The sequence below is a fragment of the Vulpes vulpes genome, chromosome 4 (genome assembly GCF_048418805.1).
Source record: "Vulpes vulpes isolate BD-2025 chromosome 4, VulVul3, whole genome shotgun sequence".
Lineage (NCBI taxonomy): Eukaryota > Metazoa > Chordata > Mammalia > Carnivora > Canidae > Vulpes > Vulpes vulpes.
The window spans coordinates 138,505,879-138,650,057 of NC_132783.1; the positions used below are offsets into that span (position 1 = coordinate 138,505,879).

A 144,179-nucleotide genomic window follows, 5' to 3' on the forward strand; every position below is an offset into this window, starting at 1 on the left:
AGTAAAAATTTCACTCTTCACAGATGACATGATACTCGACCTAGAAAACCCAAAAGACTATACTAAAATTCTCCTAGAACTGATACGTGAATTCAGTAAAGTCACAGGATACAAAATCAAGTTACAGGGATGCCTGGATGGCTCAGTGGTTGAGCGTCTGCCTTTGGCTTAGGGCATGATCCCGGAGACCTGGGATTGAGTCCCCCATCAGGCTCCCTGCATGGAGCCTGCTTCTCTCTCTGCCTATGTCTCTACCTCTCTATTTCTCTGGGTCTCTCATGAATAAATAAACAAAATCTTAAAAAAAAGTCAAGTTACAGAAATCTATTGCATTCCTGTACACCAATAATAAAGCAGCAGAAAAAGAAAACAAAGAGTTGATCCTTTTTACAATTGCACCAAAACCTATAAGATACTTAGGAATAATCCTAAGCAAAGAGGTAAAATATCCATACTCTGAAAAGCATAGAATGTTTATGAAAGTAACGGAAGATGACACAAAGAAATGGAAAAACATTCCGTACTCATGGAATGGATGAACAAATATTGTAAAAATGTCTATACCACCCAAAACAACATACACGTTTAATGCAATCTCTGTCAAAATGCCAATAGCAGTATTCACAGAGCTAGAATAAAAAATCCAAAAATTTGCATGGAACCACAAAAGACCCTGAATAGCCAAAGCAACCTTGAAAAAGAAAAGTGAAGCTAGAGGCTTCACAATTCTGGACTTCAACCTCTGTTACAAAGCTGCAGTCATCAAGACAGTACGATACTGGCACAAAAACAGACACAGAGATCAATGGGACAGAAGAGAGAACCCAGAAATGGACCCACAACTATATGGCCAATTAATCTTTGACAAAGCAGGAAAGAATAGTCAATGGAAAAAGGACAGGCTCTTCAACAAATGGTGTTGGGAAAACTGGATAGCCACAAGCAGAAGAATGGAACTGGACCACTTTCTCACACCATGCACACAACTAATTTCAAAATGGATGAAAGAAAGAAAAAAAAAAAACAAAAAAAAAATGGATGAAAGACCTAAATGTGAGACAGTAAACCATTGAAATCCTAGAGGAGAACACAGGCAATAATGTCTTTGGCATCTGCTGTAGCAACTTCTTACTGGACAAGTCTTTGGAGGAAAGGGAAACAAAAGCAAAAATGAACTATTGGGACTTTATCGTGGGGTTTGACTCATTGATTACATCTGCCTTCGGAGGTCATGCACCAGTGAGAAGGGTAAGGAACATTCTTGATGAGGCTTTTGTAATTACCTATGAGTGAGCCTGAAAAGTCATTCACAGGTTTTCAACCAGAAGCCATACTCCTCATTCAGACCAGAATTGTGTCCCTTACAGGTTTAGCTGACTGGTTTAGGGTAGTGCATGGGTGTGAGTGCGTGTGCGCGCGCACACACACACACCCCACACACATATGCACACACAACTTATACATCTAAACAAAAATAGTTCATGGTGGGTGTAGATGGTGGAAAATTTCATTTTTATATTTGCCTATTTAAACATTTTAATTTTGTGTATTAAACTGATATTACTAAGCAATATTGCACTAATAAAAGTTGGGGAAAATGTGAAATAAAGATAAATAGAGCCAGTAAAAAATTAATGTTTGTTTAAAACAGTAATGACATGAAACCATTCTATAATTCCTCAGAAGACAATAAAATTGTTCACTATCTCTGAAATTAAAAGTAATGAACCTGCTTAATGAAGAGCAATCGTCTAAGGGAATTTAGAACAATCAAAGAAGTAAGTGTACTTAAAAAATAAGACTCCTCTTTGTTCGAAGAAAACACAAATACAATTTGTCTACATACTCTTGAATACAGAAAAATGATTTTCAACACTCTGCATATTTTAAGATTGTTAACAGAAACACATTTAGAAACATGAAATGCCTTTCAGAGTACATAGACTCCATTAATTTTTTTTCAATAATACTCTGGCTTCCATAATTGAAATATGAGCTCCTACTCCTCACTTTCTGTATATATAATCTGTTCCACAAAAACTTAACAAATAAAGAGATATGGGATTGCAAAAAATATTATTAAAATGGTTTGCTATATTGTAGGACAAAAAGCCTAGATATGTGTGTGTTAGTTTTCTATTGATTTGTTATATTCAACAAATGTTCTGTTTAAAACTTATACATAGGGGCACCTGGGTGGCCCAGCAGTTGAGTGTCTGCCTTTGGCTCAGGTCATGATCTGGAGGTCCTGGGATTGAGTCCCACATCGGGCTTCCTGCATGGAGCCTGCTTCTCCCTCTGCCTGTGTCCCTGCCTATCTTTGGGTATCTCTCATGAATAAATAAATAACATCTTAAAAAAAAAACTTGTATATATACACAAAGCCTAGAGGGATGCAGGTCCACAAGTCTGCTTGAACCTAAAAGACTCATTTATGGGACAACCATGCCTGGCTTCATCCCCAAATAAATGACATTATGCTCCAATAATGACCAATCACAAAAAAGACTTTTCTATCACCCTCTATAACTAGTCAAATTGTATTTTTCTGAATCCAACCTTATTTAGAATGAAATTCCTCTTTCCTGCGTTATAACTACCTTTCAGACTACACATGCAGAAAGACTCGCTCTATGCATTCCGGTGTGACACGGGCTCTCTTGGCCCAATAAACTAATAAACTCAGTGTTGATTTAAATGACTATTTTGGCTTTGACAACTGTTCAACATTTTTTCCCCTAAGAAAACCTAATTTCAATGAATTTTACATGCTTCCTCTACCAAAATATTAAATAAACTTTAATTTAAAAAATCTTCTCAGCATACATTTGATATTTTTGCTTTTAAGACCCCAAATCTTCTATTTTATTTTCGTTTATAGATTGATTTTTGTTTGTTTGTTTGTCCCTTGTCATAACATATCTACGCCGCCTCTGTCTCCGTAAGCTCAAGTGGCCAGATCATCTCGTTCTTTACCCCGTGCTGACAGAGTGTGGCTAAGTAACACGGGCACCGCCAAATCACTTTTTCTCTTTACCTTTGTTAATTTAGGAGAATTTTTGAAGCCATCATGTAGGGAATTGGAGGTGATGAGTTAAAGTCCTCACCTCTCAGTGAATGCGTAGAGTCCTGTATCATGTGGATACATTGATCTTATTTGACTAACTGATTTGATTGTGGCTGCTACTGCCTGTATCTCTGGAATCTTCTCGGTTCACTACCTCCTACCCCCAACACTTCCCAAATAGACTTTTCAATTTACTTTCAATTGATTTTAATTAATTCTCTCTATGCATCTTTTTTTTTTAATCTGAGATCACGTCATATCATTTGCAATTTAGAATCCTTCCTGGTAGATAAATTGCTATTGAAAAGTGGCTTATCGGCAACAAAACAAAACAAAAACTGTAGGGAAAAGTGGAAGACTGAAAAATAACTAAGTGGCTAAGGTTAGGCAGAAGTTTATAAGCACCTGTTAACAAGCAGACTGGGAAATTAGCTGGTCATTTGGAATCAAATGCTCATGGAGACAAGCTCTTGCAAAATCTATTGTTGAGAGAATCCAAGAATTCTGAATGGAAGTGGCTGTTTTTGAAAGTGTTCTGCAAGCTAGAAAAAAATTAAGACCAAGTACACACGCACACACACACACACACACATACACACACCCCAAATAAACTTCAAATTTCTTAGCCTTAATCAGAAACTAAATTCACGAATATTCTATGGCAGTGGAGAAACAAAGTCTGGCACTATTAGCCCCTTCAGGATGGAGAAAACCAAACATCAAAGTCAGAATTTGGCAAGGTAGGTTGTCACAGAAACTCAACTGGTTAATCCAAGCCTGGTTTTAATAAACACAGTCCAAATAAATAAAGGTGGTGGAAATGCCCTGACATCATCAAGAGCAATCTTTCTCAATAACTTTCAATTCATATTGAAAAATAAAGATTAGTATTTATATGACATCCCAGCCTAAGTAGAAAAGACTACTTATAGCTCCAGAAGACCAACCCAGGGGCCAGGCCCTTCCTAGGAATTGGAGTTGGAGTGGGGGACAAAATATAAGCCCATATGTATGACAAGTACCACACCCTATGTTGAAGGAAAGAAGTATAAATATTTAGAAAGATGGAATTATTGGATCATGTATTTTGGGTTCAAATAACCTTTAACTATGATTTTTGAAATTGTGTGGAAAAGAGTCTCATTACTAAAGGTTTTATACATCCTTTAAGTAGGAGGAAATTTCGGAAATCTTATTGGCACGTCCGTCTGCTGGAGAAGCTAATGTGACCTGCAGCAGTTTAAAGGGGTCTGTGGTGGTGATAGAATCATTTTTGGTGATTATGTGGTTTCCTTAGAAATAAACAGATTAACAGTCTAAACTACCACATTTGTACCTCCCTTTAAAAGTCCATCAATTCAAGACTAGCAAGTGAGTGTTACAATGGTGTAAAAGTGTAGACGCTATCATGATTTCCTTCCCCAACTCTCTCCCATAATTGAGTCAAAGCAGAGATGAAAAGCTTATAGAAAGAGATATGTTAGATTCTATTATTCTGTCCATGTATTTTCTGTTCCCTTCTACTTGGTCCCCTGCCTATACACCTTCTCCCAGATGTCTCTTCCTTTGAGAAGCCTATACAGGCTTGGCCAGTGATATAGTAATAGAAGTGATATTTGCCACTTCTAAGTAAAAGTTTTGAAATGCGTTTGTGGTAATAGCTCTTTCATCCTGACCCAAAAGTGACATGTTTCAAAATGGGCTGTTTCCTTAAGATGCAGCCCAGAATGAAGAAAACAGGTGAGGTAGAGTCAAAGCCAACATGCAATATGAGAAAAATAAAATACATTTTTGTTGTGCATATTTCGTAGATTTTGGGTTTGTATGTCAATGAAGCATAACTTAGTAAAGATTGATGAGTTCAGACAGGGGCCCAGGTATACTCGAATAGAGGGTGTGTAAGTAACAACTCAAATAGTGTTGATGTGTATATTTCTTACAGTCTTAAATAAAAGGCTCTCTGGCTAAGTCACTTATCTATATACTGGTGGCACCTGAGTGGCTAAGTAGGTTAAATGTCTGATCCTTGATTTTGGCTCAGGCCTCAGTCTCTGGGTCATAGGATCAAGCCCCATGTCAGGCTCCACACTGGGCAGGGAGTTTGCTGGGGATTCTCTCTCTCTCCCTGTCCCTCTGCCCCTCCCCCTGCTTGCCTGCATGCATGCTCTTTCTCTCTCTAAAACAAATAAAATAAACAAACGAATGAATACTGAAGAAAGCAAAGCTCAGAACTTTCTAGAGATTTCATAGACTAGCTCTAAATTATCATTAATTCCTGGAAACTCACAATATGACTGCAGAGACATTGAATTTTGATGACTAATAATGTTTTGACATCAGTAACAATCATGATTATCCCAAAAGAACCCAAAGCCCATTCTACAATTATTTCTCCATTTTCTACTGTAAAATAGCATGTTTGAGGTCAGAAATTGTCAGGGTTTGTTCTCTTTTTGTTGATTTGGCCCAGAAGTCAGGAAAACTAAGAAGATAATCCAGTGAGGAATTGATTTAGCTCTTAGGTGAAGAGTAGAGGCTTTTGAAGTGAGAAGGTAGGAAAGTCATCCAAACTTAGGAAGCAGTATGGAAAGTAAAAAGAGGGGACGCCTGGGTGGCTCAGTGGTTGAGCATCTGCCTTTGGCTCAGGTCGTGGTCCCAGGGTCTCCGGATCGAGTCCCACATCGGGCTCCCTGCATGGAGCCTGCTTCTGTCTCTGCCTCTTTCTCTGTGTCTCTCATGAAAAAAATAAATAAAATCTTTTAAAAAAAAGAAAGTAAAAAGAGGTAACTTCTAGAGGATGAAATAAGGCCAGTCCTGATAGAACAGAGGATGGAATGTGAGAAGCACCTGTGCATTATCATGAAGGCTATGGCTTTATGCTAAGAGCTGTAAATATGACTAAATATATTTTAGCCATGTGATTAGACTTTAATTTTGTAGTGGTCATTTTGTTTGGGTTTTCAGGATGAGTCAGCAGGGTGCAAAAAAAGGAAATGGCTAGACACATTTCTATGCTTAGATATGTCCAATTCTAATTCCTAGACAACTGCAGCAGCCTACTTGAGAAATGATGTCGGGGTGGAGAAAAGTGGACAGAAGGATGTCCAAGTACGTTATGAAAATCAGAGACACTTGGAGGTAGATTGGTCAAGAAAAGCAAAAGTAAATGATGTAAAAACTAAAACTTGGATTTCTTCATAGAACACTTGATTATCTTACACACACACACACACACACACACACAAACATACTTCTGTTTCTTTGAGATTTCCATTATGTTTTCTGTTTTTATAGTTTTATTATTTTATTTTTTTTACATTTTTTAAATTTAAATTCAATTTGCCAACATATAACACCCGGTGCTCATCCCATCAAGTGTCTTCCTCAGTGCCCAGCACCCAGTTACCCCATCTCCCCGCCCACCTCCCCTTCTGCAACTCTTTATTTCCCAGAGTTAGGAGTCTCTCATGGTTTGTCTCCCTCTCTAATTTTGTTTTCCTCATTACAGCTCTATGTTTCCCACACTTTATAAATCATTCTTTTATTTCTCTGAATTACAATGTAACATCAATCCCAGTGGTTGAAATTTTTTAACTTCCACCTTTATTTTTTTTCAATTTTAAACATTTTGTTTAATATAAGTACATAGAGAAAATCCTAAAAGTACAGGTTGATAGATTTTCACAAAGAGAACACATCTCCGTAACCAGCAGCTCCTCACAAAAAATTAACTAAAACCCAGAAGTCTTATGGGGCCACCTTTCATTCACAACCCACTGCTCCAAACAGTAACTGTTATTCTGACTTCTAGATTACCTTGATGTTTTTCAAATTGATATATATTGCAAAAAAAAAAAAAAAAAAAAAAAAAGCTCTGCCTGAATTTTATTTTTTTTTGCATGGTGTTTGTTTTACATTGTAGCTTTTAAATTTAATAGAGATAAGTCAAGTAATTCCAACTACAAAATTTTGCTTCATGCTTTTGTGGGCAATGGCTGATTGTTTCTTTGAAAACGGTAACTGCAAAAGAGTGGAGTGAGAGTAGACCATAAGGAAAATTAAATACACGTACTAAATACAAAAAATGTACTCAATGCATGTAAGAAAGAGAAATTTCAAGATAAGTTCTTTTTTTTTTTTTTTTTTTTTAAAGTTTTTTTTTTTGTTAACTTTTTATTTATTTATGATAGTCACAGAGAGAGAGAGAGAGAGGCAGAGACATAGGCAGAGGGAGAAGCAGGCTCCATGCACCGGGAGCCCGATGTGGGATTCGATCCCGGGTCTCCAGGATCGCGCCCTGGGCCAAAGGCAGGCGCTAAACCGCGGCGCCACCCAGGGATCCCCTAGTTCTATGTGTTTTCATAATGTTTGAATATTCGATTGCTGGTTTTTGCAATAAAATTCTAATTTGTTTTTAGTAAGGTCTTCAATATATAATGGCAATCCATGGTGATATTCAATTTATTTTTAATCATCACTACAAAGAATTTATTATAATATCAAAGGAGAATTTTAATATTTATTGCTTTGCCAGTAGCTGCTCTAAATTTTTTAATGAGTGATTTCCTCAAGATCAGACAATCAAGTGTTCAGGTTAGAATTCCAGCAAGAAACGATGGCTACCGGTACCCCTACACTCTTAGTACAAGAAGCTGAAATCCTCTTAAAGAGAAGACTTGATATAGAATCAACGAATGCACTCCCTGGTAGTTCACAAAATAGATCGAGGTGAATTTTTATACTCTATTCTTAAATATTAGAAAGAAGAGTATCCCGAAACTGTTTTAGATAATCCATATCCTAAATACTTCTAATTGAACCTTAAACCTATTTCCAGTATTTATTATACTGTTTAATAAGAAACTGTTTAACCAATGTAAAGCACTTTAATCTAATATCCTAATTAAAAAGTGCTGATTTTTGAATAAAATATGGCTAAAAACATTCCTCTTTGTCTTCACCAGTGCTTTCTTGATAGAATTTGTTATCTAATCACACTTACAATTAAACTTTAACTAACTGACATAGACATAATAAACCTTTCACATTGAATATACTAAAATGTATGAAGCGTGTTGTCTTCAAAAAAGGACTGCTATCAATGAGAATAAAATATACTGAAGATTATGTCTTTGCAATGCAAAGTATGCTTTTAACGTAATGATCCATTTTATTTAAAGAAAAATTTCACTAAGATCTTAGCAAGGCTAAAGCTCCAATAAAACACAGGAAAATTATATTTAAACTATTTAAAAAAATTATTCTTTGGCTGTCATACCTAGCAGTGGAATTTCATGTACATTAGAGAAGTGAGATTTAATTATGGCTGTTTTAAACTGCAAAAGGCTCATCACTTGAAAAGAGAAAATTGATGAATAGAATATGTGATTATTAAATTTTAGATTATGAGTATATATTGATTTTGAAATGTAGGTTTTGGCAATTTTATCAGAGCCCATCAAAACTTTAAAACAATATTTTGAGAAAGTATTTCTCTGGGGGAATAATGACAATATCTATAATGTTCATTTATCTTTGGTTTTAGTAGAAGTACCACTTAGTAATTTCGAGAAGTGACAATGATATGTTTCCATCATTTATTTCTTTTTTTTCATTTTTTTCTTTTTTCTTTTTTTTTTTTTTTCTTTTTTAGCTGAAGCTCATTGCTCTTCAATTCCCCTACAATCCTTATTGTAGCTATGCATTTAAATCTTTCCTTGCCCACCTGGTCTGAGGCCAGCAATGACTACAAGGGACACCTTAGAACATAATGTGACATGCAATTCTTCAGAACAAAGGAAAACAATTTTTAAAAATAAAAAGGATAGTACTTTAAAAGTAAAAAGATACTGTCAATGTTGAAAATGTCTGCTTTGAGCACTTTTTGATCTGGGAATTTCTTAGGCCCTTCCTATCTGTAGAGATCCCATGTGTCCCGTTGATGCTTTCAAGCCTAAGATGTTACTGCTGGGAGCCTAACTTCCCTTCCTACCTTACGTGGTAAACTTGATCATTACATAGCATGTAGGGTCTACATCTTCCCTACTCTGCCCGTTTTTTCCACCTTGTCTCTTTTTAACTACCCTTTAGTCCTGTGCTCCAGCTCAGTGGCCTGCTTGCTATCCTATAGGCAAACTAAACCCTGTCCCACTTTAGGATTTTTGCACCTCCTTATGGCTGCTTGAAGGTTACTTTTCTCTCTAATCTTCAAGTGAGTGAAACCTTCTTCTTCTTCACTGTTCAGTTTAAATGTCACCTTCCCAGGGAGGCAATCAGTGAACAATGTATCTCATTGGGTTCCACGCTTGTGAAGAACTGAAGGCTCCTCCACACTCTGTTATTCTCTATCATTACAGCCCATTTCCTTAACTGTGTGCATTGTATCTTTCCATCACAAATTGTGCTTTTGCACAGGGATATAGATAGATATACACAAGCAAAAATTTGCTTACTTGTTTGCTTCTTAGACCCTAATTTGCTTTAATTTGTATACTGCGTATTGTTCAGTGTTTTATTGTATCAATGGTAAATATTAAACCTGCCACAAAGAATTCAAATGATATTTAGCGATAATTTATTGGGTTATCCTTAATTCTCTATCCATTCTAGGAAACTATTTTAAAGTTTTCTTTATTTATGCTATTTTAGGCTTAAAAGGAAAATGTTTCCAGGGCATCTGGATAGCTTAGTGGATGAACATCTACCTTTGGCTTAGGGCTTGATCCCAGGGTCTTGGGATCGAGTCCCACGTCGGGCTCCCTGCATGGAGCCTGCTTCTCCCTCTGCCTGTGTCTCTGTCTCTGTCTCTCTCTGTCTCTCTTTGTGTGTGTGTGTGTGTGTCTCATGAATAGATAAATAAAATCTTAAAGAAAGAAAAATGTTTCCAGACTAAACATTAGTAACTAGAAAATATAGACTCTGAAATGCACAACTAAATAGAAGCATTCCCTAACCAGATAGATAAATCTTCATTAATTCTACTCAAATTATCATTTTTGAAAGATTTTATTTATTTGAGAGATAATGAGAGTGAGAGAGATCACAGAGGGAAAGGGAGAAGCAGACTTGCCACTGAGCAGAGAGCCCAACATGGGGCTTGACCCTGAAATCATGACCTGAGCCAATCCAGATGCATAATCGACGGAGCCATCCAGGTGCCCCTCAAATTATCTTTATAGCATTCTCTTCACCACTTCCTTATTCCTGTTTCCCATTACTCTGACATTATTGCTTGCTATTCCTTGAATGAAGATGGCATTTCCCAGTGTTTGTTCAAACACCGTATTCCCTTTACCCACAATGATGTCACCATTTTCCCCCTGTAAGTTATTTCTTATTTTCCTGAAGTGCCACTACTTTCATTATTCTTCATCTCAGAAGTAAGTATTCTTCATTCATCACTCTCATAACCCTATGTGGTTTATAACTCTTTTAGTTTTAATCTCAATTGGAAAATTTAGCAGTGAATCATGGAACAAAACGAGAAGCCTAGAAATTATCCTTAATGACTATTCTCCCAACATACATCCTCAATTACATTTTCCAATATCCACCTATGAATTTATCCACATTCCATCCATTTCTCTCTATTCCATTAACATTTCCCATGTGTACATTATATTGCAACTCAACAGGTCTACCACAATATACAAAACGCTCTCCTTTTTTCTTTTCATCTCATCTTTGGCCCCCTCAAAATATCTCAGAAAAGATGTCTACTTTAACAAAATACCAATGTGACACTGTCACTTATTGAAACAAACCAACTTAGGTCTCCCTATTTTCTTCTAGGTAAAATCCCATCTTTTTGCTCTGACAGATGGAGCCTCTTAGTTTTGATTGTGGTGGAATTTTCTCCTTTCTTCTCCCTTTATTTCATTTGTTCATTTCTATACCCTGATAATTCCAAATTGTTGACATTTTCAAACTTCATATTGTTTCTTCAGCTTGGGAACACTTCCCCCACTCTCTTCCCTCCTTAGCTCTCTTATTTTATGATATTTCAGAGAATAGCTCCTAACTTAGCTTCAGCCATCACAAACTCTCCTAGTAGGTAGTTCTACATACATGCCATGGCCACCACGCGTGCATATGCGTACATATACACATAAGTACATGTACACACATATATGTACATATATAGTGTACGTGCATGCATTTAAAAAAATTACATGAATTGCATTGCAATCTCACATTTGTTGTTTTGTTTTATGACCTTATATAACATTGAGCAAGATAGATCTCTGTGCCTCAATTTCTCCTCTGTGATCTGAGAATGAGAATCAAACCTAAATTAAGGGAGTGTTATAAAGATGAAGCAAACCACGTTTGACTCAAGGAAAGCATCTGCTAAATTCCCCATGCTTATTTTGTTGTGATTTTTATTTGTATCATGAACAGCTGTCTCTTTGTCCGTCTCTCTCCGCTGACTATCAACTCCTTGAAGACAGAATTCATGGCTTATTTTGATGTCAGCATAGTGTAGAACAATGGCAAACACATACACTTATTCAAAACTTTGTTAACGAATGAAAGAGTAAACAAATTGAGTATTTTGAAGTTATAAAAACTTTCCTACTAGTATAGCAGGTTTTATTTATATGTGCTTTCAATGTTCTGTATGTGTTTAATCAATTAATATATATTAAAAAGCATCTAGATATCACCTATGCATTTTAATAGCAGTCTCTGCGAACAGTGCCTCAATTAAAAAACAAAAAACAAAAACACAAAAAGCAATTACTAGAGAATAGCAGGCAGTTGAAATCTGAAAATGATGCTTACAAACCAGCTTTGGCATTGACTGTGGCTTATTTCTATTCCACCCCAGACTTTAGTTATTTTCCTGTGATGTCAGTTCTGTGATCCAAAAGGAATTTATTTTTCAAACTTTGAAATACTTAAGGATAAGATTGAGTTGATGAGGAGGAGGAGTGAACATTAAGAGATCACATTGCATTTTGTTATTACTCATGAAAATGGATGATTTCTTATTTGCATATGGTTTTGCTGAGATCTGCAAATGGCAAAGTAGTAGTGACTGTTTGACAAATTGGCCAATCTAGAGTATTTTTTTTAAAAAACTCATGTGTATACTCTAATAATCTTACACTAGTTATGGCTTGGAATTTTTCAATATGTAATTATGTGTGTGAATGAAAGAATTGGTATAGAGGAAAGAAAATATGTGTGTGTGTGTGGGGGGGAAGTTAACCACAAAACAACATAATTTTATGAATTGCATATAAAGCAGTAAAACCAAATGTTTCCAGAAAACAAAAATCATCAAGATTGATCATTATGCTTACTTAAGTCTTTTCATATGAAATAATAATATTTTTTGACACGTATAGTCAATAATTTTAACTAAAGTGCAATTTATTTGTTTGCTTAATGTTTCTAAGGCCTGTACTGGATATGTTCATTTACTAAGTAATTTAAAAATCTCTCTTGTTCTCTTTACTGACATTGCCTATTGTCCTAGTCAATAAATTTGTAATTTATGCAACTCCAGAATTTAATTTCCTATTAAGGCACAATGCTACACACACACACACACACACACACACACACACACACACATATAATATATATATATTTACAATTTATATATTATATGTATATATACAATTTATATATTATATTGTATTATAATATATATATATATATATAACACTACCCCTTGAATCATCAGTCTAAAACTATACTGACCTTTTGTAACCCCAGTTCATTTATAAGTGGCATATTAATCTAAGCAAGAAAACAAAGGACTTTGTGTCTCATACTCAAAATATAGTGATAATTTTAGAAAATTTTAAGTAAGGAAAGACCAGATAATGGTTCTGTTGAATGACAGAAGGAAGAGAAAGGAAGTCAATTCATGGTATTTGGAAATTTGTCATAATAACTATGAGCCAAAAGATCTCTGCTAGACTAGCAGGAAAAGCGCAAAGGAGAAAGTAATGGTTAAAAGACTGTCCTGAGAATAGCTAATGAGAAAAGGATAATTGAGATGCTTCAATTACTGATTCTTTTAAGTGATATTTCTCGTGTCAACAAGACCAGGGTATACCCATAGGAATCTGTTTTGTTGAAGAGAGAAAATGTTATTTGGGTACACAGGTGCAGAAACAGTTTGAGTGGATATATCAGTGTCCATCCATGTGGGTTCACCAGTGTAGCTGTCAGAGAATGATGGCATGATTTGGGGTATATAAGAAACCTGTGAGTCATTTCTATGGGTACATTTGGATATATATATATATATATTTCCCCCATCATCAGTTCCACTCTTTGATTAATGTTGATTTACTCTTTCTCTAACTTCTATGATTTATTAGTTGTAGGTCTTTGGGATATTAAGTACAAAGTGAGCATTCGGAGAAATGAAAAAAGAGAGATGGCTTTTCAATAAACTTATAGTCTGATGAGAAATAAAAATGAGTTGACAGGTTTGGCCTTATGCATTACAAATGTGAAATATTAACTTATAATTGTTTTTATATTCTCCTGTATCATTTTGACCACAAGATTAAGATCTGTCTTATTAACAAGTGACTAATTGTCATATGAGAACTAGAAAAAAGGAAAAAGGGTAGGAGGCCAATGAAATACTCTGAGAAAGAACCATCACTTTAATGCCATACATTATGGTTCTGAAGCAAGAAGACAACCGTAGCTGAAGAAATCAGAAGTCCCCGCTTTTTTTCCCGCCTCACCAACATGGTCAGGCATCAACAGAGCTGCATATGAAACAGCTGAATTGGATCTTTTTCTGTCTTCCAAGAGTGTTAAGAGATGGACAAGTTATCCTAAATCTTGAGTGAAAAAGCATGTGCTTTTAATCTCAGTGTATATGAGAAGATTTTATATAAAAGCAGTGAAATGCGGATACATACAGATAATATGGCAAGTAAGAACACAGAAAGGTGAACAAATCTGAGAATCACATAGGATGTCAGTATGGACAAAAGCAGAAAAGATATCTCTTCTTAATGTCTGGAAATTGCATAATCAACCTGAAACTTAGAGGCTTCTCCAGTTTGTGCTTGCACGTGGGAGAAATGAAGAAAGGTGAGAAAGGATAAACTCAGAAGAAATACAGTGTTGTCTGGATACACCTTCATTTCAAAGATCTGGATTTCTCAGCTTTTTTTTCTCTCACATGATTCATGATATTGACAGATTTAGACCAGGTGCTCTTCAGTCCTTCCAGACTTTTACGTTTATGCAGCTCACCATTGGATGATCAACAGGGGGCTATTATTCTACTGGTTGTTGGAAGACTGGAGAGGCAGGAGGCACTGATGAAAGATCCAGTTTCCATTCTGAGATGATCATACAACAAGTGCAGAAGAACAGGTCCCAGGGAATTTTGCTTCCAGCGAACACCAAGAGTTATAATTTGTGAGACTCCTTTTCCCAGGCAAAAAAGATAGTAGGAATGACTACCTTGGTTTCTCAAGGAAAGTGACAGGAGACTCTCATATTCAAATTCCTTTTTAAAAAGTGGCATGCAAAAGATGCACAGTCTCTGAAATTTTAGGTGTGTAGTTAGTAAAATGACAGTAGGGTATATTCCATGTGTTTTATTAATATGAGAGCTAAAGTAGTTGAGAAAAATATTTATAGGTAGCAAAATTTATTAAATTTGTAAGTTCCTAAATTTGTGATACCAGTGACTATCTACTCCACCAAACAAAGTGGACAATTAGAAGCCCTTTTTAGATAAGTCATTGTCTAAAGTCAGAGTCAATGTCTCTGTACACCCAACATCATGATTCAGTATTCCTCAGACTCCTGGCTGTCTACATAATGACCACTTTCTTTTAATACAATGCTGACATATTTCTTAAAAACATATCTTCTGCAAATACTACTTTCTTAACTGAAGCACTGAATACTCCTTCCTTGGTATTTACCGTCACACCTTCTTGGTGGTTTCACTAATAATTGTCCCAAAATACAATCATATCAGCCCCTTACTTTAAAAATTTATTGATGATTCCATCTGATTCAGGATATTAAGCTCCCTGGCTTGGAACCCAGGGCTTGTTGGGATCAGAACAACTGCTGACCTCTCTGGTCTCCTCATCTTTGAGATTTTCTCCCATGGGTTCCTAGATCACTTTATACAATCTACTTAAAAGGAATCTCAAACATTATGTCCATTGGGGATTTGGTACTGAAACCCTACTCCTACAGAGAATCTTAATATTTAACAAACACCTCACTATATTATGGTTATTTGTTTGTTGTTGTTTTCTCATTAGAATATAAAATCTTAGAAAACAAAAATTATGTCTTTTATCTTTATATCATATATGCCTAGAATAGGACAAGATTGATATTTGCTAAAACCACCGCCACCACAAAAACTGCCAGATATTCTAATGTTTGTATGAATGTACAGATTCAGTGCTTATAAATTTCATATAATTTTACTATACAAAAGAATAGAAAGAATCTCAATTCCATGTTTGCAACGAGTTAACATTAATCAATTTTTACAAAATGGAATGTTTCAGACAAAGAACTTGTCTTATTTGCTTTATTTTCTTGTGTGACAAAATTTTCATTAAGTTAAATATATAGTCCAATGTATTGCAGACCTATACTTTTCCTACTCGTGTAGGTTCAAAGATTTGTTCGCATCTATAACATTAACATCACTACTGTGTGTTATGAAATCAACCACATAACTAATCATGGCCAAGAGCCAGGAGCGCAGCCTCCTGCAAGCTGAACACATCGCCCCAGCATATTAGTGAAACAGTGAGGAGATTCAGATTATTAAAAAGTCACCTTCAATAAGAAAGAACAAAATAAAAATAGCAGGTAAACATTTAGGAAGGCAGGAAAATAATTTTCAAAATCAGACATTTTAGTTTACGCTCCTTGTGTAGTGTCTTTAATTTCTTCAAACCTGGAGTCAAGACAACTCTCACATATACATAAGCAAGAAGAGAAATGCTGAATATGGATCATCATCCATGGTCATAGTTTTGCATACAAGTGATTTTATTAGTTTTTCATTTTTGTTTATAAATGCAATGTAACAACATTTATATCATATTTAAAAGAAAAAATCTTGAGCATAAATATCAATGGAATTTAATTCAAAACCGATTCTAAGAGTGCTTAGTCTCTTTTAAATATACTTTTCCCTTCCTTGCCCGTAGACTCTAAGTTGTGTTAGGGCTTCCTGTTCTATGCCTTAAAGTTAATGAATTACTATTTCATGCTAAACTCAATACACAGGAAACTACATTTTTACAAAATTATGGTTCTCTTGAGGATTATAAATGTCATTAGGGTAAAGGACATATCCAACTTCTAGTGTGATTCAAGGACATACTATACCTTAACTATTTGTTTTGTACAATAGTAATTATATTGAGGTTATGAGGATGACTGAAAGATTAAATTTAGTACAGAATCAACTTCAAAATAGTTTATAATTGAAAACAAGTGATTAAGACAGACACAAACCGAATATAGATTGTAAACTGATGTAAAGACCAGCGTTCTACTAAAGGTAGAAAAATAATCATTTCAGAGCACAGAAACAGAAAAATTTTTGTGGATTTAAGGAGCAGAATTTCAACGGGCAAAATGCGCAACGGTTTTCCAGCATAGAAGTTTTACAACAGGTGAAGGGTCACCAGCCTCCCCTAAGACTTTACATTGGATTTAGTGCTTAAACATTGGATAAATGGGAGTTGATGCTGTAGAAGAAGCTTGTGAAAGTCCATATAAGACTTTAAAGAATAATGAATAGCAAGCTAAACAATATGTACTTGTGTTCTTTTATTCATTTTCTGGAAACCCATTTTTTTTAATTTTTTTTATTTTTTAAAGCAGTGGGAAGTTGGGAGGGCCATAGAAACATTGATCTACTTGGGTAAAAAATAGCAACCAAACATTACTTTACCTATTTTAATTCTAAAATTATTTATGTTTTATTAAAATAACTAGTTTTCTCTATTTTTGTTTTATTTCTATTTTCTACTATGAGATATTCAAGTATAAAAGATGAAAAATTAACAACATATACTAAGAAAGTAATGGATATCCAGTGTTAAATATTCAATTGCTTAAATATTAAAATTTTGATTAAATTTTATTCTTTGCTTTTGAACATCACAGTTTAAGAAAGAAAAGCTAATACAAAATTTTATTTATGCACAGTAAAATACTACAGCATATTTATGTGACATTTTAAGTGATGTTCTCACAAATAGGACTATATGATATTAGTTTGTTCTACTAGAGTTTTTATTACTTTTCTCTCAATATATTTTATTTAATATTTTTTTTAAATTTTGGAGATATCTGTGTCAAGATGGAAAGGACTAAATTAACAATTTGTCAACTCTGATCAAAATTGGTGTGCCAGTTAACTGACACTTTGCTAGGTCCAAAGATTCTTATGTGAGTTTACTACTGGTGATAAACTTACTCTGTGCTTGTTTTTTTCTTCAAATTTTTATCTAAGTTCTAGTTAGTTAACATATAGTGTAATATTGGTTTCAGGAGTAGAATTTAGTCATTCATCACTTACATAGATTACCCATTACTCAATGCAAAAAAATGCCCTCCTTAATACCTATCACCATTTTGCCCATCACCCTGCCCACCTCCCCACCAGTAACCCTTAGTTTGTCCTCTATAATTAAGAGTTTTTTATGTTTCTCTCTCTTTTTATCTCTTCCCCTATGTTCATCTGTTTTGTTTCTTAAATTCCACATATGAGGGAAATCATGCAGTATTTGTTTTTCTCTGACTGACTTATTTTGCTTAGCATAATACACTCTAACTCCATCCACATCACTGTAAATGGCAGTATTTTATTTTTTGATGGCTGAGTAATATTCCATTGTATTTATATTAACACTTCTTTATTGATTCATTAGTTAGTGGACATGTGGGCTCTTTCCATAATTTGGATTGTTTATAATGATGCTATAAACATCAGGTGCATGCGCCCCTTCCAATCAGTATTTTGTATCCTTTGGGTAAATACCTAATAGTGCAATTGCTGGGTTGTAGAGTAGTTCTCCTTTTAACTTTTTGAGGACTCTCCAAACTGTTTTTTAGAGTAGTTGCGTCAGTTTGCATTCCCACCAATAGTCCAAGAGCTTCCCCTTTCTCTGCATCCTTGCTAACATCTATTGTTTCCTATGTTGTTAATTTTAATCATTCTGACAGGTATGAAGTGGTATCTCATTGTGGTTGATTACTGTGTACTTTTTTTTTTTTTAAGAGAAAGTAAGTGAGTGCAGAGGGGCAGAGGGAGAGAGAGAGAATCTTAAGCTGGGCATGGAGCCCTACACAAGGCTCAAACTCATGAACATGGTATCACAACTAGAGCTGAAATTAAGAGTCGGATGTCTAACTAACTGGGCCACTCAGGAGCCCCAACTAGTGTGTACTTTAAATACAATTTGCAATTGTAGAGTGCAATATAAAATTTTGGATTTTCTAAAATAAGCACTAGAGATTTATTTTCCCCCAAGGGCAAGCATTTTAGTTCCAATCCCAAGGTGCCTTGAAATACTCCATTATGATACTGTAGATACATTTATAAGGCACACATTAATATGAATAGGCTAATTCCTACAGAGCAGAGCCTGTGTGTTTTCAGACTAGTTGTATGAGGGAATAACTGTTTATCATAACATTAAAATTATGTTATTAAAATATTCTTTAAGAATCATATTATGTAAAGTATTATTTATATTTTTCTAAAATATATTACATATATAATCTCAAAAGAAGATACTCAAACCTAAACTTTCTTTGTTCAGAAAATAAATCAAGGATGCCTGGGTGGGTCAGCGGTTGGGCAGCTGCCTTTGGCTCAGGTCGTGATCTCGGGATCAGGGATCAAGTCCTACATCCGGCTGTTGTGAAGAGCCTGCATCTCCTTCTGCCTATGTCTCTGGCTCTGGCTCTGGCTTTGTGTCTCTCATGAGTAAATAAATCTTAAAAAAAAAAAAAGAAAAGAAAAGAAATTGTAGATTAATTGAAATCCAGGTCATGATAATGTCCATTTATTTTTCATGTATATTGGTTAAAGGAGGTTGGTCTACAATTGTACTCATATCCTATTAAAGGCTAATAGATGATCTAGACAATTTCTTGACTATTGAGCTCATCTCACAGTTATTAATGTTTATATCATTATTATGTATATATAAAGAGATTTCACAATAGTACTTTGTTCTATAAATTTGAAAATAAATGCAATGAATATTTTAATAATATTTAATAGGGAAGGCCTTCAGGGATAATAAGCAGTAATTATGCTAAGCAGCTTCTTAAAATTTCACAGCAGTTGAAACAAACATGAATATTTGCATCATAGTATTTTTAACTCACTTTTACAATAAAATCAATTTCTTCAAGCAAAAGCATCCACTTTTAAATCACATATCCCTTGTTTATTGTTAAATAACACTAAATATTTTACATATATATAAATTACATAAAATACATATATATATATATGAAATTTGCCTGAATAATAGCTCTATTTCCCTAATGCTTTTGACAGAGGAAATTTTTTTTTAAGATTTTATTTATTTATTCACGAGAGACACACAGAGAGGCAGAGACCTAGGCAGAGGGACAAACAGGTTCCCTGAGGGAAGCCCAATGTGGGACTCGATCCCAGGACCCCAGGACCCTAGGATCACACCCTGAGCCAAAGGCAGATGCTGAAGCACTGAGCCACCCAGACATCCTTCAAAAGTGAAAATTCTTAAATACAATTCTGAAACTGAATAATATTTCATCAGCTCAGTTCCTCATTTGCATCAAAATAATTCAACAGTTATCATCATATTTCAAGTAGCCATCAACTTCCACCTGGGCTAATACAGTAGTCTCCTCATTTGTCTTCCTGCTTTTATCTTTATTTGCTGTATAGTTTATTCTCTGTAAACAGGCAAAGAGCTCCTTCTTAAATGTAAATATGTTCATTCCAATTCCCTGCTTGAACCCTGTAATGGATTTCCAAACTTCTTAGGATCAAAGACCTCAATTCTGTTCCCACCATCCAATGTAATCTGACCATTATTTTTTTATTTGACCTTATGATCTACTAACTCTGGCCACTGGTTCACTCTGACCCAGACATACTGGCCCCTTTGATTCTTGGCATGTCAAGTGTGCAGTTTTTGAAAATGCTGGCTTGATTCTCTTTCTTCATGAATTTACTAAAATCATTCTCCTACGACCTACAAAGTTCAGCCCAAAAACAACTTAATCAAAAGACTTATTGACTACCCAAAATCAAGTTTTATCTCTGCTTCACCCCATATCGTTTTATCCCATTTTCTTTTTCTTTAGAGAACTTATTTCCTAGTGATGCATTATATGTTTCTTTCTTTTTTTTTTTTTTTTTTTTTTTTTGGTCTGCTTGCTATTTCCTTTCTATGTCTCATCCCTTGATGATATCATGAAAACAGAATTTTTAAATTTTATTTTGCTTTTAGTTTTATGTTGTGTTTTGTTTTACTTCTATTCTTGTTGTGCTATCTCTAAGAGTTAAAATAATTCTTGGCAAAGCATAGGGGTTCAATGAAAATAAATTGAATGAATCAGTGCATATTATCATGTGATTGAGTAAGACAATAGGTTAGTGAGTTTTTAGCATTTCTCTCTAATCTTGTCTGTGTATTTAAAAAGATACATTTTTTAAATGTATAGGGACTGAATTAAGGTAGAATTGTAAAAAAGTCAGAAAAGCTACATGAGGAAATAGTTCAGAAAAATTTTTTTAGGAATTTATCCAGCATAGATGAGTTACTAATTATTTTTCAGATGCATAGACACATGAATAGAACTAAGCGTTTATTGGGTGAATAAATGGATACATGCATAAATGCATGAATGAGAGAAAAGAAAGAAAATGAAACACTTTATTATGGACAGATGTGTTTTGTTTCCTTTTTGCTCCATTAGTGAGAGAAAAATCCTGCGATAGGTGATGGGGATGGCTGAACACACAGCACTGACTTGGGCAGATGGGATTGACAGCTGGTTATTAGTCACATACGCTTACAACCAGGGGACAGAAGACTGTGCCACAGAGGGCCTCATGGGGGTTCTACTCTAGAACACAGTGAATAAGTAGGGCCTGCAGGAAGCAAGCTTTGTAGTAACAAGGGGGAGGATGTGATTTGAGTAATTTGAATAATTCTGAGAGTTGGCAGAAAATTTAATCTGATGCTAAGGAATAAGCAGCCGTTGTGCCCAGCCTCTGATATGGATGGTTGTTTGGCTCCAGAATCTTATGCATGGGAACAGAGGGCTTAGGCCATGTAATCCCTCCAAACTTTACTAGGTTTTCAAGGTAACACATAATATTTAGTTTTATTTCCAGGCTATGCCTGACCAGATGTTTATGCATAGAGGTAGGAGTGAAGACTAACTCAGGATCCTGAAATGGAATATGGCAATGGCATCAAATGAGAGTAATTGCATAGAAAGAGGAGGGATTGAGGTACAATGTGATATGTCAGTTGTACTGTTGAAAATACAAAGCTGTTGAGTTCTGGTTTTGTTCCAGCTGAAAACAAAGTGTTAGGAGTTTTCACTAGGATGTTTAATTCCAACGTGTGTACCAAATTTTAGTAGCATAAATAGTAGGGCTTATGACATTACAGTATTATATTTGTTAAAGCATGCATTTAAAAAATTTAAACATATGATGGTCATGAGAATTTAAAAGAAATAAATTCCAAAATTTTCACTTGATTAATTAATGAGGGAACTGGCACTAAGTTAAAACCAATTCAGTGATCATCTGTGGAATTAGGTCTTTATAGATAATTTATAAAGAAATGTTAGGAATTGTAGATAAAGATTTGATTGCAAAATTAATATCTTAAAGATACAAAATTGATTAATATATTAAAGAGAAACAAATGTAACTTTTAGGGTTATCTTTTTTTCAAGACAAAGGTGAAAATGGTTTAATCAGTAGGAAACCAATGAAAGATGTAAGCCCTATACTCCACTCAAAGAGCATTCAATAATGTCTTTTGCCAATTTCCAACATTTAGTTTACTTTTTCTGACACTTTCAGTATTTACCAAAGATATATGAAATGAATCTATATGAGTGTATTTCTCTTCATTTTACAAATGAAAAAATAAAGCTCAAAAATTGCAGAGTAAATTAGTAGAAAATATTGGATATTAATGAAAGTTAGTCCATGCATTCATAAATCTATCGTCTTTCAATTACAATGACTTTCTGCTTAAACCATTCCTAAAGTTGGACAATCGCTCAGCAGAGATATATTAGAAGGAAAGCAAACACTAGATTGGTAGTTGTTTCTACAACCAATGTGTATATGGAGTTAGGCTTAATATATAGTTATCCAAATAAAATATTTGATACTGACTCTACTTCCTTCCCTCCTACCTGATGACACTGTAATAATAATTTTAAAAGTCTACTAATTCCTAACCATTGATATGCCCTTCTTCATGCAACTATCTGTGCGTAGTCTTCTTTCATCTTAGATACCATGGAAACACTGTCCTCTGCTCCAAATATGTCCAGACCTTTCACCTGTGACTTAGATCCCATTCTTTACTACTTACTCAAAGATATTGATACAGAAATTCTCTCTACTTTCTCTTGCATATGGAGTTTTCCCTCTCTCTCTTTTATTCCCATTGCATATAATGAGCATGATGCATCTTTATTCATCTTTCCAAAAAAATATTGACCCAACTTTAGCCCCAACTATGAATCTATATTTCCTCTTCTCTTGAGAAAAAATTTCTAAGAAAATGTTGTCTTTGTAGTTTCAAGATTCTTCCCTACATTTGTCTTAAATTCCATCTAGAGAGGTTTTCATCCCTTCTCCATTAAAATTGCTCTTGGCAAAATAACAGATAATGTTTAATTGTGAAATCCACAATCTATTTCTCAGCTTTCATTTTACCTGAAATGTTTTTACCTACTTGGATTCCAGGACACAGCATTCTTTAATATCACTTCATTATCTTCTTAGTTTATTTTAGTAATTCTGTCTCCCTAACTTGTTATTCAAATTTACATTTCCAGAATGAAAATTTCCTTGAACTCCAGTCTCATATATCCAAGTACTTATTCAAGGTCTCTGATCCCATGTCAAACTGGCATCTGAAATAAGGCAAATCCAAACTGGAGTTCCAAATCTTTCCTGTCTCTCCTGCTGTCATCTCCATCTCCTTCTTCTCCAATGGCTCAGCCAAAATAGTTTGGCATCCTTGAATTTTCTTTCTCTCTCATAACCCGTGCTTAACCTGCCAGCAAGTCTTCTCAGCTTTATCTTCAAAATGCATCCAGAATCAAACCATATATTATTCCCCTCAATACTAAAATCATGTCCAAGCTACCATCACATGCCCATTAGATTATTCAATGGCATCTTAAACTGTCTTCCTGCTTCATGTTTTCTTCTACTTTAATTTATTCTCAATGAAACATCCAGAGAAGATCCTCATTCATCAACTGCCACGTTTTCCATTCAAAATCGTTGACTGAATTTCTTTGTTAAAGACTTTCCACTAAAGTCTTTATAATGATCAAGAAGACCTTGCATCAATTGACCTTCCATTATCTCTCAGGTGTTTTTCTACTTCTCAGAATCTCACTTGCTCTGTCTTCGACCTTATCAACCTTCTGTTTTTTTACTGGAAAACTGCAGAAATGAACTCAACTCAGGATATTAGTGTAGGTTATTCTCTTTAATGGAACTCTATTTCCCTAATTATCTAAATGGTTTACTCCCTAACCTAATTTATTTATTCTAATACGATTATTTATTTGTGGTTTTTCCTAACAACACTATTTTAAAAAATAAACATTCTTGCTTCCTATACCATCCTCCCTGAATTATTTTTTCCGTTAATCATCATTAAGATCTTCTACATTTCAATGTTTTAATATCTGTATCCTTTAGTTGAATATGACTTAGTATAGAAATTTTGCTTCTATTTTTTACTCTCCCTCCTCCATCTCATAAAATAGTGCCTGAATGCTTAGCATACAATAGACATTCAATACATATTGTTCACTAAGCTAATGAACTATGAATAGATGAATAGCATCTGATCAATAGGTTATAGGTTATTATTAAATATTTTTCTCTTTTTTCTTGACCCTCTATTCCAAACCAGGTCAACCTTCCTATGATTTATTGGTTCTAGATATTGTTCAATTTTACAAGATCAGAATGACAGTAAATCTAAGAAAGATACATATATAACCTCTACCGCAAATTACTTTCATTTTTTTCTCAATGACATTTATATGCATAGCAAATCTTTAGTTAACATGAATCTAAAGGAATTATTTTCTAATAATGTATTTAAAATATTATAACATGCTGCCCAGGATACTGACACTATGAGAGAGACAGAATAGATTCTATCGTTTTTTTCTTTTTCCCTCTCTCTTTTAAGGAACATGCTAAAATCAAGATGCCGGTAGGGATGTGGTCCTTTCTGGAGGCTCTAGAAAAGAATCCATTTCCTTGCCTTTCCCAGATCTAGAGGCTGCCCATATTCCTTGGATCCTTAACCCTTTAATCTTTGAAGTTAGAAATAGCCAGTCTAGTATTTCCTATGATGCCATCTCTTTCTTGCTCTGACTCTTCCAACTCCCTCTTCCCCATTTTAGGCTATTTGTGATTACATTGCGCCCATGTGGATAAATCCAGATAATCTCCTTCAGTCAAAGTGAGATGACTGGCAACTTTAATTCCACTTGAAACCTCGATTCCTCCTTGCCAAGTGACAGAACATATTCACAGGTTCCAGGAATTAGATGTATAGGTACTTAGGGATCATTGTGCCTACTGCATCTATAAATAGCACAACTATCAACTATGAGTTGGCTGCAAATGCAAATTATTGCAACTTATTCAAGTCCTACTCCTTCGAAATATTTAAGAACGGGGCCCAGGATTCTATGTTCTACCAAAATCTCCAAGTCATTTTTAGTCACACTATATTTTGGGAAATGATGTTTTAGGAGACAGAAATCAAGAATAAGTGACCTTCTTTGTCCATTAAGAATTAACATCCTAAACTAAAAACATTTGAAGATATAAACTTATGTATTTTAGATCCTTTTCCCAGCTCTTCCTTCCTTGCTTTTGCATTGTTGAAGAGTCTTCTACCAAATTACCAGAGGAGTTACTGTTGCTGTAGCCCTTTCTCTGACCATCTTCCATACTATGGTTTGCAAACATTAAATTTCTTTCCTCCCTCTCTTCTCACCCATTTCAGGGACATCACTGCTGTTATTACTTCTCTCAGAGCAAGATTACATCATGTTAATACTTCTGGAAAATAAATGGTATTGGGGATTTCTAATCCAGAGTCTGGTTATTACTATCACCTTTCTGGATATTGGTTTTGTCATTTCAATCTCTACTGCCAGTGAGCTGTAGTGCATTTTATGAATTGTAACAGGGATATGAACATTTTTTTTCCTGATAGAAATACCCAAAAAGTCATATAAAATAATAATTCAAGTTCTGTAAATGTTTGTTTTAAAAAATCTGTTATAACAATTCTACCATTGATTATATAGAAAGTGACTTATAAGATTATTACAACAAAGATTAGTTTTATTTTTTTATTTTTTTTTATGGTAAAAACATTATATTTTCTCATGTCTTTGTAATAGGATCTACCCGATTCTTCAAAGAGAAGTGAGGAATGCAGAGGAAGGTAAAACCCTAAGAAAAAGCTCTGAGGTCTTCATTACATAATTATCTTTCAAACACTCCTAAAAGCTCTGAGAAGGACTTTATCTAAACATATAAGCTACAACAACTTTAACTTCATTGAAAATTGGAATAATAAGAGAAATCATACCTATAGATATCTCAACAATCTTTGGGAATTTTAAGAATCAACAATCTTTGGGCAAACTCCTTGAGTTCGTCTGAGGAAAAAAAAAAGAGTCTCATTTAAATCTATGATGCTATTATGAAGGACTGGGCTTGAGGAGCTGATCACTGTATTTAGAAGGTAGTCCTTGAAAGTTAGAAGCTAGTTCTTGAATTCTTTTTTATCATCAGTCTAAACGCTGTAACCATTTTTCAAAATTGTTTCTGTTTTGTGCCAGAGAGCTTTCTTTCTTTTTTTCCCCCAAATTTGTATTTAAATTCTAGTCAGTAAATATACAGTGTAGTGTTAGTTTCAGGTATAAGATTTAGTGATTCATCACTTACGCACATCACCCTGTGCTCAAAGATTAGTTTTAAATAAAACCAGAGAAACAAAATTGCTTTCCTACTTTGCCACTTTCTCTCATGTTATCAGATATTTACTATCTAATTAATTCCATATTGGTAGCATTATTTTTCTTTATCACTCTGGTAGAGACATTGATTCAAATCCTTTTTCAGAGATATTTTGACTTGAATTCTCTCTCAAAATAATTGTTATCTCTGTGACATTAAGCAAAAGGTTTAGAAACTGTAGGAATCTAGGAGGCAGAGACCAGCCAGTGTTCATGTAAAGCCCTTCATATCTGTGAATTATTTACTAAATGTAGGGACAAGTAATATTTTACACTGATGCTCCTGCTGACTGAAAAGGGAATCCCCAAATATCCATAAAAGTTCAGAGCCTCTATCCTGCTTAGCATTCTGAGTGAAGACATACCTGTCACAGCCTGTGCTGAATGGATTCCCAGCTTACATTTTGAGACAAACACATCTATGACTCAACCCATCTGCCATGTTATTCCTTCAAAAAATTTGGGGCCTCATGTAATATCTAATAAAAACTATAATAATATAGTTCAGAGAGTATTCCTAGTTATTTTCCCCCCCTGGGTAAAAAAAATCAGCTTGATATCAAACCAGAGGATCTTTAACCCAGAAACATAGATCATAGAATACTTTCTGTAAAAACAACAGAAAAAGCCTTTAGTTATTTTACCATCTAATATCTCCACTGGCAAAAGGTTATTCTGGTGTCTTGAATTTTCCTGAGTCCACATCAAGTTTCTTTCTTTCTTTCTTTCTTTCTTTCTTTCTTTCTTTCTTTCTTTCTTTCTTCTTTCTTTCTTTCTTTCTTTCTTTCTTTCTTTCTTTCTTTCTTTTCTTTCTTTCTTCTTCCTTCCTTTCTTTTCTTTCTTTCTTTCTTTCTTTCTTTCTTTCTTTCTTTCTTTCTTCCTTCCTTCTTTTTTTTTCATTAAGTTTCTTAAATGTCTTTAGCTTCTACTCTTTCGTATGTGATATAGAACTAATGTCAACTTTGTTGACACTATCAAAATGAGACAGTAGTTTGTGTCCACCCTACACATTCATTCATAAGAAAGGGTTATCAGTTGGCATTATGTGGTAGCTGTCTTCCCTGCTAATAATGCATGATCTTGGAGGGTAGAAATGATTGATTCTTATTTGTTACTGAGTCTCACAACCAGAAAGAGTAAATGGAACATTTTAAACTAAATAACAGGTAATATTTTCTTTTTTCTTACTTGAAGAACTGTAATGAATTACCAGGATTCTAAAGTTTTAAAACTGTTCTCTAACCTAGGCAACCCTTGGGCAACCTCAGACTTAATAATATCATGTCTAAATTTCTGCCTCTTTTTTTCTCCATCCCAAACTTATCTTTCCAATTTTCAGTTGATTTATCCTGTATCTCTCTGTATTTTAATTTGACAATTAGTCAATCTGCTTTAGCTGTGACATCACTATTTAGGTTTAATTTCAGTCACCAGTCATTTATTTTTGGTAATTATATTTGATCTCCTTTTCAATAGGAGGCTTCTTTAGGTTTACACTGACAAAATAAGGTCATATAATCATCATATGTGAAACAGTATATTTTCCTATAGGTAAATTTTGCAATTATAGTTTTTTCATTTTTTGGATAATAAACCATTAAATTAAAGCACTTGTCCTACTTCTTTCTGTGTCATAACTGTCCACTGCATTGTTGTTGGCTTGACATTTCGGGAGAAAATTAAAGCAGTACATTTTGATATTGGATTTTTATGAAAGCAGATTGGTATTTGTCAAGTTCAGCATCATATCTCCATAAGACAGCACATTTGCTGGCACATATTTGATCCTCCATAAATATTCAATAATTGAATGATATTAATTATTCTCCCATCAGTAAATCATTTGATGCAACTCTTCAGCGCACTGCCACAGTCATACAGAGGGATGAAGAATAACAGGGTATGACTGGGGAAAAGAAGCCAAATCTAAAAATCTTTTAGGGTAAGAGTGTTCTGGAAGATTACACTGGTGGGCCTACAAGAAATTAATTATATAGAACTAAATATGTCTAAAAGTATCAGGTGGAGAATGTTGAAATAGTCGGGAAAAAAAAATTCATGGAGAAAAGTAAAAAAAAACAACTACCAATCTGTCAACCCAGCTGTTTTAATTTACTAATGTATTTAGTTTGACCCAAGGCATTGATATTTGCACAACAGAAAAATAGTCGTCAGAAAAATAAGATGAAATGAGATCATTTTCCAAATTATACATTTGGATTCGTCAAATTACACATTTGGACCTATATATACTTTTTAGGTAGTGCAAAAAAAAAAAAAGTCACAAAAATGACTGTATCAGTGGAGTCCAGTTATAGAAATGAGTCCAACTTTTCATTACATTGTAATTTTTAAATGCGATTTTGTGAGATTTTAATACAGGTCCTCATAAAAATAATAGTAAGGTAGTAACATTTACATTGACAGTTTTCTTTCTATTGAAAAACAATTCATCTTTTAGAGTTTTCTATATTAATGCAAGGTAAAGAAACAGCAACCAAATGCATGTCAGTAAAAGCATTTCCATTAGGAGTTAAAATACACAGTCCATTTTAGTAGTCTCCCATTATTATCTAGTTTAATTCAAACACAGGGTGAAAATACATTTAAACAACATTTTCAAGACATCGGCAATGAGACAATGGAGGGCATTGATCTCTGAGTGATGGAAAACAAACAATGTGAGACCCGTAATTGCCCCAGGCTATTGCCTTGTGAATATATCAAGATCATAAGGCAGGAGAACAAAAAGAAGATCATAAAGCAGACATATTCCCAAAGTGAAGCTGTGTAAGAGAGATTGCAGGGAGACAAGCGTACTTGAGTTTGCAAGGCAGAGTGCCAGAGAAGAGAGAAATGAGCAGAGAGAGAAACCTAAAGATCTACAGCAGGGCTCCCTCGAGTAGTTGGCAGTGTATAGATCAATAGAGGCATGTCAGGCAACTACCCTATTTTGGGGGAAAGAACATTCATAAAAATTAGAGAAGATTTAGGAAAGTCCGTGATCCTGGCCCCTATGTGGAGCATTGATAAGGAACTCAGAGGGGAATAATTAGACCTAGACTAGAGCCTGTTCTGGTCCCATCTAACAAACTTTAAAAGCAAATCTCAAAAGAATCAGTTTCCAGGTAACTTAACTTCAAAATGAAGTTCAATAACACTTAAAGGAGTACAGAAAATAAAATGCCCTGCAACTAAGGAGGTACAAAACTCATAGTATCTGCCATCTCATCAAATGTTGTTGGGCATGCAAAAAGAACAAAAAAATATATAAGGAAAAAAAAGCAAATTAATTGAAACAAGTCAAGACTGAAACTGATGTTAAAATTTTTATAACCTGTTTCTTGTGTTCAAAAAGACAAAATACTGAACGTGTTTACTATAGGTATGGGATATATAAAACAAATCAAATTGATAGAGATAAAGATTAAAATATGTTGGTTGAGATTAACAGCAAATGAGAGATCACCAAAAAAAGATGGATTATCATGAAGGCATAGTGATAGAAACTATTCAAAACTAATCACAGAGAGTAGGAAATAATGAACAGAGATAGCTGTGGGATTCCTTCAAATGCTCTGGATAATTGGAGTATATGTATAATTGGAATCCCAAAAGAAGAAGAGGGAGAAACAAAATAAATATTTGAAACCATAATAGCCAAAAAAAAAAGTCTAAATTTCGTCAAAACTAAAAAAAAAAAAAAAAATTAATTAAAAATATAAATTTGGTCAAAACTATAAACTCACAAATCCAAGACTTTTGAAGAAACCCAACCACAAGAAACATGAAGGTAACCACACCAAGGGTTATCACGGAGATGCTATAACAATTACTGAACCATCAACCTCTGTATTATATTTTATGTATTTTTTTTACTAATTAACCTGACTGGCCTCATTAACCAACCCTTCCCAATCACAACCTTTATATTTCTCCATTAGCCTGTTTGACAGAAAGTATCTATAGAAGATTTCTTTTTCTTTTTTAATTTTAGGATTGATTATTTATTTGTTTGTTTGTTTATTTGTTTGTTTTTGAGAGAAAAAGAGAGAGAGGCAGAGACACAGGCAGAGGGAGAAGCAGGCTCCATGCAGGGAGCCTGACATGGGACTGGATCCCTGGTCTCCAGGATCACACTCTGGGCTGAAGGCGGCGCCAAACCACTGAGCACCCGGGCTGCCCAATATTTCTTTTTTTTAATCAAGTTTGAAAGAGTTTTCAATTGTTTTATGACCAGGAAACTTATCTTTCCCTAATATTTGTAATTTCACGTTTTAGCTGCACTATTTTATTTTTTCTGTTATGCATTAGACCCTATTTATGCACTGTTTTAGATTTCCTTGACCTCATTTATTTTCACTTTTTTTTTTTTTTTTTTTTTTTTTTTTTTTTTTTTTGCGTTAAATAACCAATTCATTTCAGGTCCATCTGCTTCCTCTAAGACATTCCAACTCTCCAACTACTCCATTCACTTGCAGACTCTGATGACGCACTGCAATGCAGGAATTGGGATCTGACTTCTTGGCATCTGTGAATGGAAAAGTGATATAACTCCAAATTCTAGGAGCGACACTTCTCTGATGAGTAACTGTCAACCAACAGGGAGGTGAAAAAAAAAAGGAACTTCAAAGACATGTCTTCTCCATGATACTGTGGATACTTAAGAATGCAAGACTTGTTTCTCTACCCCTGTCTAATGATGTCCTGCTTGGCTGAGGAGACATGCTATGTCTCTGTGAAGCAGTGGTCACCTGGGATGCATCACTTGTTATGCTGTCCAATCCATTCAAGACTGACTTCCTTTTTTTTCTTCATTTTCCCTGCTTCCGTTTCACACCTCCCAAAAAAGCATTGCCACTTGAGCTTTGCTTCAGGTCAAACAGTGTTGTTTGAAGTTTAGTTTATGGATTTAGCATGTGTGTGTGTGTGGATGTGTGTCTTTAATCTCTAATTGTTTGAGATATATAACCTATTTTATGATTTTTACTTCTTTACATTTTACAAGTATTGAAATATATTAAAATGTAATATTTTCAAGGTATAAAGATAACATATAGTTATTTTCAATTTTTTTTAAAAAGTAAGAAAAGAGAAGAAAATAAAACTGAGTCAAATACTGTTACATTTTTTAGTGTATTTCCTTCCAGTTATTTTTCTGTATGTATGTGCATGTGTGTATTAGATGTTTTTCCTGATAAAATTTCTATTATTCTACAGTATAGTTTTTCTATTTAACAATACATGGTGATTATTATTGCATTCTATTAAATATGCCTTTAATACGTGATTTAAAATTTTACTTCATAAAGCGGAAAGGTCCTTAATTATACATAGTTTGAATAGCAGATTTTGTATGTGTGCCTGCATAAAGGAGTTCTGGACAAAAATGTCAAGCTGTTTTTCACACTTTTCATTAGGATAATTTCTCTAAAATTGGTTCACTTGGTCAATGATTAAATGTCTATTCTTCAGACTCTTAATACATATAAAGTACATTAAAAAGAATATTTTCAGTTTATAGGCAATCATTCTATCTTAAATATATATAAGGAATGAGTATATTTTAGATTTAGTGTATGTTTTATATTTCCATGATTGTTTATACTTCCATGTACTGTGGTCTATTGTTCCTTATTTAAATGATTCCTTTCTATTTGCTGGTTACCAATACTCTCAGCCTTATGTGTTTCTATAAATTATTCATAAATTAAGGACAACCATCTATAAGAGAAATATACTCTAATAATAATATTTGAGTGTGAGACAACCTTGTAACTCTGTAAAGATTTTACATCTCACAAATTCTCACAATCATCTTATAAGAAGTATCAATACTGGGGAAATTGAGGCATCTAGCAGTAAATAAATATGAAAAGTTGGCATTAGAATGTTCTGATTCATTGATCAAATCTACATATCAAATATTCTCAGAGGCTTTTTCTTTCAAAGATGAGTTACAAATATAATTACTTTTAAATGTGAAAATATGTAAAAGTAATTTGGTTGGAAGCACACAGATTGAACAGTTTACTATCTCATGGTTTATCAGAAACCTTGCCTCTAGATCTAAATATTGCTATTTCTGTTAGTAGTGATAATGTCATTTACTATATTTCTTATTATGGAGTGTAATAACAGGGATGTGGTCTCATTTATAGTTTCACTGTTAAAACAACTATAGTAATTTTGCTGTGGAAAATATACCCCATCATGCTGACAAGGAAAAAATAATCAAGATTATCCACATTCTTTGGCCTCTTAATTCACATATTAGTGTGGGACAGCCAGTGGCAAGCATATATCTTTAGAGGAGCTTATGGCTCAATTTTGATATTTTTAAATGACTTTTCAATACATTCAAAGGGAGAAAAAAACAGGGCAAGCTGTTAGTGGCAAGTTAGCTCCAGCTCACAATAGTTAAATGTAGGATTTTTTTTTTCATTTAGGCAAAGTACCAAAACAAGCAAAACATATATATTTTGCCATAAATCAGGAATGTGATTATCTTTGTTGGGATGGGGAAGGGGGTGTGGTGATGGTGGTAAAAAGGCGGCTTCTGGAGTGCTGGTCAAGTTTTATATCTCATCTGTGTGCTCTGATAGGCATACTCAGTTTGTAAAAATTCATCATCTATGTACTTATAAATACTTTTCTCTTTGTATATTTATATTTCAGTAGAAAGTTAAAATTGAAAAAAAAAAGGTGACACAATTAGCCTCGGGCCTTTTTCAGTACTTGCGGTGTTTGCATCAATAGCCTGTGTTCTTACAAGCTGTCATAACATGCTCATAATGAAAGTTGGTCAAAATGGAGATCAGAGGGGCTATTTGGTAATATTTGCAAATTTGAGTGTTTCCTTTCAAGAATAAAATTCTTACTGCTTTCCACTATAACATGTTTGTATGCAGTACTGCTAAGTGTTGGTCCATGCTAGAACTCAAATTTTTGGTCCATACTCAAATTTTGCTACTTATTCTAAAAGTAGGCATTAGAGAATTTTCTTCCAATCTAGCATACCATCTAGGATACTCATTTTGTGTTTAGTTGTTAGGTCTATCTGGTCTTTAAGCTAGAAGAGTATCTTAACACTTTCTTCCATGAAAGAGACATTTGTGAAAAGTAAAAAACACTTTTCTTGGTAGAATGCCTATTATTTCAGATTATCTGACTTTTCTCATAACTGGATGTAGATTTTCCATTTTTGGAAAAATATTGCATAGGTGGTATCAAATTCTGTCTTGATTATATATATTTTGAGAAAGTACTTGAAATCGAATTGTGCCATTATATTTAGAGAGTATTTGGTCATTTGGCTAAGGTAGCAACCATCAGATTTCTCTGTTCTAAAATTATTTCTTACTTGTAATTAACTAATAGTCTGTGACTATGATTATTTTTAAATATAAAAATATGAGGTATTTGAAGTGAACTAAATGATTGGATATGGATTTCAACCTCTTTGATTATTTTTATTGTGGCAAAAAGTATGTAAGATGAAATTTACCTTCTTAACAAAATTATAAGTGTACAGCACATTATTGTTACCATATACACATTGATGTATTTAGACGTATCTAAAATGTGTCTATCTTGCAAGAATATAACTCTACCCCCGTTCAAAAGAACTTCCCATCTCTTTTTCCTCCAACCCTTAGAAACCACCATTCTACTTTCTAATTTATGAGTTTGAATACTTCAGATGGCTCATATAATTGGAATCTTAAAAAAATTTGTCCTTCTCTGACTAGCTTATTTCACCTAGCATAATGTTCAAGTTTCATCCACACTGTAGTGTGGGATGAGATTTCCTCTTAAAAGGCTGAATAGTATTCCATTGGACATATATAATCACATATAATTTTCTATATTCATTTTCTATGAATATAGAAAGGAAGGGAAGGGAAGGAAGGGAATTTAGGGTGTTTCCACCTTTAATTGGTGTAATCAGCCACTTAGAACTCAATGTTATATGTAAGTGTTTTTTCCAGTTTCCTGAACTGTAACTGTTACTGTTTAGCAGAGAAGATGTGTTTCCCAGGATTCAGAACATAGAAATTAAATTAATATAGTTTCTAGTGAAATATGATCATAATATAGACACACTGCTGCACAAACGGATAATAATAAGGGCAAACATGATTATTTTCAACCTCATTTATGAAAAATAAAGCCTGTTACTTTAAAATTATGTTTACATATTTAAAAATATGAGGTTGATAATGTTCTTGTGAAACTATATATATTTTTTTCATTTTGTGTTTTGACATGATATTATTTTTTTGCTTAGGTTCTTGGAAAGAATGCAATATTGTAATGATTTTTATTTCATTTGATATATTTTAAATATTTTCTATATATCTGTTTATATTCAAAGCAATCTTTTAGAAATTCATGCAGCATTTTCCCCCCTAGAGGCTTAAATGTAAGACATTTTTATCTTTAGTGGTAAATAGATCTGACAACATGTTTAGCCACAAAGTCAACAAGATTAATAATATCTGTTAAAGGAAAATTAAAAACATTCTTTTCCATCTAAAAAGAAAAAGTAAATTACTGCAACAAATACATTAATGCAGTTAATCCATTACATTTATAGATTCCATTATGTAAATTTATTAGATTTTTATCCAACATCATTTATTCAGAATAATACAATCTTATAAGCCATAAATTGAATCTTGCTAATGGATTCAGATATGTTTATATTTTTTAAGCACTGAGGAGTAGAAATGCAAATACTGTTGGGTCACAAGTGACTCAGATCATCCATCCATGAAGGCAGACAAACTCATCAAAGCTATAAAATAATGATCAGGTGTATATGAATATCAGAACACATTTTCAAGGGAACATTACCAGCTAGTAAAATCTGCATTCAGTGTTAATGAATGGGAAGATATTAAAAAATACTTCAGTATGTGTCATTTAATCAGCTTACTGACTCCCAACTTCATGTAAATGTTGATAGTCTTGGTTCAAAAGAAAAACTCTCAAGTTATCTTCTGACCATTTATTTTTTCTCGTTGTTTCTGTCTTACATAATTAATACTTAAGATAATTATATAATTTCCAAAAGTGACTGAAGGTCAGAGATAAAAGAAAGGAAAACCTATTATTTATTTTCATGGTTTAATCAGATCCTAACAGCTATTATCCTGTTACAATCCTCACCTATCTGCTAAATAATCAGTATAGTCTCCAGATCCTGAGAACTTTTTGATTTATATCAAACCAATAGTGTGGATTTAGCAGTTCTATAATATTTAATATTCTAATTATTGATAATATTGATAGAAATTATATATTTTTCAATAAGTGTGTATTCTCATTCAAAATGTGCAGTATTTAGAACAGCATTTCTCAAATTGTTTAGAAGAATACTTGTTAAAAGAAGTAATCTACAAAATACTTCTAGTTATAGTATTTTTATTATAAATAATTTTTGGTAGAGGGTTTGCAATGGAATCTAAGAATATACATTCTAAAGAACATCTCAAAAAAAAAAAACATTATACCACATATATTGTTCTGCTTGAATCAATGCCCTCATCATAGGTCTATGGATCTCTAAGTATGTTCCAGTAAAAGATAAACTCATAATAAACATTGCATCTTTCTTCTGAGGTTGATTATCTGAAATAAGGAAAGCGGATGTTATATATTACAACCATGGAGACATTTTCAGCATACTCTGGTAGGACACATAAATGAGCTCTTTTTCCTTTTAATTAGGTGACAAAAAAGTCCAAATGTCATTATTTTATTTAAAAAAGAAATCTTTCAATGAGTGGCAGAAGTTTTAAATATAAATATTATCGACAGGCCAGAAGCTGAATACATGTATATACTCATATGAATTTATAAATAAATTGGTTTCATTTGTTAAAAATATATATTAACTAAATTGACTAAATAATTGCACATAGAAATGCAAAGAGAGTTTAAATGAATGCTTTAATGAATACATTCTTAAAGATGCACCTATGTTAAATAAATCTTAATGGACATACACACACTTAATTTAATACATCCTGTCAACATGTGGTCACTGCAAGACCTGACCGTATTGGAAAATGGAAGAACATAAGAAGAAAAAAAAGGGAATGTAAGAATTGCTACAAAATTTCTAAAAATTATGGAACAATGGCATTTTACAGAACATAAAATTCCTACTAGGTATAATGCAGATGGAAGATATTTTAAACTCCATATAGATCATGAGATTCATTCACAAGTACACTTCCTTAGAACTTACTGTTGCAATAAATTGACTAGATCATAGATGACTCCCCTGGGGGGAACATAGTGTAGTCACAAATACGTATCTTCCTAAATCAGTAATCTTGGATAAATGATTTACCTTAATTTCTATCATAGTATAAAAAATTGGATCTATGGCATTGTACCTCTGTGTTGGTTTGAATCACCTGAGGAGTAGGATCGAGACAATTCAAATGTGCAAGGATATTAGAGAGAAATTGGAGAGCTTCGTAAGAATGAACAGCCATCTAAGCACAATTGAAGTCTGACCTAGAAAGAAGGAAGAAAAGAAGACAGACTGGGTGGAAGGTTTGTACACTTCTGCACAATGTGGAAAATTTCACAAGGCTGCTGGGGAGTCTTTAAGCCAAGAACAGCCATCAGAGGTATGTTAAGTCTCTCAGGAATGGGTCTCCAACTGTATCCCTGCTGAGCTCAGGTACTGCCTGGGAGCAGCCCAAGTGAAGTGTGGACTCAGCACACACGCAGAGATGGATTTCAGAGCTTGGCAGCTGGGGCCTTGGGTTAACTTTTCTTCCAGTATTTGGAGGTCTAGGAGGTATATTTTTATGGTTACCACATCACCTCATAGAGTAATGAATCTTATGTAAACAATTCTACAAAACACTTGATATAGTTTTAAGACCATGTTTGGGAAATGCTTGCTATTATTCGAAGAGGTAAAGTATCTGCCCTTGAGGTGTGAAATAAGCTCTAGGTCACTTGTAGACACTTAGGACTTTGAAGATTAATAGTAGTCAGAATTGCTAAGCCAGAATGCCCAAGGACAAACCTAGAAATGCAAAGGATACATACTGCAAGAACAAGGCTCCTGCTTGACCTCACAGGTCTTTTTCCTGACCTAGCAGTAGCATCGTCAGGCACAATTTCAGCCTTTCTAGACAGAAGACCAAGGGAAAAAACGGATGTTTCAGGTTGCTCCTGACATAATATATTCACCAATTATAGAGAATAAACTGAGTTAATGCAGTACAAACATACAGACACCAGCCTCCAGGGGCGCATGAAAAGAGGGATCTTACAGTCCTTTTGTAAACAAGCCAAATATATAGTTTTCAAATTCTAACACAATTAAACATGTACATTAAGTTAAAACAACATATTATTTTTATATGACATACAAGATTTTATACTTAGGATATGGTTCAAATACAGAGTCCTTCCTCGGCACACATTTTTCTCAGGTTCTATGTTGTGGTGTTTAGATATTAGACAATAAAGGTGCTTGACGTTTCTAATGATGCATTTATACTCAAAGACAGCATTTTATACCAGTTCCATGATATTGTAGTTACAATTTGAATGAATGTGGATGAGGACAGGAAGAAGCATAGCATAAGAACTTAAAATTGCATGACTTCAAGATAAGAAGGACTGTTCATATCAAAGAGCACAAAAAAGTTTCAGAAGGTAAAGGTATCTATACATTTTCTTCCTATAGCTACAGGTTGTCACATGTGTAGCTAATTATAAATTTATATTTAAATTTTATTTTCATATTGGTCGTAATGGAAATTGCCAGGAGCAAATTTCTGCTCAAGGAGCACTGTAATTTCAATGAAAGGCATTGTGGTCATGAATAATTGCCAATAACTTAAACGTTCTGAGCCTCAGTTTTCATATTAATAAAGCAAGGTGGAAATAGCTTTCATAATAATGCTCTCATATTAAATTTATAATATGTGCAAAACATTTACCACATGTCTAAGGTAGAGCAAAAAATCTTAAGAAAATATCTTAAACTCATTTAGTGGACTATCACAGAAGGAGTTAGAATTTCTGTATTGATAGGAAATTAGATGTTGGTAAAGTGTGTTGGGAGGGTCACACACCCCAAAGCCATGGGGACAGAAGCTCCTGTGCTCTAGGCCCTTCTGGAACTCGCCCTATGTACCTTTACATCTACCTATCCTTCTATATCTTTTAAAATAGTCTTCATAATTACAGCAAACATAAGACAACATCTATGAACATATAAACTAGTAATCTCAGACTCAACTGAATACATGAGTTATGCAGATAGCAAGTGAAGACAGCGCTTATTTCCCAATGCTGAACTCTCAGGTCAATAGACTCAGAGTTTTAGTCATATATAGAGACGAAGTCATAACTCTGGAAGAGTTTAACAAATCTTTCTGTATATAAATCATGTTTTAAATTCATCTGGCTATCTCAATATACTTCTGAATATTAATGCGTCTCAAGAAGGGTAGAACCAAAATTGTACCGTATTTGCCGAGAAGACAATAAAACTTTTGGAGTTGGCCACATAGATACGACTTTCACTATAAACCTAAAATGATTTAACTCTGTGGCCAAATTCTAAACAATATCTGGGTTCATTCAATTCTAAAAGTGCAATTTCATTCATGAAGCTAGTGAAGTCAAAGATTTAGTTATTTAAATCATGTATTAATTCACTGTATCATAAGCCTCATTTCAACACATAGCCCTATAATTTTGTAGCATTAGCATTTTACTAATTTTTAATTAGTAAGGTTATATTTTCAATTGTTAACAGATGGTTACATATGTTGTTAAACTGAGAAAGTTTTGTAAATGCATACTGATTAAAACTCATGGTATTTTGATGATACAGGAATTGAACTGATTCAACTCAACTACTTTAAAGTATGTCTACCATGCTAAAAAAAAAAAGATTTTTGGATATATAATTTTTAGATATTTTAGGATAGTCTTCATACTTACATAAACTTTATTAGCAAAACTATGATAAATTACATATATATTAAAAATTTTATTTATTTATTTATGAGACACACACATACACACACACACAGAGACACACACACACACACAGAGAGAGAGAGAGAGAGAGAGAGAGAGGCAGAGACACAGGGAGAGGGAGAAGCAGGCTCCATGAAGTGAGCCTCACATGGGACTCGATGAGACTCCAGGATCATGCCCTGGGCCAAAGGCAAAGCTAAACTGCTAAGCCACCCACACTGCCCAATAAATTATATTAATATAAGGAAAATAAGCATCCACAGAGAGGCAGGATAAATTTTAGGCTTGTTTATTTCATTGAATATTAAATCACTGGAAAAATGTTAAGTCCTGTTCAGAAAACCTAGACTCCCCTAATAAGCTTGCATAATGCAATTTAAATTTTAGATAACAATTTCTTCAAAGCTTCCCCTTAGTTATTTCCTTTTCTCTCTTTTTTTCTGTCATTCATTTTCTTATTCACAAAAAAAGTAATTTACTCAAACGAGAAAATAAGGCAAAATGACAACTGATGATGCAATATTTTGAACTGCATTTTTTTATAAACTTACTTTCCACTCATCTAATCAAGAGATAATCTAATCAAGAGATATATCTGTAGCTGACTGATGGTTTCCAACACCATAGTTAGAAGCTAACATATTGAAAAAACTATGAGTTGTGACTGTTTAGGGCCTATAAAAAGGGTAAATCGAAGTTTGTGATTTTGTAGCTCTGTAGAAAATTAGCCTGTCATTTAGCCTACCTGCCATTTATCTAACTTGATTTTCTTACTTGTGCATTCCCTAATGAGTTCTTCAAACACTTATAAGCATGATCTCCTGTCTTTCTGCTGGTGCCTTATTAGTAGTAATTTGAGAAAAATTTTGACCTGAGACCAAACCAAACCCAGAACTAAAGCAAAAGTTTTTTAATAGTTTGCATTTACTCATTTCCCTTGTTATCTTCTTTTCCTTCCCTAACTCATCTTTATTTGGTCTTTTTTCCTTCCTCTTTTCCTTCTTTCCCCTATTGACTTTCTCATCTTCATTTCCTTTCCTTTGCCTTTAATACTTTCTTCCCTTCATTGTTCCTTTTATTTTTGTCTACATTTACCCTTTGTTGACCAAGCTGCATTCTAGATTATAACCGATTTAGTTCGTACTGACAATGTATCTCATGATAGCTTTACTACAAAGCACCATGAAATTCTGCACAAATGTCTTAATTTTGATATTTTAAAGGATTTTAAAATTTATTTTAGAGAAGGAGAGAAAGAGAGTGTGAGAGGGGGTAGGGGCAAAGGGAGAGAATGTTCAAGCTGACTCCCCACTGAGCACAGCCTGGGCTGAATCAAAACCAAGAGTCAGATGCTCAACCCACAGAGCCACCCAGGTTCCCCTATTGCCTATGCCCTTGATTTCATATCCTAGAAATTATTGATAATGTCATAAAACTTTTTCTATGTTCTCTTCAAGAGTTTTGTTTAGAGTTTTTGCACCATTTTTGGCTAATATTTATATATCATGTAAGGTGAGGATCCAGATTCATTCTTTTGCATATTTATGTACAATTTTTCCAGGACTGTTTGTTGAAAAGACTGACTTCCCCATTGAATGGCCCTGACACTCTCTATTATTTTGAGTCACTAAAAGCTCAAATATGGTTTGAAGTTACCTTAGTAAATAATATGTCTTATAGGTCATAATGATTTATCACCCCAGATTATAAATATTTATGGTTTAAGATTGCACCTCAAGGTTCTGAAAGATGTAATTTATTTTGAGGCTTTGGGTTTGATCATTTAACCAATTTCATTTTCCATTTATTTTTCTGAGATAAGTGAAATTATTGATCATAAACCCCCATCCTATAGGCCACACAAAACCAGATTTATGTGGATTGCAAAACGAGAGAAAAGATACCATACGAAAGTTGATAGTCATTTGTAACTGACACAGACTTAAAAGTCTTTAGTAGTATAAATGGAAAAAGTGCACAGCATAGCAGTGTCAGTTTATGAAAGGTTACACTTGTTTGTGTCAAGTGCCTGAGCCTCCCTTTTATAGTTTTGGTTTGCCTGACTTTAAGAACCAGCATATTTTAGAGGTCCCCACTTCTAAGACCTTGTTCTGATAGAAATAGTTTCCAACAGACTGGAGGAAAATGCAGGTAACTGACATTTACACAGTAAATTATTTCGACTATTGCTGTTTCTTTAATCACACACTGCATGTCTGCCACTTCTAATAACAGCTTGGTGTCTGGCAGACATTCTCCTTTATCTCTGAATTTCACTGCTTATGTGATCCTTCGTGAATAACTTAGTCTAGTCATTATGTACATTTTTAGATTCACGTTCACTCTAATTTCATTGCTTCCACGTACCTCTTTCAAGACTAACTGGCTCTGATACTTGATCTGATCTGACCTGTGTGTCCCTTTTGCTTCTGTTAGAGTTTCCATAGACCAGGTACCTGCCACATTTATTTGTAGAAATTTTTTCTTTGGTTCAAAAACAAGAAGATAAAAGCTCTCTCTTCTGTCTTTTGCACAGTTGTATTGCACATGACTTTGTGTTTCTATTTTCGAATTATTTCATACACTGAATTGATGTGGTCTTATATTTTAGCCTCAGAGTCACCTTCTGTGTCTTTAGTAGACTTTTTCTCTCTGAATTTTCTCTCTCCTATGTTAAATCAATAAAAGTGGTGTATTTTATTAATCTGTTTACTTTTAACTGGTGTTTAATATTCCCTCTCAGTTTGTTGGAGTTGAAAAAAGTCATATATATACACATATATACATATATATAAAATTGTATATATAGATGTACATATATATATCCAACACTTACATACAATACCTGGTGCTGTAACTTTAACCACTATTACTCTCTAAGCTATGAATTGGAATATTCCTTCTATCCTTACTCTAAAAACTTGCACCAAATGCTCTAATCAAATTGAATGTTTTTTTTCTTAAACCTAGTGACTATATTATCATGCAGAATCTCTAATACATGCATCTTTCTTATTGACTTACTTAAATATTATATCAGTTTGGGTTTTTTAAGCATTCTGTTAGACACATATTCATTCCTCCTAGATAAATCCACCTAAAAATGTTATGTCAGTTTGTATTCGCTACATTTCATCTAGTCTAGTTCACTTCTTAAAATTAATGGAGTAGGAATATAAAGTTAGTAACAGGTAACAATTCTTTTGTAATTCTTAAAGTTCAAAAGTCGTAATTTTTGAGTAAAAATTGAAGAACTTGTCAGTTAAGTTTCAAAGCATATGAAAACTGCTTATGCTTTATATGTTAATTGGTATTTTTGCTGTAAACTATTCATTCAAAGTTAAAAAACCAACATGCATCTGTTCTTTCCGTATTACACATAATAGTTATTTTGAACTGGTATTTATTAAATAGTTTTTGTTAAAGATATTTGAATCTATTGATTATATTAGAAATCTTTAACCTCTTCTCTAGCTTTATGTATCATCAATAAAATTGTTGCTTAAAGAGAGAAAGTGTTTATTGATAAGTAATTTTAGCATTCTACTACTATTGTGTGAATGTTATATTACTTTGCTTTCTGAAATATGATGTATCCAACTACATAATTAACTGGGAAAATAGGTTAACAATTCCATAAGAAGCAAATAATTTAAAAATATCTATTCGTAAGTTAATGATATTTAAGCCCAGTGTTGTTAATGGTTACAAGGAATAGAAGATATTATAATGCTACATAAATGTATCCTTCAAGAGAACATTAGGATTTACCCAGAAGGCTTCCATCTTACTGTGGAATACTGCTTTTCCACAAAGAGATAGGAAGTATATAAAAGATAAGGCTGCTAGGAATGTTATACTCAGACAGTCAATCAATGTTTTGAGATTCAAATTAAACTGAAAGTCAGTTATTGACAGCAAAGGAAATCTTTTGCTTGGGAAACTCCATTTAACATTTAAGAAAAGAAATAGAAAAGTTAACTGATTTCCATAGTAACAATTCTAAGACTATTCTCTAAAAATGAAGAGAAGACTTTTTTAATTATAAAATTGATAGACTCATCACTTATCAAAAAAGAACTTAGAAATCTACTTTATTCGAATTTCTACATATATTTTTAGAGAAACCAAGTATTTCACAGTAGATATTTTATATATATACAAACGTATAATAGTATATCAAAACTCACTTTTAAAATGTTTTTTTGATCTAAGATATTATAGGCTACAGGTCATTTGAAAACAGTTAATTTACAGGTAGAGGAGTCAAAGACCAATTCCTCAACAGTGCACATATTAGGCCTATTGGATCAATATTTCTTGGGGGAAACTCAGAGGCCCAGAGAAATCACAGGTGTGTGGGTTTCCAGTTTTCCTTGAATTCCAAGACTTTACACTGGATCTAGTAGACTGCATCTCACACTTTATAAAGGAAGCCTGACTCTTGGGCAGTGGGCTTTTGGCTTCAGGGCTGGAAAAACATTAGCCCACCCCCTTCACATGGTATAGAGCATTCAAAACTTTTATTATATTGTGTTATAATGAAACAGGATTTCTGGCCTGAGCTGACACCTTAGAATTTTATCAGGTCGATTAAATCCAGCAATTAGTTGAAGCATTTGCCATGAAACATCACGCTTCCAAGCAGTGCTAAATGGTGACATCATAATGGCAGAAAAAAAAAATCATGACTGGAATGGGCCTGGCAGTCACTTTCAGGAAGTAGATCATATTAAGTGGAATGAAACAGATAGATTGATTTATAAATACATGATACTGGGATCCCTGGGTGGCGCAGTGGTTTAGCGCCTGCCTTTGGCCTGGGGCACGATCCTGGAGACCTGGGATCGAATCCCACGTTGGGCTCCTGGTGCATGGAGCCTGCTTCTCCCTCTGCTTGTGTCTCTCTCTGCCTCTCTCTCTCTCTCTCTCTGTGACTATCATAAATAAATAAAAATTTAAAAAAAATTCACTTATTTAAAATAAATAAATAAATAAATAAATAAATAAATAAATACATACATACATGATACTTAGAGTAGCCAAATTCGTAGTGGGAAAGTAAAATGGTACTTGCCAGAGACTGGAGGAAATAGAGATTAAGAATGTGTTTTGTTTTTGTTTTTAATGGGTACAGGATTTGTCTGGGAAGATGAAAAATTCTGGAGATGGATTGTGATGATAGTTGCATAACAACGTGAATGTACTTAAAGTCACTGAACTATACACTAAAAAATGGTGAAAACACTTCAGTTTATGTAATGCATATTTTACCACACATTTTAGAAAATGACCGGTACACAAGATCTAGCTGAATATAGGTACTTAAATCTTCATAATACTTAACATAGAAAAAATCTTATTCCTTACTGGGAAATCATTTTTGAAACAATGAAAACTAGTATCCAAGATCTATAAAGAACTTATTAAATAAACTCAACAGCAAAGAAACAAACAATCCAATCATGAAATGGGCAAAAGACATGAAGAGAAATCTCACAGAGGAAGACATGGACATGGCCAACATGCACATGAGAAAATGCTCCGCATCACTTGCCATCAGGGAAATACAAATCAAAACCACAATGAGATCCCACCTCACACCAGTGAGAATGGGGAAAATTAACACGGCAGGAAACCACAAATGTTGGAGAGGATGCGGAGAAAAGGGAACCCTCCTGCACTGTTGGTGGGAATGTGAACAGGTGCAGCCACTCTGGAAAACTGTGTGGAGGTTCCTCAAAGAGTTAAAAATAGACCTGCCCTACGACCCAGCAATTGCACTGCTGGGGATTTACCCCAAAGATGCAGATGCAGTGAAACGCCGGGACACCTGCACCCCGATGTTTCTAGCAGCAATGTCCACAATAGCCAAGCTGTGGAAGGAGCCTCAGTGTCCATCGAAAGATGATGGATAAAGAAGATGTGGTCTATGTATACAATGGAATATTCCTCAGCCATGAGGAATGACAAATACCCACCATTTACTTCAACGTGGATGGAACTGGAGGGTATTATGCTGAGTGAAGTAAGTCAATCGGAAGACAAACGTTATATGTTCTCATTCATTTGGGGGAATATAAATTATAGTGAAAGGGAATAGAAGGGAAGGGAGAAGAAATGGGTGGGGAATATCAGAAAGGGAGACAGAACATCAAGACTCCTAACTCTGGGAAAGGAACTAGGGGTGGTGGAAGGGGAGGAGGGCGGGGGGTGGGGGTGACTGGGTGACAGGCACTGAGGGGGGCACTTGACGGGATGAGCACTGGGTGATATGCTATATGTTGGCAAATTGAACTCCAAAAAAAAAAAAACTTAAAATGAAAGAAAAAGTTAATAAAAAGCAACTACAAGGAAAATTGTAAATATTAAATATACATCAGTCAAAATTTTTTAAAATAGGTTTTTAATACCAAATGCAGAATGAAATCCAATTAACCTACATAAATAATGCTAAGATAATGATATCAATTTCATAAGATTAAACAAAATTTTCTGATGAGTTTCATTAGTTAATAACTAAATGTATATTAAGATGTCATGCCATTTTTAACTCTCAAATTTGAAATCCTCCTCCCCCTTCTTTAGTTTACAATGTTGAGTAATGGCAAAGATTTGGAAAATGAATATTTTCTTCATTGTGGAAGATCAAATTGCCATCATGTTTTTAGAAATTATTTGCTAGATATACCAAAGTGAGGCTTTTAACTCATCAATTATGTTATGTGTTTAGTTACTGGCATAATGGTTTAATCTTAACAATGGAGTAATAGAATTTTTTATTCTTGTATTTTTTAAAAGATTTTATTTATTGATTCATGAGGGACACAGAGAGAGGCAAAGATGTAGGCAGAGGGAGAAGCAGGCTTCCCCTGGGGAGCCCAATGTGGGACTCTATCCCCGGACCCTGGGGTCACACCCTGAGCCAAAGGCAGACACACAACCCCTGAGCCACGCAGGTGTCCCTATTCTTGTATTTTAGATTTCTAAATTTTATAGACTAGCAATATATACTGGATTCATTAGCAGAAAAGGAAGAAATCTGCTGATGCTATTTTTTTTTTTTGAGGAAAAAAAAGTATATATAGTATTAAGAAAATCTATTCTGGTTAACCCTGGTGACATTTGTTAAGGGCTCTCAAGATTTTAGAGCTGATCGAAGAAACAGAAATGACCACCAGGTGGCAGTAGCACACACACGAACTCTCTTGGGTGATGCTGGGACAGGTTTGCATGGAAAAAGTTCCTCATAGCCCCAAAGTGTCCAGAAGCTACAGCAAAGGCCACCACCCAGAAGGTGAGAAGGTCAAGGGAACTCTGGGCAAGAAAGGGATGGAAAGGGAGCTTTATGTTACTAGGTGATGTCACCTGGCAGCACGATGGGTGTTCCTTGAACCAGAGGACTCTTGAAATGGTTTGTGGGTCTCATATGGCACAAACCATGGTCCCTCATCTGACCAATGGCTAGCAGATTCTGTGCACAATTTTGTAGGGTATATAGAACAATCAAATGGCTAAAATTGTGCTTATTTGGACTATATTTAAAACAAATACTCGTGTCAAAACTTGGTACCAGTGACCTTTTGAGCTAAAAGTCCTCAGTGCCCTGTGAAGAAAGGTACAATTCAGGGAACAATATACAGAAGGCATCTTTGGCCATTTATAGAACACACTGGAATTATATCACTTAAAGAAGGTGCTCTATAGAAATTTCATTTGCATTTAAAGAAACACTGTGACTTCACACTTTAGAAACTAAAATTCAAGAATAGGAAGAGGTTGGAATGCCTGGGTGGCTCAGTGGTTGGGAGTCTGCCTTCAGCCCAGGTCGTGATCCTGGGGTCTGGGATCGGAGCCTGCTTTTCCCTCTGCCTATGTCTCTGCCCCTCCATGTGTGTCTTTCATGAATAAATAAATAAATCTTAAAAAAAAAAAACGAATAGGAAGGCGCTTTATTGAACTCACTCAGCAAGCTACTCACAGTTTGATCTGTAACTGGGTTCCCCTAATTTAGAGTCAGCTCTCCTTTCCATCATTATTCTTCCTCCAAATACTATCCATAAAGTTATTAAGTTTACACACATATCCCCAAATCCTTAATTTATAAATTTATTTATCTAATTCAACTCCTGGTTTTTGAAGGCTGAATACCAGGCTCTTTGTGTCATGTAAGGTACGTGATAGTGAATAAAACACTACCTTGTTTTCCACAGACTTCTGTATATGGTGAAAATATTATTAGTTAGCTAACTTTTAATTTTTCTCTATGGGTTAGATATACAGATATATACATATAGATATAGATGCATTCTGCAGAATGTTTAAATATGAGACATTAACTTTATGAATAAGAGAAGTTTGTATCTAAATATCATTGATGTGTGTGATAGATGCTTTAGATACTTTAGTAGAAAGAATTCTGAGTTAGAAGTTCCCTTAAACAAAATGTGAGTTCTGGGACGCCTGGGTGGCTCAGCGGTTGAGCATCTACCTTTGGCTCAGGGCATGAACCTGAGATCTGGGGATCGAGTCCCACATCGGGCTCCTTGTGTGGAGCCTGCTTCTCCCCCTGCCTGTGTCTCTGCCTCTCTCTGTGCGTCTCTCATGAATAAATTTTTTAAAATGTGATTTCTATTTATTAAATTAAGGGAGGAGGCCATTAGACCATGTTGCCTCTAATGTTGTGGCAACCTGTGTAAGCAAGCCAAAATCTAAACCTGTTAATGCCTCATGGTTATTGAATTAAAATTCTAAGAATAAACAATAAGAAACAGCCAAGTAGGTGTTATACTATAGACAATTAATAATTGCCTTACTTTGCTTCTAACTTTTCTCTCTAAAAGTCTCTCCCCAACCTCTGTTGGCACATCATCCTAACCACTTCTGGTTTGGTGTTGCCTGATAGAATTGATTTTTGCTCAAATAAATTAAAAAAAAATGTAATATGCCTCAGATCATCTCTTACCAGTCCCAATTCTGGCTTATTCAATAACACAAAAAACTTGATATTTTTAGGAAATAGCAGGACTACATCCTAAGGGTAGTAAATCTCAGGGTATTTGTTAAAGTGTAGCATGTCAAAAAAATAATGAGACTATTTATAACTTGAGGTATTAAATTTATGTGCCAGAAATATGTGTGGAGTTATATTGCCTTTGTACCCTTAAATGTTGATTAGGGTACTTTGCATAATCTGAATAAAATAGATTAGTTTATTGGTTTTCTATATTCTTATATATGATATTTCTTTGAAATCAAATAATATCTGGTGGCATTGTTAGAAAAATTTTACTATGGGGGCAACTGAGTAGCTCAGTCAGGTAAGTGTCTACCTTTAGCTCAGGTCATGATCTCAGGGTCATGGGATGAGCCCTGCTTGGGGCTTCCTGCTGCAGGGAGTCTGCTCTCTCTCTCTCTCTCTCTCTTTCTCTCCCTCCATTTGCCCCTCCTCAACACTTGTTCTCTCCCTATCTCAAATAAATAAATAAAAGAAAAAAACTTTACTATGCACTTATCACTACTACTATAATAATTTTATATTGATTATGATAAAATAAGCATATACAAAAAGCTTTTGCATGTATGTCCCTTTGTATCTTTCTATGGACTTGTGTTGCACCTCAGAATGTTACTTATTTTTAATAGACATATAAGGAAAAATTGCTAGAAAGCAGCTGAATAAACTAGTATAAAAGCAAAAAACACTAGATTTTATAGGAAATGGATGATAATATCAGTTGCACATACACTTGGTAAAAGTGTTTAAAAAACAAAATTCAACTGAGTATTTTTAAAGATTGTATTTGGCTTTATTTAATAATTCTCAAATGGGGCAGCAACTTCTCTATCATAAAGGACCTCTGAAGAAATGCAAAAAAATGGACGGCTTTCATAGGCAGAAAGGAAGTGGGACAAGAAAACTATAACAAAACAAACCTTTCAGGCAACATCAACTTTCATAGAGTCTCTCTCACAAAACTAGTCTCACTAGTTTTGATCAGATTATTCCAGATGAAATGGTTTGTAACTGCAGTTAGGTCAGGTGTTAAGTCTTGGTTTGCTGACATGTGGCTTAACACAAGTGACTCCATTTTGGTCCTGTTGTCTTATTTTTATTACTTATTTATTTAACAAATTTTAAAACAAAGAAGGAGAAAGGACTCCAGCAGAGAAACAATTTTTGAGGATGGAAAAAAAAAATCAATGACTAGGTGAGCTGTAGGTGTAAGGGAAGAAAAATCATTTTCTTTCTACCTTTCTAGGTTCTTAGCTGAAACTCCTGTGATTAACAGGAGGAAAACAGAAGTTTAAAAACATGTATACCTTCTGTTTATGTAGGAAACCTGAGCAACTCCCAGAAATGGTTCAAGCACACATCTTAAATACTATCTACAGCTAAAGACAAAAGATGGGCATGAGGACCCTGTTATGGAAAAGGGCAGAAAACAAGGGATAGGTTGTTACCCAGATTTGGGTCAGTGCCTTCTTCACAGAGAAGAGTCTCTAGAGATTTAGTCATCCCCCTTCCTCCTAGTATAGAAAGGGGGATGCCCTTACAGATGGAGATTTCCCTTATTAATGTAAATACCTCTTATGAAAGGGTAACTTCTCAGTTTTCAGAGCTTTTCCTATGTTGTTGTTTCTTGAAAATAATCAGCCTAAAATAATCCTATGTCAAAGAGACATAATTTAAGGTAGCAAATTCTGCTTCCCTTCATAGGCAATACATTAACATGTCTAGAACAACAAATTAGTTTACAATATGAAAGTAGTGCACAAACATCATATTATATCTGAAATAAAAATGTTTGACATATAAGCAGAAACAATTGTGTATAGCAACAGATTTAAAAGATGGTAATAGGAGCATTGAAACAACATATCTCTCACACTTTTTAAAGTGTAATATATTTTTCAATTATATAAATCATTTTTAAATCTTTAAAAAATTATTAGGACATCCTTCCTCCTCTTTGGAACAACTACAGTGATAATGGTTTTTTCCTAAAAGGGTGATAAGTTAAATCTCTATACGTATCCTTAAAAACTGTAGACTTTAACAAAAAGAGCAAATAAAACCACCCACAATCCACATGTAGAAAAGAAGTAGGATACAGAATCCAGTGGTTTTCTATTTGTACCTAAGTGATATAACAAATTTCTGGAACCAGAGGAGCAGACTCATAGGAAACCCCAGAATCTGGCATGAAAAAGAGAGTGATAGAGCTCTATTGGTGGCAGGTGCAGATAATGTCACCCAGAGGAGAATCCCGCTGAGAAAGGAAACAAGGAGAATAGAAGGGAGTCTTAGAGCTGAGTGCTGGCTCCTGGGAAATTGGAATAGGTTCTCCATGCAGGCACTCCGGGGGTGCCTTGAAATGGCAGTGCTGATGGAGAGGAAAACAAGCTGAAAGGAGGGCATACCATGTTGAGTTTATGTAGGTTAAAAAAAAAGAATAAAGTAGTAGGGGCTCCCATGTGGCTCAATCGGTTTAGCATCTGCCTTCAGCTCGGATCATGACCCCAGGATCCTGGGATCGAGTCTTGCATCAGGCTCCCTGCTTCTCCCTCTTTCTCTGCCGCTCCGCTTGCTTGTGCTTTCCCTCTCTGTGTCGAATAAAAAACATCTTGAAAAAATAAAGTAGTAAAAATAAGAGTCCTACAGTAACAAGGGCATCGCAGTTCTGAAAACCATAGTTGTTCAAATGGAATATTTTATCAAAATAAATGCATTTCATTTTATTCACAGTAGGAAAGTTAGTAAGCTAATGAAACACCTCACACTGTCCATAGAAACAAGGGTTACTGCATCTCAAAACAGCATAATAAAAAAAAGTCAGAAGTCATATCTGAGAAGTTATGTAAAACAATATAGAAAGTGATAAACAAGTTCCTCATGATGAAAACACTAAGCTCAGAGGTAAAACAATAGAAAAATCCTTCCGAAATAAATGAAATATCTTTAAGTTAGCAATTATAGCAATATGTACAATGTATCTAATGTATGTATTGTAAAAGGGGAGAAAAGAATTCAGAAAATTCAAGAAAGAAAATCATCAAATCAAAACAAAAAAAGGAAGAGGAGTTATAAGAAGGCCAGAAAACAATGTGTTGCTTTGAAAAGAAATGAAACAATGCAGAGAATAAAAACAATATAATATGCTAAAAAAGGAGAAAGTGAAATATTTCGAACACTTTAACTATAATCCGAAACCTAGCCCTAATCCAATCCAATATGCAGATCGAGTTCTCCAAGAACAAACAAAGCAAAGGGGCAAATAATATTTAAAGCTATTACTTACAGTTTTTATCCATATATTGAAAGTTTCATTATGTAATTAGAAAAACTGTACAAGATTGGCAATTTTAGGACATATAAAACATATAAAATTGTTAGACTGCAATTCATAGATGCAAAACCTCTAGGCAAAATGATCAAGGCACTTCTAAAAAATCAAGTCATCAGCAGTTTCTTGAAAACCCACAAAATAAAACAACAGTAAAATAATATTTTAAGAACCACAAAGAAAAAATTTTTGAATTCAGACAAGCCGCTGTTCAACTCTCAAGAATATGAGAATAACTGAATTTTGAGAATGTAGTAAGGAATCCTTTCTGAAGAATCAACTAGAGGTAAAACGGTAGTGAAGCACAATGCTCGGCAATAAATATATTTAATTGCAGTTATTAGAATCAAAATGGGAACAAAATGAACTAATAATATTTAAATTTATGAGTTCTATAGAAGTAAATATAAATAAAATGCAAGAATGTAAAATAACCTCATTGATGATCGCATCAGTAATGAGTGAGAGTCAAAGATATCATACAAAGATGATAAAATGAAATTAGAATCCCAAAGAAACAGCAGCTTAAGAATTTTATGAAATATGTTACCACATCATGATGATTTGAACAAAATCAAAATCCTTATAAGTGCCAGAAATAGTATAAAAGAACAGAGAAAACACGGTATATATAGAAAGATATGTTTAATACACACACGGAAGTAACTTAGGATCTCATAAAAATAAAAAATGAAGTGTATCAATCATATCAATGTTTATAGATGGAGTTTAAGTCTTTGCTTTTGGATTTGCTCACTAATCAAAATTTAAGTTTAGGGATCCCTGGGTGGCGCAGCGGTTTGGTGCCTGCCTTTGGCCCAGGGCGCTATCCTGGAGACCCAGGATCGAATCCCACATCAGGCTCCCGGTGCATGGAGCCTGCTTCTCCCTCTGCCTGTGTCTCTGCCTCTCTCTCTCTCTCTCTCTCTCTCTCTCTCTGTGACTATCATAAATAAATAAAAAATTAAAAAAAAATACAAAATTTAAGTTTATTTTCTACAAGATATCTAAAGTGGGTGATATTGTAATACTGATATTAGACAAGGTTTTCAAGAAATTTTTTGAATAAGGGAATGCATGACTTTGGAAAGGCTTTAGTCTAAGGACGTAAAAGCCCATGTCCTGCCCCAAAGAGTCTGTGTATGTAGGTTGATATGGGTAAAAATGAATGAATAGCTAGACCAGATATGGTTAAAATAAACTGATGTTTTGAATTCCTGGATAAGACACTCTTAGAATTAAACTATATATTTAATAGAATTCAGAATACATGTAACATTATTTCTTCATTTCACACTAATTAGTATTATTATAGAAGTGCATAATAGCTCTCTTTAGAAAAGTTATGCTTTTAAGGAATAAACATAAAAAATCTATGCATACATTAAAAATTTTAAAAGAGTGGGAAATCGAGGAGATTGAAAGAAATCGAGATTGAAAAAAATCTTAGTTTTATGGATGATACACATATGATAATCACAGACGGGCTGTATTCTGTGTGATTTTTCAGAAAAAAATGTCACAAATCAGAAATGTTGCTAATACAAAGGGAGAAATGGGAGAATTTTTATTGCTTTTTGGGGTATCTGCAAATTCATGGTCAAATTAGGCTTTATACTTTCTGAAAGTAACATTCTAAGGCTTCCAGCCCTGAATGGAGTCTGGCTGTGCACCTAGACGGTGATTACATCATCCTCAGGAGACTTGCACATTTCCAACAATGGTGAGGAGGAGTCTCAGATAATGATGGTGTCGGTGGCAGGATGGGGATGTATCACTGGCAGTGATGGACGGATCTACTGTCCATGAAGACCACTAGCTTGCTCAGTGTGGCTATTCATGCTGCATTCTTTCAGCCAGAAAATTGGTTGATCAAGGGACTGAAGTGAAAGCAGATGTTTCACCAACGTATCTTCAGACAACTTATGACTAATGCAGGCAAACAGAATCACATCGAGTAATTTACTTTGGGAAGATCTGACATAGATTATTTTAAAATATTTTGGTTGCGTTGCCACCATGTTTCCACAACGGGATTACACAGAAGAGCTTCCAGGAGAGAAAAACAAAGTGGAGACAAACCTAGTTTCTATAATCTACCCTCTGAACCACATAGTGACTTATATTGTCTAGCTTTGCCCATTTTGGTTTTATGTAAATTATAGTTTTTAAAAATGAAAAGTATATATAGCCAGTACCATGTTACATTTAAAACATTTTAATGTTCACAATTTAAAAAAAACTCAGTGAGAATTCCTGTTTCTATTAAATCAGTAACATTTTACGGATGATGATCTTTGTCTTGATTTCTGCTGACAGACAGACAAAAACTACTGACAAATGTCTAGTAATGAATGTCTTGAATGAACAATTCAGTATGATCTCCACTAAAGAGTCAAGGAAGTAACTAGGAAAAGTAAACTGCATCATTTGTCAATCATGATGATTAAATCATTTGTATTGTTACTACAGAAATTATCATTCTCTGTCTTGTATGAACTGAAATTCACTCAGTAACACAAAGTAAATTTGATCGTGGCTAAATCTTGGTGCTTCCATTGCTTTAAAATTGATTAACAGGGTTAGATATGAGGAAACAAAATGTTTATCTTACTTTCACATAAAATCATGCTCAATTTGCTTATATAATTAATGCACAGTGATAGTACTTATTATATTTTAAATTATATATTATTAATTTTAATTACTCTTTTTTTCAAGTAGTGAATCTTTATTCTTTTCCATATTTGAGATAAATTAAAGGACATATTTTCAGTTATCTCTTTCATTTGGTTTTCAATTAATTTTTCCAATTTTTAAAAGCCAAAAAGGGCTTTGGTTCTTGACCTAATATTAAAAATTTGACTATTATGTCTATTAGAACCATAAAAATTATAAAAAATTATTTATATGGTGTCCACTATGTTGAAAATAAATGCTACTCAGATACAATAATCCTTTCTAAAACACTTAACAAGATATAGACACATAAATATAACATAGGATTGAAAGATATAGGTCAAAAGGAGTTAAAAATAAGTCATTATTTATTTGGAAAAGGGAGATACTGCTGAAGCATAGTTCTTGAGAGATCAAGAAATATTTTGTCCCAGTTGAGATAGACTCTAAAGTGCAAGTGGAATGTGGAACAAAGGAGGTGATTCAAGACTGAGGAGCATCTTTGTAGAAATAATGAAGATCTGAAAGTATAAGCATGTATTTTAAAAAATCCCTAGTTTGGACAGGTCTTGTGTTTCATTAAGGGGATTAGAAAAAGATAAGACTGAGGAAGTTGAGTGGAGTTAATTCAAGCAGAAAATTAAATATCAGGAAAATAAAATTGGGGTATTAAAGAAAAGACATTAGCAATTTTGTTTTCTTTGGTGCTGTTTGTTTGCTTGGGAACTGAAATAACGGAGCCTAGGGAGAGACGGAAGAAAGAAATTGCACAGAACGTTATGGGTATTCCGGGCAAGACACACTGAGATTATGAACTGGAGAACCAGGAGTAGAGAGATGCCAAATAGTAATTTTGTCTTTATTTTGGAATTATCTTTATATCTCCTTATGGCAATGAAAAGAAAAAAAAATATGTTTGTCTTTGTGTGTAATAGAAGCAAAAATCTGAATTTAGTGAGTTATTCTAATATAGATTAAAATATACAGTAAGTCATAGATGATGTTACATTTTTGGTCATTGAGTCAAGCAAGAAAAGTGTTATGATTTCAAGATCATTTCCAGATATTGTGTTTTAAAAAGAACCTCAGTATTCTGATTGATTTTAGGAAAAACTCAGACAAAAATAAAAGGCTGCTCCTTCCAGGTCCCACCCTGACCTGATGAGGAACAATAAATTCTTATACAGGCTAAAGCTTATCTGCAGTGTGAGGATGTTAAAAATGCCCTCTTGCTTTTCATCACCTCTTGAGGCATATATCTCAAACTCAGTTTTTTTCCATGTATGATCAAATCAAACACCCACTATTTGCTGGTCTTTAATGAAAGAAGTTATTCCCATTATATTCTTCACTAGCTTTATACATTTTCAGGACATGTACACGGATAATTAAAATATCTTGCCTTAATTCTGAGGACTAAGTTGAGAGACACTAGAGTGAAGGAGACAGAAGGTACATAATATCATAATTTTGTTCTGCAAAGCTTCCTCCTCCTAAAATATTTTTAAATATTTTTAAAAACCTGTGGTATGTAAATTGGCAACAATAGCCTAAATACAGGGATATGCCTCAACTTTCAGAAACATGGCACTCTAGCTCATTGGAAATGTCAATTATTCCTGTTTGTGACTGATCTATGTTATTTATTTTCTTCTATAATTTTAATTTTAATATCTTTCATGTCTTCTTTAAAAACGTCTGTACCCGACTTTCCAAAATTGTGTAATATGTTTTAAAATATTTATAATTTCGCTTCTCATATTTAAGTTTACTATGCATACTTTGAGATAAATATCCAATTCTTTTTTTGTTTTGGAACAATTTAATCTTTATCTATTTAAGATCCTTTCTCCATTAAGTAATTGTACTACCTCTGGCCAACACATTATCTCTTCATGTGGTCTAGTCTGTTTTTAAGCACTGTATTCTTTCTATTGTTTTACGTTTCTCTTTGTATACCAATTTCATACCATCCTAATTAATATGGTTTTATTATGACCATTGACATCTGGAAGGGAAAATCTGCCTCTTTGATTTTCTTTAGCTATTCATTGACAATTCTTAATAATTTACTCATTTATAAATATGCTAGAATCATTCTGTCAGATATATTTTGTTCCATGCAATAATATACATTAAGATTTTCATTAGAAATGTATTGCTTGGGACGCCGGGGTGGTTCAGTGTTTGAGCGCCTGCCTTTGGCCCAGGGCGTGATCTTGGTTCCTGGGATCGAGTCCCACATCAGGCTCCCTGCATGGATAGAGCCTGCTTCTCCCTCTGCCTGTGTCTCTGCCTCCCTCTTTCTCTCTCTCTCTCTGTGTCTCATGAATAAATAGATAACATCTTAAAAAAAAAAAAAAAAGAATTGCTTCCAAGCTCAATTTGGGAAGGAATGACATGTTTTCTATGCATGAATATTATTTATGTTTGCTTAATTATAAAATCACTCCATAAAATGTCATGTAATTTTTTAAGTTTCTAAATATATTTTGTTAGAAGAAATACTCTTAGGTAGTCTGAACTATTATTGATACTATAATAATTTCTTCACTTAAATGTTTTTTAAAGATTTTGAATAAATATTATCTTGTTATATAACTATATATTCCTCTATTTACATCTATTTCCATATTGTTTACTTCCCCCAATTTGTTTGTAAATTATGCTTTTTTAGTTGTTACCTTTAAAATTAAACAGTTGATATTTTAAAAATTAAGAAATTCAAAATTACTATTGTCATTTCTTCAAAATAAAAAGACTTAAAAAGTCTAACTACCTCCAAATAGTTTGCATGTTTTTGTTGTACATTTCAGGTTTATTATCCTTCACTACTATTTTAGGTATTATCATTATATTCCACACCTTCCTTATTATCATCATCATTTGCATAAATGTTGTTACTCAGTAAATATATATTTAAACTTGTGTACTATTTTTCCGATGTGTTTCTTTATAATTTCTCAGATTTTATTTTTCAAATATGTTGATTTTTAATAAAGTTCGTTCTTCAGAATCTCTTTGCTTAATGTTATCTTGATTAAAAATAAAAGTTGGGTTATTTGGAATATATTTTACCCTTATTATTAAAAAATAATTTCATGAGCAATCTAGTTTGTCAGTAGTATCTCTCAGCTCTTTCAAAATATTTTTAAAAATCTTACTTATATTGCTTTTGAAAAACCTCTCGTCATTTTTTTGTTGTTATAGTAAATTTTCATTTTTCCTTGGTTGCTTTTAATATATTTTTGGGAACTTTGTTTTGTTGCAATTTCAGCTAGAATTTGTATATAAAGTTAATATTTTGTTTTCATTTTCTGGTATATATTCTTGTTTTAGCTGTGATTTTATATCTTTTTATCAGTGTGGGACATTCTAAGAATATTCCACTGACTTGCTGCTGTTTTCAGGCCTTTTAATCCATAGTCTTTCTCATTTAATTGTTGTTTCATTTTTCAAGTCTTCTTGTTTCTCTCAATTGTATTCTGAATGATCTTTTTAAATGTATTGTCAATTTACAAAATTTGTATTCCTTTGTGACTAATGTGGTGCTTTACTCATCAATTGATTTATGTTTCTGAGTTCATTTTCATATTTCTATTATTTCATAATTTTATTTTTTCCTACCTTACTAATCATTGAAGTTGGTTCTATTTGCTCATTTGTCAATTAAATTTGTTTACAAATTTAAGCATCTTTGCCTGGATTGAACCAAGAGTATAATATAGCAAATTAATACTTCTTGGGTTCTTTGTTAGTAGATCTGGGATTAGTGCAGAGACAGTAGGATCTGCAATCAGCATTTAGAAGAGAATAAAAAATAAAATATGTTCCTGGTCTCTCAGAAACCATGATAACAGAGCTCTAGAAGACCATGGTGCAGCATAGCTTCATGAAGTATAAACACTAAATACTAGAATTCATCACCCAAGATTGAGCTTTCATGAAAGAATAATAAACCAAGAACAGTATCTATTTGATTTATAAATTGGCTAATTTTACTGAAAGGCTTCCAATTTACCCGACAGAGCTTATGAAGAGCTGTTGCAGTCCTCCAGAAAATAATAACTTTCCCAGGAGAAAAGAGAAAGAATTGGTGGATATATAAAAGGTTGGATGGGGATCCCTGGGTGGCTCAGCGGTTTGGCGCCTGCCTTTGGCCCAGGGCGCGATCCTGGAGACCCGGGATCGAATCCCACATCGGGCTCCCGGTGCATGGAGCCTGCTTCTCCCTCTGCCTGTGTCTCTGTCTCTGTCTCTCTCACTGTGTGCCTATCATAAATAAAAATTAAAAAAAAAAAAAAAAGGTTGGATGAGCGGTAGGCAAATACAAAGGGCAGTCCTGAGGATTTGGGCATGACATCAATCAAAGTATTAAGGCTAAGGACCCAGGACTGAGAACAACATGGTTTTCCTGAAAAAAAAAAAAAAAAAAGTTATGGTGATGCTTGACTAGAGTTTGCAAAAAGAACCACTGAAAAAATTGTAATGTTTATTGGCCTCCAAGAGATTCTTGGTGAGGGCTCTGCTCAGGCAAATTTCAGCAGTGAGAGGGAAAAGACCAAAACATTCACACACACACACACACACACACACACACACACCTACACACCTATTCTCTTGGTTGAAGCGGAAATTGTCAAGAGAGGGAGTCCTGGGAGGACTTTACTCTGTACTAAGAGATAATTGCTATTTCTCTGATATCCTTACAATTTTAAAGAAATGTTCAAAGTTCATATATTTAGAGTGTGAAAGTCAGACTTGGAAATTGACCAAGAGCACACTTCAGAGTGTGCTGTCATAATCATAGGTTTTACTGCATCCCAGGAGAACTCTCTCTCATGACCTAAATTATAGAGCCAGTGTGATAAATATAAATATTCTCCAAGTCATTAATTGATGAAAACCTAGTTTGAGCTGAGATATCAAATTGGTTTTAAAAGTGTACCAAAGATTATCCTCTATCCTTTCATTGCAAATACTATTTTAAATAGCAATTTGCCAAGTAAATATATGAATTCTACTTCTCAGAGTAAATAGGTCTCTCAAAATTCGGAATCCCTGTTTATCATGGCAAAGCAAAATTTTGAAGGGGAAAACGTTTATGAATGTAACTTTCTTCCCCCCTCCTGGATATCTGATAACTAGGTTGTTGACTGAAGTGACTGGCTGTTTTCCTTATCAGGCCAACATAACCTTAATACTATTGGGAAGGCCATCAAGAGCTTCCAGAAATCAGATTTTAAAGCCAAATGTGATGTGCAAGTATTTTCTTTTCCCTTCATTTTAAGACTGCCATTCTGGAACATTCAAAAGTGTTACATTCATAACGGAGACAGAACAAACATGCAAAGCTATGTTTTTCAAATTTTGTTATGCATTTCAAACTAAGTACTGTTTTGATTGCTGCAGAAAAATAAAACAGCTTGCAAACTGATACAGAATTCAGAGCTGATATGGTCATTTTCTAGCATTTTAAGATATTTATGAAGTTTTTTTCTGAATTTTCACTTGGAACACAACTGGATTTCATTCCAATAAATTACCCTGTTTTAAGTACAGCTTTGCAACATAGTAGAGCTAAGATCCAAAAGCAGATTTTTTTGCTCCAACCACTATTCTATAACCCTTGTTTTAGTAGGAAAAATAAATAAATGAACAGAAGAAATATTTCTAAATTTTAAAACACTATGGCAAAACTATGTTCCATTATGTCAACAGCAGTACCCTTAAGTGTGTCACATAATATTTACACACAAAATAATTTGAAATGTGAACTTTATCCATACACGTATTGGATAATTTTAATTTTCTCCTCTGGTTTTGTGGGTAAAGGCTAAAAAGTGAACAAAGAATGACTTAAGGAGAGTTTGTTTAATATATGCAGAGAATGGTCAATTCTCCACTCATGAAAAGGAGTAATATAAGGTGTCTTGCTTTAACAATACTCCAGCTGGTCTTAAGGGTTAACTTGCTTCACGTTGACACACTCCTTGCTTGCTGATCCAACACCCTTGAAAACTAATTTATTTTCTTTGAGATCTACAGACCACTGGCTTTGGGGAAGGAAGGACCAGAACTCTCCCAGGCCAGAGAGGCCAGGATGACTGTTTCAAGCAGCCTCAGCTTTCTGATTAGTCCAGCAATCTTTTAAGCAAAATGTTTTTGTTTTTTTTTTAAGATGACACAAATAACTTTACTTCAAGCCAATGACTTTCCCTTTGCACATCTCTAGACTTTGCCTTCCTTTCTAGAAAGAATAGGATGCTTTTGGAGTACCTGGGTGTCTCAGGTGGTAGACGACCAACTTTTGGTTTTGGGTCAGCTCCTGGTCTCAGGGGTCACGAGATCCAGCCTTGCTTGGGACTCTGTGCTCAATGCAGAGTCCACTTGAGATTTATTTCCCTCCCCTCTGTCCCTCTTCTTTCTCTCAAAACAAATAAATAAATATTAAGTAAAGTATTTTTAAAAATACAGTACTTTTATACAACTGCTGAGTACCAAGGAACAAGACCTTCTTGCATTACACAGTGAGATAACTCTGTAGTTGGCATCACTGAATCTGCATGTTACCAAGAAATGTCACAGATGACTGCACTCCCTTAACTGAGATTTAACCCCTTTAAAAATCTGTAGGCCAGGTGGAAAGTTTTGAGTTGGCTGTTGGTCAAGTCTGCCTTCTCCCCAAGTTGCCTGCCTCCTGAATACAGCTCAAATTCCTTTCCAATCAAAATTTATCTCATGTGTGTTGGCCTTTTGAGTGTAGCAGCTTGGGTTTCAGTATCATTGGTAGATATGGATTGCTATAACAGAATACTATAGACTTGGCTTATAAATAAGAGTAATTTAATTTTAGAATCCTGGAAGTCCAAGATCATTTTTATGTGCATGTCTAAATTAATATTTTCCTCAGCAAGCAGTATGCTATCCATTTACACCATTTAAGGTATTAACATTTATAAGCAATGATAATTTTAGCTATTGTTAATAGTTATGAGATGCTTTACCTCGTTCACAACATGTATTTGGCTTTTTGATGGCCTGGAGAATTCATGGCAACATTAAAAGATACGGTGTTGATAACTCATGAGACAGATATGTGATATTAATGACTTCTTAAGATTTTATTTTTGGTCAGAAGGATAATGGAAGAATTTGGTAATATAAGGAGTAACTATCAGCTGTGTGTTGCCTCAATTCTTTAATGTGCCATCCATGTTGGCTACCAAGGGATAGCCAAGTCAAGGGGTATACAAACTTAGTGTTGACCAAACTTTGCAAAACCTGTTAGGTACATTGCTTGGTACTAACGTAATAGCTTAGAAAATGTTGATGCTTGTCATTGATCTCATGCACATGTTTGTATAGACATTAGTGTGTATATAATCACTTAATGAATATCTCAGGGAACACATCTACGCTCAAATTGACTTTTAACTCAGAAGCCTTTAAGAATTTTTATTTTAATATAATCCTACTCTGACTTATCTTTTCATCTTCATATTCCTATGTAGTGATTATTGCATAATAAAAATGACAGAAAAGATAAATAAAAGTGACACAAAACTATGCATATGTTTGGATTATGCTTTTTCATAATAACATAATGGTACTATAATCATAGATAAGGAAGCTTTGCCAAATTCTATTCTTAAATATTTTTATAGAAAAATTAATGTAAGTTACAAATAAGACAAGTGGCTATCAATCTATTCATCTCCATTTATGGCAGAAAATGGTCTCAAATTTGTTGACATTTCAGTATCTCAGATTCCAAGTGATTCTGGAAGCTCAAAACCAAAACAGTGCATTATTTACATTCATAATTTGCCTGCTTTTGAGGAAAATGACATCTGTGCAATTTTTTCCTTCCAAACACATTAATTTCTACATAGGCTGAATTTAGAGCTGGGAGAGCTAATACAGAATATCAGTACTATCTTGTCACATATTAAATAATGACATTTCAAAATATAAATAGTGTTTTCTAGTGGACATACTATTCACAGAAAAGTATAGGTCCATGGCTTACACTATAAATGTGTTAATTTCATAATCAAATTCCTTAAAATATTTTTAGTAATATTTAGTTAAAAATGATGCAATTTCTTTTTGGGAGGTTGGTCCAATTCTTTGAGTTTTAACATATGCAAAGATTCATGCGTCCATCATCATAATCAGAATACAAGAAAATTCCATCACCCAAAAAACTCTCTCATGTAGTCAAACCCCTCCTTCACCCCACATCCCCTACAACACTGATCTGTTTTCCATCTTTATAGTATTGTCTTTTCCAGAAATTTGTAAAACTGGAATTACATTGTATTTAGCCTTTTAAGATTGTGTTTTTTAACTTAGTATAACATAGTATGTAGTCCTTCCATGTCATTGGTTGTGCCAATACTTTGTCCCTTTTTATTCCTGAGTAGTATCCCATTGAATGGATGTATGGTTTACCCATTGACATCTTGAAGAACATCTAGCTTACTTCCAGCTTTTGGAGATTAAATAATAGTTCTATAAACATTCATGTGCAAGTTTTTGCATGACATGATTTTTGTTTATCTAGGTGGAATTCTGAGTTTAATGTAAGTATATGTTTGGCTTTACAAGAAACTACTAAAGTGATATCCAAATTGGCTGTACCATTTTTCATTCTGTACAAAAATGTATGAGATACAGTTGCTCTATATCCTTGCCAGCATTTTGTAATCTTTTGTATTTGTTAAGCTTTTGTTTTGCTTTTGGTTTATCCATTTTATATAATTATTTAAAGATTTATTTTATTTTATTTTTAAGATTTTATTTATTTATTCATGAGAGACACAGACAGAGAGAGGCAGAGACACAGGCAGAGGGAGAAGGAGGCTCCCTGCATGGACTCCACCTAGGAATCCAGGATCATGACCTGGGCCAAAGGCAGATGCTCAACCACTGAGCCACCCAGGTGCCCCAGTTTTATTTCCTTTAGAGAGAGACAGAGTGTTCCTGTGTGCATGAGTTGGGGAGAGGCAATGGAGGGAGAGGATGTTCAAGCAGAGTTCCTGCTGAGGGCAGCACCCCATATAGGCTCGATCCCAGGACTCTGAGGTCATGGTTGGAACTCAAACCACAAGTTGGCTCCCTAATCGACTGAGCCACCCAGGAACCCCTTATTTTAGGCATTTTAATAGGTAAATAATAGTAGCTCATTGTGGTTTTAGTTGTACTTCCCTAATCATTAGTGATTTTGTGTACATTTTCATGTACTGATTTCCCATTCATTTCTTTTCCTTGGTGAAATATCTGTTCAATCTTTTTGCCCATATTTTTATTGTTTTTTGGTTTTGCATTGTTGAATTTTGAGAGTTTTTATATGCTCTGATTATAAGTCCTTTGCCAGATATGAGATAGGCAAATATTCTCTCCCGGCTTATAGTTTGTCTTTTTATCTTTTCATCATGTGGTGCATGTATACTAAAATAAGAACGTTTATAATTGATGAAATCATAACTTACTTTGCTCTACCTATAGTTGTCTTATTCACATAAATCTGAGTGGCCACAAATTCTCTGCTGTATAATTATTATGTAAGTTTGAATTTTGCATTTAATTTAGAAGCTGTGTGACTGGGGCACCTGGGTGGCTCAGTCATTTAAGCATTTGATTTTTGATTTTGGCTCATGTCATGATCTCAGGTTCATGAGATGAAGCCCTGCTTTGGACTCTGCACTGAACATGGAACCTGCTTAAGATTCTCTCTCTCCCTCTGCCTCTGCCCCTCCCCTCCCTACTCCTAAGCAAGCATGTACTCTCTCTCTCTAACAACAACAACAACAAAAATCCCACAAAAAGAAAGAATAAAGAAAACGTTTTTTTAAAAATTAAAAAAAAAGAAGCTGTGTGACTGAAGGTTAACTGACTTAATATTGTCTAGTCTTAGTTAGCTGATACATAAAATGGAATGACAATAATTATTTAATTATAAAGGTATCATAATAATATATGTAAATGCACTTAGCACAATGTATAGACTATACTGAGTACTCAGTGATATAAATATTAGTAATCTTCTAAAATAAGTTCATAATAGTAATGAACAGTTAATTTTTTGATTTGACATATTTTAAAACATTTTAGGCTTCTGCTTCTTTGTTGTTTTACTCTATTTTTATTTTATTTTATTTTATTTTTTAATTTACATTTTACTCCAGTATAAAATATTTTCTTCTATATGCCAGATATTTATCAAATTTTAATTGTAATATATCAGCTAAATTCTATAGTGACAAACCTGTGTACAGCATTATTTTACATCTGGGAATTTTAAGTCCACTGAGTTATTTCCCCTATTCCTTTATTTTTTTTAAATTTCTCTTTGTATTCTTTTTTTTTCTTCTTTTTTTTTCTTTTTTTTTTTCTCTTTGTATTCTTAATCTCAGTATTCTTATTACTTCTTGTTCTTGCAACTCAAACATGAACTATATTCCCATGCTTTGGTTTTATATTTCGTAGAATAATCACATAAAAAGAAGTGTTTCCTTTTTTTTCTCCTTGTCTTTATACAATTGCTTCACACATAAGCAATATATCTTTTATCCCACAAAATGATTCTTAGTTTCCTAGAGTGGAAGGTGCTTCATTTCAGAGTTTCTCAAAATGATGAGGAAGATGCAACTCATTTTACATCTTCCTGATACTGTGATATGTTATCTGGTTAGGAAAGGTTTCTAGATTTGGATAATTTATGAACTATTTTATTTTATTTTACTTTATTTTATTTTATTAAGATTTTATTTATTTATTCATGAGAGAGAGAGGGAGGCAGAGACACAGACAGAGGGAGAAGCAGGCTCCATGCAGGGAGCCTGACGTGGGGCTCCATCCCGGTCTCCAGGATCAGGCCCTGGGCTGAAGGCAGCACTAAACCGCTGAACTACCCAGGCTGCCCAGAACTCACTATTTTATATGTCAAAATGAATACAGATTCTTATTTCCAGATACTCAAAAATGGTAAAAAACAGTTTATTAATTGGGGTCGTAAAGAAATAAAAGCAAAGGATAAAAGTGGGTTTAGCCCCCTCGTTCTGAGAATCTCAAATTGTTTATTTTCTATAAGTTTATCTCTATCAAAATGTCTATGAATGGACTAAGTTTATGTCATCTCTGAATCTATTAATTGTGTCCTGATTGCGATTGCATGGATTGTTCTTGAAACATAAGCGATCAATTTAAAACTCAAAGGATCACATGCACAAACCAGAACAGCATATTTCCTGTCTATGGTTGAGCTCTCTGATAGTGCTTTTCTGCTCTACAGTGCCTCATCATCTGCCACCCTAACCATATTGATTCCTGAATGCTTTCTATATTGACTCTGCTTTTCTTCTAATTCAAGTGATGCAGTTTGGGTTCTCCTGGAGCAGATACCGAAATGGAGTAAGAATTGCAAAAGGTATGTTGAAAAGTAACACTCTGGAAGAAAACAAAAGTGGAGGCAGGTAGGACTGTGCATAGCAATAAATCAGACTGTGATTCCAACATGAAAACATCTGACTCATCCCAATTGAAAGTTCCCAGAGCAAATACTGCCTGTTAAAGAAATCCCTTTGTTGGACAGAAATGGCTAAACCCTTTTACTACCTTCGTGATCAGCCATTGGCTGGGCACCTCCCTTACAGAGCATAGATGCTGCTCTAAAGGGTAGGTGTATCCTGAGAGTCCGAAGCGCTGCACACTTTAACACATTGTAGTTGGGCAGAGGGTCCTTCTAGGATGAGATAGTGTAAGTGGTATTTCTGCTTTTCCAAGTCTGACACAAAAGCTAAATAATAATAGTAATTAATAATAATAATAATACATCTAATTTCTTTACCTCATATTAATAGCCTTATAAATTAATTTATTTCTATGTCTATGTATAGTTATAGGTAATAAGTCAGAATCTATTACTAAGGTAAACCACAGCTAAGGAATTAGTATTGTTAAAATGTCCATACTACCTAAAGCAATCTATAAATTCAATGTAATCCCTATCAAAATACTGACAGCATTTTTCACAAATGCAAAATAATACTAAATGTATATAGAACTATGAAGGACCCCAAATAGCAAAAGCAATCTTGATAAAGAAGAACAAAGCCGAAGGTATCACAATTCCACATTCAAGATATAATTTTGCTTTTGAGACACGTCCATAAAAACATCCAGCCTAGAAATTTAGAACATTCAAAGAAAAACCACAGGTTTCTATTTCTATCACTGAAAAGGTAAAATCCACGCAACATGATAAATAAGATATAGCAGATACGTGGTAAGTTGTCAGAACTATCACTTGCAAGTGTGATTTAGAAGGAATCATGCCAAATATTACCATCAGCTTGAGTCTCCCTACCAATGGATTTTCACTTGAGAATATTCTAGTTCATCATTGTGTGACTTCCCTTGACTCTGCCATTCTGACTTTTAGTAGCACTGATGCCATGGATGATTCTGCATTTACTGGACTTTACAAATTTCCATTCACTTCTCTTTTGAGTCATTCAACTTATGCTACTATACTTTCCAAGTCCCTGTCTCTCCAATTGTGGATTTTTATCAAATGAAAGAGGAAGGAGTAAAAATAAAAATAACAGTTAATTTAAAACTTCATGAATGTGTGAAAAATAATTTTGAATTCTGTGAAGCTCATATACCTTTTTTATAGCAGAGGCCCGATTACATATGTGGAATGCAAAGTTAGTTTTGGCTAGTTTGAAGTATTTTCAGAGAAAAGCTTATTGATCTGGGTTATTGGATAGAAGGTCCCAAAATTGATGGAAGTCAGTCTTTGTTGAACTATAACTTTTGGAGCCAAGAGTCAAGGGAAGCAGCTATTTGACCAGATTTGCATTGGAGGTACATATTTAAAACTTCATTTTAGAATCTTAGATTATATACTCAGCTCAAGTTTTTGCATCAGGAAAACCAAAAATAAGTACATACTGGAAACAAATTTCTTCTGACTATTTGGAATTCTTAAACTCCTGATCCACTAACTCATGGATCATTACTACTGTAATTATTCCATGTTTAAATAGGATTTATATAATGGTAACAGCTTAAATTAAGTAGTAGTCTTTTATTTTTAATGTATATGCAGAGAACCTATGAGTGAAGAAGAATCATTGAATGACTCAAGTACAAAAATGCTTGGGTTTAATATTTGTAGTCTATCCTCATTTGAAAAACATTTTAAAATATTTTATTTATTCATTTGAGAGAGAGCACACGAGTTGGGGCTGAAGCAGAGGGCAAGGGAGAGGGAGAAGGAGAAGGAGAGGGAGAGGGAGAGGGAGAGGGAGAGGGAGAGGGAGAGGGAGAGGGAGAGGGAGAGGGAGAGGGAGAAGCAGACTTCCCACTGAGCACAGAGCCTGACTCAGGGCTCAATCCCAGAACCCAGAGATCTTGACCCAAGCTGAAGAAAGACACCTAATGGAGTAAGTCATCCAGGCACCTCATTTTGAAAGAGCATCTTAAAGACTAATGTCTCCTATATTGTTACTCTTTTATTTTACTCAAATATAATCCAGAGCATAAAACCGTAGTAATTCACTTTAGACTTATTTTACAATAGTCCTGGGTCACCCTACATACATGTTCCTTCCTGCCCCTGTGGCAGATGTGCTTATGTCACAGCTTGCTTTCTCCACTGAGCCTTCCTGTATATGGGCTCAGACTCTTTCTCATTGCAAAGCTGCAGACAGCTCCTCCTGATGGATTGTGGATGATGCACAAGATAAAAAACTCTTTGCTCTTTCAGCCTGAGTAGGCAAACTGTAGTATAATGTATTTTTAAAGAATACCAGATACCACATTAGAAACCACCATAAACCTCTTAAAAGAAATAGTCAATGAAAATTAAGGAATATTGTTTAAATAGTAACTTTTTCTTAATCAGAACTACCTTATTGATTAATGAAGATTCTGCATAAATCTAAAAAAAGTTAAAAATAAGTAAAAAATTTAAAAAGGCAGAGGACTTGAATATACTTTTTTATTTTTCAAAGACACACAGATGGCTAACAGACATATGAAAGGATGCTCAACATCACTAATCATCAAAGAAATGTAAATTAAAACCACAGTGAGATTCATCTTATCATACCTGTTAAAATGGCTAAAATAAAAAAGATAAGAAATAACAAATAATAAGTGTTGGCAAGAATGTGGGGAAAAAGGAACTCTCATGTGCTGTTGATGGAAATGCATATTGGTGCAGCCACTGTGGAAAACAATATGGAGATTCCCCAATAATTAAAAGTAGAAATACCATATGATCCAATAATTCCACTACTTAATATTTACTCAAAGAAAATTAAAACACTATTTTGAAAAGATATATTCACCCCTATGCTTATTGCAGCATTACTTATAATAGCCAAGTTATGGACATTACCTAAACGTCCACTGATAGATGAATGGATAAGGAAAATTAGATATTTAATATATAATTTATGCACCCATTTGAAAGGATAATTGCCATTTGCAACCACATGGATGGTGAATAATAACATGCTAAGTGAAATAAGTCAGACTGCAAAAGACAAATACCATATGATTTCACTCATATATAGAATCTAAAAAATCAAATGAATAAACAAGTAAGGAAAAACAGAACCAGTCCTATAAATACAGAGAACTGATGGTTGCCAGAGGGAAGGGGGTGAGGGAGATGTGGATGGACAAAATGGGTGAAGATACAGGTTTCCAATTATGGAATGGATAAGTCACAAGAATAAAGGTCACAGCACAGGGAATTAGTCAATGATATTGGAATAGTGTTGTGTGGTGACAGATGGTGACTATAATTTTGGTGAGCATAGCATAATGTATAGAGAAGTTGAAATGCCATGTTGTACACATGAAACTTATGTAATGTGTGTCAACTAAATACTGAAATAAAAATAAATAAAAATAAAATTTAAAAGTAAAGCATAGATCTACTCTGAAAAACATGTTATTTGGAGTTTTTTGTTCTCTAAGGAAAGCAACCAAATCATCAAAATAAAACACCCCATAAGAATATTGCTAATATATTAGCTTGTTCCATAAAATTATGTTATCAAGAATAAAACTTTATAACAAATATAAGATAAATCCAACCTCTTGAGAATCAGGGACAGAGGTAATAAAAATAATAATTTTTATAATTCTAAGAAAAAGTTGATATAAATACTTTAAGAACATAATCGAGTATGTGTATATCAACCTTTTTATCAAGTATATTCTAGGCCAGAATACACAGCATAATAACATATAACCTATTCCTTAATAAATGTCCCAAAGAATCTGATTATCTATATAGAATTATATATTGCTAATTTTATTACTAATTTTAAATTTTAATTTAATAAACCTAAGACATACTCATTCCTTCATATGATTAGAGAAGCTTTCCTAAATGTGTATTTTTAATAATAAAAATCTCATGAAATATAATTATTTATGTTGAAAATAATTGAAACGAAATATCAATTTTGGAAAAAAGAATCAATACAGTACTCATTACTGCAAAGTCCGTAGAGTTAAGAATTAGAGACATTCAGTGATTATACTTTCAAAATAGAGCAATGAAATTGATACTGAATCACTACATTAAAGTTTTTTTTAATTAGAAAATACAAGCATGTTTGTTCTTGTCTTCTATCTCACATTACACTGGATGTTTTAGCCAGTGTAATTGGACAAAAATTAAAAATACTTAGGTAGATAGATAGATAGGTAGCAGTAAACTGTTATGGTAGCAGTTATCTGCAGTCATCTGCAAATAGCAGTAAAACTATTGCTCTTTGCAGATGACATTATCCTATATGTAGAAAATCCCAAAGAATATACAATAAAACTCTTGGGATTAAAACTATTTCATCACATCTCAGGATACAAGATGAGTATAATAAAACCAATTAATTATATTTTTAGATACCAGAAGTGAACTAAAAGATGAAATTGAGAAAAATTCCATTTATCATAACATCAAAACTAATTTAACAAAATATGTTCAAAACTTTCACCCTGAAAACTACAAAGTATTGCTGAGAAATATTAAAGAACACCTAAGTAAATGGAGACTATTCATTCTATGTGTATAGCCTGGAGGAGTCAACATTATCAAGAGAGCAATTCTGTGCAAATTTGCATTATACTCAACACATTGTTTCTAAACCTCAAAAGGGATTTTTGCAGGTACTGTCAAATTGAACTTAACACTTATAGGGATTTGGATGGGAATTATTTACATATAAGTAATCAAGATAGTGTAGCTTTGGTGAAAGAACAGGTGTATAGATCAATCAAAGAGAATGGAGAGTCCAGAAACAACCTTTGCATTTGTGGTTGTATCACCCTATAATGGGTGTCATTAGGAAAGGGTATCTTCAAACTGTGTTGAGATAACAGGGTATTCACCTGCAAAATAAATTAATTATATAATCTATATTGTACATAAAAATTAACAAAAAAATATGCATAAACCTAAATACAAAGGGTAAGCCTATAAAATATCTAAAAGAATATACAGGAGAAAATATCCATGACTACGGGTTAGGCAAAGACTTCTTAGCTGAACCAACAAAAGCATAATTCTGAATAAGGAAGAAAAAATAATGACAAATTGGACCTTATCAAAATTAGAAACTCTTTGTATTTCAAAATATACCATTATGAAATTGAGAAGATAAGCCACAGTTGGGAGAAAATGTTCACAAAATATGTCTGATTGAGGAAATATATACGGAGTATATAACAGATTGTTTAAACTCATTTCTGTGCTAAATAAACTATTAAAAATAGGTCAATCATTCAATAGACATTTTGCCTTAGGAGAGTTTTTAACCTAAATGTAATTTTATATTTAACAAACATAATTATTTTTATTTCTTCTAACATTTATGTTTCCTTCAACACCTAAATGTGTCACATTAATTTATTTTTTAAAGTTTTATTTATTTGAGAGAGAGATAGAGCTAGAGAAAGAGTGCAAGTGGCAGAGGGAGAGGGAGAGAAATCCTCAAGCACTCCCTGCTGCACTCGGAGCCCACATGGGGTTCCATCCCAGGACTCTCAGATCATGAGCTGGGCCAAAATCAGTCAGCGGCCTAACCCACTGAGCTGCCAGGTGCCCCCCCCCCCCGGTATTTAATAAAGTACATTTCTTAAGGTTGTATTTTTCTTTTTTAAAATATAATGTCACGCTATTCTAATTTGCATTTGGTGCTGACTACAGAGCATGGCTACATGACTATCTTATGTAGATATAGTGACTCCAAAATGTTAGCTTGTATACCTTGGTTATTTAGAGAAATTACAACTTAAATGTTAAATGCAGGCATTAGGAGGACGCATAATGTTTGCTTACAATGCATTATAGCATTTATTGAAAATATTCTATCCCACATAGGTGGCATGTCAGAACATATTTAACTTAAAAATATCTCTTGAGTTTTTATTCTGATTTTTTAATAATTGAAAGAGAATTGCATAGTTTATATACATCTAAGTAATTATGTTTTATAAGTGAAGGTCTTGCATATCTTATATATTTAGAAATACCACATCATGAATGTTAATGCAGATGACAGGGAGATATTTAAATGATATTTTTCTAAAGGCTAAAATCACAGTTTATAATGATGTTTTTAACACAGGTAAATAATAGGGCTGAGCAAGGTATCATTTTGATCCTATATTGTTATCATGGATATACTCTTTTATTGTGCAGCAAGCAGATAACCTTTAAAAGTAAACTGGTGAGAAAGTTATAAAAGAAATAGGTCTCCAATGAAACAAAAATGTTAAAGAAAAGAGAGTGAGAAAGACAGTTTTAATAGCTGCACCTGTTCCTCAGTGACATGCGTTGCATGTTGAGGCAGATTTCTAGCACATGAGGTAATACAAAAAATATGTATAATCACCTGTGAAAATATGGTGGTATAGAGTCTCCAAACTTCAACATGTACAGAAGTTCACATAATGATAGAAATAAAGGCTCAAGCCAGATGTAAGAGTATGAAGCTGATTGATTTTTTTGTAATGTCTGATTTTCGTTGAGTCATGGATAGAGAAAATGTGCTTTTTTTTCCTTCATGAACTCTCTCTTCATGAGAAAAGCCAAAAAGAAACATTGATGATTAATGGCTGACAGTGGGTCCTCCGAATGTCAAACAATCATTGGGGAGGAGTAGATAGTAGGGAAATATCAAGTGCTGTGATCTAGCTAATAGGTGACCATTATTCAGCTCCACCACAGTGTTGCAAAGAGGTAAACTCAGATCTCAACTATTATGTGGTGTTGCACATTTGAATGCAAATTTAGTTAACACACGCACATTTGTGCACCAATATTTTCTTATCTAAATGAAACATCAGATTAGGCAATATAAAGCATGTGCCTTGAAGTTTGCAACATCTAATAGTACTGACATCTGAATTGTCTGGGTATTTGAATTAAATGTTGCTGTAAAATTCTTACCATGTTGTAAATGAGATGACCCTGAGTTTAAAGCATCAGTATTTGATAATATGTAAAACTCTCAGCATCTAGAATCCAAAAGCGATCGCTGTCTCTATTTGCAATTTCAGTTTAGAAACTTTAATATAGTATGCTTCTGGAAAGAACGTTTGTCAGCTATTTTTTTTTTCTCATACGACTATGGGGGAGTCAGTAAATCCTATGTTTCCTCTAAATATTTTGCAATAAATGAGTGAAGTATACACATCTATATAGTATTCTTTATATACCAAATTAAATTATTAGAATAGTTTATTATAAACCTCTCTAAGATAAAGCACCTACATTTATTCCTTTTTTCCCCCAGCTTTTAATTCTCAACTTTGTAAAGTACCTATAGGAGAAATTAACTTTTGGAATTATACAAAACATCTTAACAGACGTGAGAGTAGAGGAGAATGAGTCCCTATAGACTACTCTTTCTGCTGTTAAGTGAATGTCGTAAAGAAGTCATATCCACTTTAATAAAGCAATGGTGTAATTCCTGAAAAAATATCCATAGAACCAAGAAATAGTTAATAATTGAGTATAACTAATTCAGATTTGAGGATTTTATATGTTGGATTATCTTTATATTGGCTGACTCACCATTTCAATTAAATATACATGCTAGGTGATCATGAATGTAATGATTCAATTAAAAATGCTGGAAAAATGGCAGTTTCCTAGTTATAATAATAAAATCTATTTGATCTAATTAGTCCTCAAGGAAGACGATTGTACTTCCATGATTTCCAGCTTCCCCTTTTTCCAAACTGTGTTGTCAAGATGAGATATTAGTACAACCGAGCTTTGTGGCAGAGCATCATCTTGTACTGCTCCACGCAAGTATGTGACCGATTGTTTCTTAAATCTTAAAACAGAGTAAACAAACGCTCTAAATATATTTCCTCTTATAGATTTTGCCATATAAAAGGACAAGCAAGTTCATTAGTCAACGTTTCCACGTTCGTTGATCTCAAGCTTCTTCATCAATGCCCAGATAATTAGGTGGCCAGTAAATAATACTTTTCAAAAAGCCTTATTTTGGAACCTGGAAGGATGATCACTCTGGTAAAAGACCACTATTACACTGGAACTAAAACAAGATAGAATTGATTCACTGGTCTGTACAGCTAGTGCTGGTTACTTAAAGTGGAGAAAGTAGAAAATAATGGATTTTTCTTCTGTTTTTTAGTGTTCTCAAAGTTCAACACATTTGGCTTTAGATAGAAGTTAGTCACTTCGTAATCCTATCTATTCTTCATTGAGGCTGCTGATTATTGTTCCACATACTTCGTACAAATAAAGGAAATACACTCCGTTTAAATAGTCTCTCTGTGAGTCCCATTTAAGACAAATATATTATGGATATGCATTCTAAAATATTTTATATTTAAGATACTTTTCCATTTAAAAATAATACTTTAAAATTCTATTCTTAAAAACTGAGATAAGGATCAGAGATTAAAACATTTTAATATATGTTATTATAGTCAATAAAATACTGAGAAAAATGAATAATAACTGGAAATCATCAGGAGTGGAAAGAGTATGCTCCTGCTTCTGAGTAGGCTATCATAACTGCAATTTACTCCTTAGCCAAAGCAAAAAACAAAACAAAACAAAAGGCGGGATTTTAAAAAATAGTTACTTAAAATATGGATTTTATTACTTTGAAGTTTCAAAAGAGTCTGCATTTTGTTGTCTCTTGTGAAAGAAAACCCTGAGCAATAACTAAATGAAAATATCACTCAGAGCAATATTTTGAAGCCAATAATGCAAATTATGAATGAATATGACCAAACTGTTTTTGCAACTCAAAAGAGAAAATTTGTGGCCGGGAGCAATGCAATGAAAAATATAATCAAAAAGCAAATTAATTAATTGCTTAGAGCTTCCTTTTAGAAAAGTTTGAAAATTGCCTTGATAAGTGAATTTTATGAAATAGATGAAAACTTGGCACAACCCTGCAAGTAGATATCTGTCTTATGTCAAAGAGGGCAGTCAGGCTTCAAAAAACATCGCACCTTAGGACATTACTTTTAAATGTACAAATGAGTGCATTTAAAAGTCCATAAAATATGCTTGAAAATAAGAAGACTAAAAAGACCAAGATTAGGCTAATCTTTATAACTACATAAAATGATGGACGTCATCTACTAGGCCTGATTTTCCATTTTTATTTATTTTTTTCATATTGGTGACTTATAAAATTGATAATTAACAAGGTGTTTTACTGATAAAAACAAATATTTGAAGAAAAGAAAAAACTGGCTGTTTCAGAAAATACTGAATGAATAGGAAAATATCAGTGCTTGTATAGATAGTTGTCAATCCAGGCAGGGCAAAAAAGTATTAACAATGTTCCAACCCTAGTTCCATTTTTCTCTTTCTTTTCTCTACTATTAATGATGTAAGGGAGGAAATGTAGAAGATCCAGGCCTTACATATTTGATTTTGCAGCATTAAAATATTTCTGGGATACTTCAAATAAATTTGAATTCAAACCATTTAAAAATGTAAGATAAAATGATAATATTTAGCTTTTTGAAAAGGATGGAAACATATGCCATATACTAAGCACAGAATGAACGGAGAACAACTTTCCTTAAATACTTTATTTCATTTAATATTCAGCATAGACACAGAAATTATGATGCATTCCAGTTTTAGAGGTGGCACAAGTAAGACTTAGAGACGATGAATAAGTGGATCTAGCTACCCCTCAGTAATATCAAGATTTAATCTCCCCTGCCTAGCAACAAAACAAATCCTTTCTCTGTTACACCAGACTGACTTCACTGGTGGGGTGGATGTTACAACTTCAGGTTTACTGATAAATCTATTGTTGTCTGTGACTTTTTTTTTTTTTTTCATTATTTGGGACAGAGTTGTGATGGTTATAAATCTGTGCAGGGACTGCTTCTGAGTTCACAGAGATAAAGATAGCACTAGACAAGTATGCAATATCCTTGTTAACATTTGAGGATAATATGAGGATAGCATGTCCAGAAATGTTTGTGTTATCTAGATAGAGAAAGAAAATGTCTTCAATTCCTTGTACATGAGATTCCTGAGTGACTTCAATTACTTTCCTGTAACTATGTTAGCAACTATTTTAGCTCAGGCTGTCAGCTAGCAAATTAATTTAGAAAGGTCCTCCAGAGGGTGGTTTTTCTGACTTAGGCTAGTTGCCGAAGAACAATAAAGTTAGGATGATACTACCTGCATCTACACCAGAGGACAGCATCATGTGGCCCTTATTTTAAGTGATGAAGAGCACTTAGTGATTTGAGTGTTTATTTCTAAAGGAATTTCTAAACCAAGTTCCTAACTGGTGTAGTTCTGGTAATCCAGATTGACAAATCTACTATATATGTTCTAGTGCATGAGTGTATATATGTGTGTGCTTGCAATATGTGACGTATATGTGGCGTATACACAAGACAAATGATATCCATCATATATGGCATATGTATTCATTGTCTGGTCTAGAGTGCAAGCAGCAAGAGGCTTTGTCTGGAGGGTTTTGTGCAAAGCAAATACAATCAGAATTTGGGAAACAGAAGATAAATGAACACACCCTACAGGTATTAAGTCAACCTCATTTGTTCTCAACAGCTTGCATTTGCAAAGCATTTGATAAGGAATGTATGTTGCCAAAGTTAATAACCTGTTTTTTTTTAAATGTAAATTTGCAACAAAAACTTTTCTATTAAAGACTAAAAAAATCTAAAGTTTATAATTTTAAATATTTCAGGATACAGTATAGGTTCAAGTTAGCTGTATAAACCAGATACAATATTTTGTTGCATTTTTTTGTCTCATGGATCTGGAGTTAGATTTAAATGGTTAAATATTAATTTTTAAACAATCAAATTTAAAAATAAATACTAATTTCCTGAGGTTTCTATTGATTGCTCTCATATAAAGAAGTATCTACTAGTAGATTTTTAAATATATATTCATACCTGAATGATGGGAAGTCACAAGCATTTCTATTGCCCATAATGGAAATATGTATGCAGGTTCTGTCATTGAAATGTTCCTTTTACTTTATCATATTTCACAGAACTTTATATCCAAAGGGGAAAGAGAAATTTGCAAATATTTCTATTCAATGAATAAACATAAGGACAATCCTCACAGCACTTTGCAGATTGTGCTAAGGCATCAGACTGGCAAGAATGTAAAGGCTCCAAATGCTTTTGTTGGTCTATTTGTTTGGCATCTGCCAGCATGTATGTGTTCTATGTGCCCACACCTGCTTCTCCAATATATTTTGCAAAAATCTACCTAATTTTTAAATGAACAAAAAACAAACTCTAACGTTTAAGGAAAGTACGTTACATGAAAAAAAATTCTCTGGCATTGTATCAAAATCCAGAACTTTTCATTCAAGATAACTGCATAAAAAGCCAAAGTAATGTAAGGCTACCAGGAATGATTCTTGCCTACTGAATAACTGAGAATTCATGCTATATGAATTATTAGGAATTCTATTTGCAATCAGGTTAACTGATCAAAATGTGATTACTTTTAGGATCACAGATATATTTTTTTTAATGGCTAAGAAAAAGTGGTCAGCCATTTTGTCTCTGAACAAATATTTATTTTGGCAGAAATTATTCTAGCCACCTGAACTATGTCTTTAGCGATAAAAAATTTGCTTTTATGGAACTTGTAATATTGAAAAAAATGATAATAGTGAAAAAATCCTGATTTTCTTGTGATAATCTCAATTTGTGCCTGTTTTCATGACATGTTAATAGCAAACTCTTCCATTCTTCAACTTGTACTAGTCAGACAATACGTTAATGTTGTGCCCAAGATTGCGAATCCGAGAAACCATCAAGGAGCCGACACCGATGCAAGTACACGAGGGCTTATATACAAGCTTGAGCTTGGGTCCAAGTATACTCCACACAGCAGAGCAGGGACTTGGACTCTGAAGTGGGTTACAACTGGGTTTTTTATGTTTTTTTAGGGGATCTTCAGAAGGGGTGGAGGGATTTTTTCCATTCCAGTATGGGGGAAAGGGTGGGGGAGTTTCATAAGATCTGATATGGGATTCTATGCCAAGGGCATTCTGAGCTTTATTGTCTTTCCTATATGGGATTCCCTGCCTAGGACATTCTGCAGTTTTTCCTGTAAAGTTCAGCTCTTATTCCAAGGGGCCTAAAATGGCTGTACTTGTGCTAATGCTAATCTTGAGGTGGAATGGCCTTAATTTTTCTCGGCCTCCACAGTTAACTGGTCTACTTACTAAAATAAATAACAACTAGGTCAATTACATAAAGTGTTAGATGCTAAATGCTCTAGAAGACGAAATAGTGAAGTGGTATTATAGTGAAGGGGTGGATGGTATTGAGTGTGGGAGATGGTGGAGAGGGAGTTGCCTGTCACTGGGGCTGTCAACTAGGCCTCACTGCAGACTGAATTTCAGCGAAGAGGAGGGCTGCAATAGTCACGTAGAAAACCTCATCTGCACAAAGGAAGTGCTGCTGAAAGTATCTGAAAATGAACATGTGCCTGAAGTTGCAAAGACAGGATAGCTGGAGTAGAGAAAGGATGTGGAAGAGGAGAAGAGAGTCAGATTATGCAATTCCTTGTAGGTCATGGTCAGATTTTTGAGTGTAACTCTGAGAAAACTGAGGAAAACAACTGGTTTCAGCACAGAAGTGACTAAAGAATCTGAGGAATGCTTTGGGGATCTTGTTTTTCCTTTTTCTCTGTCCAAAGTTTTAGAATACAATAGCCTGATTGATTAACAGTGGTATCCCTGGTAATTTTTACCTTTTAAAGAAATGCTTTTATGTTGTCTTCACGTAGTGCCATGCTTGTCCTATCCTTTCTATTTCTATTTCACAAAGTTTTTTGTTTTTATTTTTGTTTCATATGGAAGACATTACCAGATGTTTCCTTCTGTATCTTGATACATGATTGGGTTTTTTCCCCTTTATTGTCAGAGCAGTGAATCAGATGTGTATATATGCACCTTTTAAATACACTTTTTCATATTTCTTTTTGGAGTTTTGCATGTATTTTGTTATACATTTGACAATAATGTTCATTTCTATTATCATCTCAGTTTTACTTTGATACTTTCAGTAGACTAGACTCGTAACTACATAATGAGTTTTTTTTTTACATTTTGCATTCTCTGAGTAGTATAATATGGAAATTATTACTGGAATATATTATACAGAATATGTAATATAACTCATCTGTAACACTAGGTTTTCTACTTTGTTATAATACTTTTTCAATATTGATTTGTTTATTTTATTATTATGTGTCTACACTTAATTTGTAACCCTGCTTTCTTAAGTTATATTTTCTCTGCTTTCTTTAATTAAAATTATTAGATAATGTTGAGTGAATTAGGTTAAAAAAATGAACACCTCTATGATAGGTGTGCATTTTTACTTATACTTCTCTTAATTATATTAAGTATAGTTTTGAGATATTATGTTAGGGGCATGTGCGTATAAAATTAAAATTTCTATAATACTTTCAATGTGGCCTAAAATATTTCCCTTAAATTTAAAAGTTGATGTATCAACTTTTTATTTTTGTTATTAGATTTCAGTATACCTGTTTGTGTGTTTTACCTATTATTTTTCAGTATTTTTTCAGTATACCTGTTTGTGTGTTTTACCTATTATTCTTGTAAACGACACACAGATGCAGTTGTGTTTTAAATAGCCTAAAATAGGGGATCCCTGGGTGGTGCAGCGGTTTGGCGCCTGCCTTTGGCCTGAGGCGCGATCCTGGAGACCTGGGATCGAATCCCACGTCGGGCCCCGGTGCATGAGGCCTGCTTCTCCCTCTGCCTATATCTCTGCCTCTCTCTCACTGTGTACCTATCATAAAATAAATTAAAAATAAATAAACAGCCTAAAATATTTATCTTTTAAATGAAAAATTTATTTCTTTTATATATAATTTGATTACTGATTTAATTATATTTATCTTTAAGTCATTTATTTCATTCTTTCTATTTACTTCACTCTATATACCAAAGTGTGTGTCTGTGTGTGTTTCTCCTCTTTGGGTTTTGATTTATTTTGTTTTCTAATCCCTTTATTTTTTTTCTATTAGTTTCAAAGTCTATACTCTTGAATTTTTTTATTTGTTTCTATCAACATACTAACTTAATGAACTTTGAAGTTAATGGTAATTCTACATTTCTAAAGATACGACTGCAATCAGCTCTCTGACTGATGATACTCTTTCCAAATTATGTGTTAACTTTGTAAAATAGATTAGCTTTCCTTTTAATGCAACTTGTTGGAAGTTATTTCCCTTTTAACGTGTCAAATTATTAAAGTTCATTTACAGGTTTAACATTTATTTAACATCTTATATAGATCTCGGAATTTCTTTTTCTTCTTTTTTAAGATTTTATTCATTTATTCATGAGAGACAGAGAGAGAGAGAGAGAGACAGGCAGAGGGAGAAGCAGGTTCCACGCAGGGACTGGGACTCGATCCCAGGTCTCCAGGATCACGCCCTGGGCTGAAGGTGGCACTAAACCGCTCAGCCACCTGGGCTGCCCGATCTCAGAATTTCTTATTAGGTTCACTTTCCTTCTCTCTGGGGTATATGTTTAAATAATACCTGTAATGATAAGCTCTAAATTGTACAATCTTACATTTTAGTTTGTATTTAAATTAGTTTGTATTAGTTTGTATTAATTCTTGTTTCTATTGTTATTATTGAAAGTCAGCTGACAATTTGTCATTCTTCTGTGCAAAATGTCCTCCTCCTCCTCCTTCCCCAGCTACTTTTAACATATGTCATTGCCTTTGATGCTTCCCTGCTTCATGATACTATGACAAAATGGGAATTGTTTCTGGAATACGTTAAGTCTTCATTTAAGAGTTTGTGACTTTAAACATTTTTGGAAAATTCTCAATCAGTAACCCTTTGTAGTCTACCTCTTCCACATTTTCTCTATTAACTATTACTGGAATTTTAAAAAGTCATATGTCTTTTTCATTGTTGCTCTCCATTTCCTTGCTGTTGTTACTGTTTTTCAGATATGTTTTTGGGCTTCTAATCCCTTTTCAGATATTTCAAATCTGTTATTTAATTCACATACCAAGTTTGTAATCTCAAATAGTATATTATACTTTACTTAAATTTTTATTTTTTTCTAAATCTAGCCAGTTTTTGACGATCTCTCATTCCTCTGTTATAATTTCAAATCCAGTCTTTTAAACAAATAAAACATACTAGTCTTTCTCTGTTTCATTGATTCCTGTCCAGAGTAGTTTGTTCTTTACATACTTATTGCCTTTTTCATTGTGAGCTGGTATTGATATTCCTTTTGTGTTGATTTTTGAAAGCCTAAGTTTAAAGATGCTTTCCTTCAGAAATGTGGGTCTGTCATTGGCCTTGTGTCAGTACTAACTCAGGACCAATTTAAATTCTCTGCTAGGATTATATTTTTGGCGGGGGGTGGAGGGGAGAAGAATATAGTGACTTCAGATTCCAACTTCTGTTTGTGCATTTTATGGGAACTTTTCTGATCTCTCCAAGGAAAATGAAAGTCTATGTAAGCAAGTATTAGGTACAGTCTAGCTCCATGTGGTGGATTTCCAGATTTGTTCAATTTTTATGTATGGTGTCCCCTTTCAAAGATTCAGCCTTTACTTGGAAGTCTATAATTTGAAATTTACCATGTGTGACTCAAGGATTTGTTTTGTATCTTCTATATACACAAATGATTAAAACCCAAGATATAAGATCAAGTGATTATCAAATGCCCAAAGGTAGCTATAAACTTCAAAGCTTACTTTCTTCTTTAAACTTATGCTTTATCATTATTTCAGTCTCACACATTTCCTTTACTTTCCTGCCTGTTGTGAATTCTTTTGGAGAAAAAGTTTTCATAGTATTTTTTGTAGAATTTTTGATTTTCCATACTGTGAGTTTTGTTCACATCACTCAGAATGCTAAATTGCCCATAAACATAAGTACTCCAGTTTCTAATACATTCTCTGAAAATGGAAAATTGCTAAGTCATTGTTTACATTTTCTTATCCTATCATTTTTTTTTAAGTAAAGTTTCTGTATTTTTTATTCCTCTCTTTTTATTTTAGCTAATTGAGGAATTAACATTTTGGTAACCCTCCTATCTTGAGCTAAAATATTTATAAATACTTTTAAATGCCAAGTTTATAACTCTGTGGTATTTGGGTAGCACTCAACATAAATCAGGAACTCAGTTATCTAGATGTTTTTGTATAATTTTCTCTCCTTTGGTGTTTTGGTGGCAGAATTATAAGCAAATAGTTGATGAGTAATAAATTATTCTAATGATTGATCCAAAACATCGGTCTTTTTCTACATTATTTAAGACAATGACTTATTATTGAGCTGTTCAGCTTTCCAGAGATTTACCATACTATGGTATAATGTTTGCTCCAGGCATTTTCACAAATGTTATAAAGGCACAATTTACCTTTTTTGCTCTTTTTGAAGTTTGATAATAAACTAGTTTTCTCCTGGAGCAATTTTGTTTCAAAATATTATAACTGGCAGACTTGGGAAAAGGAATGAAAGAAAAGCAAATTTGACCAGCAAAAGTCATACGTGAAGATCTCTACACTGAAAGAATAATTAGGTGAAAATAAAAAGGCTAGATATCTTATCCTATAATATCAGGAATATGCTAGAAGTATCAACTAATTCTGATATTTTTAGAAAGAGATTTAGAAAATCCTAAAGCATAATAAACCATATTTAATCAATTTTATAGACTGATAAAATGAAAGGCACAAAACCTTACCTAATAGATTCTAAGCAAACCTAAAAATGGAAAATGAATAATATATCCAGTAGATACAAATATAAGTTACTTCCCTTGTCTTGCAGCTACTTAAGCATGACCATTAAATTAATTAATAAAGCAACAGATTTTTGGCAACCAATTTGTGAAAACAAATCATTTTTTCTTAATTTCCATAAAAATGGCATTATAATGAACTCCTGAAGTAAGAAAAGAAAACATGTAAACATTAGATTATTATAACTAGTACTCTCAAAGGCTTGGTAAAATTATATGAAAACAGAGCTTTCAATTTAATACTGATACTACTATTTTAGGTTCTTGTGTTTACCAAATAATGGCTTAAATGTGCAAGACTAAACTAAGAACCCAACTTCCTCTACTTTTTACATGATGCTAAAATAAAGAACTAGTTAGGTTTTCATTTTTCACATTAGTGAAGTCACTAAGGGAAGAAGTACTTATTTTATTTTTACTTTTAAGGATTTATTTATTGAGAGAGAGAGAGAGAAAGAGAGAAAGAGAGAAGGGGAAGGCACAAGTGGGAGGGACAAGAGGAGAAGGAGAAAGAATGTCAAGCAGATGCCACACTCAGTGCAGAGCCCAATGTGGGGCTTGCTCTCATGACCCTGAGATCATGACCTGAGCTGAAACCAAGATTTAGATGCTTAACCAACTGTGCCAACCTAGGAACCCCAAGAAGTATTTATTTTAATTTCTGTTTCAAAAACCTAAAATTTGGGATGCCTGTGTGGTTTAGTGGTTTAGTGCCTGCCTTCAGCCCTGGAAAAGATCCTGAAGTCCTGGGATTGAGTCCCGCATCAGGCTCCCTATATGGAACCTGATTCTCGCTCTGCCTTATGTCTCTACCTCTCTCTCTCTCTCCTCTCTCTCTCTCTGTGTGTGTGTGTCTCATGAATAAGTAAATAAAAAAAAAAACAAAATCAAAAAGAAAATTTAACTTTATTAATTGAGTGACTTTTCATATTGTGCTTAAAATAATGAGTGTAGCAATAAAGGGGAGAAATTACTGTCCACCCCTGAAGCATACACAATAGTAGAATATGTAATGTAATCTGGATTCTAAAAGATGGTAAGAGTGATATTCCTGTTACTCTGGATATATGGAAGGGTTATGCACCATACTTTGAGGTCTGTGCATGTATGGTCAAGGGAGACTATGAATCTTCCTATCTAGATTTATATTCAGCAGGTATTTACTTGTTAGAACAGTTGTGCAGATAAAATAAAATAATGCATATAAATATTATTTTGTAAACCAGTATATAAAGACTTTTCAGGTTGAAAGTTGTTATAGCAGAGACAATAACCAGTAATACAAAACTATTAACTAATGAAAAAAAGCCCCAAATCCTGCTTTATTATTCATTTTCCAATGTACTCTGAGATTATATGAACTGTGGTATAGCCATTATAAATATTATTCAGAGTTCTATTAGCAATAGAGTGCTAGCCAATGGGAATTATGCTGAACAAATAAATGTGAGTAAAAAAATAAAGTGTCCTCTGAAGCTTATATTCTAGTATTTGAGTAAGGCATCAATCAAAAACATACCAAACCAGTTAAAATTATAATTATTGCTACAAGCACTTTCCTTAAAGGCAATATTTGAGGTGAGATTTAAGAATGAATAAGGGTTAAGTATGTGAATATGGTTTAAAATAAAACAACAAGGTAAAGCTTCATATTGGGAGCATTTCTGGCAATGAAGAAGGAATGGAATTGGCGTCATTGGCATCAGGCTGTACTCTGAAAACTATAAAACACTGATAAGAGAAATTCAAGACGACACAAAAAATGGAAAAGCATTCTATGCTCATTGATTGGGAGAATAAATATTGTTAAAATGTCTATAGTTCCCAAAGCAGTCTACATATTTGATGCAACACCCATCAAACACCAACAGCATTTTTCACAGAACTGGAACAAGCAATCCTAAAGTTGGTATGGAACAACAAAAGACCTCAAATAGCTAAAGCAACCTTGCAAAAGAAAATCAATACTAGATGTACCACAATTCCAGTTTTCAAGTTATATTACAAAGTGGTAGTAACTGAAATAGTATGGTACTGGCATAAGAACAGACACATATATCAGTGGAATAGAATAGAAAACACAGAAATAAACCCGCAATTATATGGTTGATTAATATTTGACAAAGGAGAAATGAATATCCAATGCGAAAAAAGTATCTTCAAAAAATGGTCTTGGGAAAACTGGATGCCCACATGCAAAAAAAAAAAAAAAAAAAGAAAAAGAAAAAAAGAAAAAAAAAAAGAAAAAGAAGAAAGAAAGAAAGAAAGAAAGAAAGAAAGAAAGAAAGAAAGAAAGAAAGAAAGAGAGAAATGGGACTTTCTTACATCATACACAAAAATAAACTCAAAGAGGATTAAAGACCTAAATGTGAGACTTAAAACCATAAAAATCATCGAAGAGAGCATAGGTAGTAATCTCTCTGACATCAGCTATAGAAACATTTTGCTAGATATTTCTCCTGAGGCAGGAAATAAAAGCAAAAATAAACTAATGGGACTACATCAAAAAAAGTTTCTGCACAGTGAAGTAAAAAACTAAACTAAAAAGCAGTCTCCTGAATGAGAGAAGGTATTTGCAAATGACACGTACAATAAAGGGTTAGTACCCAAAATATGTAAAGAAATGATACAATTCAATACCTAAAAACAATCTGATTAAAACATTGGCAGAAAATATGAACAGATGTTCATGTGGGATATATATATATATATAACACACATATATATCCTTATTAATCATCCATAAAAAGGAATGAAAGCTTGCCATTTGCAAAAACATGGGTAGAGCTAAAGAGTATAATGCTAAGTGAAGTAGGTCATTCAGAGAAAGACAACATATGCTCTCACTCATATGTGGAAATAAGTAACAAAATAAACAAGCAAAGGAAAAAAAAAAGGAGAAAAAGAGAGACAAACCAAGAAACAGACTTTTAACTGTAGAGAACAAACTGATAGTTCCTGTGGGGAGGGGGGTTGTGGTGCAGGCAATGGGGGTGGGGGAAATAAGGCATGGGGATTAAAGAATACACTTATCATAATAAAGTAAAATGATAAAAAATAAAAATATAATATTATTTAAATTTAAAAGTTTTTAGCTAGTTAATTTCAATTTTATTCCTGATTCTTGGAAAGAAAATGGATCTTTGAAACTGTGAGATTTTTTAAAAGTGAAATAAAAAAATCAGTTTTGAATATTATGTCTTAATTGTCCTGTACAATTTTTTTTAGTCCTGTACAATTTTTATCCATCACCAGTCCCTAAATTGATCCAGAAGTATATTTTTAGATGGAACAGCCTATTAAGAATTATTTTATTTATTTATTTGGGCTGTGGGGGTTTAGGAAGGAGAGGGGGCAGTTTGTCATTTCTATTAACCTTACGCAAGTTATACACTGTCCTTTTCCCTTAGCATATATTTTAAATGCATATCTGTGACATTTGGAAAAGTTGTAAAGTGACAAGCAAGTCAAATATCTAAGAAACATGACATCCTTACAGATAAACTCATGGGTTGTTTGTTTTCATCTCAAAGACTCTGGCACCAAGTAGGTATGATGATATCTCTCCTGATATATCGTGTCATTCAAGAATAAAAGCTACAACTTAGTAAAGCGGGTCTTTTCAAAACAAATCCAGAAGTTCAATCAGATCATAAAATATACTGACACTCATAATAGAACACTTCTATTTTTTTTCATTGTGGGCATTGTTTTTGTCACAAATGGCTGAGTCCTACAGTTCCAGTAACACCTAAATGTAGAAAATACTTAAAAACTCTATTGAGGTATTTATTCCACAATTTTGATTGTCAATAGTCATGTAGAGACCCACCATATTAAAATGGGCATGAACTTGATCATTAAAGTCTCCCTAAACTTGCTTTTCTTAGAAAGATGGTGGAATATTTTAATATGAAAAGAATAGTTATCCACCTGACGGTCCCAGATATCATATAAAGAGTCAAACATGCCAAGGTGTACACATATTTTATTTTAAGTGATCAAAGCAGTTTTAATGTCATCTATATAAATATTTGGGTCAGGAGACTGATGGAAGCCAGGTATAGTTTTTCAAAAGGCAATTATTAGGTTATAACTTCCCAACATACATTTTTTTGATCATTTGATCAAAATGATCATTTCAGAGAAGTCAAAGCACACCATAATGGTCTTGTTGATAAAGATTCCTTGACTGCTCAATTCTTATTTTAAATATCATTCATAATTAGAATATAAGCCTATCTAGTATCCCAAATGTTATTTAGAATATTATTTTATAATTCTATAGCACACTGCTAATAAATTCAGATCAATATAGAAGATCATATCTATCTACCTAGATTTTTTTTTTATGTGGCATCTTTGTGAAGTTAGTAAAAAGTTTTAAGATTTTCCTTTGGGAATGCTGGAAATGAAGCAATAGAAGCAAATGACTTCTTTAAGGGAACATGGATATAGGGACTTAGGATCTGAAGTTAGACATCATTTTGAGAGCTGTATTCATTTTGACACGTTAGTACCTACCCTTACACTAAATAATCACTTTTTAGGCTATAATTCAAAGTTCTGTCAAAAGGCTCTCAAGGCTAACATTGCATGTTCCCATATGCATTGTTCTTCTTACACACCATCTGCACCTGTGTCTATGGTGAATTACACAAGGAAAATGTAAGCATGGTGGGTAAAAGATTGCCTATGAAGACAGCATAAAGCTCAACTTAGAGAAATTTGGCATAGCTGCATACAGCTGGGAAGTGAAAGCAGCAGATGGGTTATGTTGACTTCCTAAAATCAGAAATGAGATGGTTTATATCTAACAAGAAATTTGCATAGCCTCTAAGGCAAAGGCATTGCAGGCTTTGCAAATGATAACCAGAAAATAATAAGGTGACATTCTTGAACCTGCATGCCAACAGTAGTATAATTGGCAAGAATTTTATAGATAAATTTCTTTCTTCCTCCCCCTTCTTCCATCCTTCCTTCATTTCTTTCTTCCTGCCTTCCTCTGTCTCCCTTCTGTGCCCTTTCTTTTTTCTTTCTTTCTTGTAAAAAGGTGAAGGCACCAACAAATAGCATCAAAAACTATTTTTATGTCACAAAGCTTACTTTACAAAATGAGTTTTCTCACCCATGTATAGAATATATAAACTATTGTGATTATATCACTGAAATAGAATTTTTAATGAAGTAACTAATAAAAAATTCAAGAGCATGAATATGTATAGTTTTATTTGCTTGGTTTTGTGTGTTCTGTTTTCCATTTTTGTATTGCGCTATAGTGTTCCTATAATGCAAGGACAGATAATCCCACAAAATGCTGATACTTTGAAGATTGAATTTATAAGCAACATTTAGCATTCACTTAGTGAAGATTTCATAAGACCCCCTTTTCTGATAATGACTTGATCAATAACAGAAAATATAAGTTACGGTACATGATTTAATTTCTTCTTGCAATAGAATATTTAGCTATAATATAGTGATAATAATATAGTCTCTTTACCAAATGTATGCCAATATAAATTAAGTATTCAATTTTATTAGTTATGGATATACATGTATTATTTTATTTCTGTGAGTTATGTTCAGGAACTATGATCAGCTAAACTTCTGCAGATCAAAACCTACAGCTAAACAATCATATTATTGTAAGAAGTTCAAATTACACAAAATTATTTAAAATACTTTAAAAAATACTTTTAAAAGAACATTTTAGGGACCAAGATATTAGTATATTATTACTTGGTTTTAAATATTTTCTAATTCTTCCCTGCTGTGTGGGTTTATCTGGTTTTATGTCAACTCCTATTGTCTCTGAAAGGATCAGAGTGGCAAGGGTCAAATGCTGAGTGGTTTCCTACACTTATCATTCCCCCCACTTACATCATTTCAGTATTGTTGGTTTTTATCTTAGTTACTTGAAAATCTATATAAATGAGCTTCCTTCTTTAACTGTCCTTTCATTTCTATGGCAAGAATAACTTTTCCCCATATCTAGAAGGAAATATTAGAGTTTATATGACTGCTTGTGTAATAAAAAATGTCAAAATACACATTTCTCAAATTAGTTTCATATTACACAACCGCCCATCTCTGTTTTAATGGTCATTTGGCTGTCTGGAATCAGTGTCCCAGCCCATTTGAAACTGTTTAGTCCTTGGTAAAATTGCTCTGCTGTTCTTTCTCAAATGGTTCAAATGGAGCAATCATTGTCAAGGTGATCTTGAGTTTTTGAAAGAGAAAAAAATAGATAAAAGTTATACTTTCTGAAGAGCTATAAAAAGTAAAATACACATTTAAGGAATACCAAACATGACTTCTCCATGACAGGCATAAAACTTTTCCTAGGGCTCTTACAAAGTTTTCTCATTTCAATATGGATAAGAATCACACTTGTTTTCAACTTTAAAATCACATTTGTTTTTAAATTAGAATAAACAGGGGTGATGCTAGACATAGGCAGAATAGGTAATTATCCACATGACTCAAAGGAAGCTGAAATGCATTCTCTTCACATATATTTCTTCAAATCTTTTTGATGTTTTTGTGTCATTGTTTGATATAAATTCAGTAAAATACTTTTTGTGATGAAAGGCAAGTAAACAGGCTTACAGTATACCTTAAATTCAATTCCACCTTGGTACAGACTACCTGTTTCCTTTTTTCCTAGTTGTTAGCTGTTTTAAAAAAAGTCTAAATTAGAACTTTGATGAATTATGTTGGCAATAGAATAAAATTTATTTTTTGCAAATGAAATCTATGAAGATTGGCTAGGTCCCATAATAGGAAATATTCTAGGATGTCACAGAAATAAGATTAATGGATGGTGAGACATGAACACAAAGAGAGGTTAAAGGAACATCAAAAACACCATTATTGATTTGACAAATTTGCTGAGAGTTTTCCATTAAGATTACATTGGACAAAAGACAGAAATAGTCTTTTTTTAATGTGCAAAAGCTGACCTGCTGGTAATGATCCGAAAGACTGTTGGCGATGAGTTTTGAGGTAAAATTGGAAAAGCTCAGTGATTTATGCAAATTGTCTGCAGCCAGCTCAGGAAAGCATTGTTGCAGTGGGCCAGCAGTGAATTTGGCAGTCTTTCCTTTTTATCTACTTATTTATCTTTCCAATTTTGCTTTTTCATTCATCTGATTTTTTTCCCCTCTCACATATAGCTTATTATTTCTACCTCAGTTGTGTGATATCTCATTTAGCTAATTTTTTCAGGCTACAGCCTATGCCAGCATATTTTTATTTCTGTAATCCTGCAAACTATGATTCATCAGCTAAAATTTCTTTAAAATTTTCTTGAATAACAGATATGCAACCAGACATATGTAATATTTCATATTGTGATACTGGACTTATTATTATTATTACTATTTTTAGAGTAAGTATGAGTTTTGGAGAGATATGTCTAAATAAAAACAGTGAATTATAAATTATATTTTTGGAGATCACTATCGTAATAGATATGTTTCATGTTATATACTTCTCCTGAGTGAAGAGATTATTTTGGGGGGTGATAAGGTATATATGTATATAAGAAGGCTGAATTGGGGATCCCTGGGTGGCGCAGCGGTTTGGCGCCTGCCTTTGGCCCAGGGCGCGATCCTGGAGACCCGGGATCGAATCCCACATCGGGCTCCCGGTGCATGGAGCCTGCTTTTCCCTCTGCCTGTGTCTCTGCCTCTCTCTCTCTCTCTCTCTGTGACTATCATAAATAAATAAAAATTAAAAAAAAAATAAATAAAAAAAAAAAAAGAAGGCTGAATTGTTAGTCATTAGGCAATTTTGATATGTCAGGTTTTCTTTAACTTAAGACATTAGATACTTTGATGCTAATGTAAAGGCAGCCAATATTTAACCACTGAAAAGACATTATTTCATTTGTGACATGTAAAGACAAAATTTTTCTTGGTGTGTCTCAATTATGGTGATGCTGTCATTGTCCATGCCTACTTGATACTATATGGCAAGGGTTAATTATTTGTGGGAATAAAATCAAGGTACATGCCCAAGTCCTATGTTTAGATTAAGGATTAGACTTTATGAAGAGTGAAGAAAGGCATTAACATATGCAATGTACATCTGGGAAATGGTTCTAAACATCCTAACAAGGTGGTAGGCACCCTATGCTAATAGCTTAGTAAATATGTAATTTTTTTAGAGTAGGGTCAGTCAATTAGGATTAGTAGAAATATTAGCAATGATGTATAATTTGTGTGCTCAGGCATTAGCACCTTTAAAAACATGGGAATCTCTTAAGGATTTCTTTTCTATTTTTCATTAAGAGAGGGAATTTTGCCAATAAAATTGTGTAGAACTTTGGCCTTGAATTCGGAATGCATTAACAGAAATGTAGCCATCAGACTTAAAATACGTTGAGTCACCTATGTTTTTGTATGGAGGTATGCCCCATAAAGAGAAAAGTCTAGTACATTTTGGTTATTATTATAAAGGAAGTGTATAAAAGAAAATGTATATAAAAGTGAATTTTTTTCCCACAGCCTCCATAAAGGCCTTAGGAAATAAATTCTTTACTAGTGAAATATGGTTGTGTTGAGATCCACTGACTAAGTCCAGCATGGATGGTTAAGACAAAGGAAGCAGCATGTATGATGGCAGAGAACTATCAAGATGAAAGAAAGCCCAAACGCTTTCTTGTGAGCAATGGAGTATAGAGGGAAAATTAAAGAACTTGGCTTGGTATGTGAAGGACTGTGCTGTCATATTCAATGTATCTTCAAAGTTAAAATGATCCATTTTAGTATTTTAGGTGAAGAAATGATGCAAAAAATTACTTATGTTAATAAAAAATTATTTTCATAAGACAGTAAAATAAATTGGGAGGAGATAATTCTAGGTAAATTACAGAACTGAATTACAGAACTGGTACGGATATAAATAATAATGGGCAAATAAAAAAGATATTTATGAGATAGAATTTTCAGCTTACTTGGTTACAGTGAATTAGGAAAAGAAAACATAGAAGAAAGAATTCAAGTTGTCTTCTTTTTTCCTCACTTCTCTAACCAGATGGATTCTAAGAGTCATCCACCAAGACAAACTATAGAGGAGCAATGAGTTTGAAGTGGGATGATGTAAAACTTAAAATGCTTGCAGGCCATCTAAATGAAAATGTTCAATAAATCCAGGCATGTAGTTATAGAGATTATGGGATTTTGTTGGCCAAAAATGCAAATTTTGGATTCACCATTGTGCTGGTAGAAACTGAAAGAAAACAATTCTTAGAGAAAATAGCTGCATTAAATTGTCTTCTCCCTTTAATGAAAGCTGTATTAGAGTTAATTCAGTTTGTATACACTTAATGTGTGCTACACAACTAGAAATCTGGTGCTACCTAAAAGACAACCTATTTGCAGATTCACATATATCTGTAAAAATACATTTTAAAGTTAAGAATAAAATTAACAGAATAGCTGCAATATTTAAAACATACCTTATTTAGTAAATTTTAGTTAGAAATATAAGTATTATAACAATATATAATATAGACATGCATAGTATATATAATATTAATGTATTTAATTGTTTTTTTTAATTTGAACCATTTTTTTTCAAAGGATTGAACTTTATCAAGAATAATTGTCAGGGGCTGGTTCTCAGAGTATATTCTTTTTTGTTGTTTTTGGAATTGCCCAGCATGGAGCCCAACATGGGGCTTGAACTCATCACTCTGAGATCAATATCTGAGCTCAGATTAAGAGTTGGATTCTTCATTGACACAGCCACTCATGCACCCCTGATTATTGGTAGTTTTAATAATAATGGAAGGCGTAAGAAATATTTAGTATTTTCATATTAAAAAATTGACTACCAATATTTATTTGTTCAAATTTGCCTAATGTACATTGAAAACATCTATGTATTATATAGATTTTTATCCTGATAGTTTTTTTCTTTTTTTTTGTTTCAAGTTTTCATTTAAATTCCAGCTAGTAATATATAGTGTGATATTAGTTTCAGGAGTAGAATTTAGTGATTCATCACTTACATATAACATCCAATGCTCATCACAAGTGCTCTCCCATCATCCATTTAGCCTTACTTCTATCTGCATTGTCATACTATATATTAAGAAATTTCATTTCTTACATTTTTCCTCCTACTCCTCCTCCTCTCCTTTCTTCTTCCTCCTTGTTTTACTTCTCTTCTTCTATGTCTTCTTAATTTTTATATTTTATTCCCAAGCAGGGAGAAAGGACTGCCCCTTAGTTAGGTCTTCTGGACCTTTCTCTGCTTATCGCACTCCATACACCATCTTTTTTTTCCATTAGTTTCAGGTATACAGCACAGTAAACCAACAATTCTATACATTACTTAATACAAGTGTAGTCACCATCTATCACCATATAATGCTATTACAAAATTATTGACTATATTCCCTATGCTGTGCTTTTCATCTATGTGATTGTTTTATAACTGGAAGTTTGCACCTCTTAATTACCTTCACTGCACACTATCATTTTTGATGCTAATAATTTACTTTCAGTTTTTTATTCTCAATAAATTCCAAAGGATTTTTTTCTTCTTCTGAGGCTGTATGACTCTCCAGGAGAATTTAATAATACCTTAAGTTCTTAATTTTTTCTGTTCAATATTTTTTCTTTCATTTATTTTCATGTCTTTTTTTCACACTTTTCAGTTTAGTTTTCTGGTTGATACAACAAAATTTTGCAACCTGTCATTCTCTTGTAAGTTTGTATTAACGATAGTTGGCTTTTTTGAAAGCCCTGCATTAGTATAATTTTTTGCTATCTGAAAGAAATCTGAAAAGGATTTTCACTTTTATGAAACAAGGCAAAAAATGAAAATAGTGTTCAGCATTTGTTTTGCAGTGAGCACCCTGAGCAGCAAGAAATGGTACCTAGCTCCTACCAGGGAACTACACTCAGCATCTCAGCATCAAGCCACTGTAGCTTCAAACTGACTGTGATCATCTGTGCTTGATATCTCAATTAAATTTGTGCATCTGTTGCAAGATATGTCCTAAGAAAGGCTAAAGAGAGGTTATTTTTTGGGTTTGGAAATACCAATTTTTTTCTCATATAAATTAATTATAATTGCTTCTTTACACCATTTTGCTTACAAAAGTTTGCTTAGAGGTGTACCTAAGTGGCTTAGTCAGTGAAGTGGCTACTGTTTGGGTCATGATCCCAGGGTCTTGAGACTGAGCTCCACAGCAGACGTCCTGCTCTATGGAGAGTCTGCTTCTCCCTCTCCCTCTGCTCCCCCACCCCTGCTTGTGCTCTCTCTCTCCTTAAAATAAATGAATAGAATCTATTAAAAAATAGAAAGTTTGCTTAAGAACACTCTACTTATGAATAGTGGGTAGAAACCAGTTTTTTCTGTTCTATTATGAAATACGGTGGTATTTTTGCCATAATCATCAAATTTTAAGTTTAAAATGTTTCTACTAATAATCTCTAAAAAAAAAAGCCCTTGTTCTTTTTTAAGATATTCATGAACATAACCATAACACAGTAGTTAAAATACATGCTTACCTTATACTAATTTTAATTTTACTATTATACTTATATACATGACACATATACTAATTAACGAAAAAATAGTAACAGATAATTATAAATAATCTGATTTAAATTATTGTGATAGTAGTCTTTATTCAAAGATTTAAGCGCTAAGAATTGCATAGTTACTGAATACAACTAAGTAGATTTTTTTTATGCGAAAGAAACACTACAATGATATGATATGGAGATCCTTTCCCTTGGGGATAGATTAGAGCTGCTCTTTAGCATAGCATGAACACAATCTGGAGCATATAATATACTTTACATTTATTATGAACTAGTTGCATGGGGCACGAACTCCCACAATGTGAGTATTTTCTGGTTGACCTGAATTATTTCTCCAGGCGTCTTTTTCCCAAAATTCTTATTATAATTTTATATTTATTAAATCTTTTGTATGTTGCTATCCTAGTATTCTAACTTAGTCACTTATTTCTAATAGCAGTGGAGAAAAATGGAATTAAACAACTACTTTATTTTACCCTCAGGCGGTTATTTAGACTTCTTTTTAGGTCAGAACATGGCAATGTGAATCACACATTCACATATCACATGTTATATATTAAACTGTTGGTGTTTGCATCCTGAAATACGCATAGATGTAAGTCGTGTCTCTCGATTAAACCTGAGTATTCTTCAGAGAAACACATGGGGTCTGTATGCCAAAATTGCACCAGAAATTAAATAGAGCTTCCCAACACCTTTGTTTTACATGAGATTCCTAGAACTGAGACTTAATCATGTGAAAATTAAGAGAGAAGTGAAAATAATGGAGTTTCTATCATGCCACTAGATAGGTAGATAGGTAAATAGATAGATAAAATTACACTTATTAAACAGATAATTTGTGAACAGATATATTTACCTGCTTTAGAATTTTTAACAGAGCATTAAATGAAAATCGATTATTGGACAAAACTGTCTACTTTAGTAATATAGTCTGTCCATTTTCCTGGAATATTAGTGTAAGAGACAAGAGTTCAGATTAACAACGCAAAAGTAAAGAAGACATTGTACTCTCTGTCTTCATTTACAAAGCCAAATACCATTAAGTGCTTTACCTTTATTTTGTTAAAGTATCTAGAGAACCTTTGTAGCCATAGGGATTATGTTTGAAGTTAATTATTAATCAATGACTCTACACTTGATGTATGTAATATTTTGCATTAATTATTTTTTCCATCAAAATATATGTTAAAGTCACTTGTTAGATTAAGTACTAATGATCCAGACGAGTTTCTTTTCATAAGATAACTAGTTAGCTGGATTCCAGTGCTGAATTGTGAGGACAAGTAGGAGGTAGTTACACATCAGCAATGCAATTCAGGCATATTTCAGTTAACTTTTATTTTGGGGTTAAAAAATAATGGACCCAGATGGATCTGGGCATCTGGGATGCCAAGAGAAGAAAATCATCCTTTTGATTTTAGAAATTTTAGAAATTTCCAATTTCTTTTTTTTTTTTTTTTTTTTTTTTAGAAATTTCCAATTTCTAAAAGATTTTACTACTAAGTGAATTCTCTAGTCATTTCTGCAGAGATTAAAAAAAAATTACCTTCAAAGAAGGTAAACAAGAGACACCCAATTGATCACAGTCCTATCAATGTCCTTTGCCAGTAGTGTCTGCTATGGAACATAGTGAACTAAAAACTATTCCTTTCTGATGATGACAGGTTTAATGATTTCAAAAAGCAATTTTCTTAATAGTTTGTATTGTTTTCCATTAAAATTTAATAGAAAAGAAAAATCAATATAAAAGAAAACCATTAGATTTTTCATTGTATGATCTACCCATTGGGCACTGATACAATTTCTGAGAATTAGTAGGCAGGCTCACTTCTTATCAGTTCCACAAGTCCAATGAGTATTATTTCATCTTACCCGATCTGATCACATCCTTGTAGTATCTGAAGCAGAACATTGGATGATTAGTTAGAGTTCTGAGACTCACATACAGGGGCATTCTTCCAAAATGCCCCTACCTTTCATCACACCTTTCCAACAGTAAATAGCAGGATAATATATAGTAATGACAACAAAAGCTGTAGCAGCATTATAAATTCTGTGGATCTTATCAACATTCCTGTAAAATAACTTCCTATAATCTGCTGACCAAGGATGATGCAAGGTTTTGAATACATCTCACAATGATCTATATTATGAATGTGAAAACCTATGACTCAGAAATAAAATGCTGCACCATCCCCTAAGAACAAGTAACAAAACTTGTGTCTAAATAAGTTTTCATGGCCACCTGAAAGTTAAAACTTGTTCAAATTTGAGATTTAAAAAAAGGAAACTCCGTTATAAAGAATATTTTCTTGTTAATGTTATCTCTGGAGCTCAGTACATAGTAAAAACTTTGGCTTTCCATCAAAGATGTGAAGTTTGAGAAATTCTGAAAAAAAAAAAGAAATGGGGAAGAGGTGTCTCCAAGTCATTACTTTGAAGGTACTTATCCCCAGGAGTCTGTTGTCCACTCTATGTCCATATAAGTCTTTATAATTTCACAGAAACAGGAAAACATCCTGATTGAACTACAGAGATCAACATCAGAAGCACTGTCATTTTTTTAACATTTCAATAAAAAAACAAAAACAAAACAAAACAAAACAAAAAACAGCATTTTGTTCTGAGAGTTTAGAGTCTGCTGTAGATGAAATTTATACAGCATTATGTCTGTATAAAGGTAAGGCAAACAATATACAATCAATTACGTATAGAAAACACATATTTCCAGCTAACAAATACCAAGAAAACAAAGTTAAATTACTTTTAAAAGAAGCACATGCGAATGCCTGAGAGAGATAGTATCTTGATAGTGAAGAAAGCAAGACATAAAAAAAGGTGGAATACCCTAGAAGGAAGAGTATGACCTAACCCTATATTTCCTTCCTAAGTCTTAGCCAAAATGGCTGGATAATATCGAAGCATCATTGAAATAAATCTGAACAATAGATACAATGGATCAAAGAAGTCATAAGAAAGGCACATTATCTCATAGAGCAATCTTAGTTTTAACTGCAACTCAGTCATATTTTCAGGAGATTTCCAAGAATTATAAGTCCAGTGAACTAATGTTTACCTCATTGACTAAGTATGAAAGCTCAGGGAACAGTTAAAATGATTAAATGAGTATTAACGTCCATATCCAGAAAATTGTCTACTAACATTAACCCTAGAGGTGAGGAATACATTTTATTAATCTAATTACCAGTGTTCAGGAAGCAATTGTGCCTGTGATATGATATCCTGAATGAAACTTAGAGCCCTGGTAAATTTATTTGATAAGGATCCAAATCTACTTCCTATCTAAGAGGCTGACTATAATGCATATTTTAGACCAGATCCAAAATGCTAGTGACAGGAATTTTCTGAGATTCTGAAAAGCATTATGCTATGGTTCTTAGATCCAAGGGATGTAATTATGGACATTACAACAAAAGTGCTTTAACACAATTACGACTCAGATATTTATGCCAATCACCACAAATTTGGCATTGAGTGGTAGAGTCAGGTATGGGAAAGAAAGATCTATTTAGGGTTTCTATACTATAGAATTTATATTTACATATAAAGTTCACTACGCAAAGAGATTGCTAGGGAATTGAGACATTTCTGTGTTACGATGGTAATACAACCATTCAGAAAATATGAACATAGATCCAATCACAGATTTGAGATCTGATACATTTACCATCATAAGTTGCAGTTGAATGAGTATCTCAGTATGTTTGAGAGCAGCAGTACTTTTTAAATGTTTCATCAAAACTTTCAGACAATATCAATCAAGTTTATATGACAAAAAAGGAATCTAATTTGGACCTCTCTCAGTGTGTCAATTATAATAATAATTTAATCCAGACTGATCAGATGCAAATTTTAATTCAAATACCTTGTAAAAATAGTTCTATAATGTATCCTCAAGTGACATATGATCCTGTGATCTCTTATTATCACATAATCAATCAAATTCAGTTACATTATTAAAGAATTTCAAGTAAAAATGGTTGTTTGTGCCATAATCACAACCTTTAACATCCTGTGAGGATCAACAAAACAACCATATGGAATATATCAAGTCACTGTGAACTATTGGCATGTAGGTCAGGTATTCTCAATATTACAAAAAGAGTATTAGGCATTATTATACTTTGGAAAGATCCTAACACCAGCCTTGGACAAGTGCTACAAAATCTTGAATTTAACTAATGCATCATTTTCATCATTACTGTACCTGGTGCTCAAGCTCCAATTTTATTGGTATGGTAGTGACAGCAACCTCCCCTTTTTCCTTAGATCAAACAACGTTAACACTCTATTCCTATGCTATAATTTATTTGGAAGGAATCCAAAGTGGGCCATTGATTAAATTCTACTAGTTGTCAACCTGATGAATTAAATCAATAATATACTATTAATCAGGCTAACTGGAAATATTGAAATGAATACTCTAGATTCCTTTTTGCTGAGTATATTGGAACAAGTATGAACTATAAACACAAATAAATCCAAAGCATCCAACCAGTGACAAACTCATTAGGGTCCAATGTATGAGAAGTATGTTTAAAGATTTGACATTACACCTAGCCCCAAATACCTCTTTGGATACAGTAGACAGATCATGCATCCAGAGGATCTTATTTATATGATTATATTGATTCATAAATAATGCCAATTAATATAGTAGAGCACAAAGCAGGAAGAATTTCAGTCTAAGTGCAATTGGGAGTTTAGCGTATATTTCTCATAGCGTCCATAGTAGATGGGCATGCCAGTATCTCAAATCTGTTGCAGACCTTAAGAGAGACCTTAAGGGAGTTAAAAATGGCACTTACTAAAATCAGGTATGGAAAGAATGGTCACATTAATTAAAATGTACTTGTAACATATATATAAACATAAGACTCCACAGTCTAGTAGTGACTAGCACAGTACATTATGAAATGAGTGATACAGAAGACCAAAACTAACCAAATAGGACAGGGTGAGTAGCATACAATCATAAAGTGGGAAATACATATATCACACAGACCTTTATGTCATGCTACTTTGTTAATGTCCTTTGTCAGTTGATTGTTTACAATAAAAAGAGAATTAGCCTGGTCTCTTCCAGCACTCTTTGAAGGGAGAGTATGAATGACTGTTGATGCTTTAGTATTACTCTAGTGTTTGTTGAAAAGAGTGAGCATTTTCCTGTTAGTGTCAAACATTTTCTAAAAGTGCAAAAATTAAAATATTTTTTACTCTATGTTGAATATTATCATCCTCAAGACAATCCTCAAAACAAGGAAGGACTGGTGGGGTTTATGTTAACAATAAATTCTATAATAGTATCTATATTATTAAGAAGAATAAAATCATTTTTAATGCATACCCCTCAACTTACTTCCACCCAATCTTATCCAGTATTCTTTTTTTAAGGTTTTATTTATTTATTCATGAGAGGCACAGAGAGAGAGGCAGTGACATAAGTAGAGGGAGAAGCAGGCTCCATGCAGGGAGCCTAATGTGGAACTTGATCCTGAGACTCCAGGATCACACCTTGAGCCGAAGGCAGATGCTTAACTGCTGAGCCACCCAGGTGTCCCTCCAGTATTCTTAATCCTACATCATTCTGTTTTCAATAAAATCCTATTATAAAACAATATAATAATTAACAAAAGGCCAAACTTTCAGTAAGATGCAACCCAACCTACAGGAAAGAAGTATGTTGATATGTCTCTCTTGGATGATTTTGCCCTGTGCTCAGGATTCCTGGCCTTTATGATACTTGATAATGTTTCAACATGTTACTCAAAATATGACAAAGAAAAAGCATCTTATAAGGATCCTGACATATCAACTAATGATTAGTAAGCAGTTGTGAGTCAAGCCCTTCTAGGTTGACTCAAATATTTGGTCAGGCAAGCATTTGTCTTCTTGAAAGGAGAGTCAGTAGAACTATTACTATTGCCTTAGCATTAGCTACCAAATGGGAGTTTGGAATTGATGGCATCACCACTGGGCATTAGAAATGGGAAACGTTTAAGTTTTAAAACTAGTTTTAAGTAGAATAAAATTTGACAGATGCGCTTAAGCTATTCTGATCTCTCCACTGTAGTAGCCAATTGGCTTTATAGGCAACTGAATTCATGAGCTAATCCTCTAACGTAGGATAAAATATCCATGGGTCTGCTTTGTTTTGTTATGTGCTGCCAAGAAGCAAAAACATGTTGATGAGAGAGCAGAATAGCAATATTTTGGAGATAGCAACGATGTAGAAGAAAGGCACTAAATTGTGCTCCCTATTACTAAACCTAAGGTCCATATGGTTGGTGTGAAGGAATAATCACGGCTAACTGGAAAAGTGCAAAATAACTATTGTCCTGAAAGGACAACCAATAGTAAGCCAGAGGAATAAGGAGATGGAGAAATGTTTTAAGTTATCACAAATAGAAATAATTTTGATGTAGAAAAACACTACTTTTAGTCAGTGGAAGGCTTTGTGAGTGGGAGAGCTGTTGAGTATAAGATATCTGGGTTAGAAATTAAGTACAATGTACGGAACATACTGCTATAGAACAAGTGATTTTCAAACTTTAAGCCACATACAAATCACCTGGGATGCTGGCTACAGTGCAGATCCTGGTTCTAGAGGTCTGGAGCAGCCTCAAGAATTTGCATTTCTTATAAATCTTCCACATGATGCCAATGCTGCTCATTCATGGAGGCCGATTTTGGTAGCAAGGCTCTGGGCCAAATGGATCATTGGCTCATACGGTAGGACAAAACCAAGAATGAGAAAGATAGTTGGATTTTTTTTTTCTTTTTTTTTAATAATAAATTTATTTTTTATTGGTGTCCAATTTGCCAACATGTAGCATAACACCCAGTGCTCATCCCGTCAAGTGCCCCGCTCAGTGCCCGTCACCCACTCACCCCCACCCCCCGCCCTCCTCCCCTTCCACCACCCATAGTTCGTTTCCCAGAGTTAGGAGTCTTCATATTCTGTCTCCCTTTCTGATATTTCCTACCCATTTCTTCTCCCTTCCCTTCTATTCCCTTTCACTATTATTTATATTCCCCAAATGAATGAGACCATATAATGGATAAAGAAGATGTGGTTTATGTATACAATGGAATATTACTTAGCCATTAGGAATGACAAATACCCACTGGAGGGAACTGGAGGGTATTATGCTGAGTGAAATAAGTGAAATAAGTCAATCGGAGAAGGACAAACATTATATGGATTTTCTTTGAGGAAGGTGAGCACTAAGCTTAGTAGAAGACTAGTATCAAACTGCCAGAATGGATACTTGGATATATGTTATCACTCATATATTTCCAAATGATCTGAGAGCTGTTTAAGGAGAAGTATCATGTGGAATTTAAAAACATTTTATTAATTTTCAAGAAAGTCTACTTTAATTCAGGGGAAGTTCCAAATAAATACTTCTTTGATTAATTCATTAGTGTGTGCCTTTTATCTAAGGGGAAAATGTATTTGTTCATGGGTGGATTGCATTAAATAATAAGCTAAATAATAAAGCAATCACCACATTTTTAAACAATTGTAACTTATTCATTACTTTAAATTAATATTATGCCACTTTTAGTGATTTGGTTTCATTTTTATATTTGTTATAGCCACTTATCACAATTTTAATTATATCCAATTTAATTTAATGAAATTTTCCAAATATACTTCATTATTATGCAAGACAGAAATAGTCCTCAAGATAAATTGTACGTGGAAGTGGTATAATACATAATCTCATAATTCAAAATATCTGCATACGTGTAGTATTATGATGAGGCTCAATCTGTATGTTGCAATTATTTTTCTTATATAAATTCATTTAACATTTTTTTCTATATAGAATTTCTAGTGAACACAATTACTGATAATACTGAATAATTTATTATTAAGCCAAACAAAATATGCAGTAAATTACTCACAAATAAGCATTAAATTAGTATATTGCCCGATCCAATATTTCTTTTTTTGTTCTATTTGTTTTGTGGGATTTTATTCAATTCCATGTAATGGAGCAAATATTTACTGCGCAACTTTTATCACGAACTGCATTATATACCATGCTCTGGGGACACAATGATGAATTAAAGCTGATGGTGTTATTCACATTAGAATAATATGGAGACAACAGACTTCTAAGTGCTATGGTACATAATATTCTGTGTAAGCAATGTAACAGCAGAGCAAAGTGATACAGAAGTGGAGAGAATTAAAATTATTTGATTCACTACATATGAAGAGGCTTCAGGAGGAAATTTGTGCATTTGATCTAGACCTTGAAAATTAAATAAGGTGCATGTGGAAAAAGTGGGTACTGAGAGGGAAAATGACATGAATATCTTAGTCAGTTTGGGCAGCTGTAACAAAATATTGATTGAGTGGTTTATAAACCACAGAAATTGATTTCCCACAGTTTATAGTTTAGAAGTCCTAAATCAGGATGCCAGCACCATCGGGTTCTGGTGAGGGCCCTCTTCTCTGTTTCAGATTGCTGACTTCTTGCATCCTACATGGTGGAAAGAGAGCAAGAGGACTCTGTGGGGTCTATTTTACAGGGGCACTAATCCCATTTAGGTGGTCTCCACCCTCATTATCTAATTATCTCCCAAATCTCCCCCCACCCCCCCCACCCCCCGCCAGCAAATGCCATCACATTGGGGTAAGAAGTTCAACATATGAATGGGGGGGAGCATAAGCATTCAGTCCATAACAATAAACAAAACCAAAGACATGTATATGTAGTATAGGGAGTATTGTGGAGAAGAAGCATGGTGGCCCTGGAAGGGGAAAGGTAGCCAAAAAAATAAATCTGGAATCACAAACATAATGGCACTTAGAGAAAATATCAGTATAGTTCCTGAAAAGATGAAAAACGTGTCCTGTTTGAGTTAATAATAAAGAAAGAGGCTCATATGTGTTTACACTGAACATGATTTTTTAATGATAATTATTATTACATTTTTAACCTGATATTTTCTGTGTAATTATAATATCTACAACCATAAGAAATTGAAAATATCAGAAAGGACTGAGTTTGAATGGAAGACTCACATGTCATATAAAACAATCCACATTCACTTGGTGTACTCACTCAACTGCGCGAGGGGCTTTTTGGCAGTAGTATTTTTTAAGTTGCAGCATCACTGTGTTGTGTTAGATGTAGAATTAAATTCCATCAGTTATAGTGATGAACATGGAAATATGGGATTTTGATGAGGCTGATTCTGATCATCCTCAGTTGAGTAAAAGATGGGGGGTGGGTAGTCTTTTTAGGGCTGGGTCTAGCACAGAGAGTAACCTGGTGTCAGAGCACACTTGATTCAAAGAAGTTGTGGGGTTTAAAACTATGCAGTGTACATGGAATTTAATTGCATACATGTTGGAAAGGATCAAAGGGAGAAGCTGAACTCAGTTATGACATTAAAGAAAAGTGTCTCAGGGTGCCTGGGTGGCTCAGTCAGCTGAGTATCTGACTTTTGGTTTCAGTTTATGTCGTGATCTTTTGGGTTGTGGGATGAGCCCCTTATATAGGGCTCCATGCCCAACGGGGAGTAGGCTTGAAGATTCTCTCCCTCTGTCCCTCTCCCCTCTTGCACACACTCTTGCTCGCTCTCTTTCTCTCTCTCTCTCCCTCTCAAATAAGTTAATAAATACATCTTAAAAAAATAAAAATAAAGTTTCTCAAAGGAGCACTAAAACATACCAGGGACAAGCTATGACTGGGAAGCTAAAGCCCTAAAAAGCTAAGGAGATGTCATAGCATGGACAACAGCACACAGAACAACTGGTGACAATTGTGAATAAGAATGTTTTATTGAAAAATATATTAGCTGGGAGCTGAAATGATTGCACAATGTTGATTTTTATGCACTTTTTTAAGATTTATGTTTTAGAGAGAGAGAGAGCACACATGTACATGAGTGGGGGGAGGGGCAGAGGGAGAGAATCTTCAAGCAGACTCAGCCCTGAGCATGGAGCCCAATGTGGGGCTCAATTCCATAGCCCTGAGATCACAACCTGAGCTGAAACCAAGAGTTGGACACAACCGACCGAGCCACCCAGGGGCTCCTGTACTCTCTGTTAAGTAAGTGATTTGACTACATTGAAAGCAGTGACTTGCCGCTAAGACTTCACTTGAAACCACCCACAAAAACACCTAAGCAGTGTCGATGCCCGTGCTTTACTGCAGATCATTTAAGTCAAAACTCTCAAGAGTATATTGTCATTTTTAAAAGCCCCACAGATGATTCTCATATACAGCAGGATTAAAAACTACTAAGCCAACTGATGAAGAAGTTGAACCCAAACCAAAAATTCTCAGAAATCATAAGAAATTCACCTCCATCCATGCATCTGATAAGATGTCCTTAATGATAATTCTGTGGTTATGTGAAAGCTGTGAATTAATTTTTTCCGCAACATATAAAGAACTACAAATAGAACAATTAAAAAAGAAAAACAACATAATAGAACATTAGGTGACAAATATAACAGACAATTCAATACTAAAGAGAACCAAATGTCCAATAAAATTATGAAAAGATCTCAATCTCACTGGTAATCTAGGCAATGATTTTTTTTTTTACATTGAGCTGACAGATTTTTTTGAAAATTTATTGCTAAAAGTATGGGAAAAGTAAATACACCTGTACTGCTAATTGAATACAGATTGTTTGAAAAAAGAAAAAGTTTCGGTGGAAAACATTGATAAATTACACTAAAATGAAGTGTCTGCATGTTATAAAACAGATCAATCCTGCTTCTGGAAAATACCTTATGGAAATATTTGACACAGTTGCCCAGGATGTTCAATTTAAGAATATGTATCCCAGCATTAATTGTAATAGAGACAATCAGGAAATAACCAAAATTCTTATAAAATAAGATAGTAGTTATATATTTTGGTGTATTCAAACAAATAAATTAAATATATGAATAATCATTGCATGTATCAATCTGGATAAATTTTACTTATATATATGTGGGGGTATGCATGTGTGTGCATATGTTTGTGTGGCTTTACTAAATGACTTTGTCAGGGAGTCTTGATATAGTAAATGTATAAAACAATTCATGAGAGAGCTAGTACCAGCTACTGCAGAGTGTTTGATCTGTCAAGGGGCATAATAATAGGGTCAAGAAGGAGGTATACCTTAACATTTTATTTTTAAAAAGAATTTGAAGCAAATTTTGAAAAATGTTAAGATTTGTTTTAAGCTAAAGTGCCTGTTACTATTATTTTTTATGTTGGGATGTGCATAATAAAACACACTTTAAAACATCAAATTTAAACAGTTCCTGGGAGAAAATTAATGATCAATACCATTCCTGTTATTGTAGCAGAAGCCTATGGGATGAACACAATTATTTTGGGGGGAGAGGAGGGGAGTCAAGTAATAAGGAGGTACCACAGAATGTTAGGATTTCCCATTTCTCTTAAATTGTTTTTATAGATTTATTTATTTGAGAGTGAGAGCATGAGTGGGAGGGGCAGAGAGAGAGGGAGAGAGAATCTCAATAGACTCCATTCTGAGCAAGGAGCCCTGAGATCACCTCCTAAACTGAAACCAAGAGTCAGAGCATGCCAGCTGGTGCTAGCTAGGTGCCCCCTGTTCCTCTTAAATTTCTATGATCCACGCGAAAACGAAATTAAATAGGCATTCCTATTAAATGTAAACTTCTCAGGCTTGAGATTTTTGTCTGTTTTCTTTTTTTAATTTTATTTAAATGCAATTATAACATATAACATACTATTAGTTTCAGACGTAGAGGTCAGTGATTCATAGGGCTTATGTAACACCCAGTGCTCATTACATCACGTGCCCTCCTTAGCGTCCATCACCCAGTTAACCATACCATTCCCCCTCCCCTCCAGCAACCCTGTTTTTTCCTATGATTAAAGTCTCTCATGGTTTGTCTCCCTCTCTGATTTTGCCTTGTTTTATTTTTCCCTCCCTTCCCCTATGATCCTCTTTTTCCTTCTTAAACCACATATGAGTGAGTTCATATGATAATCGTCTTTCTCTGATTAACTTATTTTGCTTAGCACAATACCCTCTAGTTCCATCCACGTCTTTGCAAATGGCAAGATTACATTTTCTGATGGTTGAATAGCATTCCATTGTGTATGCATACACATATCATATACATACATTATACATATATAAAATACGTGATTAATATTATATATATACATATATATGTGTATATATATGTGTGTGTGTATATATATATATATATATATATATATATATATATATATATATATAATCCATTCATCTGTTGATGAACAGATGGGCTTTTCTGGGCTCTTTTCATAGTTTGGCTATTGTGGACATTACTACTATAAACATTGGGGTGGAGGTGCCCCTTCAGATCACTGCTTCTGTATCTTTGGGGAAAATACCAAGTAGTGCAATTGCTGAGTCATAGGATAGCTCTATTTTCAACTTTTTAAAGGAACCTCCATACTGTTTTTCAGAGTCGCTGCACCAGCTCACATTTCCACCAACAGTGTAAGAGGGTTCCCCTTTCTCCATATCCTCGCCAACATCTCTTGTTTCCTGGCTTGTTCATTTTAGCTGTTTTGTCTGGTGTGAAGTGGTTTTGATTGTATTTCCCTGATGCTGAGTGTTGATGAGCATTTCTCATGTGTCTATTGCCCATTTGTATGTCTCCTTTGGAGAAATGTCTGTTTGTCTCTTCTGTCCGTTTCTTGATTGGATTATTTATTCCTTGGCTGTTGAGTTTGATAAGTATTTATAGATTTTGGATACTAGCCCTTTATCTGATATGACATTTGCAAATATATTTTCCTTTTCTGTCCATTGTCTTTTCATTTTGTTGACTGGTTTCTTTGTTATGCGAAAGCTTTCTTTCTTTAAAAAGATTTTATTTATTTATTCATGAGAGAGACAAAGAGAGGTTGAGATATAGGCAGAGGGAGAAGCAGGCTCCTGGTGGGGAGCCCAACGCAGAACTTAATCCCAGGACCCTGGGATCACACCCCAAAGCTAAGGCAGACACTCAACCACTGAGCCACCCAGGTGTCCCTGTGCAAAAGCTTTTCATCTTGATTAAGTCCCAATAGTTTATTTTTGCCTTTGTTTCCCTTACATTGGAGACATGTTTGGTAAGAAGTTGTGGCCGAGGTCACAAAGGTTGATGCCTGTATTCTCTAGGATTTTGATGGGTTCCTGTCTCACATTTGGGCCTTTCATCTATTTTCAGTTTATTTTTGTGTATGGTATGAGGAAATGGTCTAGTTTCATTCCTACATGTGGCTGTCCGATTTTCCCAACACCATTTGTTAAAGAGACTTTTTTCCAGTGGATATCCTTCCTTGCTTTGTTGAAAATTAGTTGACCCTAGAGTTAAGGATCTATTTTTTGGGTTCTCTATTGTGTTCTATTGATCTGTCTGTCTGTTTTTGTACCAGTACCACACTGTCTTGATGATTATATCTTTGTAATAGAGCTTGAGGTCTGGAAGTGTGATGTCATAAGTTTTGCGTTTCTTTTTCAACATTCCTTTGGCTATCCAGGGTCTTTTCTGATTCCGTAAAAATTTTACGATTATTTGTTGCAACTCTGTGAAATAAGTTGATGGTGTTTTGATAGGGATTACATTAAATGTAGATTTCTCCAGGTATCATAGGCATTTTAACAATATTTGTTCTTCCAATCCATGAGCATGAAAATGTTTTTCCATTTCTTTGTGTCTTTTATGAACATTCTATAGTTTTCTGAGTATAGATCCTTTGCCTCTTTGGTTAGGCTTATTTCTAGGTATCCTATGGTTTTGGGTGCAATCGAAAATGGGATTGACTCCTTAATTTCTCCTTCTTCTGTCTCATTGTTAGGGTATAGAAATACAACTGATTTCTGTGCATCAATTTCATATCCTGCCACTGTGCTGAATTTCTGTATGAGTTCTAGAAATTTTAGGGTGGAGTCCTGGGTTTTCCATATAGATTATCATGTCATTTGCAAAGAAAGAGTGAGAGTTTGACTTCTTGGCCAATTCAGATGCCTTTTATTTATATTCGTTGTCTGATTGCTGAGGTTACAGACTATTAGTACTGTGTTGAATAGTACTGGTGATAGTGGACATGCCTGCCATGTTCTTGACTTTAGGGCAGAAGATCTGTTTTCCCTATTGAGAATGGTACTCGCAGTGAGCTTTTTGTATATGCCTTTTATAAGATTGAGGCATGTCCCTCTATCCTTACACTGTGAAAAGTTTTATTTTATTTTTTTTAGATTTTATTTATTCATGAGAGAGAGAGAGAGAGAGAGAGAGAGGCAGAGGGAGAAGCAGGCTCCAAGCAGGGAGCCTGACCTGGGACTTGATCCTGGGTCTTGAGGATCAAGCCCTGGGCTGAAGGCTGCGCTAAACCGCTGAGCCACCTGGGCTGCTCCATACACTGTGAAAAGTTATAATCAAGAAAGGGTGCTGTACTTTGTCAAATTTTTTTCCTGCATCTACTGAGAGGACCATATTGTTCTTGTCCTTTCTTTTATTAATGTAGTATATCACATTGATTGATTTGTGGATGTTGAACAACCCTTGAAGCCCAGAAATAATTCCCACTTGGTTGTGATGAATAATACTTTTAATGTACTGTTGGATTCTATTGGCTAGTATCTTTTTTAATTTTTTTTTAAATTTTTATTTATTTATGATAGTCACAGAGAGAGAAAGAGAGAGAGGCAGACACATAGGCAGAGGGAGAAGCAGGCTCCATGCACCGGGAGCCGGACGTGGGATTCGATCCCGGGTCTCCAGGATCGCGCCCTGGGCCAAAGGCAGGCGCCAAACCGCTGTGCCACCCAGGGATCCCCTCATTTTGCTATATTTTAAAACAGGTTTGGAAGAAGAGATATTACTTCTCCTTTAAATATTTGGTAGACTTCCCCTGGGAACCCATGCAACACTGGGCTCATGTTTGTTGGGAGATTTTTGATGACATCTTCAATTTCCTTGCTGTTTATGGGTCTGTTCAGATTTTCTATTTCTTTTTGTTTCAGTTTTGGTAGTTTATACATCTTTAAGAATGCCTCCATTTCTTCCAGATTGCCTAATTTGTTGGCATATAATTGCTCACAATATGTTCTTATAATTGTTTTTATTTCTTTGGTGTTTGTTGTGATCTCTCCTCTTTCATTCATGATTTTATTTATCTGGGTCCTTTATCTTTTCTTTTTGATGAATCTGGGCAGAGGTTTATCCATCATTAATTCTTTCAAAGAACCAGCTCTTAGTTTTGTCGATCTAGTCTACTGTTCTTTTGGTCTCTATTTCCCTGATTTTGGCTCTAATCTTTATTATTTCTCTTCTCCTGCTGGGCTTAGGTTTTATTTGGTGTTCTTTCTCCAGCTCCTTTAGGTGTAAGATTAGGCTGCATATTTGAGATCTTCCTTGTTTATTAGAACGACTTATATTACTACATACTTTCCTCTTGGGAGCACCTTTGCTGCATCCCAAAGATTTTGAACAGTCATGTTTTAATTTTCATTTGTTTCCATGAATTTTTAATCCTTCTTCAATTTTCTAGTTGACCCCTTAATTCTTTAGTAGGATACTCTTTAGCCTCCATGTATTTGAGTTCTTTCCAAATTTTCTTTTGTGATTGTTTTCCAGTTTCAAAGCATTGTGGTCCAAAAATATGCAGGGAATGATCCCAAACCTTTGATACCAGTTGAGATCTGATTTGTGATCAGTATGTGATCTGTTCTGGAGAATGTTCCATGTGCCCTTGAGAATGTGTATTCTGTTGCCTTAGGGTGAAATGTTCTGTATATATCTGTGAAGTCCATCTGGTCCAGTGTGTCATTCAAAGCCCTTGTTTCCTTGTCAATCTTCTGCTTAGATTATCTGTTCATTGCAGTGAGTGGTGTTTTAAAGTCTCCTACTATTATTGTATTATTATTGATGTGTTTCTTCAATTTTGTTGTTAATTGGCTGCTCCCATGTTAGGGACATAAATATTTACAATTGTTAGATCTTCTTGTTGGATAGACACTTCAATAATGATATAGTGTCCTTCTCACCTCTTATTACACTCTTTGGTTTAAAATCTAATTTGTTTGATAACGATTGCTACCCCAGCTTTCTTTTGATGTCCATTAGCATGATAAATGGTTTGCCATGACCTCACTTTCAATCTGGAGGTGTCTTTGGGTCTAAAATGAGTCTCTTGCAGATGGCATATCAATGGGTCTTGCTTTTTTTAATCCAATCTGATACTTTGTGTCTTTCGATTGGGGCATTTAGCCCATTTACATTCAGAGTAACTATTGAAAGATATTAATTTAGTGCCATTGCATTATCTGTAAAGTCACTATTTCTGTATATTGTCTTTATTCCTTTCTGGCCTATGTTACTTTTGGGCTCCTTTCCTTAAAGGATCCCTTTTTATTTTTCTTATAGGGGTGGTTTGGTGATCACAAGTTCTGTTAGTTTCTGTTTGTCCTGGAAGTTATTTTTTAATCTCTCCTTCTATTTTTGAATGACATACTACTTGAGTAAAGTATTAATGGCTGTATATTTTTCTCATTTAGCACCCTCAATATATCAAGCCAGTCCTTTCTGGCCTGCCAGGTCTCTATGGATAGGTCTGCTGCCAGTCTAATATTTCTATCATTGTAGATTACAGGTCTCATGTCACGAGCTAAGGATTTTTGTTTTTTCTCTGAGATTTTCAAGTTTCATGATTATATGTTGAGATATCGACCTATTTCCATTGATTTTCAGGGTGGTTCTTTGTGCCTCTTGGACCTGAATCCCTGTTTCGTTCCTCAGAACAGGGAAGTTCTCAACTATAACTTGTTCCAATATACATTCTGCTCCCCTTTGTCTTTCTTTCCTCTTCTCTTGGGATCCCAGTTATTCTAATGTTGATTCACTTTATTGTATCACTTATCTCTTGACTTCTCCCCTTGTGATTCAATAGTTGTTTATCTCTCTTATTCTCAGCCTCTTTATTCTCCATCATTTTGTCTTCTATATCACTAATTCTCTCTTCTGCCTCATTTACCCTCACAGTTAGAGGCTCCATTTCTTATTGTAACTCCTTAATAGCCTTTTTAATTTTGACTTGATTAGATTTTAGTTCTTTATTTCTCCAGAAAGGGATTCTCTAGTGTCTTCTATGCTTTTTTCAAGCCCAGCTAGTATCTTTATAGTTACTCTGAATTTATGTACATACTGATTAGGTCCATGTCAGTCAGTACTGCCTCTTGTTCTATTTTTTGAGGTGAGTTTTTCCATCTTGTCATTCTGTCCAGGAGGAATAGATGAATGATAGAACAAAATACCAAAATGACAAAAATGACCCCAGAGAAATATACACTAAACAAATCAGAAAAGACCCAAAACTGAAAAACAATTTAAAGAGCAGTACAGTGGATCTTGTATGTGTTTTGGTCCATTTATTAGAAAACTGGATCTCAAAATTGTAACAAAAGAAAAACTTATATATGTAAAAAGACCTAAATATAATGAAAGGATAGAATATAACTCTAAAAATGAAAATTAAAAGACAAAAAAGAAGAGAAGGAATGTAAACAGACAGATAAACAGAACAGAGCGATGCACTATATTCTGATGTATTTTGGTCTGTTTGTTAGAAGAAACTGCATCCCAAATTGTAAAGAAAGAAAAATATACATATACAAAAATAAATACATTGAAAAGGTAGACTGTAACTATAAAGATGAAAATAAAAAGACTAACAAAACAGAAAAAAAAAGAAGAAAAAGGAAAAAAATGAACATGATCTTATAGATGAAGAAAGCAGAGCCACTACTAGATTCTGGGTGTATTTTGGTCTGTTAGGAGAAACTGCATCCTAAAATTGTAAAGAAATAAAAATATATATGTACAAAAGTAAAATCAAATACAACAAAAGGGGGAAGCCTGGGTGGCTCAGCGGTGTAGCACTTGCCTTTGGCCTGGGGCATGATCCTGGAGTCCCGGGATCAAGTCCCTCGTCTGGCTCCCTGCATGGAGCCTGCTTCTCCCTCTGCCTGTGTCCCTGCATCTTTCTCTCTGGATCTCTCATGAATAAATAAATAAATAATTAAAAAAATACAACAAAAAGGTATAATGTAACTGCAAAATTGAAAATTAAAGTAGATTTTTAAAAAGAGTTGATAAAATGAGAAATTGGTTGAAAAAGGAAAGAGAAAAAAATTAAAATTGAAAGCCTATAGAATCATGGGGGCAGATAATCATGAATTCTATATGTTATATTCCCTTAGCACTGGACTGTTGCAGTTCTTAATAATTGGAAAACTTGGTCTTGGATGGATGTTCTAACCCTGGGCCATAGCAGAAATGGATTTGGGGAAATAAAGTTTCCCATGATGGAAGGAAAAGGATCTAATGTTTAGTTAATAATAGATAGCCCTGCACAACATATAAGCCCCAGAATATCTAGTCATAAAAATATATGTAAGTCAGAAATTAATGATGATAGGGGAGCCTGGGTGGCTCAGTCAGTCAGGCATCTGACTCTTGTTTTCAGTTCAGGTCATGATCTCATGGGTCATAAAATTGAGCCCTGTGTCAGGTTCCATGCTTAGCAAGGAGTCTGCTTGAAGACTGTTGCCCTCTGCCCCTCCCCTGACTCCTGCATGTGTGCACACACACTCTCAAATAAATAAATATTTTTAAAAAATTAGTCAAGATAAGCAGATACTTACTAATTTCCTACTTTAATCACCAAACTATTCAAGAAATTCAATAATTGCAAATTAGAAAAGGTAGCTGTTATTTTAAATGTGTGATGTCAGTTTTCCCATAAGACTTCTTTTTTTAGACTTTTTTAGACTTCTTCTTTCACATGACTTTGCTATTAATGGAACTTTCCATATAAATGTGTGATAGTGGAGATGTTAGAGGGTACAAAACAGAACATTATTTCTTAGGGGCAGGTGTATATGTCAATACGATATTATCAAAATAAAATGGCTGGGATTATGGAAAAAGGCCTAGGTTAAATGGATGGACTGAATACAGGATTCCCTGCTGCAAGATGGGATGAGTCTTCCCTGGAGGTACTCAATACTAAGTTGTCAAGTCCAGGATGCTGAAGTAAATTCAAATCCATAATGCTCAGCAGTACTTGATATCTAAGCGGTCTGATCCTGGGGATTACAGAATGCTGAAAGTTTACTGGAGACCATTTGGATCATTATATTAATTTCAAATGAGTAAAATTTTTAGTTCAAGAAAAAGACTCAGTCCTTTGAAGGGAAACAGAACAAGAAATAAATGGAAATAAATTAGAATCCAAGTATGTGGTTAAGATCTATTTCAATCCAGGGGGAAAAGTATAAATCCCAAAAGAAAACCCTCTAGGGAGAATGAACAGACACACTGAAAACTAAATAAGGGAAGTAAACATGGTGTCCAACATCGAGTTCTAGACCAACAAATTTATACCTGACCCAAAGCAATGCTTTCCTAGACCTCTTCATCAGCTTTCATTAAATGTGAATAAAGATCAGAAAAGAGTGAAGTCATCTCCCTTCTCTCAGTTGTTTCATACCGAAGTCTAGTTACTCTTCCTCAAACCCAAACAGAAGTAGTAAAGAGTGTGCAGAAACCCTGAGGTCTAGGTGGGGTTTAGCTTTTGGTCTTGTGTTTATAAGAGAATACCCACTTAAAACTCATATAGTTATGGGACAGTTAGAATAAACATTTCAGTAAAGGAAAAAAAATTCAGCATTGGTGTATTTGAAGAGGCAGAGAAAAACATGGAGAGAGAGAAGAGAGAGCTGTCCTAAGGTCAATTAGAAGTGGTTTGGAACATTTTTTCAATTGAATTGAATAATGGCCCAAATACAAGATTCAGTTGAAAGTTCAATATTTTAATGTATTAATCATAAAATTCAACTCTGAATTAGATTCCACCAAATTAAAAGAATACTGAGAAAAAAAGACTTTATTCATAAAAGTATCAGTGACATGGTATTGGAGACAATGACAATTAAGAGATTAACTATAATATGGGAATACATATGAAGCGTACCGATTTTGTATGTGTTATTTCTTGATTTTCAGTTATCAGTATATTTTTATTTTAATTTAGATTAATATGTTGCCTCTTCAGAAAGACTTTCTCTTTGACTTTGATTTTAAAAAAATTTAAAGAGAGAGAGAAAGAGGGAATGGGGAAAGGAGCAGAGGGAGAGGAGAGAGAGAATTGTAAGCAGACACCACTCTCAGTGCAAAGCCCAATGCAGGCTTTGATCTCATGACCCGGAGATCATGACCTGAGTCGAAATCAAGTTGGATGCTTAACCATTGGAGGCAGCTAGGTGTTTCACAGTGCTAAATTTTAAATATGTCCCTGTTATAAATTACCACCCCACTGGATATGAAAATCTGTAAACAGGTATTTATGAAATATATTAGTCCCTTCTTAGGTTATTAACTGTGAATAATATTTAAAAATCAAACTTACAGGATTCTAATTGGGACAAAATGCTAATTTTCCTCTAAGCTGAGAGCTTTTATTTAACAAATATATACTGACTTAATTTTATGTGCTAATATTATAACAGAATACTGTCAATATAAGAAACATATCCTTGATTTTGATTCTATTGTTTAATATCATCCATCTATCATGTAAGATAACTTGTAAACAAGCATCTTATGCTTTTGACTATAACTTGTGAACAAGTAATTATAATTTAAAAAGATAATTCTTTTGAAATCAAAGGTATTATTCTTAATTATTTGTATGTGTGTGTGATTCACCCCCCAAAAATGAATCAAGCTATCCCTAGTGTGTTATTTCACACTCTGAACCTAAATTAATCCAGATAATAGTGATTTGATAAGGTTTATATGTTTCAGCCTTGTAAAGTAGCAACATGAAAATGATCCTATATATGACAATGATTCCATGTAGGCACTTGAAATAAAAAGAGTTGTCAAAACAATCAGTCAAAAATTGATTAGAATAAAATACCTTTCAGTAGATATGGTAATTGAACTGTTTTGTATAAATGTTCCATTTTATATCTGGAACACTTAAAGAATTGCATAAAATATAATCACATTTTATTCCATTGTTACAGGCAATCAACCAATAAATTTACCTAATGCTAGTTCAACTTTTGGTCGAAGTTTATTGCTCTTTTGATCAAATTTCGTTTGGAAGGGAAAGAAACTAATAGCAATAACATTAATTGGATAACTACTAATTATTGTGAAAATGAAAATTACATTTTCTACTCTTAACTTCGGAAGATTTGTGGAAGATTTCAACTCATCCTAAAGAGCACATCGAAATGTGAGATTTCTAAAGAATGCACTTTTCCAACTGCTCAAAGTTTTTCAACAATCTTGGTGTGCTAATTATCTAATTAACTGGGATAGACAGTCCAATTATAATTCTGAGGTTCACTGTGGAAGTATAATTATTTTTGTAATCATTAACTTGGCTTAATCACCTTTAACACTAGTTTTGTAGGTCCTCAACTAATTAGTTTTACTAGCTAATTACTGAATATAGAGAAATTTGATTTTCATTAAGATCTGATAATACTTATTGTCATTGGGTAGGAATGTGAGGACATTGTGTACATAACGCTAGATAAAGTTCACTAAAGGTCAAGTTTTGTTGAACTCAGAAATTCTACAATATCATTGATTTATAGGAACACATATAGATGCACAGCAAGTAGTCCATCATTAGCTTCTCACAGAATCTTTGATTTTTAGCTACCTGTAAACTCCTCTTCCATAAAAATTAAGTGATGTTAAAAAAGGTCAATTGCAGTTGCAGCTTTAACTAATATATGACTTTTTAAAATTAAATTCTTAAGAAAAAAATGATAAATAAAAAAATACTTAATTTGGAAGGCAGTACAGTTTTTCTCATCCTATCTTTAAGGTTTTCTTTTATTTCATTGCCTTACTTCTTTTCCCTAAATTTTTCTTATTTTGATTTTTCCATTTTCAAGCCAATATGCAATATCTTTAACTTCTAATGCCAGTTATCATCGTTTCTCTTTGCAGTGTGATATTCACTTTGAAAAGTCAGATCCTGAAAGTCATTTACGTTGGCAAACTATATTCATTATAAATTCTGGAACCAAGTTCAATAGATATTTGTTCCCTTTGGATTATTATTTGGATGTAATACACTGATTTTGTCCCAAAAGATGAAACAAAATATTTACATATTTATGAAAAATAAGTAGTCAAATATCTGAAATTATGCATATGAATACCCAGTGGCACATACATTATAATTTAAATTTATAACTTTAGAGATGTTGCCATCTGTCTTACAAACAGCAGGAGACCAGCCTAAAATATCTCTAATGTAATTCATTCTGACTAAATTTTATTGTTTGTATATTAAAATATAAAATATTTCGCATACATTGACCAAATCATAAAGGAATAAAAAATGTATCACCTATCCCTTTATTATCTTTGTTTTAAGCAGATTTTAAAAAGCCATATTTATGAAGAAGAATTTAAGAAATTCTTATGTATTTACTAATGTCAAACACTGAGAAGTCAGAATGATTCACAATATAGTGTCAAATACAAATAAGAACTAGCAATATTTAAACTACCACTGCTTGTAGATACTGTTTATCCCATTTATTTTTTTTTTTTACCAGGAATGGAGATAGATAACCTCCCCAAGACAAATTTTGCTTACAATGAAATGGCATTAAGCCCTGTACATTTGTGGCAGTTCTCTCTGAATCTCATTGCACTTCTATTATTTAATTGCTTCTTGCTCCCACAACAACTTAGAGGAGAGAGGAAAAATCATTGCCTCTTCCTTTAAGAAGAATTGCCATCTTATAAGCGAAACTAAATACAGTAAAAATCACCTAAATTAGTAATTGAGAAGGTACATGAGCCATATTCATTAATTCAAGTGTTAGACACACACAACTGTTAGCAATTCATATAAATTACATGGAATTTACATATTTTGAGTAATTTTTATATTCAACATCGTACAATTTATCTTAATTCAGACTAAATAATTGGAAGACTGGAAAATATATTGGGAATACTTTGCCTCCTTGGAATTATTATATATTTGCCCTCTCAATTGATGTGACACATGAAAATATTCACAAATTGCTATGTGAACAAATAGGTAATAAATAAAAGAAGTAATATGTGCCTATGGGACAGGATTTCAAAAAGATTGAAAGGTATATTGTATGTAATAAGATTATGAACACTTTAGTTCACAATATTTTAGTTGCTATTTAGTCCTATTTTCCACTCAAATGTCTACATTTTTAACACTTAATTACTGCTTTTTTTAAGGCATCAAAGCATATTTTATATATTTAAAAAAATGGTAGCATATAGTACCTATTTGCATTTTTCTTTTTTGCTTAAAAGTATTTTTCCCATAAATAATTTTCAGTAGCTACAAAATATCCATTCAGAATTTTGCAGTTATTTGATGCATCCCTTACTGATACATGTTTAATATTCTTCGCACTGGATTTATCATGGTGCCCTACTTTGAAGAATATTTTACTAAATATTATTATACCTAGGTCACGTCACACATGTGACATATTTGTAGGAAAAACTCCTATATATGAATAATTGCCCCAAGGACTATGGTAGTACTAAGGTCTCCAATACCTTACTTTCTTTTATATCCATGCCCTTTGAGGTATGACTTTCAAATTAATTTCAATAAAGAGATGTAGCTTATTTCTTCACATATTGATTCTCAGTTCATCCAGTGGACCGGGCGTAGACCAGGGCAGTGTTGGAAAGCAGGATGTAAATGGAGGCTTGAAAGACTTTCAAAACTGGGCTTTCTTGCCTTTGGCCCTCTGCCTTCACCATGAAAATATGCCCCCAGTAATGTGTTGCAGTGATGTAGGAGACATCTGAAAGAGAGCCAAGTAACCCCAACTAACAGCCAGCCAACACATGTCTATTCCCAGAAATGCAATGGAGGCCAGACAAGACCAGCATAACTAACCTACTTGAATCACTAATTTGTAGTTTTGTTTGTTCTAAAATAATTGTTTAAGTTATGGAGTTTGGGATGGTTTGTTATGCAGCATTATTACAGTATAAATAGCTGATGTAAATGCATAGGTTTTTAATTTTAGTAGACAAATTAGTAATAAGAATAGTACCAGATATTTTTAAAGATTTTATTTATTCATGAGAGACACACAGAGAGAGGCAGAGACAGGCAGAAGGAGAAGTAGGCTCCCTGCAAGAAGCCTGATCCAGGACTTGACCCCAGGACCCTGGGATCATGACCTGAGGCAAAGACAGATGCTTAACTGGCTGAGATACTAGGCAGCCAAATTTCTGTATTCTTGTGTTTTTAGAATTTTTTTATATTATATATAATTGTTTCATCTAATCTATGATCTATGCCAACTTAAAAAAAAGTTTATTCTAGAAGGAGAAAGAGAGCATGAGAGGGGAGAAGGGCAGTGGGAGAAGGAGAAAAGAATCCTCAAGCAGACTCCTCTCTAAGCAAGGAACCCAACAGGGGCTTGATTCCTGGACCCCAAGATCATGACCTGAGCTGCAATCATGAGTTGACCTCTTAATCCACTGAGCCACCCAGGCACCCCGTCTATGTCTACTTTTAAATTTATGTCATTTTTATTTGTTAAAATGTATTTTTTAATAATAAATTTATTTTTTATTGGTGTTCAATTTGCCAACGTACAGAATAACACCCAGTGCTCATCCTGTCAAGTGCCCCCCTCAGTGCCCCTCACCCATTCACCCCTGCTCTCCTCCCCTTCCACCACCCCTAGTTTCCCCGAGTTAGGAGTCTTCATGTTGTGTCTCCCTTTCTGATATTTCCTACCCATTTCTTCTCCCTTCCCTTCTATTTCCTTTCACTATTATTTATATTCCCCAAATGAATGAGAACATATGTTTGTCCTCCGATTGACTTATATCAATCAGCATAACACCCTCCAGTTCCATCCATGTTGAAGCAAATGGTGGATATTTGTCGTTTCTAATGGCTGAGGAATATTCCATTGTATACATAAACCACATCTTCTTTATCCATCATCTTTCGATGGACACCGAGGCTCCTTCCACAGTTTGGCTATTGTGGCCATTGCTGCTAGAAACATCGGGGTGCAGGTGTCCCGGCGTTTCACTGCATCTGTATCTTTGGGGTAAATCCCCAGCAGTGCAATTGCTGGGTCGTAGGGCAGGTCTATTTGTAACTCTTTGAGGAACCTCCACACAGTTTTCCAGAGTGGCTGCACCAGTTCACATTCCCACCAACAGTGTAAGAGGGTTCCCTTTTCTCCACATCCTCTCCAACATTTGTCGTTTCCTGCCTTGTTAATTTTCCCCATTCTCACTGGTGTGAGGTGGGATCTCATTGTGGTTTTGATTTGTATTTCCCTGATGGCAAGTGATGCGGAACATTTTCTCATGTGCATGTTGGCCATGTCCATGTCTTCCTCTGTGAGATTTCTCTTCATGTCTTTTGCCCATTTCATGATTGGATTGTTTGTTTCTTTGGTGTTGAGTTTAATAAGTTCTTTATAGATCTTGGAAACTAGCCCTTTATCTGATATGTCGTTTGCAAATATCTTCTCCCATTCTGTAGGTTGTCTTTGAGTTTTGTTGACTGTATCCTTTGCTGTGCAAAAGCTTCTAATCTTGATGAAGTCCCAATAGTTCGTTTTTGCTTTTGTTTCTTTTGCCTTCGTGGATGTATCTTGCAAGAAGTTACTGTGACTGAGTTCAAAAAGGGTGTTGCCTGTGTTCTGCTCTAGGATTTTGATGGAATCTTGTCTCACATTTAGATCTTTCATCCATTTTGATGGATATATACTTGCATGCATACTTTGTGTATGGTGCAAGAGAGTGGTCTAGTTTCATTCTTCTGCATGTGGATGTCCAATTTTCCCAGCACCATTTATTGAAGACTGTCTTTTTTCCAGTGGATAGTCTTTCCTCCTTTATGTATTTTATTGTATTATTTTCCCTCTACTGTTTTGAAGTAAACTTTTATTCTTTTAGTATTTATATTAAGAGTTTTAGAAAAATTTATGTATAATGCATCAATTTTACTGAAAAAAACCCCAGAAAATTATTTAACCTTGATCAATCCTCTTTTGTCATCTCTGTTAACACCAGCCAGTATTTTATAAATTGTTCACATGAAATTTATCATGATTACTTTTATGTAGTCAAAGTTTGCTTAGATTTATGTACATATTTATCATTTTTATCAACTTTTACATCACAGAACTTTTTAATGGCATAATATTCTTTTTTCTAATATACTACCTTGATAATTTCCTTAGTGAAGTCTGCCTGCAATAAAATATCTTTATGCTTTTTTTGGGGGGGGGGCAAATGATTTGACTTTGCTTAATTCAAAAAGATGAGGATACAACTCTAGATTGACAGTTACTTTCCAGTTACTCTAAATACCTTTTATATACCATAAAGACTATTGCTGGAGAACATTTCTGTTGCTAGAAAATAAAATGGATGACAATTGTTGGGGGGTAAAATTCACATCTATATGCAAAATATTAAGAGTAAGAGTAAATGAAATATCTAACAAGTGTGTTCCTTCTGTGAGTAATGAAATCCCTTTTCTTTTTTTTTTTTTTAATTTTATTTATTTATGATAGGCACACAGTGAGAGAGAGAGAAGCAGAGACACAGGCAGAGGGAGAAGCAGGCTCCATGCACCGGGAGCCCGACGTGGGATTCGATCCTGGGTCTCCAGGATCGCGCCCCGGGCCAAAGGCAGGCGCCAAACCGCTGCGCCACCCAGGGATCCCTGAAATCCCTTTTCTTGGAAGTAAATATACTGAGCTTGGATAACACCTTTAAGAGGGGATTTCTATTAAATTAGTGTAATGATGAACTTATAGATTTACAGGTTTTTCTCATCTTGAGCTTAGGTATTACTAATACTGAGGCTCCTAACGTGAAACAATGGATAAATAATATTTTATTTTGTGTCATCCTCTTAAGGAGATTTATAGTATAGGGAAATCAGGAAAAGTGTGACCTGTGGGTGATATCAGACCTAAGTGAGTCAACTGTGAACATAATCTTATCTCTTAACCACTCTGAGATGCTGCTTCTTCTTCTTTTTTTTTTTTTTTTTTTTTTGGTAGGATGGATGTTTAGAATTAGAGAAATTAAAGAATATAAATATCTAATGCAGCATTTGTCACATCATTGGCTTCCCTTCCATTCCTTTTCTCTTTTTTACTTTTATATTTCAAAAAGTGTTTAAACTTCAGTGCTATTCTTTCAATTTCACTCATTTCCACCTCTGGCTTCTGGTACAAGTTAGAATAGGTAGGTAATTTAAATGTTGGCAATTAATGTTATGTTACATATAGATATTATAAGTTACACAACATACATTATACAACATGTCATACATTATGTGCTGTAGCCATATAAATCATATATGACATTGTTGTATATAAATTTAATTCATCTTGTATTCCTGGATTCAATTTGCATGCATATTTGCCTCTAGGTCAGGGAGAGAAATAATTCAGGTTAATGACTGTGTTTATAATTATTTCAGTTTTCCTAGCAAAATGAGGGACTCTTCTTTTTGAGGCAAGTGATGGCCATTTTCCTGGTAAATTTGATCAGAAAAATGTGTCTAAGAATGAACTTGATGCTGGCTGGCAGGAGAATGGTTAACAGTTGACTGCAGTTGCATACGGGCACAGCAGTGGAGCTGTACTCTGCCCAGGCAGGTTCACCTTGGGCAAGATATTTAACATTTCTAAGCTTTAGTTTCTTTAACTCTCTTTCACGATTCCTTTACAATTATGCACCGAGTCCTCAATACATGATAGCTATCATTTTAGATATCAAATTATAGATTAGACAATAGATTTTTCAGGTCAAATATACCTGTTAAAACTTTGTGCTAAAGCTTAATTCTCTGTGTGTCTGGGGCTGTTAACTTAATTTATCATCTGAACATCTGAACTTGATTTTACATCTTAATAGGAGTAGGCATTGAAAGATGAGGAGGGTCAAATATATGTGTGTGGAAATGTAGTTGTTTTAATTTAGTTACTGTATATGGTGGTTTTTATAAACCAAACAACAACAAACAAAAAAATTTTTTAAAGATTTTATTTATTTATTCATGAGAGACACAGAGAGAGGGAGAGAGAGAGAGAGAGAGAGGCAGAGATACAGGCAGTGAGCCCGATATGGGATTCGATCAGAGGACTCCAGGATCACACCTTGGGCTGAACTCAGGCACTAAACCACTGAGCCACCCAGGGATCCCCTGGTGTCTGCTTCTAACCCAGTTCACCTCTCATAGGTCCAGGAGGGAATCCTTGGCTGGATGTAAGAGGTGATGGGCAAAGAGAAAGAAAAGGGGAGGCTGTAGGCAAGAAGAAGAAAAGCAAGGAGGTGCTGGGGTATGTTCCTGGTGTCACCCTAGCTGGGGATGTAAGGGGCAAGTAGGTGGTTAGTCAGTTAAGCATCTGACTCTTGATCATCTCAGCTCAGGTCTCCATTTCAGGGTCACGAGTTCAAGCCCTGTGTTGGACTCCACACTCGGCTTGGAGCTTGCAAAAACAAAACAAAACAAAACAACCCACAAACACACAAACAAAAAGATTCCCTGAAGGGTAATAGTAACTGAATCCCTGTAGAATAAGTGATGTTTCACTAAGTGGGTCAATAAGATTTTTAACATCCCTTTACTATGAGGTAAAGTTTCATGCATATAGGAAATTGTAATGTAACTTATGGTTAATAAAAAATAAAGCATTTTAAAGCATCTTTAATAAAAGTAAATAAAACTATCAGTTCAGGTCCTCCAATGTAATAAACCCAGTTCAAGTTAAACAGTTTCTAGCAGATTGTATCATGTTATAGCCTCTCTTCCCCCATCTTTTCTCCACATTTGCAAATTTTTACATTTAAACTAAATTAAAACATTCATCTAAACTTTTATTTCCTTTTAGTGTTAATTAATATTGCTCTGTGCTCTCTGAACTATTTTCTGGCTCAAAAGATTCTCATAATCTTTTATTGATCCTATGTACTCTGCAGCCTTTCCTAAGAAGTTTCTACTTCATAAATAGCAAAATGAGTTTATGGCACATATTATGAGTCATATATGCTTAAAAATTCAAGAAAATGTCTGGAAACAAAATAAGTTTGTGCGATGTGAAGAAGTAGAAATAATCTACCCAAATAAAGGGGCCGTTACATATATATATTTTTAGTTTTAGTTTTTTTCCCTCAAAAAATACTCCCTAGATACTTCATATTTTCCCAGAGAAGCTTCAAAACATCAAAATATTTCAAATCCACTCAGTTTATTGAATCATAATTGCTGAGGATAGAACTAGATTTGATTTAATGAAAAAAATCTTCTCATCTGGTTATTCAATACTATTAAACAATATATTAAAGTCAATTTTATATTTCTGCTCACTGACTTATTAATTTGTTAGTTTTCCATTTAAATGTGTTTTAGGAAATGCAGAACTCAGTGCTTTAAAATTAGTTTTCACTTCTCTGTATGTACCATTAATTTTGAACCCCTTAAAATATTTGATTCCCCAGTCCTTATGATAAAAAAAAAAAAACATGTTGATTAATTCATAGTAAAGATTAGCTCACACATTGATAATCTTAATAACATGATGCTTCACGTTATGAAAAGTCACTCATGGTCACAAGTAAAGAGGTCATGATGTGTCAGTTAGAAGTATATATATTAACATAACTTTTCATTATAATAGTGAATACATTTTACTTATTACTTGTAGTGTTTACAGAATGACATCTCCACTAAGGGAAATAATAGACAATACAAATTGTCAAGAAAATAGAACTCTTCTACCTTCTAGATGTTATCTTTGTAAATATAGGGATAAAATTTTTAAAATTACTAATAGGCCAATATATGCAGTACTCTACTGTTAATAATTTGTTTCATGCAATAAAGATATTTGTTTTCATAAATCATTCCATTATACAGTAACTGAAACAAAACTAGATGACCTATGATTCATATAATAATAGTTTCAAAAATAATTAGAAACAAGTATAGGATAGAGAGCATTTAATAAATAATAAAGTTACCCTTGGTTTGAAAAAAAACATTTAAGTCAAAAAATTATAAACATTCATTGAGATACAGGCAAGCTTGAGGAAAAACAGAAATATATATATATATATGTATATATATATATATAAATTTCTAAATTCTAAGTATTAAAAGAAAAGAAAAGGATATCTCTTTAAGTTTCTTGACAGATAAGTTACTGAGAAAGTAAAATATTCAAATGTATAAAACTTCTCATCTCTAACATTGAGAGCTAGGAGAATATATGAAAGACTTCTCTACCCAGAAATCAAACATCAAGTTAAGATGGCATAAGTTTTTAACAGATATTTCACCTTCTCAAGATGGAAAAAACATTTTTTTGTAGATATGTAAGAATTCAAAGTATATCTTAAGATGGAAGGCACAGAAAATACTTGAGAGAGGACCCAAACACAAAATAAAGTTAATGAGAAAAACAGATATTGATATAAAAGACAATGAAGAGTAATTTAAGAGTGGTGACCTTACAATAATGAATTAAGTGGTTAATATTTGGCACCACACTACTGATTTCAAAAATTCAAAGCTGGATGGATTTACAAAAACCTGTATACTTTTAATGTTTTCAACAGTGATTAAATGTTAAAATGTTAAAACACTGCTTTAAAAATATAGAAAATTTTCTTTACAAAATAATGACTGTTAGAATTCTTTATATGACTTTGATTAGGACTTAAAATTTATGTCATGCATTTGAATTTAATTTTCCTTCCTCTTTCATGTGAGGATTAAAAGTACTAAGAGAGGATTTGCTAATCTGAGGAAAGGATAGCAAAAGTTATCCTGGAGAGTTTTCCAAACATATAATGTTTTGAAGAGAAATTTTGTTTGAAAGTAGATTTTTTTTTTATTTTTTAATTTTTTTTGAAAGTAGATTTTTTTAGTAAAAGAAAACTTTCAGAAAAAAATCAAAATGCAAAATAAGTAAAAGTCAAAACTACCGTCCATACCTAAACTAAATTCCCTTGCTTCTCCAGAAGAACATGAAGGAGGCAGATGAAAAGGAGGAGAAGAGAAGGAGGGGAAGGAAGGAAGGAAGGAAAGAAGGAAGGAAGGAAGGAAAAACATACATCAGCTCTCAACAGAATCTTAGGAACAAAATTTTTTGGATTCAAGAATTTTTGTTTTAACTTCATCTTCTGCACAAGGAAACAAAACCCAGTCACTCAAGGACTAAGGTTTGAGTTACAGTGGGCCCTCCTCATTTTTATTTCATGTTCCCTCTCCACTTCCCACTTGTAATCAATGACCGAAACCTGTGAATATCATCAACTTCATTGTAATTTCTCCTTGGAAAGAGACATCATCTAAAAGCACTTTGAGCTTATTCTTTTTCTCTACGTTATTATTCTATAATCATAGATCTAACTTAGAGGCTTGCCTTTCTAAAATTGTTTCCCCTTTAAATCTCCCATTAGGTTTGATGAGTTATGCAATAATTTGCAAACACCTCAGCACCCATTCTAAGACTTCCATTAAATATCTTACTTTTCTTGAGAATGGTCATAATTTCTTATTTTTTACATTTGCAACGTTTCTTCCCATAACCTCAACGATATGCATTCTCATAGGATTTTATAATCCAGTGGATTTAAGTTACTATAAACTTAAGTTACTATTAATTTTTATCATTTGGTTTAAATCATTGAAGCAATTCCAGAAATTGCCTTCTATGCCTTCTTCCTCTAGCTATAACATCATGGACACTATGGTTTGTTATTTTAATTTATCAAATGTGAAAAAAAATATTGCATATATTAAGGAACAGTTTTAAGTTTCCCCTTTTATTATGAGGCCTAATATGCTGATTAAATACATAGTTGATGAGGTTGACCCTACCACCATTTGAAAATAGTATGCCAAGCAAAATAAGTCAGTCAGCGAAAGACAAATATCATGTGATTTCACTCAAATGTGGAATTTAAGAAGCAAAACATATGATCATAGGGGAGAAAAAAAGAAAGAGGCAAACCAAGAAACACACTCTTAACTATGGAGAACAAACTGATGGTTATCAGAGCAGAGGTGGGGGAGGATAGGTTAAATAGGTGATGGGGATTAAGGAGAGCACCTGTGATAAGTCTGGGGCGCTATATGGAAGTGTTGAATTGCTAAACTATACACCTGAAACCAATATTACACTGTATGTTAAATAACAGGAATTTAAATAAAAACTGAAAATAGATAAAAATAATAATATATAAAAAATAAGTTTACATGTCCCCTTTAATATTATTTACCTATCTATCCATCCATCTACCTACCTGTTATTAGTTGAATTTGGGCCCTCAAACAAGATATGTTGAAGTACTAAACTGTCCCCCGCCAACGCACACCCCAGTTCCTCAGAATGTAACCTTTTGAACTGAGATCCTTACAGAGGTAATAAGTTAAAATGAAGTTATTAGGGTTGGCCCTAATCCAACGTAACTGGGTCTTATTAAAAATGGAGAAACATGGACAGAGGCTGACATGCAGAGACAAGAGACTGCATGAAGAGATACAGGGAGAACACCATAGAAAGGTAGATTTGAGTGACACCATCTACAAGTCAAGGAACACAAAAGGTCATTGGTAAACCACCAAAAGCTAGGAGAAAGGTATGGAACAAATTTTTCCTCATAGCCCTCCAAAGAACCAATGCTGCTAAACTTCTGATCTCAGAATTCCAGACTCCTGAGAGGTAAGATGGTAACTTTCTATTATTTTTAATCCTCCTAGTCAGTGGTAATTTGTTCCATCAGCCCTATGAAATTATCTATGTATCATCTATGTATATATCTACTTACCTAACACGTATTTCAGTTAAATTCCTACTTTATAAATATTATCAGCCCTGTTTTGTTCAAAAAGGAGAGAGGCAACAAAAGTTGCTGGTTACACCTGCTACATGTAAATTATTTCATGGACATATTCAGTATTCAGTAATGATGTCCCATGTCCCGGTTGCTAAAAGCACACACAATTGGATATATATGTATGGTTTCTAATTAATTGGTTGTTATCTAAAATACCATCTCTTGGGTTATGTAGGTACAGTTGGGTTTTCAACCTTAATTCAAGTTATTTCAGCACAAGACCTTGTCAAATGTTCTTTGTGTGAGTCATGAGATGTCACACAATACTCTTCCTTACCTCAAGGCAATTTTAGTTTGGAGATTTCAATATGCTTTCTTGCTCCTGAATCTTGATCAGAGCAATCTTGCTCTACAGTCGCACTATTAATCAAGATTCTGAGGCTCAGAGATTGGAGAACTCAGTTCTGCTCTCTCAAGAATCTAATGTGTAAATTATTCCAACTATCCCCTAGTGATTTGCTTAGAGTATTAAAGTGCCTAGTAACACTTGGTGGATCACACAAAGAGAATAAATCTTGTTACCTTCATATTCCAGGACGATGAGTGTCTATCACGGGGGCCAATGGGAGGCCCCACAAAATGTACCTCAGTGACCTATTGATTATTTCGAATTGAAGCTACTTGGGAAACAGCCAGTGGAAGGACACTCAGAACGTCCTTTGAAAAGCAGTTAATAAACTCCCACATGAAAGATATCTTCCCTGTAGTAAGAAGTAAAAAGGCATCCATAGTACCAGAGATAAGAAATTTAGAGCCAAGAAGACTGTATAAGCAACCTTGTTACATTCCTACTAATCTACTACCTTGGCCCAAATTGTGCATAGAATTCATTACTAAAGACCCCAAACTTCTGTTTTCTTTATCCTGTCATTTTTTTCCACAAATTTACTGTCTCTTTGTCTAAAAAGTATAAAAACTGCCTGCCTTAGTCATTTATTTGGGTCTCAGTGTCGTTATTGGGCCTCTGTGTGCACAAAATAAAACTGTTTTTTTTTTTTCCTACCTGTTAATCTGTATCATGTAAATTTAATTCTTAGTCCAGCTGGAAGACTTTGAAGGGAAGAGGGAGAAGCTTTCCTTGCCTACACTACTCATAGGTAATTCACAAAACTATTTATATGGAAGGATATAAATACACAAAGGCACACACACGCATACACACATGCATACATGCATGAGCTCAAACATACTGGATGTTGAAAAGAGGATAATATGGCATCTATTGAAATGATATGATCTAATTGGATGATATTTGTGGAGGCAATTATGAAGTCAAATATGTCAAAAATGTCATTCATGTAGATGACATTTTCTCAAATCAAGTAATTCACCCTCCAATAAACTCGTAGCAACATTCATTTTGCTCAGGGTGACAATTTTGGAAACATATCATAACTTAACGCTGACAGTATCAATTAAACAGAGTGATATTGCTGTTGGAATATAAAAAAAGGTAATATGTAGTAAAATAAATAAGTGATGGGGATGTAAATATGTAAAGCATTGGGTAGATAGTAAATCATATTGTAATAACTTCGTATGATGACATATGGCAACCAGACTTATTGTAGTGATCATTTCCTAACGTACATAAGTGTTGGATCTTTCTGTTGACATTTGAAACTAATATAATTCGTGTCTACTATACATCAAGTAAAAAATAGAGAAAATACAAAAATAAAATGTGTTATAAAGGGAACAATTTTTAACATGTAACAAGAATCTATCTTGCTGAATAAATTTGTGATTACTTGTTAAGATTTTTTTTTTTAATCTCTCTTACTGATGATGTAGATGTTTGGCAATAGTGTGAAATATCTACAAAACTTCCAAGGCCAGAAAAACCACATCTAGATGAAGAATGTAGATATTGTTGGAAAAATTAATATGACATAACTAATGATTCAAAATTATGTCTTTTCATAGGAGAAACACTACAGTTCAAATATCACCTCACCTCTTTCACATAGTAATTAGGCAAATAGAAATAATTAGTTGATAAAATGAAGTACAGATTTCACCCACCCTTGACATCAAAATGTCTAATTATAAAGAATTTGTACTGGAATGTTGAATAAATATATAAAAATGGATTACTCTAACCTTCATTTAAATTATCACAACTCAATTATTTCTAAAAGTTCATGTTTACTCTGCCAATCTACTGCCTGTTACTTATAGACTGGCCTGTAGTGTGTTTTTACCCACAAAAGAGAAAATCTGAAAATATTTTAGTGGTCAAATATTAATGGGTGAACCTTAATGAGTGAATATCAGAATCAAGTCTGACAGTCAAAGGAATTTGATGTGCATTGTGTGAGTTTTTATTCTATTTTTAACTTTGTTAAAACATTATTTTTAAGCACTCCTTAAGGCTCTACCACACTCAACATTGTAAAATAAAATGAAATAAATAAAATAAAATAGTTCTGTAGAGCAAAGATGCTTCTATATTTATATGTATATGGTTAGATGATAAAGTCCAAGACTTTATACCTAAATGATAAAAAAAAAATACCTAAATGATGTCCAAATTAACATCGAGCATTTTTTTTTCTCTTTTAAATTTGGCTTTTATCAAATTTCTGTCTCCTTGCTTTGTCTCACATATGACACCTCAACATTTTGTCTGTAAGTATGTGGTTAACTAAGCAACGAATAAAACAAGAAAGGCCTATTGTAATGGGAAATTCAAAGTAACATTTTGATAACTGTTACCTTTCTTTTTTGTTTCATTTTTGTCAGTTGGACAGATGATAAAAGAGTATGCAGCCAAAAAATGGAGGGGAGTAACAGGATTACAGAGGCTGGCAGAGAGTTACATAATAGTTTTAATTATTTTATTTCTATATATCTTTGTTTATGCTGTTTGTAAGCCTTAGAAATCTTGTGATTAGAATTATCACTGCACAATAGCATTGTTTATTACCTAATTTTGTTTGTGTATCATATCACTTTTCTTAAAGTGGGCCCCACAAATTGCATAGCTATCAGGCCATGCAAATCTGAGTTTCTGTTTTGTATACACCATCAAAGATGTGCCCACACAGAGGACTGGGGGCTCTGTGTTCTCCAATCTGAAGGCTCATGATGAGTTTTTCACTGCATGACCAAATCTAGAGCAGTGCTTTTCACCTCAACCTCAGTCTTTTTTTCACCTATATTTCTTTTGCACACTATTCATCAGAATTTCTCTACCATTATTCCATCCATAGGGAAGTTCTCTCAGATGAAGATGAGAAGGAGCCAATGTGTCCTTTTACATATGTTCAAAATGCTTGTGGCAAGTATTTTATTCTGTATCAATTTCTAAATACATCAGAAAGCATCAATGCAGGGCTATATAAATTCCTCTGCCTCCTGTAAGGAGGGTTAACCTATTATTTCAGAATATATAATATGAGGGGATATCTTCTTTATTAAGCTATTGTATTCTCTTTCTATTCATTCAGTTAAAATATCCCTAATAGTTTTAGGCTTAAGGAGCTATGAACAATAACATTAAATTGCATGTGAGTTTGTGTTTCTCTGAGAAGACAGTTAATGAAGACAATATTCCAAAGGATTCAAATATATTTTGATGCTATTTTACCTATGGAAATGACTTCCAGGGTAGCCCAGGTGGCTCAGTGGTTTAGTGCGGCCTTCAACCCAGGGCCTGATCCTGGAGACCCAAAATCGAGTTCCACCGTCGAGCTCCCTGCAGGGAGCCTGCTTCTTCCTCTGCCTGGGTCTCTGCCTCTCTCTCTCTCTCTCTCTCTCTCTCTCTCTGTGTGTGTGTGTCTTTCATGAATAAATAAATAAAATCTTTAAAAAAAGGAAATGACTTCCACAGACTGTTGGACTCATATTTTCTGGTTTAACTGACATCTTTATGCACTGTTGATATTTGTTTTACATAATTTTTGGGTTTTAGTTTTTGATCCCTTCTATAGCAACCATCATAACTGTGTATCTGACCACTCTGAGTTGATAGTGCTGAGCTATCCCCTCTCCAAAAAGAAGAGTTAAAATTATGACACCAAGGTCAATACTAACAACTTAAGGACAATAAAAATGCAATTATTCTTATGACTTTTCATAAGTCACCAGTATTTTATTCATCAATAATTTATCTTGCTTCCCTTGAGAAATGAATTATAAAAGAGATAAGAATATGGTATCCATGGAGAGCTGTGTTGTTAAAATAACTATTAGGTTTACTACTTTCCTGGCATTCTGAATAAAGCCATGTACACATTTAGCTGGGAGATGGTCTCTTGCAGAATGAGCCAAGTTTTGGTTCTTTGACTTCTTTCACTGTGACAAATGTTTTGACTTAAAGGTACCTAAAATTTAGGTTAAAAATTTCCATCAAAGAAAGGATATATTATCCTCAAGTGTATATTTTAATGTGTAGAGACACTATCTCAAGTATCCTTGACATCTGTAACACACTGAACTTGAAAGAGACAGAGCAGGTCACCACTGGAAGAGTTCTGTAATTATCATTTTATTGACCGTCCACGCAAAAATATTGTCTGAAAGCTTGATTTCTAAATCCTGATTCACAACATGGTTACATGTTGGGAATGCTTTCATTTCAATTTACTGATCAATGGAACCGACAGTAGTAGAAAAACTAAACAACCACAGTGTTTCTAAGAGCTCCTGAAACATCTATTGTGGAAGTGAGGTGGTGGACGCAGGGAGAGGATGCAGATGCCCAGAAAGCTACTCTAAGCAAGTAAATATTTTCACTCCAGTCTGCCACATAATCTCACTGAATGCACTGGATAATTAGTGCAGGACTTCTCTGAAGCTATTACAAAGAAAATGCATTGTCCTATGCTGGCTCCCTTCAGCCAAAATGAAGAAAAACCTTCCACAGTCTTAAGATGCTCCCCTGGTGCTGAAGGATATAAGAAATCAACAAGACAAATGTTATATCCACCGATGTTGCTTCATCCTCTACCCCATATTTGTCCTTGGTATGTCTTAAACTATGGCTGAACTATATATTTAAAAACCCAAATACTCTGATTGGTCTCCTATATTAAAAACAAAAACAAATACAGAAAAAAACACACATATTGATCAAAGTGCTTCAAATTTTCTTTATCTGCTTACAAATAACCATTTTCAGAGTAACGCCAGCATAGAAGGGTAAGTGTGAGATATAATTTCTACCTCAGATGTTGTATAAAATAACTTGTAGAATTTGTCCATGAGTATCATCCCATTCCACACAACTCAAAATTGACTCTGATTCTCTGTAGTTCCTGCCATTATTAATGCTCCTCTTGGACAGCTAGTGTGAGTTATTAGGTTCTTCATTATTAATGTTAGGTCAATTTCTTTTGGACTAAAAACTAGTAAAATTTCACTCATTGGCACTGGTTTCATGATATGACCTTGTAGTCTGGAGATCCTCTCTCTATAGAGGAGTTATACCTCATTCTCTTCATATCTATGGGGCATTGCTTATATCAAAAGCCAAGACAACCAAAAACTTTTGATGTCAACTGAATTAAAGTGTAACAAGCATAACATTTGACATTGTAGAGTCTAATAACAATGGGCAACTAAACAAATGCTTAAATATAATTATTATATTTGTTGTGAAATTTGTGAAAGTAAATTTTATAGAAATGAATCAAACAGTGGGGAAAAAAGGAAGGGAGACTAATTTATTTTTTTATTTTTATTTTTAAAAGATTTTATTTATTAATTTACGAGAGACACAGATAGAGAGAGAGGCAGAGACACAAGCAGAGGCAGAAGCAGGCTCCATGCAGGGAGCACAATTTGGGACTGGATCCCCGGACCTCGGGGTCACACCCTGAGCCAAAGGCAGATGCTCAACCACTGAGCCACCCAGGGGTCCCAAGAAAGACCTTTTTGAAGAGTTGACTCAGTGCACCTATTTCAGCAGTAAAATACAAATCATATTTTTCTAATTTATATTTTGTTTTTATTTGTATATCAATCTTAAAAAAATCAATCTGTGCATATGCTTATGTGAATTAAATGCTATTTTAAATATTATATTTCTGAAGCCTTTTCAAGTTTTAAATTCAATGGTATATTTTTCAAGTTAATAGGTTTCCATATGATTAAAATTCACAAAAGCTATTTCAAAAAATGTGAGTGATTTCTTTCCAGTTAAAATGTTTTGACAGAGACAATTACTTGAGCAGGAGAAACTTGATTCAGAAATAATTATTATTTCACATAAGCTAACAAAATCCTATTGCTCTTATCATAGTCTCCATAAAAGAAGTTGATCAATATACATAAACACTTCCAACATGGGTGTTCCAAAATAATTTATTTGACAAATATAGCTATTTCAGTGATGTTTCCTAAGGTTTGTTATGTCTTTTTATAACAAAGTAGGTATTTCTTTTCTCAGTAATACAGTATGGCTACCTATTTCACAGTCTAATGATACTCATTTTCACTATATAAACTCAATTTTCATGGAAACAGGAATGACAAGTTCTTGGAAAAGCTAAAGAATAGAGTTTAGCATAACTGTGATCAAAACTGGATCTTTTGAAACACTGTGGCTAAGCTATAATTATACAATTAAAACAGTGGAAATAAATAAAATGGTAACATTTTATATTATCAAATGCTGTTTTCACTTGGCAGTATTCATTATATGTGATTTCAAACTTTCCAGTTTTTATTGCTCTAATTTGTTCTACAGATGTTCTTTTTAAAATATGCGAGAGTGTTGGAAATTCGATGGATTTTGAACACCAGCAAAATAGTTTCATTTTTTGATGAGTAGCTTCTGGAGATAGATAGTGGTCATGATTGCACAACAATGTAAATAGTTAATGACATTTAATTTAATGACATTTACTTGAAAATGATTGAAAGTGAATTTTATTATGTGTATTTTAGCCCAATAAAAATAGCAACATTTTACTATGAAAATGAACCAAGTAGCTCAATGGTTAAAATATGAGCTCTGCCATCAGATTAAACAGGCTCAAATCCCTTCTTTGCTATTGACTAGTTTAGTAAATTTAGCCAAGTTACTTAATCTTTCTGACCACTTTTTCTTTTTAACCCTAGAGTGAGCTTAATATGAATATCTAACTCAAATAATATTTGTGAGAATTAGGTGATATAAAAGAGTTCTCAGTTCATCGTACGGACCATATATGAAACGATTCAAAATCTTAAACTTTCAACTGTGATTCCTGTGGTCCAGGATTTGCTAATAAACTCTGTAATTTTACAATATGTTTTGTCATTTCTATTTCTATTTTCCAATGATTACATTATCATTTCTGTGAGGATTAGGAACTATGTAATATTTCAATGATGTTCTTAGAATTACCTATTCCTTGTAGATACCTTTTACACAGTCATAGAACTAGAAGTGGTTCAAGATCATAGAAAGTCCCTAAGTAAATGTTAGTTCATGTCCAAACCTATAGAAATACACTGACATGAAACATTCAGTATGGCATGGCCCAAGACATTAAATTATTAACCAAAAAGACTACAAACACACAACAAAAGTCCCACAATTTTACTCAGTATGTCCATATACATTTTTGTTCTTCAATCTGCCCATAGATCAAGTCCTGCATCAGGCTTCTTGCATGGAGCTTGCTTCTCCCTCTGCCTATGTCTCTGCCTCTCTCTCTGTGTCACTCATGAATAAATAAATAAAATCTTAAAAAAATGATCTCCACACATACATGTGCAAGACCATTGTGTTTCATTGGTATTTAATAGTAAACTATTTTAGAACCTCACTGGAAAAATATGCTTTGCAATATTCAATTTCAGTATCTGTATTCTGAAGAATATTCTGTAAGAAAAGTGAATACTCAAAAGCCTTTTGCACACCATTGTATTTTGGTTATGATCTCTATATCTGTAACTATTAAGAAACATATCAATTAGTCAATAATTAAGAACAAAAAAGACATACAATGTCAATACAATTGTGGAAAAGTGCAAAAAAGAATGTTAAGTATTAACTCGTGATATAGGTATAAATTATTACAAAATATGTAATGTTCTCCATATTTGGTAGATTAGTAAGTAAGATAAAATGTGATTTAAACAATGATTGCAGCATCAATTTAAATAATAAATTAATGAATACATTAACCTCTTCGGCAAATAAATTTTCTATTTTGATGATGCACTATTTCTATGAAGCTTTATGATTTAATTAACAGTAATAAAAACTACTGTTTGGAGTGTGCTCTCTCTTTTTTGCTTTTATATTTTGTAAAATTTCCTAGGTTTAAAATAATATTTAGTATTTAAAAATCTACACTTAACAAAATAAATTTTATTTGATTTATTTTTTATTTAAATTCCGGTTAAGATACAGTGCAATATTAGTTTCAGGTGTAGAATTTAGTGGTTAATCACTTACATGCAACACCCAGTGCTCATCATAACTGCTCTTAATACCCATCCCCCCCACCTCCTCTCTGGTGACCATCAGTTTGCTCCTCATACCTTCTTATTCTTAGGAACCTTTTACAACACTTCAGGATTATTCATGGTAGTCATTTTAAATAGAGAAACAACTAACAAAAAACACCCAAAAGAAGGTGAAAAATGTAGCACTACATAGACCATGAAGAAGGCACTTATATGAAATCTAAAATAAGAAGCCAGGTTTGGCTTTAGCTGAGAATGCTCGTGCACACGGCTGACTCAAAGTTTTTACCTCACTGCATATGTTCACAAACAAATGACCATGCAAATGTCACAAATACTGACTTCAGAGTTACAAATAAATACATTTTTGTGAGGAGGAAAAATCATAAATACAGAATCTACAAATATTGAGGATTGACTGTACACACAGTGTGTGTATAGAAATTTTACTTCACATGGCTAGGATAATTTGACCATCAATTATTAACATGTAATTATGCAATACATTTTTGAGAAATGAGTACATTTTTACAAGTGCTGTTTTTCTTTGCTAAAACAAATGTAATCATGACATATAAAGTTTTGGGGAAAACAGAGATTATTCCAAGACTACCAAATTTCCAGATATTTAGTAGCCAAGAGAAATTTGGCTTTATATAACTTTAATCCATTTTAAAATGTGGTGCCTTTTTCTAAGTTTTATTGAAAAGACTAGTCTTATAAATATTTATGCTGACTGTTGGAAAACTTTAAATAGTTGAACACAAGAAAGGCACTTAGTTTAAAGATTTCATTTCCCAGGAGAGGAAGACTCACCACTTAGTGGAAAAGAAGCTTGATATCTAGTGTCAGATACCCTGAAAAAGGAAAGAACTTCAAATTAAATTGAAGAATATGTTCATAGAACATTTATCATTTTTAATAACAAAAAACATAATTCAATCTGATGTATTAATTAATAAAGATGATAAACATCATTAAGTAGAATGACTCCACTAAAATCTAGTTTCTCACTTTGTCTTTTTGTTAACACATTCACTGGGTGGGAGAAAAATATATTTCTAATAAACAACACTTCAATAATTTCAAAACACTTTCCTTATATAAGTATGTCTAATGTACAACTTAGTAAGGAGAATTGTTAGAAAGGCTCATGGCAAGAATTCCAATTATCTGACAGCATGCTACTCTTAAAACAAATGTAGAAATGTGAGACAATTATTGATATGTTTTCACATAAAATATGTAGATACCTTAGCCACTAAATTGAGTAAGTCATATTAACACTATTTTTGGAATCAGGTTGAATAAATACACAAATGATAAGAACATTTTGTTAAATCTGAATAACAACTAAGTCAATATTAATTAAAACAAACTAAGATTAATATACTGAATAAATAATTTAGATAAGGTGTCAAAGATCATTAGCAGACATTTTCTTTTAACTATACATCATTTTTAAGGTTTAAATTTAAACTTAAAAACAGCACATATATTTTATCTTCAGATATTTATAGGTATTAGTAAGTAGAAGATATAAAGAAAATATAGGGAACAAAAGTTTTTAAGTCCAATTCATTCAGTGATAGTTAAACCATTGACTATTAACACATCAAAATGAAAACTACAGCTTATAGTTTTCTACAATTTCAATTCCATACCCAAAATATCATGACACTTCTTATTCACTTGGAATAAAAATATCCGTAGATTTATTTCTGTTCTCTAACTTTCATGGAAAAGAGATGTATACAATATACATTATTATATGCATATTATATTACATATATAATAAAATATATAAATATCTTTACCATGTATATGGGTATATATGATGTTTGTCATTTCGCAGCATATCTTTTATTTAGAGCATTTTTTGGTAAGAAGCTAGATGATCAAGCAGTTAGACAATGATTTCATGGAATGGTCATAGCAAAAATCAACACATTTCACAGTGTGACACAAGTTAATGAAAACAGCTGCAAAAATATGAATAAAGTCAAATGCCTTTTAGATGTTTCTAATGAACAAAATGAATCAAAATAAAAATGTATCTAAATATGAGCTTGACATATTTTATTTCCCAAAGTTATGCTTACTATAGCAACTGTGTATGAATCAATTGCTTGACTACATAGTAAATATTTTAAATGCTACTTTTCTTACTAAGAATAGATTACTTTTAGATATATCATATATTTGTAATTCTAAAAAGTGCTAGGTAATTGTTGCTTTTCAGTTTTTTCTCAATAGATCTGAATCTAGGCTTTCTTTGGCATTATCACCTATTTCTACTCTTTAAAACACAAAATAATGAATAAAATCCAAAAATTGAAAATAATAAAATATGGTTCTTAATATTGTGTTTATTTATAATTACAAAGTATAACTATTAACATGAATTTTAGGGGGGCCTAGGGAGTGCAGTCGGATAAGCATCAGACTTTTGGTTTTGGGAGCATCCATGGGGCTCCATGCTCAGCGAGGTCGGCTTGAGACCCTCTCTCTCTCCCTATTCTTTCTCTTTAAAATAAATAATAAATAGATAAACAAACCAACAAACAACATGACTTTTATAAATAACAGAATGAAGACATGTAAAATGTTATTTAAGTAATTAATAATGGAACCAATGAAATAGTTTGGCTGGCTCAAATTCAGTAATAAAAAAAGAATGAAGTACTGATATGTGCTACATCATTAAATATTATGCTAAATGAAGAAGCAAGTGGAAAAAAAAGGCCACATATTTTTGATTCATTACAAATTGTCTAGAATATGCAAATCTACAGGAAAAGAAAGTAGACTAAGTTTTACCTAGGACTGGGGCAGGGATGTATGAGAAAGAAATGGAGCATTAATGCTAATATATACGGTGTTTCTTTGGGGGAGAGTGATGAAAATTTCTAAAATTCTAAATGTTCTAAAACTTTGTGAATGTACTAAAAAACATTTATTTTTACATTTTAAATAGATGATGTGTATATGTTAAATTGTATCTTCATAGAGCTATTTAAAGAAAAAAACCCTAAGGTGCAGAGATTTATTTTAATTTTTTAAAAGATTTTATTCATTTGAGACAGAGAATAAGAGAGATAGGGTGCGAGTGGGGGAGCAGAGGGAGAGGGAGAAGCAGACTCCAGACTGAGTAGTGAGCCCAACCTTGGGCTGGATCCGAGGATCCTGGGATCATAACCTGAGCCAAAGGCAGTTGCTTTATAGACTAAGCCACCCAGGCACCCCAAGGGACAGAGTTTTATATAGTCTGTCAAAGAATGAGGAAATAGGGTTGCCTGGGTGGTCTAGTCAGTTAAGCCTCCAATGCTTGGGTTGGCTCAGGTCCTGATCTCAGAGTTGTGAGATGGAGCCCCACATCAAACTGAACTCTGTGCTCAGCTCAGACTCTGCTTAAGACTCTCTCCCTGTGCCCCTCCCCTGCACTCTCTCTGGTGCTCTCTCTCTAAAGTAAATAAATAAATAAATCTTTTTAGAAAATCATTTTAGAAAAATACTGAAACAAATTTGCTAATAAATAAAATACAGAGCAATAAAAATTTTAATCTTTGGGATTCGTTTTCAACTAAAAAAAATATTTACAAGTTTATATGTAACTTGACAGTGAGTGGTCTCTAGTCAAACAGTAAATAACAATGTCAAACATAGGTATCTTGTCCTTGAGAAATAAGTAATAATCACATAGTATGCTTATCATACATGTTCCCAGTAAGATATGTAAGAACATGTTTACCCTGTATATCAAAGCTTCCAATATTATTTTTTTCTGAATGCAAAAAAACAAAATATGAACCACAAATAATAAGTAAACACAAATAATTACAAATTAATTGTTTACATTATTACTGAAGACATTTCTGCACATTTCTTATTTTGAAGTTGAAATTTTTTTCTTAACACCTCCTTTGACCATATATAATCTCAAAATATTGTTCTTGATCATGCATGCACACATTCACCCCACCAGTCTCATTTTGTTTGATATATATTCATGCAGATGCAGCAGTAAGTGACAATCAACACAGAAACCATGCTGAACACATTAGGTAGGTGAGTTAACTTTTATGTAAATTTTTGTAAGAAATGTGATTGGACATCCAAAAGACACTCTTAGTTGTTTTTCTATCCCGTTACTGTAAAACCAAATAATAATCTATTCACAGCTTCTACAGTCATAATATAGAGAATATCCTCTTCAGGGTTCAGACATCATTTTCACTTGTCAAAAACACAAATTTTGCCTGTAGCTTATAGTACAGCCTCCAGACAAACTTCTAAGTAAAGAATAATTCACCTGTTGAATGATATAACTAAATAATAATGATTAATTTATTACAGTAACCAATTATCAAAACTGAAAAAGAGAAAAAAAAATTCTATAGGGAATAATAAAAAATATTTCATAATGACTCAATATTTTTCCTGATAATAAGATGTATGGTGAAAGCATTCACAAGGACAAATCAGTAAGCTCCTTTTATTTTAATTTAGATTATTTTATATAATTTAGATTATAAATTCTGTTATCCACTAGCAGTGCATAAACTTAGTTAATATTTTTACACATTCTGCTTCTTTTCATATTCAGATATTATAAATCAAGGGCATAAAATTTGCTTCCCCTGAATATTTCATGCTTTGCTATGAATGCTCAAGTCTTACTTGTCACTCTTTCTTTAATATTATAGGAGAGATGGCATTTAATTTCGGGTGAAGATTACTATCACTTTCATTGAAATGAAAATACATCCTATTACCTTGGATACACGAGTATTTATTGTAATTGTTCATAGTATACCCTCAACCATCTGTACTAATTATAACACACCCAAAGTTATTAACTTCCACTTCCTAGAGAAAAGTAGGATGCATATATGTAACTGAGAACTAAAAATTATGTAATTGTATGTATATATTACATAAATATACAATCAGATTAGCTAAGTTCATTAGGACACATCAATAAATCCATACCCAACCACAATTCTTTTCAAGCTATTTAAAATAGCAAAAGGTAATACAATCATTAATAAAATTAAAGATTATAGCTACTTTGGAGCATATTAAAGTCAGAAGCAGAAACATCGGGATGCCTAGGTGGCTCAGTGGCTGAGTATCTGCCTTTGGCCTAGGACGTGATCCGGGTCCCACATCAGGTTTCCTGTAGGAGCCTGCTTCTCCCCTCAGCCTATTTCTCTGCCTCTCTCTCTGTGTTCTTCATGAATAAGTAAATACAAAATCTTAAAAAAAAAAAAGAAGCAGGAACATCCGTATGAAAAAAATACACAGAAATCAAGCTAATATCCAAAAATTACTGAGCTGAATGAAATTATTATTCAAAAGTTTAAACTTCACTAAGTATCTTGAAAATCATGTGTTATCTGACTCTAAGACCTAATTAACACTGATATCAAACATTTTAGCACAATTATAATTCTTTTGCGTTCAATATAATTTTCCATTTTCATAATCTCAGTATATATTAGTAATTGCAGTTTATCTGATTCATAAATCAGTATTAGAATTTTGAAATGTTTAATGTAACTAATGGTTTATGAGAAAAAAATACTAAATATTATTTTTGAAATGAAATGTATGTTTTTAATCCCCACAATGATTAAATCATTTCAAAGGAATATAGACATTAATTTATTGACTTTTGATAAGAACAACAACAATAAAATATTGAGTACATCTGGTTTGTCAAGATTCAAGTTAATTACATAAATTTAGATGTTTATATAAAAATATATCTGATATCTCAAAATATATCTCAATTTCTGTCTGGATGGTTTTATCTTTAAGCTTAGTATAAATATTATGCTAGCAGAATGGTAGAATCAGAAGTCTTACTAGTCCTTGTTCCTCCAAAGACACCAGTTAAACAAGATATATAGATCAAAATACTTTTATAAGAAATCCAAAATCCAGTCAAGATATTGCATCTTGGCAGACAAGTTCTAGAAGTAATTACAATTTTCCAAACTCTAAAACATGGCTTTCCTACAAAATAGAAGGAAACTATGTCAAAATTCTGTAGTTAATTATGGAATAAGTAATAGTTTACATCTAGTCTAAGGGAGAATTAAAGAAACAGAAATTTATGTTTTCAGTCAGTCAAAGCAGTGTTAAAATTAATTTGCTTCTATACACAAAACTGGGTAATATCCTTCGGGGGAATAATGCCAATATTTTCCGAGTTATCATTTTTGTCAAACAGAAATTTACAAAGCAACATTTGCACTATACTCAAATAATATATTCCAAAGTCAGACGCAGGTAAATATTCCTAGATACTTAAGTATTCCTTGGGAAAACATTAAATGAGGGCTTATGATATTTAAAGGACGCATATATTCAATTTGATTTCTAAGTTTGAATAATTAAAAAATATAAAAGAAAAATATATCTACCTCGTCTAATGAAATATTAACTGATATATAGAATTAAATTTTTATATCATTGGTGAATTGAATATTTCTTTGTTGGACCCTGGCTCACGGGTGCCAACGTGTCCCGGTGGACGCCCCAGAGACTCAGATCCCAGACAGGCAGATGCAACAAGCAAGAGGGTTTATTGGACGTTTGCGCAAACAGGCTCTCCGCCTCCGAGGTGGCAGAGCCCCGATTAGCAATTACAGGCATCTTTTAAAGGCAAAGAAACCGCGGGAGTAGCATAGCATTCGGGTTATGACATGATTGATTTCTTTGAAGGTCAACACGACCATGTTCAGGGACTTTCCCAGTCAGGGCGAGGGGGGATAGTTTTTTTTATCTCGGAAAAACAGAATGTTTTTGTTGCTTGAATTCATGGGAGGCGCCTGGATGAGCTGCCTCAGGGTTAGGCCTGGTCCCACTCACGGGGGGGGGGGGGGGGGGGGGGGGGGGGCGGGGGTGTGGGGTTTCTTCATCTTGACAATTTCCGTGAGTCTTCTCATCTAAGAGAAGAAATTTTGGAAGATGTAAGAAAAACAATAATTGTCAAAATTATTGCACTGTAAATTTATCTAGAATAGCCAAAATTCACAAATATAAAAATATTCATATATATGTGGGCTGATGGTTTGCTCATAAAAGATATGTACCTACAAAAGTTATCCTCTCTCAAAAAACAACAATAATGGAAAAAGTTTTCAGAGTTAGACAACAGGCAGAGCAGGGCTGTGATCTCTGAAAGTAGTTAAGTAAGTCCTGGATTACCCTAGATTACTATCTGAAAGCAACTTCCAGATCATACTAGAAAGAGAGGAAAACTAACTACTATCAATGATCTCACTGGATTGAAAATCAGGGATTGCTTTTGGAGGATGATAATAAGGCTAAGAATTGTGTGGTGGACTTGCACACTTTGTGTGTAAGAATATCAGAGAAGGGGAGAGATGCAAAAAGACAGGGCTACAAAGACCAGTTGCTGGGTCTCCTTGAGTCTTTTGCAATGGGTTCACTTGTGTGTAGTAGAGAACTCTATGAGAATGGTAAAAGCAAGCAGCTGGCCACATAATTTCCAGAGCTCATAGCTGGCTAGGAATAGTTCAAGTTCAACCAATTGAAGGTAAGAAACATTATAACATACTAAGCTTTGGAAAGTATCTAAAAAGTAAATTTTAATAAGACTAAAGTAGGCCTAGAATAAAGATCATGGTGGACTCACGCTAACAAAGCTTAGAAACAAGTCATGATAAGATCAAATATATCCCAAGTAATGGATCTTCATACTAGAACAAAATCAACATTCCAGAAATATGAAAATCCAGCCCTCAACAATATAAAGTTCACTTCACCAAAATTTAAATATTCTGTTCTTCAAAAAACAGTGTTAAGAAAATAAAAGGATAGGCTAGACACCAAGAGGAAATACTTGCAAAATATATACTTGATAACAAGCATGTTAATAATATATAAGAAACTCTTAAAATTCAATAAGAGGAAGACAAATAGTTGAATTTTAAATAAATTGGCAAAATATTTGCAAAGACTCTGAAAATGATATATATGGATGACAACCAAGTACAGAAAAAATATACTAAACACACTACTCTCTGAGGAAACGCAACTTAGCTATAGAAATGGGTAAAAAAATTAAAATATGTGAATAAAAAAATAAGACAGTGAAAGCAAGAACCCAGTATCTTAATGGAATATTCAGAGAACTCTTTCCTAGTCACTAAATCACTTCCAATAAAAGTATGTGCAAATCATGGAAAGGAAGAAAAACATTGATAATTTTAGCTTACATCATTGCCTTACATGTAAACACAAAATAATCAGTAGTCTGTCTATTAAAAGAACTAAATTAGTTCCTTAACTACCCAAACACAATTTAATAATACAAATAGAAAGTGTGAAAAAAAT

The 144,179-nt window shown here is 33.6% G+C and overlaps 1 pseudogene; it reads left to right on the top strand.

Annotated features, from left to right (window-relative positions):
- The first annotated feature begins 7,682 nt into the window (after positions 1-7,682).
- Positions 7,683-67,486, top strand: LOC112925090 (AP-5 complex subunit mu-1-like; annotated as a pseudogene).
- The last annotated feature ends 76,693 nt before the right edge of the window (positions 67,487-144,179 follow it).